General features: G+C 66.2%; 32 protein-coding genes across 32 annotated transcripts in view; 18 read left to right on the forward strand and 14 right to left on the reverse strand.

Annotated features, from left to right (window-relative positions):
- Nucleotides 1–1337: 1337 nt before the first annotated feature.
- On the forward strand, nt 1338–4598 carry EMIHUDRAFT_438208 (hypothetical protein). Its single transcript, XM_005761133.1, has 3 exons — nt 1338–3249; nt 3343–3582; nt 3677–4598. Exons 1-3 carry the CDS (start codon nt 1420–1422, stop codon nt 4400–4402), a joined length of 2796 nt encoding a protein of 931 aa, XP_005761190.1. The 5' UTR covers nt 1338–1419; the 3' UTR covers nt 4403–4598.
- Nucleotides 4599–7032: 2434 nt separating this feature from the next.
- EMIHUDRAFT_58316 (hypothetical protein) lies at nt 7033–7482 on the reverse strand (the record flags this gene model as incomplete). The annotated part of the gene is made up of 1 exon (XM_005761134.1): nt 7033–7482. A coding segment is annotated over one exon (450 nt), but the record flags the coding sequence as incomplete, so codon positions are not given.
- Nucleotides 7483–10928: 3446 nt separating this feature from the next.
- Nucleotides 10929–12862, forward strand: EMIHUDRAFT_217003 (hypothetical protein; the record flags this gene model as incomplete). The annotated part of the gene is made up of 3 exons (XM_005761135.1): nt 10929–11683; nt 11825–12086; nt 12215–12862. 3 exons carry the CDS (start codon nt 10929–10931, stop codon nt 12860–12862), a joined length of 1665 nt encoding a protein of 554 aa, XP_005761192.1.
- A 701-nt stretch (nt 12863–13563) lies between these two features.
- EMIHUDRAFT_217004 (hypothetical protein) lies at nt 13564–14034 on the forward strand (the record flags this gene model as incomplete). Its single annotated transcript, XM_005761136.1, has 1 exon — nt 13564–14034. One exon carries the CDS (start codon nt 13564–13566, stop codon nt 14032–14034), a length of 471 nt encoding a protein of 156 aa, XP_005761193.1.
- Nucleotides 14035–18288: 4254 nt separating this feature from the next.
- Nucleotides 18289–20563, forward strand: EMIHUDRAFT_105827 (hypothetical protein; the record flags this gene model as incomplete). Its single annotated transcript, XM_005761137.1, has 5 exons — nt 18289–18392; nt 18515–18578; nt 18788–19615; nt 19689–19889; nt 20018–20563. The coding sequence occupies 5 exons, from the start codon at nt 18289–18291 to the stop codon at nt 20561–20563; spliced, it is 1743 nt and encodes a 580-aa protein (XP_005761194.1).
- Nucleotides 20564–23162: 2599 nt separating this feature from the next.
- On the forward strand, nt 23163–29012 carry EMIHUDRAFT_217008 (hypothetical protein; the record flags this gene model as incomplete). Its single annotated transcript, XM_005761138.1, has 8 exons — nt 23163–23202; nt 24132–24289; nt 25021–25122; nt 25236–25262; nt 25397–25477; nt 25527–26084; nt 26157–26596; nt 26681–29012. The coding sequence occupies 8 exons, from the start codon at nt 23163–23165 to the stop codon at nt 29010–29012; spliced, it is 3738 nt and encodes a 1245-aa protein (XP_005761195.1).
- Nucleotides 29013–31307: 2295 nt separating this feature from the next.
- Nucleotides 31308–32991, forward strand: EMIHUDRAFT_217010 (hypothetical protein; the record flags this gene model as incomplete). The annotated part of the gene is made up of 9 exons (XM_005761139.1): nt 31308–31361; nt 31480–31560; nt 31627–31671; nt 31745–31897; nt 32081–32143; nt 32219–32294; nt 32442–32641; nt 32713–32835; nt 32899–32991. 9 exons carry the CDS (start codon nt 31308–31310, stop codon nt 32989–32991), a joined length of 888 nt encoding a protein of 295 aa, XP_005761196.1.
- Nucleotides 32992–33319: 328 nt separating this feature from the next.
- EMIHUDRAFT_217011 (hypothetical protein) lies at nt 33320–34452 on the reverse strand (the record flags this gene model as incomplete). Its single annotated transcript, XM_005761140.1, has 4 exons — nt 33320–33417; nt 33518–33587; nt 33685–34225; nt 34358–34452. The coding sequence occupies 4 exons, from the start codon at nt 34450–34452 to the stop codon at nt 33320–33322; spliced, it is 804 nt and encodes a 267-aa protein (XP_005761197.1).
- A 563-nt stretch (nt 34453–35015) lies between these two features.
- On the forward strand, nt 35016–35817 carry EMIHUDRAFT_217012 (hypothetical protein; the record flags this gene model as incomplete). Its single annotated transcript, XM_005761141.1, has 2 exons — nt 35016–35412; nt 35498–35817. 2 exons carry the CDS (start codon nt 35016–35018, stop codon nt 35815–35817), a joined length of 717 nt encoding a protein of 238 aa, XP_005761198.1.
- Nucleotides 35818–42837: 7020 nt separating this feature from the next.
- Nucleotides 42838–45790, reverse strand: EMIHUDRAFT_465484 (hypothetical protein; the record flags this gene model as incomplete). Its single annotated transcript, XM_005761142.1, has 4 exons — nt 42838–43585; nt 43618–44117; nt 44181–44738; nt 44795–45790. 4 exons carry the CDS (start codon nt 45788–45790, stop codon nt 42970–42972), a joined length of 2670 nt encoding a protein of 889 aa, XP_005761199.1. The 3' UTR covers nt 42838–42969.
- A 4018-nt stretch (nt 45791–49808) lies between these two features.
- EMIHUDRAFT_428207 (hypothetical protein) lies at nt 49809–51615 on the forward strand (the record flags this gene model as incomplete). The annotated part of the gene is made up of 4 exons (XM_005761143.1): nt 49809–50465; nt 50529–50750; nt 50825–50993; nt 51059–51615. The coding sequence occupies 4 exons, from the start codon at nt 49809–49811 to the stop codon at nt 51613–51615; spliced, it is 1605 nt and encodes a 534-aa protein (XP_005761200.1).
- Nucleotides 51609–54786, reverse strand: HMGR2 (hydroxymethylglutaryl-CoA reductase). The gene is made up of 2 exons (XM_005761144.1): nt 53315–54786; nt 51609–51741 (listed from the first exon to the last, which is right to left on the reverse strand). Exon 1 carries the CDS (start codon nt 54766–54768, stop codon nt 53467–53469), a length of 1302 nt encoding a protein of 433 aa, XP_005761201.1. The 5' UTR covers nt 54769–54786; the 3' UTR covers nt 51609–51741; nt 53315–53466.
- A 131-nt stretch (nt 54787–54917) lies between these two features.
- Nucleotides 54918–59981, forward strand: EMIHUDRAFT_452978 (hypothetical protein). Its single transcript, XM_005761145.1, has 5 exons — nt 54918–57562; nt 57635–58135; nt 58234–58578; nt 58654–59765; nt 59923–59981. Exons 1-4 carry the CDS (start codon nt 54929–54931, stop codon nt 59674–59676), a joined length of 4503 nt encoding a protein of 1500 aa, XP_005761202.1. The 5' UTR covers nt 54918–54928; the 3' UTR covers nt 59677–59765; nt 59923–59981.
- A 31-nt stretch (nt 59982–60012) lies between these two features.
- Nucleotides 60013–60580, reverse strand: EMIHUDRAFT_217020 (hypothetical protein; the record flags this gene model as incomplete). The annotated part of the gene is made up of 2 exons (XM_005761146.1): nt 60013–60049; nt 60402–60580. 2 exons carry the CDS (start codon nt 60578–60580, stop codon nt 60013–60015), a joined length of 216 nt encoding a protein of 71 aa, XP_005761203.1.
- Nucleotides 60581–62252: 1672 nt separating this feature from the next.
- EMIHUDRAFT_217021 (hypothetical protein) lies at nt 62253–62668 on the forward strand (the record flags this gene model as incomplete). Its single annotated transcript, XM_005761147.1, has 2 exons — nt 62253–62357; nt 62438–62668. The coding sequence occupies 2 exons, from the start codon at nt 62253–62255 to the stop codon at nt 62666–62668; spliced, it is 336 nt and encodes a 111-aa protein (XP_005761204.1).
- An 847-nt stretch (nt 62669–63515) lies between these two features.
- Nucleotides 63516–66309, forward strand: EMIHUDRAFT_217022 (hypothetical protein; the record flags this gene model as incomplete). The annotated part of the gene is made up of 4 exons (XM_005761148.1): nt 63516–63524; nt 63843–63926; nt 65722–66000; nt 66079–66309. 4 exons carry the CDS (start codon nt 63516–63518, stop codon nt 66307–66309), a joined length of 603 nt encoding a protein of 200 aa, XP_005761205.1.
- Nucleotides 66310–68855: 2546 nt separating this feature from the next.
- EMIHUDRAFT_217025 (hypothetical protein) lies at nt 68856–69731 on the reverse strand (the record flags this gene model as incomplete). Its single annotated transcript, XM_005761149.1, has 1 exon — nt 68856–69731. The coding sequence occupies one exon, from the start codon at nt 69729–69731 to the stop codon at nt 68856–68858; it is 876 nt and encodes a 291-aa protein (XP_005761206.1).
- A 263-nt stretch (nt 69732–69994) lies between these two features.
- On the forward strand, nt 69995–72279 carry EMIHUDRAFT_438212 (hypothetical protein; the record flags this gene model as incomplete). The annotated part of the gene is made up of 2 exons (XM_005761150.1): nt 69995–71056; nt 71328–72279. The coding sequence occupies 2 exons, from the start codon at nt 69995–69997 to the stop codon at nt 72141–72143; spliced, it is 1878 nt and encodes a 625-aa protein (XP_005761207.1). The 3' UTR covers nt 72144–72279.
- A 138-nt stretch (nt 72280–72417) lies between these two features.
- EMIHUDRAFT_217027 (hypothetical protein) lies at nt 72418–75788 on the reverse strand (the record flags this gene model as incomplete). The annotated part of the gene is made up of 6 exons (XM_005761151.1): nt 72418–72426; nt 72523–73098; nt 73228–73491; nt 73715–74653; nt 75044–75217; nt 75348–75788. 6 exons carry the CDS (start codon nt 75786–75788, stop codon nt 72418–72420), a joined length of 2403 nt encoding a protein of 800 aa, XP_005761208.1.
- Nucleotides 75789–85404: 9616 nt separating this feature from the next.
- On the reverse strand, nt 85405–87603 carry EMIHUDRAFT_465488 (hypothetical protein). The gene is made up of 5 exons (XM_005761152.1): nt 87241–87603; nt 86716–87170; nt 86357–86648; nt 86025–86256; nt 85405–85953 (listed from the first exon to the last, which is right to left on the reverse strand). Exons 1-5 carry the CDS (start codon nt 87586–87588, stop codon nt 85739–85741), a joined length of 1542 nt encoding a protein of 513 aa, XP_005761209.1. The 5' UTR covers nt 87589–87603; the 3' UTR covers nt 85405–85738.
- Nucleotides 87604–88241: 638 nt separating this feature from the next.
- Nucleotides 88242–89867, reverse strand: EMIHUDRAFT_217031 (hypothetical protein; the record flags this gene model as incomplete). Its single annotated transcript, XM_005761153.1, has 2 exons — nt 88242–88766; nt 89553–89867. The coding sequence occupies 2 exons, from the start codon at nt 89865–89867 to the stop codon at nt 88242–88244; spliced, it is 840 nt and encodes a 279-aa protein (XP_005761210.1).
- A 995-nt stretch (nt 89868–90862) lies between these two features.
- EMIHUDRAFT_438219 (hypothetical protein) lies at nt 90863–93453 on the reverse strand (the record flags this gene model as incomplete). Its single annotated transcript, XM_005761154.1, has 9 exons — nt 90863–91085; nt 91165–91203; nt 91330–91543; nt 91643–91732; nt 91825–91857; nt 92357–92500; nt 92757–92772; nt 92829–93283; nt 93350–93453. Coding segments are annotated over 6 exons (818 nt in total), but the record flags the coding sequence as incomplete, so codon positions are not given.
- Nucleotides 93454–100555: 7102 nt separating this feature from the next.
- Nucleotides 100556–102853, forward strand: EMIHUDRAFT_217035 (hypothetical protein; the record flags this gene model as incomplete). Its single annotated transcript, XM_005761155.1, has 3 exons — nt 100556–101743; nt 101822–101935; nt 102260–102853. The coding sequence occupies 3 exons, from the start codon at nt 100556–100558 to the stop codon at nt 102851–102853; spliced, it is 1896 nt and encodes a 631-aa protein (XP_005761212.1).
- A 206-nt stretch (nt 102854–103059) lies between these two features.
- EMIHUDRAFT_438222 (hypothetical protein) lies at nt 103060–104182 on the reverse strand. The gene has a single exon (XM_005761156.1). The coding sequence runs from the start codon at nt 104107–104109 to the stop codon at nt 103240–103242; it is 870 nt and encodes a 289-aa protein (XP_005761213.1). The 5' UTR covers nt 104110–104182; the 3' UTR covers nt 103060–103239.
- A 2752-nt stretch (nt 104183–106934) lies between these two features.
- On the forward strand, nt 106935–108711 carry EMIHUDRAFT_217037 (hypothetical protein; the record flags this gene model as incomplete). Its single annotated transcript, XM_005761157.1, has 2 exons — nt 106935–108413; nt 108691–108711. The coding sequence occupies 2 exons, from the start codon at nt 106935–106937 to the stop codon at nt 108709–108711; spliced, it is 1500 nt and encodes a 499-aa protein (XP_005761214.1).
- A 154-nt stretch (nt 108712–108865) lies between these two features.
- EMIHUDRAFT_217038 (hypothetical protein) lies at nt 108866–110904 on the reverse strand (the record flags this gene model as incomplete). The annotated part of the gene is made up of 6 exons (XM_005761158.1): nt 108866–109255; nt 109517–109609; nt 109754–109853; nt 109998–110071; nt 110246–110332; nt 110410–110904. 6 exons carry the CDS (start codon nt 110902–110904, stop codon nt 108866–108868), a joined length of 1239 nt encoding a protein of 412 aa, XP_005761215.1.
- Nucleotides 110905–112002: 1098 nt separating this feature from the next.
- Nucleotides 112003–113201, forward strand: EMIHUDRAFT_217040 (Hypothetical protein; the record flags this gene model as incomplete). The annotated part of the gene is made up of 5 exons (XM_005761159.1): nt 112003–112179; nt 112302–112502; nt 112625–112747; nt 112816–112919; nt 113006–113201. 5 exons carry the CDS (start codon nt 112003–112005, stop codon nt 113199–113201), a joined length of 801 nt encoding a protein of 266 aa, XP_005761216.1.
- Nucleotides 113202–113536: 335 nt separating this feature from the next.
- EMIHUDRAFT_311940 (hypothetical protein) lies at nt 113537–115228 on the reverse strand (the record flags this gene model as incomplete). The annotated part of the gene is made up of 1 exon (XM_005761160.1): nt 113537–115228. The coding sequence occupies one exon, from the start codon at nt 115226–115228 to the stop codon at nt 113537–113539; it is 1692 nt and encodes a 563-aa protein (XP_005761217.1).
- A 1501-nt stretch (nt 115229–116729) lies between these two features.
- EMIHUDRAFT_217042 (hypothetical protein) lies at nt 116730–117118 on the forward strand (the record flags this gene model as incomplete). Its single annotated transcript, XM_005761161.1, has 2 exons — nt 116730–116859; nt 117075–117118. The coding sequence occupies 2 exons, from the start codon at nt 116730–116732 to the stop codon at nt 117116–117118; spliced, it is 174 nt and encodes a 57-aa protein (XP_005761218.1).
- A 380-nt stretch (nt 117119–117498) lies between these two features.
- On the forward strand, nt 117499–118005 carry EMIHUDRAFT_56518 (hypothetical protein; the record flags this gene model as incomplete). Its single annotated transcript, XM_005761162.1, has 1 exon — nt 117499–118005. A coding segment is annotated over one exon (507 nt), but the record flags the coding sequence as incomplete, so codon positions are not given.
- A 5782-nt stretch (nt 118006–123787) lies between these two features.
- Nucleotides 123788–125143, forward strand: EMIHUDRAFT_105843 (hypothetical protein; the record flags this gene model as incomplete). The annotated part of the gene is made up of 1 exon (XM_005761163.1): nt 123788–125143. One exon carries the CDS (start codon nt 123788–123790, stop codon nt 125141–125143), a length of 1356 nt encoding a protein of 451 aa, XP_005761220.1.
- A 2927-nt stretch (nt 125144–128070) lies between these two features.
- The window catches only part of EMIHUDRAFT_50949 (hypothetical protein), a gene marked incomplete at both ends in the record, with an annotated part of 3101 nt that continues 604 nt past the window's right edge, over nt 128071–130567 (reverse strand). Inside the window, 4 exons of the mRNA XM_005761164.1 lie at nt 128071–128751; nt 128989–129291; nt 129379–130188; nt 130250–130567. The exon at nt 130250–130567 is cut by the window's right edge and continues 192 nt beyond it. Coding sequence (XP_005761221.1) covers nt 128071–128751; nt 128989–129291; nt 129379–130188; nt 130250–130567 — 2112 coding nt within the window. The remainder of the gene's footprint in view (nt 128752–128988; nt 129292–129378; nt 130189–130249) is intronic.

Here is a 130567-nt window from a genome sequence, read left to right on the forward strand (position 1 = left end):
TACCCGATTGCGCCTACTTCTCATGAGCGGCGACATGGTAGTTATCGAGATCTGGTTGATCAAAGTTGTAACACCGTCACAAAAGTGATGCACGTATTGGGAGCGCGACTGTTCGTTCCCCGTGTCGCGCACACACAGACCGCGCACCGGGCACCAACGCCGCGCGCCCAGCGCCACCCCACCACCACCAGGCACCCCCGAGGCAGCGCTTGGCGAGGCACAAGTAATGAGCAGCACTCACATGCGCGACATGAAAAAGAAAAAAGCAGAATTTGGAGAAGTTGATGTTTGTGAAACCCAATTTGGACCGCGCTCCCTTGCGATGCACCACACTCCTCTCCTTAAAATGCCTGTGTGGTGGCGGCGTGCCGTCCTCCCATTACCGGTATCCCTCCCTTGGGGTGCACTTCCAGGATCGCTCTACTGGCAAACTTCTGGCTGACACGCGCGCCCGGTCGAGCCTTCGGCGGGCGCGCTGCGGTCGCACGCCTACCCAAGTCATATGCCACGGCGTGCGATCTAGATTCAGCACACGCGCCTCTGCTCGCAACCACTCATCCAATGAACTGTCGTCACCCATGAGTGCGAGATAGGGCTGGCGGCTGGCCGCTAGCCTGTGAGGAGGGCGTCCATAGACACCTCACAAGACCCCACACACGGTCTCGTCCGTGCCTTGCGGCCGGCGACGAGATTGCTAGAGGCGGAGCAAGCCTGCTCTAGTCTCACACGTTCGCCCCTGTCGCCTGTCTGTGTTGTTGTGCTGTTGTTTGTCTCTTGGCACCTTGGAGTGCTGGGGGGGGCGACAGGGGGGACGTGGCCTGAGTGATGTGTACGCCCACTCAGGATGTGTGGCAGCCCGCTGGCTGTGTGTCTCGTGAGCTTGTTTGTGTCTGTGTGTCGCTCGTGCGTGTCGTCATCATCTGTCTTGCGTCCACCCATACCGCGTTGGTGTCCAGTCCGAGCCTGACTGTTCTTCACCTTCCTACATACATACATACATGCACTTGGAGCACTTGGAGTGCAGTCAGTAACCGCACATCCAGGGCCGGGGAGCTCAGAAGCGCACCCAGCGGGCCGGATGATTGGCATCGGGTTACGGGCAAGAAAGCCCTGGCCCCGGGGTGCGCGTTCGTGCGCTCATTCTTTCTTTCTTTTTCCCTTGCGATGTCGGCGTTCTCTTTTTCTTTCGCGAACTGGCACGTGCTGGAAAAGAAACGAATCGATCTTACATTGCGTAATTTTCATTTTCTTCTCGATTCGTGTAAAATTCTTCTCGGCGTGACAGGATGACCCAAAAAAGCGAGCGCTGTCGTGAGAGTCGCTGTGAGCGAGTCGTTGTTGAGAGTCGTTGTTGAGCCGCTGTTGAGCAGATCGCTGCCGCCACCTCTGTGGAGGCCGACGCCCAAGGAGTAGTACGTGATGCCGAAGAGCGGCGCTACCGCAATACCGAACATAACTATGCCTGTGACGACGCTGCCGAACGCGACTGAGACCGCGCTCACCGCGGATGGGCTCGAGTTCAGCGACAAGGAGATGACGGTGAAGATCAGGACGGACCCCTTGAGCTTGTCGGGCCTGTGCCCACTCGAGCGGTCGGACGTGACGAGCTTCATGGACTTTCTGAAGCGCGTGCGGCCGGCGGGGACGACCCCTGATCCGGCGTCTTTCGCAAAGCAAGTGCAGCGGTACGAAACCATGTGGGTGCCGTTCATGAAGAAGCACGCGACGACGGGCGCTCGCGGCGATGTGTGCCTCTGCCCCCCGCCCGACGTGCACTTTGCGTGGATCGCGCACATGCTGAACCCGAAGGCATACGAGAAGGACACGCAGCGTGTTTTCGGGCGCGTGATCGATCACAACGTGGCGGACATCGAGGGCAAGGAGAAGAAGACGCGCCCCCTCTGGGAGGCAATGTTCGGGCCCGGGTCGTGGGTGGCTGACCACGTCCCGACAAAGACGGAGGACAGGGGTGCCCCCCTGGCGTCGTGCGACCTGGCCGCGGCGTGCAAGCGCCAGTCCGGGTTCTGGTACCAGCTGAGCCTGCCGCACCACACCGAGCCTGCGTTCCTGAAGGAGTCGTTCGCGCGTTACCGGAAGTTCCTTCTGCTGACGAAGACCGAGCCGAAGCTGTTCTCGGTGCCGACGTACGACATCGACCTCGTGTGGCACTGCCACCAGTTGCACCCGCTGCTCTACGCGAGCGAGACGCGCAGGCTCCTCGGGACGATGCTCGGCCACGACGACTCCGTGGACGACCGGTCGGAAGGGTCGAAGCTCATCAACGGCTGGGACGCGACGCAGGCAGCGTGGAAGGCTGCGTACGGCGAGAGCTACGCGCGGGAGGGGGCGATGCACCGCGGGCAGCACCCGACCGAGGTGTTCCGCGCGCCCCCTGCCGACACCGACATCCGCACGTTGCAGCCCCAGGCGGCGGGGTGCTGCGGGCTGTTCTCTGTGAAGAACATGACGTGCACGTTGGACATCTGGAGAGGGAGCAGGTCCGAGCTGGTGTTCGGCGTGGAGGGGACGGCGGAGTGGCTGTCGGCGCTGACAGTGCGATGCACGGGGTTCACCGGCACAGGGACCCCCACCTTGGACGTCGTCGACGACGACGACGGGTCCTTGTACGCCCGCGTGCAGCAGCACACCCCCGGGCACGTGCTGCCCCCGGGGCCCGGGGCGCCGTTCCTCGTCCAGGACATCAGGGGCGACGTGGCGGTGGTGCGGGGGCGGTGGACCGGCAGCGAGAACTTCACCTTCACGGTGGAGGACCTGCGCCCGGGTCAGAACAACACGTACTCCGGCTCCTGGGTCGGCGGGCAGGACAGCAAGCTGCACCTGCACGACACGTGGGGAATCGCGGTGGACCTCAAGAAAGGCGAGGTGTCGTTTTCGTTCAAGAACAAGAAGCACGCCGGCGTGCACCCCGCCAGCCCCGTGGCAGTGCACCTTGCGGTTGCGCTGGCGATGGTTGCGGCGCGCTCGGCCACTCAGCCGGATGGCAAGACGGCTGCGCTGATCCCGTGCAGGGAGGGGGGTTGGATTCTGGGAATACTGGGAAACCGCGAGGCCAGGGATAGGAGGGAGCGGGAAGAGGCTGCGATGCGGCAGAAGTTGAAGCTCCTGCAGTACTCTAAGGCGGCGGCCAACCTCCTCAAGCACATGTCCGAGGTCGAGCGCCCGATGGTGAGGGAGGCCGTGAAGGAGATCTTCGCCTGGGTGGGCGTGGTGTCGGACATCGCCACCAAGGTATGCGTGCTCCGCCCCTCATGTGTCGCTCCCCGCTTCAACCCCATATTCAACGAGGATTCGTCGTACCCCCTCCCACCCCCACACCCGCAGGAGGACTTCGAGGGAAAGCTCACCGAGATCACCGAGAAGATCGGCACCGTGGTCGCCGCCGCCGAGGCGAAGGAGGAGGAGGAGGCGGGAAAGAGGCGGCAGAAGAAGAAGCTCCAGCATTACATTTTGGCGGCGACCAACCTCCTCAAGCACATGTCCGAGGTCGAGCGCCCGATGGTGAGGGAGGCCGTGAAGGAGATCGACGACTGGGTGGACGAGGTGTCGGACATCGCCACCAAGGTATGCGTGCTCCGCCCCTCATGTGTCGCTCACCGCTTCAACCACATATTCAACGAGGAATTCGTCGTACACCCACCCACACCCACACCCACAGGAGGACTTCGAGGGCAAGCTCACCGAGCTAGCCGAGAAGATCGGCACCGTGGTCGCCGCCGCCGAGGCGGAAAAGAGGCGGCGGGAGGCAGAGGAGAGGAGGAGGCGGGAGGAGGAAGAGGAGAGGAGGAGGGAGGAGGAGGCGGAGAGGAGGGCAGCAGCATGCGGCGGCGCGAGTTCTAGCGGGGCCAGTTGCGGTGCCGCCAGCTGCGGGTGCTTCGGCTCGTCCAGCACGGTCGTGGTCGCCGCGCCCGGCGCAGTTGAAACCCGCCGCGTCGCAGACGTGCGCGCTGGCGACGTGGTGCTTACCGCGGGCGGGGCGCGGGCGACCGTGCTCTGCGTGGTCGTGGTGGCGCGGAGCACCGCACGGCCGCTTGTGGAGCTGGAAGGGGGGCTGGTCGTGTCGTCGGGCCATCCGGTGCGCGTGGGCGGTACCTGGCGCAAGCCGGGCTCGCTGTCGCGCACCTGCGTCCCGCACGATGGCACCGTCTACAACTTTGTGCTTGACTGTGAGCACGTGCTCCTCGTCAACGGCGTCGAGTGCGTCACGCTGGGCCACGGGCTCGCCGAGCCGGCGGTCGCGCACTCGTACTGGGGAACGGAAGCGGTGCTGCGGGACCTGGAGGGGCTGCCGGGCTGGGCGGACGGTCGCGTGCGCGTGCCTGGGTTCGCTCGGGACGGCAGCGGGCGTGTGGTGGGGCTGGCGGGTGCGGCGGCTTGCCCGTGATCGCCACGCTCACAAGCACCCCCATTATGCTCAATTGTATGTATGTAACTAGTGAGACGATTTAGGTTTGGGGAGGGCGCGAGTGGGAGACTTTTCGGCGGGCGAAATGCGGCGGGTTGGATGCGTCCTCTTGGGACGACCTTGTGGGACGACTTGTGGGACGACCTAACGATTACCCCCTGATCATCACTAGAATACGGATGGGCGCACTCTGCCTGTCGCAGCGTCCCCTTCTCCCGCGTCGTGTGGGGGGCAGCGGTTTGCGGTTTTTATTTTGGGCTTGCCCCCCGTCGCCCCCCCCCCCCTCACGCCTCCTGAACATCACATCGTTTGACCCACCCACAACGCACAAGCCACATACATCGAGCTCGCACACAGATCCCCCCGTGCGGCGCGTGCCGCAGACCCAGACAGACCACAGGCTGAGGCACAGGCACGCAACCCCCATCATGCATCAAATGATCGGCCATCAGAGATTTGAGCACACACACACACACACACACACACACACACACACACACACACACACACACACACACACACACACACACACACACACACACACACACACACACACACACACACACACACACATTGAATACAAAAAAGGGAATGAAAAATTCTTCAATACCTTGAAAATTTTAGAATAACACCCAGTCTGAGTCTCAAAAGAGAAATGTCAAATACAAAATGCCACACTTGGGCCTGGGCCCGCGATGTCGCGCATGCACATATACGCGATAATGTGCCACCGGCACCGCGACGCCTGGAACTCGCTCGGTCCGCGTGTCCGGTGCACGTCGGTGCGACGCGGACGGAGACAAAAGTAAAAAAGAGACACAGACAGCAGACACAGAGCTCACAGGGCCACACGGCACACGTACACCCTCTCTCAGTGTATGCTCAGTGTGCACGCGTCAAGCGGCGCATCTCGACACTCAAGGGGTCCTATTACCCAAGACCGTCTCCCAACTCTGATGCGCCACTCGCGGCAAGTGAGACATAGGGTGCTGTCGCCAGGATCCTGCGGACCCCGGGCTTCCCGTGTCCCCCTCTTGGTGCTGCGGCTGCAAGGCGGCTGGCTGCTCTCTGTGCAAGGGCTGCAGCCGCATGCTTGCCATTGCCGCAACCGTGGCATTCCTCTGGCGGAGCTTCTGCTTCTCGAGGTGCGCCGCGATCATCCCCCGCAGTGGGATGGAGGGGACGAGCAGCTTCATGGGCAGCTGCTGGCCGGTGACGGGCGACGTGTCGTGCGTCTCCAGCCACGCCTCGATCGCCTCGCGTTCGTAGACCTGGCCGTCGACCGTCGAGACGGGGTCGCGCATGAGCTTGCCCCTACAGCAGAGCAAGGGCGCGGCTGAGGCAGAGCACCCCCCGCGCGCGGCGCGTGCAAGGTTTCGTCACGTGATGGGGCAGAGCAGCAGCGGAGACGTCGTCTCGACGAGCGGCTCCTCGAGCGCCGACGTCGCCACCGACGAGGCGAGCGAAGCCATCGACAAGTCGCCGTCGTCGCCGTCGTCGCCGCCGGGCTCGACCAGCCCAGCCTTGCTAAGCGCACCCCCGCCGCCGCCGCCGCCGCCGCCGTAGATGCCCCCGATCGCGGCGACCCCGGTGCCGTCACAGCTGTACCTGCCGTGCCCAGCTCCAGCCGCAAGGCCGACCCCGCCGCCGTTGTGGCAGCCGTACGGCGCGCCCGCGGAGAGGTCGCTGCCGCCGCCGCCCCCGCCGTGCCTGCCGTGCACCCACCCCGCGGCAACCGGACCGCCAATGCCGCAAGCGCCGTAGCCAGGGGGGGGCGGCCCCCTCACAGCTCCACCTGCGCCGCCGTAGCCGCCCATCGGCGCCCCGCCGCGAGCCTCGCCATAGCTGCTCAGAAGGGCGGCGCTGCCGCTTTGGGGGTGCGGGTAGCCGGGCCGGCCGCCGGAGGAGCAGTGCGAGAGCTGCGAGCAGGACGGGCTGCCGAGCGAGCCCGTGGAGAGGTGGTTGGAGAGGTGGCTGGAGAGGTGGTTGGAGAGGTGGTTGGAGAGGTGGCTGGAGAGGTGGTTGGAGAGGTGGTTGGAGAGGTGGCTCGAGTGGTCGCCCCACCCCGCGCTGCCGCGCGAGAGAGACGACAGGTTCGCAGAGGGGCCTGGCGAGAGGCCTGCCGCGGAGGCGGCGGCGGCGAGGCCGGCGGAGAAGGACTCGACGGGCGGGTAGGAGGGGCGGGGTGCGGAGGGGTGGTGCGGCGGGGTGGTGCAGGAGGGAGGGAGCCCGCCCACGCATGACGCGTAGCGAGGCGGGAGAGGCCCGTCGAGGGTCCAGTCCGAGCCCAGCGTCGAGTCGCCGAGCGAGGCCGTGCCGGCGGAGCAGAGCGAGAGGTCGGCCAGCCGCGGGCCGACCCCGTCGAGCGAGCCCTCGGGCAGGCCGTCGCCCGCCGCCGAGTCCGCCACCCCTCCCCTTCGGTTCCGCCGCCGCGTGCGCGTCGCCGGCTTGCGCCCCGCCCTCGGCTCGTCGTCGGACGCGCCCCTCGCTCCGCGTGTGGTCGGCTCCGCGCTCTTGTGCGAGTCGGAGTGCGACGCCGCGGCGGCCGCCTCCTCCTCGGGCGTCATCTCGCGCGGCACACGGAGCGCGCGGCCAAGGCGCTGCGCGCGCAGCAGCTTGCGCGCCGCCAGGTGGCCGTTGATCTGCGCGTAGTCGTAGGCGGTGCGGCTGGCGGCGTCGCGCAGCTGCGTGTCCGCGCCGGCGATGAGCAGCAAGCGCACCATCGAGGTAGCGCCGGAGAGGGCAGACACCATGAGCGCGGTGAGGCCGAGCACGTCCTGGCTGTCAATCATCGCGTTGGCGTCGATCAGCATCTTCGCGGTCACCTGCTGCTGCGAGAAGCAGGCCATCGCGAGCGCGGTGCACCCGTTCTCGTCGCGCACGTTGACCGATGCGCCCGCCGCGAGGAGCGCGGTGACGAGCTCCTCGTGGCCGGCCGAGGAGGCGCACATGAGCATCGAGCCGCTCAAGTCGGGGTCCGCAGCATCCACGTCGCCGCCCTCGCGCAAGTACACGCCCACCGCCTCGACGTCGCCCCCCTGGGCCGCCTGCACCAGCTTCGGCGGCAGCCTGCGCCGCTCCGAAGGCTCCGGCCCAGCCTCGCGCGGGCCGCCGCCCGGCTGCAGCGCGCCCCCGGCGGACGGCGCTTGGGCGGGAGGAACGGGCGCGGCGGGCCCGGCGGCGGGCCCGGCGGCGGGTGCGGCGGCAAGCGCAATGCCCGTCGAGGGCTCGGGCGGGAGGGAGGCGCAAGTGGACGAGTCGGTGGACGAGGGCGCCGAGTCGTTGCTGCGCGCGCTCATGTGCTTGCACGGGTGGCGCTGCCGCACCGAGTGCTGCAGCAGCATGCAAGAGATGAAGATGTGCCCCTTGAGCGACGCGTACTCGTGCGCCGTCATGCCGCGCTCGTCGCGCGTCTCGGTGGAGGCGCCGGCGCCGATGAGGAGGCGCACCATGTCGGCGGTGCCCACCATCGAGGCGAACATCAGCGCGGTCACGCCCTGGTACTGCTGCAGCTCCACGTCCGCGCCCGCGCGCAGCGCCAGCCGCGACACCTCGAGGTTGCCAAACGTGGACGAGAGCATCAGGAGCGTCCGGCCCTTTGGATCGCGCACGTCCGGCATGCCGCCCGCGGCGAGCCACCTGGCGACCGGCTCCCACTCGCCGCGCTCGACCGAGGCGCGGAGGCCGTCGGAGAGCCCGTCAGCCTCCTGGGCCGCCGCCTCCGCCTCCGCTTCTGCCGGCGCCGCCGCGCCCCCCGCGCCGGCCCCTACGCCACCCTCCAGCGCCACTCGAAGTGCGCCGCCCTCCCCGGACGCCTCCCCTTCGGCGGCGGCCTGATCTGGCGCCCCGTCGCCAGGCGATTCTGGAGGAGCGTCCCACCGCCAGAGTTCTTCGAGCGAGCGCGGTGACGCGGGAGCGTCATCGGTGCTCGCCCCTGCGCGCCCGTTAGCCGCGCCCCCCGTCTCAGGGAGCATCGAGACAGTGTCCCACACACCTGCAAACCACCACGTTGGACCTGGTGCTGGTGCCGAGGCAGAGCCGAGGGGAGCGCACGACAATTTCTTTTGCGCAGAGATCTCTCAATCGGACTAACGTCGCTTTTCAAACTCATGTGGCTGGGTCGACCGCGCCCACAGCGACACGGCGAGCGCGATGTGCAGACTTCTGATGCTCGCGTAAACTCTGCCGTCCCTTCGACGCACTGCCCGTGACAGATGGCGTCCCGACCGCCCGCCCGGCCGCCGCCGCGGAGCTCTCACACTCAGAGCATGTCCAAGCGGAAGGTGGACACAACGGACCCAGAGGCACTTGTTCGGGAGATCCGAAAGCAAAAGAAGGCTACAACTGCTCGATTAAAGCCATTTTCGAAAACGATTGCGAGTGTTCCCGCTGTGTTCTACACCACGATAGCGCAAGAGGCACGCGTGGACGCCGACTACGAACGACGGCTCTCAGCCGAGGAGCAAGTTCTCGCCGCCCGCAAAGCTGCGACCGGCAAGCCAAATAAATATAACGCATGCGCGTACATTGAGCCCGACGTCCGCACTTTTCGTCGTGTGGGCTCGACGTGGCAACTTGTGAATGTCGACGAGCATGAACATGATGCCTCGTCGCCATCAGGCGAGCACGGCGCAGAATTCCGACTACCCAAAGATTGGGCCAAGTTTGTAGACGATGAGACACTGGAAGATCTGTCCAAGTCCGACGTCGACGTCGAAATGCATCCTTACACTTCTTGCGTTCCGAGTCATGCTGAACTTCAAGTGGGCCGCCGTAAGCCCGTCAAGCTGATTGACGACGAAGAGCTGACTGCAGACTGGTAAACTGCAACATCCATTCGGATGTTGCACAAGAAAAGCGACTCGGAAACACAGAGGCCACACCGCCGCCGCGCCTCCGGGGCGATGACGAGGGGCTCTCGCCGCCACGGCGCCGCCAGCGGCCATCGGCCGACCCGGCTGCCTTCATGGCTGCGGCTCTTCTCTCCGCCGGCGTAAAGCTCGGGCCTTGAGAGATGGTGATCCGGCCAGCCGCTTGCGCCTCCGGGACGACGTCGGGGGCTTCGCCGGCAAGGCGCCGCCAGTGGGGAAGACCCCCCCTCCCCTCCCCCCCAGACTACCCCAAGTGTGCCATGGCTTCAACAACTAAGCGACTGGCTTCTTGACACCCGGCCAGCCGTCATTTGCACCTGCGGCGGAAGATTTTTGGGGCTTCGCCGGCAAGGCGCCGCAGCGGGCATTGGCGCACTCTTTCCTGGTGGTTGCCATTGCTTCACCTCATCGGCCGGCGAGAATCAAAGCACGAGCCGTGCTACCAGCGGAGCACGACATGGAGAAGGCATCGCGGCTTTGCACGCCCCTGACATTCCCCTGACAGCAGCGCCCCACGGCGTGGGCTGCGAGGTCACTCGGGATACCCAGGGGGCGGCGGGGGAGCACTCTCCCGCCGGAGTAGTCTTTCCCGCTACTCGCTCGTACTTGAGGTGCATCCACGCCCGCCCACCACCTTCCCGGCAGCTCCACCCGCTCGGTGACGTCCTCATCTTCTCCCCCCTGCCCCGCCCCCCTTCAGGCAAGGCCCTGGCCACCAAAATCGCGCTCGTCGCTCCGGGAACGGGCAGCTGCGCGACGCAATTCGAGAGCGAGCGGCGGCGGCGGCTAGCACCAACCATGTCAGTGCAGGGGCTGGCTGCGTGGGCCCCCGCCACCGGACTCCGTCGGGCTCGCGTCTCCCTGCCCGCTGAGGGGAGCGCAGTGTCTGTGTCTGTGTCTGTGTCTGTGTCCCTGTTGTGTCGTGTGTGTGTCGTGTGTTCTCTTTCTTGTCGTGTGTGGCTCTCGCAAGCTCGCCTCCCATAAACGAAAACGGGTCTCGCTAGTTCTGGCGGCTATCTTCTTTTTCCCCGGCCGGCACCAGCGCTTTTGGCATGCCGTCAGCAGCCCGCCTCTCCACGGTGCTCGCAGCCGGCGTCTTTTTCCTCGTAGCCATGAACGTGCTCTTCGACGCACGGGGTGAGACCCACCGCCAGGTCGCGGTCTCCGAGCGGCCCACCGAGGCGCTCACCCGCATCCGCCGCGAGCAGTCGGCGATGCAGCGGGCACTGGGTGGTGCTCCCGGTGCGTCCGACCCGCCCGCGCAGCGGTCGAGCGCGGCCGCACAGCTGCCAGTCACGGCGGTTCAGCATCCGGCCACGCCGGCGGCGGCACCGCGGCCGCAGGCGGGAATCGTTGCGCAGCCGCAGCCAGTCAAGCCGGTGCCAGGGCCAGCGTCGGACGAGGCCAAGGCGCTGGCCGCCGCCAATGGCGGCGCGTCCAAGCTCCCGCCGCCGCTCGACAAGCTCGAGCCGGGCACCGACATCTTTGTCTCGTTTTCGTCCGCCTCGATGTCGCCGTTTGCGCTCAACTGGGTCGCAAACCTGAGGCACGCGCGAGGCGAGTCGCTGCGCTGAGCGGGCGGGCCCGCCACGCGGCGCACTCCTCTCCGTAGGCGCGCCGGCATCCACGAGCTGATGGTTGGCGCGCTCGACGAGGGCATGACCAAGATCTGCGAGGAGCACGGCATCCCCACCCTCTCAATCGAGGCAAACTCCATCAAGAACCGCGGCGCCGCCAACCTGCGCTTCGACTACTCGGCGTACAAGCGGATGGCCGCGATGAAGGTCCAGTTCTACTCCAACATCCTCCGCCTCGGCTTCAACGTGTGGGCGTGCGACGCCGACACGGCTTGGATGGCCCACCCGGCACCCTCGGCAAGAGAGGCCCCGTGCGGGGGAGGGGCGCAACGTCACAGCTGTCGGCGTGAGCAGGCACCCTTCGTCAACGAGTACCCCATGCAGTACGTTGACATCCTCACCACCACCGACTGCATAGACGTCGAGGGCGACACGAAGGGCGGCTGCTGGCACGTCGACCACAACACGGGCCTTGTGTACATGCGCGCGCGGCAGGGAGTGCTCGACTTCACTGCGGCGTGGAAGCAGAAGATCGAGACGACGCGAGACGTCATGATCCGCGACCAGGCGGCGCTCAACCTGCTGATGCGCGAGGGGTTCCGCTCCAAGGAGTGGGAGCCTCCGCCCGACCCGCAGGGCAGGACAAAGGCGCGCCCTATCTACAAGGCGTGGAACGACAGGCTCAAGATCGCGCGGCTGCCGCTGCGCTATTTTGCAAACGGGCACACCTTCTTCGTGCAGCGCATGTACGCGCGCAAGGAGGCTGACGGCTCGGACCACCCGCCGCCCTTTGCGCTCCACATGACCTACCAGTGCGCCTCCCCTCCCCCGAGACAGCGCCACCGCCGCCGCCCGCGCCGCCGGACCCGCCCGGCGCCGCCGCCGCCGCCGCCGCCGCCGCCGCCGCCGCCGCCCTCGAATCGCGTCGGCCACGAGCACCCCCGCTCCGGCAGGTACGGGGATTCGTCCAAGTTTGCGTACGGCAAGCGGCAGCGGATGCGCGAGGCTCGCGTCTGGTGGGTGGACCCGCCCTCGTACTTTAGCGAGGGGCGGTACCTCGCCGTCGCGCCCGAGGGCGCCGCGCTGCCGATCGACACTCTTCCAAACAGCGTCACTACCGCCGAGGCCGCCGGCCGCTTCAACAAGGAGGATTCGCACTTGCGCGAGACGTTGCGCGATGCGCTGGGGCTTGCCACCGCCCTGAACCGCACGCTCGTCTTGCCACGGATGCTCTGCTACTGCGACAATATCTGGAAGGAGATGAAGCACTGCAAGGCTTCGCCTCCTCCGCTCGCTCTAGCCAGGCCCCGTCCCGCCACTCCGACGCGGCCCCGCCCCTCCAGGTGGGCGGTGCCTTTGGAATGACTCTCCCCTTCGACTGCCCCGCCGACCACATACTGCCGCTCGTCGGCTGGTTCGAACAGGGCGTCGCCTTTCGCGAGCCTGGCTTCTTGACCGATCCGCGGCTCTCGCCCGACATCAAGTCGAGCTGGGTGCGCGTGGACGCGCCGCCGATGTCAGCCAGCCAGGCGCGCGACGCGCTGCGCCCGTACGAGCATGTGCGCGTGCTCGAGTTCAAGTCCACCTTCCGAAAGTTTTGCGGCTTTGAGGACGCGACTGCGGGTGCCTCTTTTGAGCGGGTCGCAAAGGCGGTCGTGCCGTACCACCGCACCTTTTGCGCCGAGGATTGGACGCCCGAGAGCTGCGTCGGCCCCCGCAAGGGTTGTGTGCCCTTTTATGCGCCGTGCTGCCACGGCTCTCCCGGAAGGCACTTCCCGTGCGTCTACCTGAACAAGCCACCCGATTTCAAGGGCCACGCCATCAGCGACCGGCCAGCCTTTTGCCCAGCACCCGACCCGCACGGCTCGACGCCGGCGGTGCACGAGGAGCGCGTCGTCGACTACCCCGATCTGTCGCCCAACCCGCGCTCGCGGCAGTTCCACAAGATCGTCGACGACTTTCGGAAAAAACCGGGGCGGAAGAAGAGATAGAGCCGCCGTCGGTGCGCGCGTGTGCCAGTCCAGCGCTGCGATGAGGCCGGTCGCGGTCCGCGATCGTCTCTCCTCTCGTTCGAATTCATATTTCATCCACAGACACCGGGAAAAAATCATCTTGATTCAACCCCAAGGCTTGGGCCCACCTCTAGCCGCCAAGAGGTGCCGCGTGATAGCTGATAGAGCAAATTGGCGAGTCCAGCAACTTTCCCCCCTCGCGCCTCGGCTGGCGCGTGCCGTGGCGCTGGCGGCGGGGGCCGGGGGGGGACACCTAAAGTGTATGTACTGGATGTATCTGAGGTGAAAAGAACAGCCAGCGCAAGGCTCGGGGATCACTCTCACGCACACACCGCCTTAGGTTAGGTTTAGGTAGAAAGGTGAAGAACAGAGTTTGGCTCGGACTGGACACCAACGCGCGTGTATGTGGGTGGACGCGAGACAGTAAGAACTGAGGAACTGTGCTCATTTGGGGTGGGCAGTGGTGCTAGCTGTCGCCCATCCTTGGGCGTCTGTGCCTCTTCCTATCTCTCCTCGCAGTGTCCGCTAATGTTAGTGCCAGTGCGCGCCAGTCCCGTGCCCAGTGTCGTGCGAGGGACCTGTTAAAATTCTCTTCTTGTTGCGCACTGAAGTTTGGCGTCGTATCGGTCACTCTTAAATTTTGCCCGCGCACGCTTACTTGCCCCCCCACTGGAGCGTGCATGAAGTGCCACCCGATTCCGGGCTTGCCGCAGCTCGAGATTGAATGCGAGCAGCCCAAGTGTCTGTCAAAGTTGCCGAACCTGCCGTGCTTCCCAAAGCCCACGCCTCTGGTCCGCCCCGACAAGGTCGAACGCCCGACGGGCTACAAGGGGCCGGAGGTGGACGAGACCCTAAAGAATGTGCTCCAGCGCTGCGAGACTGCAAAGGAAGCAAACCTGCAGCGGACCCGATCCACAGAGGAAGCTGTGCGCGAGAGGCTTGCCGCCAGGGTACAGGCCATGAGAGAGCACGGAGCTCTGACCGACGCCGGAAGCCCTGCTCTATCGGCGCCACTGTTGGCAATCCGCGCTGGCCAGGCGGAGCAGATGCGGAAGCACATGATTGAGGCGCAAGCGCAGGCGCTCAACGAGCGGTACCAGCTTCAGCGGCGGCCATCCTTCCGGAGGCCGACAGTGCCTCGCAATCAGTGAGCGCTGCACCTCGCGAGTCGGGTACCCGCACTACACAACTCGGACCGTGCCGCCATCACCTTTGCGCATTGTTCAACACTCTCGGGACAGCAGCCATCGCAACGCTCGCACAGCATCGTGTAGCCCGGCGCCATGGCTCATGCGCATAGCGCTCGAGCCGTCCGGTCAGCGCCTGGTTGTGCAGGGGCTGGGTGGATGTGCAGGGCTGTAAGGGGCGACAGGGGGGTCAGCTGTATAGTGCCCCATTTCGAAAAAAGGCCAGACATAATCCGGTCGTATGCATGTGTGTCGCCGCCCCACCAAACCGCATGAATAAATGTCCGAAAAAGTGTAAGATTTTGCGACGCTGCGACCGCGTCCTGGCGACGAAAAAAAAGCCCAACACCTAAGGCGCCTCTCGACAACGCAAGGGGGACTCGGTCAGGCGCGAAACACGAACCTGCGGAGGCGTGGCCGCTTACCGGCCCGATTGGGAACAACCGCCCTCGAGCCAGCCCCTCTCTTCCAGAGCGAGCTCCTTCGAGCTTCGTCTCGAACAGGTCTCGAAATGTCTCTTTTGGTGTACCTGTGTTAGTGCCGGTGAACCTTTTTTTGTAGCGGCTAGGATTGAGAGCGACTGTGAGCGCCCTCTGTGCGCCTGCTAGCAATCCTTGCCTGGTACGATTTTTATGAGCGCGTGAGCAGCGCGCGCGCTGGTGGTAGTCGTAGGCGTCACCAGGAACATTGTGAGCGGAGCTGCTCTTAGTCCTAGGAAGATGTAGGATTGCGAGCGTAGGTGCTCACAATCGCACAGAGATGCTACGATTGCGAGGAGTGCTGCTCACACACAATCCTTCGACTTCTAGGATTGAGAGCGAGGCTGCTCTCAATCCTAGGCAGCCGTCTATACAAAAAGAAGATTCACCGTTAGCTCCAAGTGCTCCAAGTTAGTGCAAAAGGGCAAGTGTTGCGAGAGGGATTGCGCACTTCCTTTTACTTTTTTTTCTGTGCCATTTGCGGTGCCAGACTGCCAGTCCATGCGCATGTTGGAGAGTGCTCGTACGTACCTTTAGCTTACTGGGAGAAAAGGGAGAGGGGTGTGTGTTCTCTAGGCCCCTAAAGGCCCTATCCGACGCGGGCTATCCTGCGCGCGGCGTGAGAGCTCGCTCGGAAGCGAGCTACTCGAGTATGCACGGCGATCGAGGATGGCGCGGTTCACCCCCTTCACCGAAGCGATGGAGATGCGTTCCGCGTGGTGTGACACAAACGAGAGGCGGGAGCGGGGAGGGTAGGCGGTGCGGTCAACGCCCGAGCCCTCCGCGTGGCACTTGCTTGGCGAATTCTCTTTGCGTGCTCGCGCCCTGCGTCGTGCCATGTCTCAAACCGCTTGCGCCGCGCCGCCTCAACGCCTCCGCCGCCTGCTTCTCCTCTCTGATGTCTACGGCTGGACACTCGCCCTTCTGACGCTCCTTCTCTGCCTGTTGATTCTGCCGCTGCCGCTGCTCGGCGTCCGAACGCTGCTGCTGATGCCCGTGTCCTTTCTCGCGCTGCTGCCGGTGCTCTATGCATACCGCGGCCTGACGATTCGGAGCGTCGCGCCCCTGCCCAAGGTCTCCGCTTCCTCGCGCCTCGCCCTACTCCGCACCCACCTCTGCAGCGTCACTGCCCTGCACGCCGTCGGCTGCTTGCTGTTTGTGCTCGCCTCGGTCGGTGCTGCGATTGCCATCGTGCTGCCGCTCCTCTCCCCGTGCGCGGAGGCGGTCGAGCCGGACGGCCTCACTGCCCGCGCCGTGCTGGCATGCTGCTGGGCACTTGCGGCCGGCGCCGTCCCTGCCATGCGCGCCTGCGCCTCTCCGACGTTTGCACGGCTGCCCTGGCACGATGCGGCCTCGCCGGCGGCGCTGCGGCTCCGCGCTCGGCTGGTGCGGCTGGCGCCCGAGGCACTGCGCGCCTCGACCGTCCTCTTCGCGGTGGGCCTCGCCCTTAGCCCCGCGGTCCTCGCGCTCGCGCGGCCACGCTTCGACGGCACTGCGCTGTTGTTGGTTGATGGCTGCCGTGCGTTCCCACTCACGCGGGGCGCTGTTGGCCCGCCTCCGTCCACCGTGGGGGAGGAGGACGACCCGACGCCGAGTCCGAGCGGCGCCACGCCTGCCGAGCTTGCGACCTTCGCGCTGCTGCGGCAGCTCTCTCTACGCTCGTACCTGCGGATGCTGCTGAGCGCCGCGTGGTTTCATTTCCTCCTCCACGCTGCCCTCGCCCTCGTCCGCCTCGCCTACGGCCGCCGCATCAGTCTCGCGTGCCCACCGAGCGTCTCGCGCCAGAGCAGCAGCTCCGCGCCGCTGCCGCGCTCCGCCGCATCCGGCGCCGCAACCGCTGTCGGCACCATCGTGGGAAGCTTCGGTCCTCCCGTGGCGGCGCCACGCTCCGCAGCGGCTCTCGGCGGCGAGGGCGAGGGGCTGCTCCTTCGGGCGCTGCTCACGGACGAGGCGTGCACCCGCCTCGCCAGCCGCAGAGCGCGCTGCCGCACGCTTTGCACCCCGTCGCGCTTCCGCGGCAGAGCGCGCTGTCCTCTCGGCCACGCGCCCACGCGCCCACGCCCGCCTCTAACCAGCCCGCCTCTCACCAGCCCGCCTCCCCGCGGTCCCACCACCATCGCACGGCTCCCCCGCGGCACCTCCACTCTCCCCCCCTTGGCGTTCGCGCAGGCCCCGCTCACCCAGCACCTCGCATTCCTCGAGCTCGCCCACATCGCCGAGTCGCAGCCTGCGCGACGCGCCGCCCTCCTCGGCGGCGGCGGTGCCACCCCAGGCTGGAAGGAGATCCTGGCTGCCGCCCGCCGCCCGATCGACTCGCTCTCGGAGGCGATCGGCGCGGCGAGCAAGCTCAAGCCGCCGCCTTCGGCCGCTACAGGCGGTTTGGTGCGGCGCGCGCGCGCCGTCCGCGGCTCGCTTGAGCGGCACGCCCTTGGTGAGGCACTCTTTGGCTCCGCCGAGGCCGTCGCATGGGCGGCTACTGCCCTCTCCCGCATCGCAGCGGCGTCTCGCACAGAGGCGCCGCCCTCTCCCGCCACCGCCATTGCCCTCGCGCCGTCCCCATGCCGCAGTCCCCCCCCCCCCCCCACCCCCACCCCCACCCCCCCACCCCCACCCGCACCCGCACACACGCAATTCCCCAAACGGCATCCTTAGGACGCGCGCGGCCTGGTGCAGCTCTCGAGCGGCGTTCAGGAGCTGCTCCTGCTGCTGCTGCGCTGCTCGCACGCTCTCGACACCCTCCTCGGCCACGGCCACCCGCACCTCGCCGCCGTTTCGGCCGCCGACCCCTCCTCCAAGCCCGCCTTCGCAAGCCTGCGCCCCGCCGTGCAGCGTGGCACTGCCGCCACCGCCCTCGCCGTCGCCCCGCTGGCCTCGGCGGCGGTGACAGCGCGCACGTCGGCCCACGCCTCGCGGCTCGACGCGGCGCTCCACCGTGCGATCGCCCTCCTCCTCTGCACATTTGGCGAACGGCTCGGAGACCTTCAGCCACCCGCCGAGTTGCGTGCGAAGCTGCACCTCATGCGCATGGGCATCGCTTGAACCCCCCCCCCCCTCCCCCGCCGTGATCTCACAGTCAGCGCCTAAATAGAAGAGAGTGCACCAGCCCTGCACACCACATTCCAGTGTCATCCCTGACAAGCGTGGTTTGACACACGGAACTCGGAAGCCGCGCATGCTGAGGTACTAAACGTCACGGACGAACGTGGGGTTGCGAATGTCTACTGTGACCACGCCTCGTACTGCACGGGGGGTTACGAGAAGTGTTAGGTATGTAAGAGATACAACCAACAAGAGCACGCGGGGACGCGCGCGGACGGAGGGGGGAGGGGAGCGTCACTCTCTCTCGACGCGCGCGCGCGCGTTTATGTCGCGTGACCGTCGTCGGGCTCGGGGCCTTCAGCTTCACAACAGATTGATGAAATTGAAGATATGAAACTTCGAACATCGAAGCCTCCCTCTCGCGCGCATGCTGCCCGATAAACGGCAAAACGACAGAAATGAGAAAACATTATCATTGTCGACCACCGACAGACACGAGACACGCACGACGACGAGCGGCACTCTACAGTTGAGAATAAAAAGAACTCTACCACAAAACTCTCACTCGAGACACTAGGCACGGGACAGGCGAGCACTGCACTAACAATAAAAAGAAAGAAAAAAGAGGCCACCAAGGGCGGAGGATGCGCGCCGCGATCTTATTCTTGCGGGTAGACTACTCTGTAGAAGCTGAATCGCGATGAAGACGGACCAGACGCGCAGACGCTGCGGCCTCTTTGGTGGCTGTTTGAGAGAGCTGGAGCCACTGTCACACGAAGTCAAGCCCCCGCTACGCATCGTCAAGTGCGCATTGAGATGCCACGCAGTCGCAATTCACACACCTCTCCACGTCCACGTCCACCTCTGCTGGCTGCTGGCGTATGCTCGTTCACTCCCCTTGCTACAAGCCCAGCTGATCGCCCCAGGTGCATCGTCGCATGTCCGTGTCTAATCGCGTTTGTCGTCTTTGCCACGGCGCTCGCGGTCTCGGTGCTTGGAATATTTATTGTCAAGGAATCGGAGGGGACCTGCGAGCGTTGCGCAGGCCCATTCCGGCAAGAATCCTATCCTGTGGGCTCCATCACCACCCAGAAGACCGAGGCGGTTGCCATGGCCCACATGGCATCTGCAGAGGCGCAATCCGTCCACTCCGCTGCTCGGTGTTTCGCTTTTTGAGCCGTGCCCGCCGCCCCGCAAAGGTTGAGCTCGAGTACCTCTGCAACCTGCCATCCTCTTGTGAGGACGCCGCTTACGGACCGGTCCGACAACGACGCTCGCTCAACGATGCCGTCGATTCAGTCCCTTCCAACCGCGTCGCGGGCGGGCGTTTTGCGTATCGCGGTGGCCGCGCGCTGGAGCGCGTGATGGTGTCGTTGGCCAAGGACTCTGCCCTACCGCCAGGCTGGATGGCGGGCTCAGCGCGGACGCAGAGGCAGGTGCGACAATCGGAGGACATGGCATCTGCCCTCTTTTCAATTCGTGCGGAGGACGATGCTGGTGACGCGTTCTCGCGAGATGGGCTTGCCGAGCTCTGCGGCCTGCACCAGGCGCTCCTCGGTGCGACGGACTATGACAGCTACTGCAAGCGCGAGCTTGTGCAAGACCAGTCCGGCGACGATATCCCGGGCGAGTGCCAGCGCCCGATGACGCCACTGCCCTTCTTCTTCGGCCCCTTGTCCTACGACCCATCAATAGTTGACCTCGCCGCCTTTGACGTCCCGACCTTCGACCTCCTCATGGTCTGGATGCTGTTGCCAGAGAACCTCGGCGACCGGGAGGACCCAATCCAACCAGACTGCGCCGAGACCCCATCCCAGTTTGGGTGCACGGTCGAGGAATGCCAGCTTGTTCTCGCCACCCGTGATCAGCTGTTTGGCAAGATGTTCCCACAGTGGATCGCTGGTCGCACCAACTGCAGTGCCAGCAGGCGGAAGGATCCGCTGCAGGTCAAGCAGTTGGTCGCCAAAATCCGCGAAAGGCCGTCGCTTGATTTCCTTGCCTCGTACACGAACGCCTTTTTCGACAAGGTGTCCCTCCCGCCAGCTTACCCTCACTTGCGCACGCAGAGCGAGCGAAGCAACCCTAGGATATCCACTTCAGGACTTCACCTTCTCGACGCTCCGCTCGCGGTACACCCGCGCCTACTATCACTATGGCGCGCCGCTCTGCCCGCCCGACCTCCCACCGGGCAATTGCTACGACGCCTACGTCGGAGAGACCGAGACTGCGGCGCAGCAGCGCCTCTTTGCCGACTGGTGGGACCAGGAGAAGATGCGAGATGCTTACGACCCGAAGAAGAGCGTCTGGACGGAAACCACGCCAAGCGCCTTCATTACAACAGCGTCGATGCTGCTGCAGGCGTGCCTGACTTGTGCGCTCGCGACCCAGTTTCATGCATACTGTTCCGTTCCGGTCCTCTCCCCACGCAGGAGCTACTCGCCGTCGCCATCAACGACGGCATCCTCGCGGTGGTCCCAGTCATCATAGTCTTCTTCATCGTGTGGCTACATACTGGCTCGCTGCTGCTCGCCTCTGCCACCCTGGGCGAGCAGTTCCTCTCGCTACTCGTGGCGCTGGCTGTCGATGCGGCGGTCCTCCAGATCAAGTGGATCCCGTTTCAGCACATCCTCTCGCTCTACATCGTGCTCGCCATCGGGGCCGACGACGTCTTTGTCTTTGTAGACGCGTGGAAGCAGAGTTTCTATGCCGGCCCAGACGTGAACCGCGACCTGGCGACACGCATGTCGTGGGTCTACCGCCGCGCAGGGCTCGCCATGCTCATAACCTCGCTCACCACGTGTGCGAGTTTCATCGCTACCGCCATCGCCTCCGGCCAAATACCGGACCTACAGAACTTCGGCATCTTCACCGCTCTCGTGATCTTCATCGACTACACACTCGTCATGACGTGGTTCACGGCCATCGTGGTTGTCTGGCACAATAATTTTGAGATGAAGCCTAAGGCACCAGCGTGAAGAAGGGGCGCGCGAGCTCCGCCGCGTCCGTCATTGTGTCTGCATTGAACTGGAGCGAGAGCGGCTGGTCGATCGCCTTGAGAGGAGGCGGCAAGTCCTTCAGCACCTCCCGCGGGCAGTCGCGGAAAGTGAAGCTCGCCGTCTGCCACAGGAACTGGCCGCCCAGGGTCCGCAGGCTCGTCGCCATCCGCAGCCCGATCTCCTGCCGGAACGAGTCCTGGTGCTTGAGGAAGAAGCCCAGCCGGCTCGCCTCGGCCAAAAGGCGCGCCACGTCGGCATCCGACTGGTGGGCTGGTGCCGAAGTGAAGGCGTCTGGGGCTACGAATCCCTGCGCCCAGGACCTCGGTCCCCGGCTCCGGGGGGCCCTGCTCGATGCTTGCGCGTGCGCGCCCTCCGGCGGCCGCGAGGTCTGCTCCCCTGTGGCAGGGGGGGGGAGGGTCGGAGCGGCGGCTGGCTTTGATTCCGCATCACTTTATCGAACCTCGGCCCAGGATCTAGGAGTCGCGTATGCATTTTGAGCGTTTCGCAATCTCCACCCACTTCCCCATCGGGCCCGCGCCATCGGCAGGGTGTGCCGCGCCGCGCTACTGTGTGGCAGCTAGCCAAACCTGTCGGCGGCGGATTCGGCGTCGTCGTGGCCGCCGCCAGCCGGCCCGAGCGGCGGGGCTGGTCCGGTCCGGGCTCCCCCGACGGAGGGACGCTTGGTCTTGTCGGGCGTGAGGCCGGATTTGCCATTCCGCTCCCGCTTGTCGCGCTCTCCGGGTCCGGACATCCGCCCGAAATGGTGCACATCGATGGGAAGCGAAGGCAAGGTGCCTGAAGAAGGCCCAAAAAAGCAAAAACGGCTGTACACCGCCGAATATTTCTCGGATTTATTTTGCATGACCTACTCCTCCTTTCCGCGTACGCGCAAATACTGTGAGCTGCACACGACCAAGCCAGGATACTCTGGTCTCGCCGTCGGTGCTCAGTGTCCACGCAAGTCCAGCGACTCTGAAAATTGGATCGCCACCGCCGACTTGGAGTCGAGACCGATGCCACTCAGCTTGACCTTGCTCTTCAGATCGCGGTCGCCGACGTGCGCCGCCACCCCCGACGGCCGCGTGCAATAATATCCACTGGCGACGTCCTCGCGGCCGACGAAGCCGCACAACGTTGGCTGCTGTGGCTGCGGCTGCGGCTCGAGTGCGGCAGCGGTCGCGCCCCCGGAGCCCTGAGAGGCCTCAACCGCAGCCTGCAACGAGTGCCTCTGCGGGTACAATTGAGGGTAGAGGCGGACGGCGTGCTCGAGGATGAGCCGCTTGTGTGTCGCCGCCGCCTGCGCGGCGTCTCCCTCGGCGAAGCTGACGTTGCCAACCGGCAGCCACTCGCCGCCGCCCTCGGCCCGCGCAAAGACGGCCCACGGGCTCTGCCCTCCGCCGACGAGCGCCTTGTGGCGGTCCCACTGGCGCTTGGCGGACACGACGCGCTGCGGCCGCGGTCTGCGCTTCTTCTTGGCGGCCTCCTTCTCGACGCGGATGTGGTCGAGCCGCACGCTCAGCTTTTTCCGCTTGTGTCCAAACTTGCTCTTTGCCGGCCCTCCGCCCTGCGCGCGCCCCTTCATGATCACAGCGCCATGCCGCTGGTGCCCGGCAACCGCCGTCACGCGCAGGCTGCCGGGCGAGAGCGCCGACACGGCCGCGAGCGAGGCCAGCGACAATAGGACGACAAACCGACACATGCGGTGGTCGTGAGCGTGGTTGTGAGCGGCGACGCAACGCGCACGAACAACTTGCCGCCAAAAGAATTTTACAACAACTCCCTCGCACGACACTGGGCACAGGACTGGGCACGGGACTGGCTCGCACTGGCACTAACACAGGTACACCACGGGAGCCGCCTAAGCGACTCCTGCGAGGGTCGCCAAAAGAAAGCCAATTGCGCCTGCGGGCGGCGGCGGCCTTCTCTCGAGGTCTCGAGATACACAAAGCGGCCAACACTAACAAGCGAGGAGAGGGTTCAGGCTCCCTAGCCGATCGGGAGCACGAGTTTTTTTCTTGTTGATTGTTACTTCCAGACCCCGTCCCCATCCAGGTTGTTGGTTGCTGCCCCAGCCAGGTCCTGCACTATGTAGGTGCACTGCTTCAGCAGCGTACACCTCGATCCTGTACCGTGTTTGTTATGTAACCCCCCCCAATGAACACACCAGTGAGGGAGGGAGGGCGAGCGCACCGTGATCCTCGTCGGCATCCGCGCGGGGGCGCCCTTCTGCTGGCCCCTGGCGGCCCGCCACGTAGGTGCGACGTGTCGCCGGTGAGTTGGTTGGTTGCTGGCAGCACCCCAGCACCGGGGGGTCCTGAGAGCTGTTGGTTGCCGCTCGATTCACAGCACAGTGCGGAACAGGGGTTGCAACCTGGTAAAGAACCGGCTCGCTGGTAGCTACTAATCAAAATATGCCTGCCGCCCGAAAGCGCCCTGCGGCTTCCCGGGACTGCGGGCCAGCCCCGCCCTTGCGAGGCAGGAAAGTGAACGACTGACCCCATTCCCCGTGTTGTCTATGACCCCCTCGCCGACTGCTAATCCCCCTTCCCCTTCTCCGACCTCGACGAGCCCATGACGCATGAGCGCCTTCATTTTCTTTGCGCGCCGATTCGCGATCTGTGTTCTGGTGATCCGAGGCGGCTTCACAGCACACCTCGAGCCACCCCCCAGAATACAGCTCTCTTCACACCAGGCCCAGGGAGAAAAAGTACATTCACAGCCACAAAAGTGAACGGCGGCCCTCTTCGTGACTCATATCTCCGAAGGTCCAACCCTCGCCTTTCCCGTTCCGCTCGCGCTGGCCCCGCCGCATCGACGCACATACGGACGCGGGGAGCTGCACGCCCGAGCGGCGCGACGCCTCTTGCTCACGCAACCCGCCGCTCCCTCTCCGCTCCCACCATGCGATGCGCTTCGTTTTGGCGCCCGAGCGCTACGCCCCCTCTCGGCCTCACAATGCCTGCCACCTCCCGTTCGCAGGTGAGTATGCTGCCATCGAGGAGCCGCGAGACGCGGCCGCTGCCGCTCGTTACCCCCACTCTTTTCCGGCGAGAGAGCAAGCAGCCCGCTCGCTTGCAAATCGCTGCCCGGCTCCAGTCCGAGCGCCGAGGACGCGAGAGAGCGTGCCGGCGGCCTCGTCTCGACGCTCACGCCGCGACGTGCTGCCCGTAGGCGCGTCGGCGTTCTCCTGACTACGAGCCGAGATTGACCTGTGATTGACCCCGCTGAGAAGGAGTTCCCGCCCTGGCTGCTCTCGCACCTCTGATGCGTCTAGAGAGTGCCACTCTGTGCCCGCAGCCGCTAGGGCCACTCGAGCGCTGGCCTGCACCCTCCATCGGAGACACCACCCCTGGACAGCAGTTTTTGACCCTCTTTCACATGGTCATGATCCCGTAGGTGCTGACCTCTCCGTTCGCCGAGATCGACCCCGAGTCAGATCAAGCCGAGATTGACACATGATCGCCGAGTCTCGGCTTGCCTCTTTCTGGATGGTGCCTGGCCCTCTTCACTTGAGAGCACTCAAGACTATTTGAACCCCATGTGAAAGTCAGGAACTCGATCAACATGCTCGACAAGCTCAAACTCGAGCTCGTGCCGGCCGCCGGTGACAAGCTCGTGCTCAAGCTCTCTCCTCCGCCGCCGCCGCTTGCTGACAAGAAGGCGTGTGCTTGCGCGCACGTGACAATGCGCTCCCACCTGCAAGACGTATCCTCTCTGGTCTTCTGGCTGACATAGGCGTCGCTGGCGGGCAACACGACCGTCAACGCTGCCGGAGGCGAGGCCGCCGGCATCCCGTCCGAGGGCAAGCCCGCTTCGCTCGAGGACGTCATCCCGTCCGAGGGCAAGCCCGCTTCGCTCGAGGACGTCGGCGTCGTGTTTGCGGCGTCGGTAGGCGCATCGTTCGCCGGCGCCGAGACCTCGCGGCGCCTCACGTTCACCGTCGACAAAACCTCGTGCCTGCCACTTCCGTCGCCGCCCTCGCCCGTCGTCGACTCTGCCGGAGGCAAGCACGACGGCATCTCGTCCGAGAGCGAGCCCGCGTCGATCAATGACGTCATCGGCAACGGCAATGACGTCCCGTCCGAGTCGGCGCCGACGGCTCCTGTCGGCATCACGTCGCTGTTGCCTTCGCTCCTCGGAGCCGAGGTGAGTGTGCACACGCCAGGATTGTCATCATCCCTCTACGGTCTCCCTGTCTCCGCACACTTGCGTGTTCTCCCCTCACCCAGGCGTGCGGCATCAAGTCCGCCGCCGCCGAGGAGTCCGCCGCCAAGTCCGCCGCCGCCGAGGAGGACGCCGAGTCGGCCACCGAGGAGGCGACCGCCGATGAGGCCGCCACCAAGAAGGCGACCACCGAGGAGGCCGCCGCCAAGTCCGCCGCCGCCCAGGTGTCCGCCACCGCGGAGGCAGTCGCCGAGGAGGCGCCCGTCGCCGAGGAGGTCACCGGCGTCATCAAGAACGACCCGGCGCTCAAGCCGTTCATCAAGATCGACACGGCTCTCAAGCAGGCGGCGGTTTGCGGCGAGACGCTGCCGTCGGTCAAGGAGTCTCCGGAGGGGGAGCCCGCCCCGGCGGCGAGCGCCTCCCAGCCAGCACCATTTCGTGCACACACTGTGGTAAACCCCGTGACTCTGTCGTACGTCGCGCGCAGGGCATCGACGAGTGGGCTCTCAAGCCGGTGGCGGCCGGCGGCGAGACGCTGCCGTCGATCAAGGAGTTGCCGGAGAAGCCCGCCCCGGCGGCGAGCGCCTTGCTTCTGCGCCGTGCGCCTGCCCACTCACTCCTTTACCCCACCCCGCTTTCATTGCGTAGGGCGACGACGGCTGGACCGTCTCGGCCAAGGAGTTTCCAAAGGAGAAGCCCGCCCCGGCGGCGAGCGCCGCATTCTGTGCCGTGCGTCTGCGGACCCACTGACTGACCCCATCGCGCGTTCGATGCGTAGGGCGAGCCCGACTGGATCGCCTCGAACTCGCGCAACAAGACGGAGCGCAAGGGCGAGGTCAAGTCCACGAAGGTCTCCAACAAGTACGATCTGCTCGACGACGTCGAGACGAACGTCAAGGCGGAGCTCGACGAGGACGAGGACGAGCAAGAGAAGGGCGCCGACCGTGTAGACCCACCTTTGCTTGACCACACGTCGCGCGCGTCGCAGTGCGAGTCTGCCTCGCCCGAGTCTGTCTCGCCCGAGCCGTCATCGACGCCATTCGGCTTCGGCTTCCGCTCCGGCTCCGGCTTTCTTCGCTCCGGCTTCGGCTTTGGCAACTTCCGCTCGTCAAAGCTGCTGTGCATCGTCTCTACCTCGATCGTGGTGCTCGGCCTGAGCTGCTCGGCCTTTGCTTCGAAATCTGGCGGCGTCTCCGAGCTCCTCCACTGCGTGGTCGTGCCCGACGCGACCGCGGTCCCGGCCAGCGCCACAAAGGTCGGCGCCACCGCTCACGGATCCTACCGACGACCGGTCCGGATCTCTGACGCCAATGACCGCACGCCCAGCGACAACGAAGTGCCCATGACCAGCGCAGTGATTGTGAGATACAGACGAGGGTCGAAACTCACCTGCCCCGTCTCTGTGTAGGTCACCGTTGACCTCACGCTGAAGGAGGTGCTGCTCTCCATCGCGGCTCCCTCGGGAGGGATGCTCGTGGAGCAGTACACCCGCAAATACTTCAACGGCACGCCCGACCAGGTGCCGGACGACTGCTCAGCGGAGGATGAATGTACGCTGGTCGGCCCCACCCTCGTCGTGAAGCCTGGGCAGAAAATCGTGCTTACGCTTTACAACGAGCTCCCGAGTCGGATTTTCCTGGATGGCCTCGACGGCAAGCAGACCGGAGTCGCCGACACGTCGAAGGTGGAGAACTCGATGCACGACATCAGTGTCACTGCTATGCACACGCACGGCCTGCACGTCTCCTCAGCACCTCCTGGCGACAGCATCTTCACCGCGGTGAAGCCTCAAGCAAACAACACGTTCGTGTACGACATCCCTGCAAACCACATGGGTGGCACCTTTTGGTATCACGCCCATCACCACGGCTCGACATCCATCCACGCGGGGGGCGGCGCGGCGGGCATGATCATCATCGAGGAACCGCCGAGCTACCTTCCCCCTTCGATCGCCGAGCTCACTGGGGAATACGAGATGGAGTTCGCAATGGTGTCACTCGACTTCCCCTCCATGCGGAGCCAGGCGCAGCAGTACGAGCAGAATTGCAAGTGCGTGAAGGGCAACTGTAAGAAGTGTGGCCTTTTACGCCGGCCCTCTTGCGAGCTATCATGCCATGCGAATCTTGCCGCCCCCAGCCTCGGGGCTGCCGCGCTTCTTCCGCAGGACCCGAACTCGAAGATTTGCCCTCTAAACTCGGAATTCTGTAACCAAGGCTGGTACTACAACCCTATCGACCAAGGCTGGCACTACAACCGCATCGGCCAAGGCTGGCGCTACAATTTCCTCGAAGGCCGTGAGGTGAGCTCAAAGCACGCCACGTGCCTCAACCACCCGCTCGCCAAGACCTGCCAGGACGGCCAGGGCGGCAAAGGGAACGTCGACGCCGCAGACAATGGAGCGCCTCAAGATGGACTCGGCGTGTGGGCACCAGGACCAACAGACGCAAACAATGAGTGGACCAAGAGAAAGGCGAAGCAGAGCCTCGTGCTCATCAACGGCGACCTCAAACCCGACTTTGAAATCGTCGCCAACGTGTGGTATCGCTGGCGGCTGCTGTTCGCCGCCGTCGAGAAGGTGCTGGAATTTGGATTCTGCCATTGGAATAAGGATTCTGTCACTGGAATTTGGACTGCCCCGCCAATGGATTGTCTTGTCAAGAATCGGACGTGGGACGACAAACAGCAGTGCAAGCTCTTCCTGCTGTCCAAGGATGGGATAATCTTGAATGAAGCACCAAGGAAGATCGAGCAGGGACTCATGGCTCCGGGCAGCCGGGCTGATGTTCTTGTGAATTGTCCCGAGGGGAAACACCAGTTCACTACTTTTGGCTTCACCCCCTTTCCCGTCAACCTTATCGACCGACTTACGCACGGCGCCCACAGCACGGTAAACCAGTCACTTATGACACTCCATGCAAAGGCAGAACGCAATGTGACCAAATGCAATCTCCCCACGTTCAAGGTTGCACGCCCGTGCTACCTCGTCGACTTGCAGAACGTCGACTTGCAGAAGGAGTCCGCCTTCAGCGAGCGTGACCACACGAGTATTGACCTGACACTCGGCTCTCCCCCCATTTTTGCCCCTCCGTGGTATTCTTCGCCACGGGGGAAGAAGCTGACTTTTGAGGGTCAGAGCAAGGCCGACGCCACCCCGCCTGTTGGACAGCCAATCGAGATCAAACTCTCTGGCATCGGCATCCATCCCTTTCATCTTCACATCAATCCGTTTCAGCTGCAAGGCGACCCAATGGATCCAGAAGGCCTCACTCGGCTTCTCAAGTTCTTTGGGCAGAAGGACTATCGGAACCTCTTCAAACACGTTCAAAGGCGGTTCGGAGCATACTTCAAGGCGGGAGACTGGCAGGATACTCTCCTGCTCCCCCTTCGCGACAAGCTCGACGTGCGCTCCGTGACGGATTTCTTCAACGGCACCCAGATTTGGCATTGTCACATTCTCAGCCATGAGGACCAAGGCATGATGGGCGTTCTGAATATCACGGGCGAAGAGGGGACGACATGGCCAGGCGCGAAGGACGTAGACCCGTTCTGCTACGAGGCCGGCGAGACGGCAGGCCCGCCCAATATCACCGGATCCATTGATCCGTGTGGCCCGCCTCCGTCCCTTTTCTTTGCCTCCGTCGGAGAGGAAAATGGAGGCGGAGACCCGGCGCCCGCACCTACGCCAATTTGCTCTCGGCTCCCCCGGTGGACTACCCCCGACACCGACTTCATCTCGGAGCAGGAGCTCACAACGCTACTTGAAGTGATTGACGACGACGTCAGCCTGAGGGCGGCGCTTCTTCCTGAAGGCCAATGGCAGACCTGTTCATTGCAGGATCTCGAAACGCTGCCGGGATTCGCCACACACGGGGGTCTCAGCATCTACGGCTCCGTGGCGCTCGACCTCGTGGACACCGACAGCAACCGTGCGATCAGCCACGGCGAGCTCATGGCCGCCACAGCGGAGTGCCCAGGTAAGGACGCCGGCTTCGCAACGTGCGTCTCGCAGCTCATGCTCTCGAAGCCCGCTTGCATCCTCGAGTGTGTGCGCGGACTTCTCAGCTGCCTCTGCGACGCCGTCCAGACCCCGCACTTCCCAAGCGTCCACCCGCCCGAGATCCGACGCAGCGGCTGCATTGCCGCCTGCCCGCCCGGCTGCGAGCCGGGCCCCCACGGGTCGACCTGCACTCCAAGCATGCAACGCGAGCTCCTGTTTGCCCCCATTGGGTGCCCGGCGGGCTGCGTGCCCGCGACGCGCATGTAACTTTGACGTTCTGCGGTTAGTCGTTCTCTGGTTCGACTCAAGCGGCAAGGGCTGGGCGTGCTCCCCACCTCCAGCGTTGCGCTTCTTTGGCATGGGCGCCTCATGTAACATGCTGAGGCTTTCTCCGCCTCCGAGGAGGCTCTACACTGATCATAATCACCGGCCTACTCCGCCGCGGTGCCAGCTAGGCACACCATGAGACTTTTACCCGCATCTCCTGGTGTCCATCCTTCTCCTCCGCGGATGCTAGGGCTTGTCTGCGGAGATCCTGCCTTAGCACCGTCGGGCCAAAGCCCCGCCAGACTCCCTTCACACTCTCTCTCCTAGAGTCCCGTGGCGTCGTCCTAGAGTCCGGAGGTCCCGTCCGTCCCGTCTCGTGACCGTCTCCGTACCACCAAGACTCGACCTACAATCCCAGAGTCGGCCGCCGGGGCGGGCGTTTGCCCGCCCAGGACGCCCCGGCCGAACGTGGCAGCGTCGTCTGTTCACGAACAGCCCTTTGGAACCCCCAACACGCTATCCAACACATCCGCTCAATGCTCGCAATCTTCATCCCCGCCTTTCTCTCGCACACCGCTTGCGATTCACTCTTTCCCCTGTGCAACGGACGCGGTCCGGTTGGCTCCTGCCACCGACCTCCAGCGCCCGAGCACGCGCCGAGGAGCTTCTGCAAACCAACCGCGCCGCCAGCGACGTTGCATGCTGCATCTCCTCCGCATCTCGCTCGCAAGCCTCATGATGCTCACCGCAGCCAAGTCAACTGCGACAACCCCGGCCGCGACCCCGCCATCGGCCCTCTCGCCGACGTCGCTGTCGGCTCGGCCAGCGGCTCGCTCGTCGACGCAGCAGCCGGCAACGCCACTGGACTTGAGCCCTCTTCACCGCTCAGAGGGGAGCCGCGCATCGCTACCACTGTGGGCCCCGCCGATGTCTCCACCGGCGGCGGACCCCTCGCCCTCGTCGCCCTCGCTGTCGCCGGCGTCGGCAGCTACGCGAGTGGCTCTGCCTTCATCGTCGGGCACACTCCCGTCGCCCTCGACGGGCAACCACTGCCTCGACTGCAAGGTACCAGCCGCACCAACAGCATCTCTGCCTACGGCTCAGCCGGCGCCGCCTCCGCCGTCAAGGCGCCCACCTGCGACGTGGCTGCCAATCTCCGCGCCGCCGGGCATCCGATATCGACTGCCAGCGCGGTCAGCTTGGGCCGGGTTCGCACCGATGGCCCTCCTCGCGACGCTCCGCTCCCCGCCAGCCGTGCACATCGCAACAGCACACTCCGCCCAGGCGGCGTTATCGCCGCCGCGCTCGCCTGCCGGAGGGGCGCCCGCAGCATCGCCATCGGCAACCGCGCCGCCTCGCCTTTCTACCACGGCCTCCTCGTCGCCAGTGTCGCCTGCCTCGGTGGCTCCGACTGCGTCGCCACGCAACCAGTCTGCCAGCAACCCGTTGCACCCAATCCAAATCCTCCAGCGCTACTCGACTACAGCGATGGGGGGGAAGCTGGAGCTGGATCCAGATTGGATCCAACCATCGCCCGCCGCGGCGGCGCCTCGCCTCGCCTCCCTGGTCTCCTCGTCACCGGCGGCGCCTCCATCAATGGCCTTGACCGCGCCGCCTCGCGTACCCGCTACCGCACAACCCGCAGAGCCAGGACCACCGTCGGCGGCATCCCCGTCGAGAGCCCCGCCGGCGCCGTCCTGCCGACCCACGCGACCATCGTCCGCCGCGGCGGCGCCTCGCCTCGCCTCCCTGGTCTCTTCGTCTCCATCTATCTAACGTGTCTTTGTGTGGCTTTCGAAGGCACGTACGTGCGATGCAGAGCGCTGCGAGCGTGAACAGCTTGTTGGCACGATCCACGGTGGTGACGAGGTAGGTGACGACGAGGAAGGAGGAGGGAGAGATGAGGTTGAGAGAGATATGGGATGACGAAGTTGAGAGGGAGGAAGAGGAGGGAGGGGGAGGGGAAGGGACGTTGAGAAATGAGGGAGATTCGTCTAGTGATGAGGAAGGAGATGACAATCTCGGGGGAGAAACTGGTGACGAGGATGATGTTGAATGCATTGTCGAGGAGAGAGGTAGAGGAGATGCGGTAGAGCCTGGCCGAGGCTCGTTGACTTGAGGAAGGATTCTTTTCGATTGCTTCCCGCCGGGTGGGCTCAGCCGCTCTGCACGGTGCTGGACGACGCTCCATCTGCCCGGGGAGAGAGATTTCCACCCAGAGACGTCTCGCCCTCCCCTCACCCTTCGCCATGATGTGTCCTTAGAGTCTCGGAACTACCACGCTTGCTGCGCGCAATGGACGCCGCCCCGTCGTCTCCCTCCCTCGACTGCCGCACGGACGCGACCAAGGTGGTCACCACCATGCTCCAGTGCTTGCTGCTCAAGTCGGATTCAAAGTCGCAGGCGGGCCGCCACCACGCCACCTCGTCCACTCCCGCGTCTCACGCCGCGGCGGCGCGCATACCAGGCGTCGGGCGGGCCCATCTGCTGGTGCCAGGTGTCTGAGCACGGCATCAACTTCACGGTCAACGAGGCCAAGAGCCTGCAGGTGCGAGAGCGACGTCGCTCCCCTCTACCGCGGCACGTGACACCGCCCACACTCCGGCGTCCGCAGGCGAGCGCATACATGAAGCGCGGCCTGTTCCACGAGTGGCAGCTGGTGCGCGACGCCCCGTCGTGCTCGCGGGGCGCGGCCCGCCTCGTCGACTGCGCGAGCTGCGCGTGCTCCGTAGGCGGAGGCGCACTACTCCACCAGCGAGGAGCACGAGCCGCTCCAGTTTGGTCTCAACCTCTCGACGCTCGTCGAGTGCCTGCGCATCCTCGGCGGGGGCGGCTCAGGCGCCACGCCCCTCTTGCCGGGGCCCTGTCCCTGCTTGGCCGGTGAGGTCGGTTGTGTGCTGCCCAGGCGGGCTCGACAAGCCGGCGACGCTGCAGCTCTCCTTCCGCGAAGAGACGTCGTGCGCCCCGCCCCGCGCAGGCCGCCCCTGCGCCTGCTGCCGCCCCCGAGCTGCGCGCCCGGCCGCAGGTGCCTGATGCTGACGCTGGTCGACGGGACGGCGGTGACGCAGTGCATGCTGCACACCATGGACGTCGAGCCCGCCGAGCCCATCCTCATGGACAGCCACACGCCGGTGCGAGCCCCGCCGTCCCCCCGGCCACGCCACGTCTCGCGAGGCGGGCGGACTGCGAGAGCCACGGCCGCTCAGGTGCGGATCGTGATCAAGTCGGACGCGTTGCATGACGGCATCGCCGAGCTGGAGTGGGGCGGCGACACGGGCGCGCGTGCTTGCGCGAGCGCGGCGTCCCCTCCACCCCACCCACCCACCAGTGCCACCACCAGCGCCAGTGGCGGCCGTCCCCAGCGATGCGGCGTCCCTCTCTCCCAGCTGGCCGCGCCAAGCACTGAGACGTGCGTCCGCTGCGCCTCAGGCGCCCAGAAGGACAAGCGGCTCTGCCTCCGCGTCGCGCTTGACCCGCCGCAGCTCTCGCTGACGGCTCCCGGCCGCCGCCGCCGGCTCTCGCCCCACTGGACCGTTGCTCACCCGCGGCCGTTGCGGTGCGAGCAGGTGAGCTCGGTCGACTTGGGTTGCGAGATGGCGTACCCACCGGAGAGCCTCGTCCACTTCGAGGTGCGTGGAGGGAGCGGAGGGGCCGCCGCATTTCGGGCTGAGCCCGACGGCGCCCTTTCCGCGCGCAACAGGCGGCCGAGGAGCTTGAGTTCGACTATCGCTTCTCGCTCGTCCATCTCGCGCTGCGCTCCATCCGCGAGTCGGACGAGACGTGCCTCAAGATCGACTCGCAAGGCGCGCGGCCCGAGGAGGGAGTGCGGCACGAGCCGCGGTGAGCTTCCGTGCCGCTTGTAGGGCTGCTCTACTTGATGTGCAAGTTCCCGAGCGACATGGCGTCGTGCAGCAACGTCTTCCTCGAGTTTTACGTCTTCCCCCTCGTCGATGACGAGCAGGTCGAGGCTGGCGGCTGAGGGCGGCGCTGCCTCGCGAACTGCGAGGGGCTTGAGTGCCCCTGTCTGTGCTTGATGCACGAGTTTACGCATTACGGTGCATGGTCTACGGTATTTATCAATTCGTCTGCGCACGCGCTGCGCGGGTTGTCCGCGCCTGTGTGCGAGAGTGTGTTGGCGTGCAAGGCTATCGAAAATCCCACAATCAAGTATTTCAACGCGCCCGATACTCAGCCACGTCTTTTGGTGACGCGACCCCCCCCCCCCCCCCGGGCCCCGCCCCGGGGACACACCCGACACCGAGAGAGTCGGAACACCGCGAGCGCGACCACGGGATCTCACCGAGTGGCTACTCAGGGTGTCCTTTGCTTCCTCCCGCTGTGGCGCCTTCCCATTTGTGCTCCGCGCGCATGTAGTGCTTGACGCCCCAGACGAGTCCGCGCAGGCCTCGAGTGGCCGGATGAAGAAGTAGTAGGGCAGGTCGACTCCGCCGGGGCGGTGGGCGAGCGCCGGGTGGACGTGGTGGTGGTCGTGGGGGCCGCCTCACCGATGAGGAACGTGTATGGCCACGTCACCTCCTGCACCATCGCAAAGAAGACGTTCGGCGTCTGCAGCCCCTACTTATGCACGTCGTCGACGGCGCCGCAGCCGCGGTTGTCGACGGGCTGCTCGGGCGGGTGGTTGGTGACGTTGAACCAGAGTGTCTGAGCCCACCTTGCAGAGCGCCCCGGCCACGTACGATATGTACAGCCCGGTCACGCCGAAGTAGCGAAACGCGCAAGCGAGCTCCACGAGGGTTGGGAGAAACGAGTACGTGTTGATGAGGAGGAGGAGCGTGCCCTCGAGGTGCAGCGGCACGTGCTCGAGGTCCACGTACTTGTTCTCCTTCCCGAACCACGAAAAGGCGCATACCACGAAAAGGCGCCACCGCGGGCTGTGCGGGTCGCGCGCCTTCTCGCAGTATGCGTGATGGACACGGTGCTTGGAGCCCCACCACACCGGGCCGCCCTGCGTGGCGAGGCAGCCGAGCACCGAGAGAACGACGGCGAAAGGATAGGAGCACGAGAACGCGCCGTGGGCGGCCCAGCGGTGCAAGCAAACTGACATGCACACGCCCAGCTTCACGCCCGCCAGCAAGAAGGCCGCACCGATGGTGACCAACGGCCGCGGCAGCAGCACACCAAACGCGACCGTCAAAATGTAGAGAGGCATGAGGATCGACGCGACCACCGAGCCGTCGCCGGTCTTGGATGCCCTCGCGGAAGGAGGCGAAGCTCAACACGGAAGCCGCCACGCGCAGTAGTAGCGTGTCGCAGTACACGAGGTGATACTGCAGCACGATCGCATTGCGCCGTGCTCGAAAAGACCCATACCGCCCCGCCGCCACCAAGGCACGCGCTCGTTGGCCGCGGCGTTGCTCAGCAGTTCCGCGGGAGGCTGCGGCTCTGGGAACGTGCGGAACCGACGGATCAGGGCGGCCATGGACAAGGATTCGTTTTGAGTGCGGCAGAGACGCCGCCAGGCTTAGTTTCCATGAAAAGGCCGACGGCTGTTCTCCCCTCTTTATCGCCTCCTTTTATCTTGAGACTTGACCCTAGAGGCCTCGCCCTCGGCACGGGGCGCGAATGTCAAGCAGCCTCCATCACAGGATCGCGCACGCTCCAGCAGACGCTCGCCCAACATCCGTTGGATAGGTGTGTTTGTGCGGGGGTCTCATTCGGGGTTTTAAATCTTTTGGAGCTTGTGTGCAGTGCACTTGGAGCACTTTGGAGTGACGTCATTAACCTACACCTCACACCCAGGGCCGGGGAGCTACGAGTAAGAAGCGCACCCAGCGGGCCGGATGATCGGTATCGGATTACGGGCTAGAGAGACCTAGCCCTGGGGGTGCGCGTTTGCAGGGAGGGGGGGCAGTGGTTCGAACGGGATGTGTTACAAGGAGCAAAACTCGCACGTCCCCGCCCTTTGCCACGTCGACGCGAACGAGGACGGGAAGCAACCTCGGCTCGGCCACCCCTCTAGCGTGCCGCCGTTACCCAGCACCGATGCGAAGCATGCCTGCTAGTCTCGCCGCGGTCGCCGTCTTTGTACTCGCCCTCGCCTGTGGCACCGGCTCAACGCTCTCTGCCAAGTTGATGTACCAACTCGAGGTCACGAATAGCGTGGGAGAGATGGCGCACTACTCAAAGCCGGTGTTCATCAGCCTCCTCGCCTTCGTCTCCCTCGTGCCGTTCTGGCCGCTGCATTACATCTCCCACTACTGCACCAGCGGCCTCTCCGTGGCGCCGAGCCCTCTGCCGCGTAACTATATCCTCAAGCTTGCGCCGCTCGCTTGCCTGGACGTATTTGCGACGATCGCGGTCAACGCTGGGCTCATGTACGTGAGCGGGTCAATGTACCAGCTGAGCGGGGCCACCTGCATTGTCTTCGTCTCCGCGTTTCGTATCCTCCTGCGCATCGGAAAGCCGTTCGAGAAACACAAGTATCTCGGCGTGGCGCTCATCTCCCTCTCCTTTGGCCTCTCAAGCGGGGCGGCAATGCCCAGTCGCCCTGTGGGCCACGAACCTGTCCATCTACTACCTCTTCTCTGAGGGCGAGTACGGCGAGCACTGGACGACCGCGTCCTGGTTCCAGCTCGTTGGCATGCTCGGCATGCTTTGCGGGATCTACATCTACAATGGGCCGGCAGCTCCGGAAGCGCCCGCCGATCCGAAGGACGTGGAGGCCGGTAACGACACCGCGGAGGTTATCGACCCCTTCGGCCCGGTTCGCATAGCTGTTTCGGGCCGCTCCTCAGCAAGGAGGTCGACGGTTGGAGGTTCCAGTCGCAAGACAGGCGCGGCCTGAGAGCCCGGGGAGGGCTCGGCCAGCGCCTCCAAGCCTCACTGCACGCTCGCCCTCGCGCGTGCCGTGCACGTGTGTACGATTTTGTGCATTACTGGTTTGTGAGACTTTGGTGTAAAATTCTTTAAGCCCCGCACAAACACCCCTATCCGGCATCGGCAGTTAACGACCGCACTCAAGTGCTCCAACCAAATGCTCCTCGCACACAACACTGGGGGCACGGGACACTGGCGCGCCATCCAATTCGAGTCAATAGTCAACCCCGGATGTGGGGCGAGCGTCGGCGAGACAGTGCAAGCTGTTCCCACAGCAGGCTGGAAGTACCTCGCCAGCTCCCTCCCTCTCTCACGCTCTCCCCCATCACAGGCCCATATGCTGGAGCGAATCCTCAGAGTAGGAGTGCGCGATCCTGTACGAGCGCAACAGCGGGTTGAGCTCCTTGAAGGGCGGCGACGAGTAGAAGTCGTCCGAGTGCTTCTTCTCGATCTTCTTGAAGTTGTCCGGCGCATGCAACAGCTCGCCACCTGGAACATGCGGCTCGTATCCTTCGGCCTCGGCCTCGGCCTTCGAGAACATCTCGACGTGGCGCGTGTCGCCCTCGCTCAGCCGCGTGCCCTGAATGGCCGCCCAGCCCGAATGCGTGAGTGCCGGCTCGAGAGACCACACGGGGTGGTCCGCGTCATATTTGCGCCAGCCGGGCCGGCACAGCTCATACTCCTGTAGCACCATGCCCTCTTGCAGGCGGATGAGCTCCCGCTTGGCGCGCGCGCGGAACATGCTTGCGCGAATGCGTGCCGCAGCGCCAAGAATACGCTCGCGAAGCATCGCGTCAAAGAGCCGGCACGTGGCGCGGGCGGCGCCGAGAAGAACTGGCACATCTAGCCTGCGGCTGATTACTCCCCACCGACCGCTGGCCGGTAAGCCAGAGTGAACAACCGCAGCAAGCACGGCGGCGAGCGCGTCATCGTCCAACACTGCCAGCGGCGCCTCGGCGAGGGCTGCGTGCCTGTCCGTAGACTGCAAAAGCCGCAGCGACGCCGCCTTGACCTTGACCGCCTCGCGGCCGCTCAAGCGTACCGGGAAACGCCCATTGGCGGTGCGCCGGCCGATGACGACGGCGCGCCGGCCGTTGAGCTGCGGCGCCTTGAGGGGAGAGAGAGCGATGGCTGACAATCACCCACTCACTCTCACCGTGACTCTCACTCCCTCACTCAGGCGCCTTGCTCAGGCCAGTCAGCTCGACCCCGGTGCCCGTCTCGAGGAGCTTGTTCACTATCGCGCCAAAGCTTGCATGTCCGCTCGCGAGCCGGTCGGTCAGCACGTCGTGTTCGGCGTCAGTCATTATCTCTCGCGCCAGTGCGTCCTGCGTGATGGCGTCAAAGGCAGCCTCGTCCTCAGCGAGCCGCTGCGCCCTTGATGGGAGTAGTGGATTTTGTGGAGAAGGAAAGTGTCGTCGCTGCTGAGCGGCCGTGGTAATTTCTGGAACTCAGCGAGGACCTCCGACAACTCAATCGCTCTCTTTCGCCATTGGGACTCGTGCGTTTCGAGCTGCAAACCATCTCCCGTGCGGTGGCCCACGCAGATCTCATCTCGCAGTTCGATCGCGTTCCAGGCTCGCTTGCTTAGCTTCCTCGACGATCCTGTGGACGCCATCCCAGATGAGAGGTTCAGCACTCAGGCGAGAGGTAGCAGCCACGTGTAATTCTTTTTCTTCAGGGTCGTTCTGTGGAGCCGCCCGGTTCGCTCTCTCGGCGCTCGTGGCGGCCAACCTCAGCGAGGCCCGGGTCGCGCCCGCGGCATATCCTCCCGATGGCGGCCTCACAAAAAAGAAAGAAAGAAAACAGACAACCCAAGGGAGGGATGGGAGGACGGCCTCACAGACTCTGCGAGTCAAAATTCTTTAGCGCTAAACCCGTTGCTTGGCCGCCGCGAGGAGCTCGCCGCCGCTGAGTCGGCCGGTGCCCTCATGAGCGACGCGGCAGATGAGGCCGAGCGCTGGGCCTGCGAGCTGCTCGCGGCGGCGCGCGGCGATCCCTCGAGCGCAGCTCTCTCGGGTCTCTCGACGGCGCTCCGCGGCTGCGCAGAGGAGGTCCGAGAGCTCGCCGCTCCTCCTCCGCCTGCGGCGAAGGCAGAGCACTCTGCGGCTGCGCCTTTGGCGGCGGAGGCGGAGCAGGCGGAGGCCGAGGCCGCAGCGGAGGCCGAGGCCGCGGCGGAGGCGGAGGCTGCGGCGGCGGTTGCAACTGCGGCGGGCGAGGTGTGGCGCCAGTCGGCTGCTGCGGCAGTGCTGCTTGGGTGGAGTCGGGCGGCGGTGGGGAGGCGCGAGAGTAGGCTGCGCAGCGAGATGGCTTCCCGCCGGAGCTCGCGGCGCTCCCGCCTCCGCGCGCTTCGGCGCTGGGCGGCCTGGTGCTCTCTCCACCTCAGCTGCGTGAGGCGCGCGGGCGCGGCGGTGGCGCGGGGGCGCGCGGGGCGGCTGCGGCGGTCGGTGGAACGGTGGGCCGCGTCTACAAACGCAGCACTGGGCCGGATCGACGCTGCGCAGGCGTTCGGTCGGCGGCTGCGTCTCACCTTGGAGGGGATTCGACGTTGTGATCCGCAGTCTTCCACTACGTAGGCGCTCGGCCGACGGCGAGACGTCGCACGGCTGCGGCGCGCTGCCGCCGCCCTAGTCGCTGGCGCGGCGCGCGGCGCGCAGTGCGGGCTCGCAGCGGCGGCTGGGCGCGCGATGCAGCTGCGGCGAGGCTGGAGGGCGATGCGGGCCCACGCCGTGCGGCGCTCCGAAGGCTCCAGAGCGGCTCTGCGCCGCTCCTCTCACGCCCGCTTCCAGGCGCGAATAAGGGAGGCGATGCACGCTGCTCTTCGTCGGTGGGCGAGGGCGGTCGTCTCCGGCCTCGGCGCGGCGCTGCTCGACTCTCGCGCCGACCGCGCTTGCCGCCAGCGCGGCCGCCAGCGCCGCTTCGCCGCGTGGCATCTCCGCGCGGCGGCGGCGGCAGCGCAGGGGGAGGCGGTGCAGCGGTGCGGCCGCCGCCTCGCGCAGAGGCGGTGCTTTCGGCGGTGGGTGACGGCGCTGCGAGGCGTGCGGTCACGCCAGTCTGCGGCTCAGACGGGGAGGGCACACCGCGCGGTTCGCGCGCTCCGGCTCTGGCGGCGGCGCGCGGCGGCGTGGCGCGGCGCGGCGGGTGCCGGGTCTCAAGTCGCGCGGCGGCGGGAGCGGCTCTCGGCTTTGCGCGCGTTCTGTGTGTGGGCGCGGCAGGGAGGCGGCCTCGCTGCCCTCTCGCGGAGGCTGCTGCGTGCGGAGGCGGCGGTCGCTGCGAGGAGGCGGCGCGCCGCGTTTCGCCGCTGGAGAGCGTCTGGCCGCTCGGAGGCAGCTCTCGGCCAGATCGGTCGTCGCACCGCGGCGGCTGCCTGTTTGGTGGCGATGCGCTGCGCACTGGAGCGATGGCGGTGCCTCGCGTCTCGGCGGGCGACGGCGGGTGAGGCTGCGGCGGCGGCGCGTGCCGCAGTCTGCGCGCGGCGCTGTCGGCAAGGCTTGCGACGTTGGCTGGACGGCGCCGCGGCATTTGCGGCCGCCGCCCACATGGCGCGCTTGGCGGAGATCTCCTTCCAGATCCGCGCGGGTAGCAGGAGGGCACGCGCTCTCCGCGATCGCGTCGGAGGCGAGGCGCGCGGGCATGGCGCGGAGGCGCACCGGCCTTCTTCCGCTCTCGCCGAGGCGTGGTGGATGTGGCGGCGGGGGGCGGCCGGGGCGGCGGCGGCAGGGGCGGCGGCGGCGGGAGGGGCGGGAGCGGGGGCGTCGGCCGCAGCGGTGGCGATGTCTGCAGGGCCAAGAGTACGCCAGGCCAGCCCTGACGACGCCAGTGGGACGGCTCCGAGGGCAGGTGGTGGTGGTGGCGGCGGCGGCAGGGGCGGCGGGAGCGAGGGCGGCGGCGGCGGCGGCGGCGGCGGGGGCGGCGGCCCACCCGTCGTTTCGCTGCAGGAGCGCGTGGCGCGCGAGTGCGCCGCCTTTGGCGTGGTTGCCGCCCGGTGGCGCACCCTCGCGCTGGAGGCGCTCGAGGATGGCGCACAGGCGGCGGCGGCTGGCCCCGCGCCGCCGCTGTTGCCGACGGCGCGGAGCGGGACGGCTGGCTTGGAGGAGAGGGTGGCGCGCGAGTGCGCGGCGTACGGCGCCCTCGCCGCCCAGTGGAGAGCGCTGGCGCCGCCTCTGGCGCCGCCGGTCGGCTGCACATCGGGCCCCCGGTGCACCAGGCGGTGAGCTTATTTTTCCCGTGACAAGAGTCTGGCAGACACACAACCTTAAGAGCACACGCGCCTTGACACTGTTGTGCCTATTATAATTTTTTCAAGAGCCAAGAAGGAATTTTTTTCGAGATGTCGCGCAAGTCGCCGACCGTACACCCAGAAATCACGACTCTCGACGTCGCTGCGCCGCTGCGCGCAGCCGTCGCACTTTGAAGGGGCGGCGGCGACGTGCGATGCGCGGACGCGGCGCGCGAGGCGAGGCTGCCCACGCGGGACAGGGCCTGCATGGCGCGATGATGTGGGGACTTGCGCTGCGGAAAAGAAGGAAAATTCAGTTGTTTTTCTTGTTTTTCTTGGACTTGCGATGTCCACCCCGCCGCCGCCGCGCCGCTCGCGCCGCCTCGCCGCCCCCGCCTCCACCGCCGCTCCCTCGCCGAGCACGCCACCGCCCGCCCGCCTCCTCGACCTTCCCACGGAGCTCCTCGTCCGCGCCCTCTCTCGCTGCGAAAGCCCCGTCGACATCGCCCGCGTCGCGGCCGTCTCGCTGCTCTTTCACGCCTCGCTTGTGGTGGAGGCCATCCGCTTGTGGGCGCAAGAGCGCGGCTTCGAGCTGCCGGCGCAGCCGGAGGGCGAGGGCTGCGCCGTGCGGTGGCTGTGCTTCGCTGCGCTGCTGTGCGAGTCCAACCCGCCGGCGAGGGCGGCCGCAAGCGAACATCACAGCCTTTTCATTGACGGCGAGGGGCGGCTCTCGTCGTGCGGTTCAGCGCCGAGCTTCCACCCATCCCTCCTCGGCCACGGCGCGGGCGTCACGCGGCTAATCACGCCAACCCTACTCCCGTCGACGCTGGGTGAGCGCGCCGTGAGCGTGTCGGCTGGAGATTTCCACAGCCTCGCCCTCACCGCCGGCGGAGCTGTCTGGAGCTGGGGTTGGGGAGTCGACGGCCAGCACGAGCTGCTGCCCACGAAGGTCGAGGCATTTGCCGGGCAGCGCGTCGTCGCTGTCTCGGTCGCATTCGGGCACAGCCTCGCCCTCACCGCCAACGGCAGCGTCTGGAGCTGGGGCTTTGGAGACGGGGGCCAGTTGGGCCACGGCGACGAGCAGCACCAGCTGCTGCCGAAGAAGGTCGAGGCTTTTGCTGGCCAACGCATCGTCGGTCTATCGGCTGGAGGCCACCACAGCCTCGCCCTCACCGCCGACGGAGCTGTGTGGAGCTGGGGCTTTGGACACTTTGGCCAGCTAGGCCACGGCGACGAGCAGCCCCAGTGGCAGCCGAAGAAGGTCGAGGCTTTCGCTGGCCAGCGTTTCATCGCTGTGTCGACGGGACGCGAACACAGCCTCGCCCTCACCGCCAACGGCGCTCTCTGGAGCTGGGGCAGTGGAGGTCTCGGCCAGCTGGGCCACGGCAACCAGCAGCGCCAGCTGCTGCCCAAGAAGATCGAGGCCATTGCTGGCCAGCGCGTCGTCGCTGTGTCGGCTGGATTCGGGCACAGCCTCGCCACCACCGCCGGTGGTGCCGTCTGGAGCTGGGGCCATGGAGGGTGTGGCAGGCTGGGCCACGGCGACGAGCAGCACCAGCTGCTGCCGAAGAAGATCGAGGCCATTGCTGGCCAGCGCGTCGTCGCTGTGTCGGCTGGGGTCGTGCACAACCTCGCCTTCACTGCCGACGGCGCCGTCTTCACCTGGGGCAAGGGTGACCACGGCTGCCTAGGCCACGGAGAGGACCTGTCGAATCAGCTGCTGCCCAAGAAGGTCGAGGCGTGGCCGCCTAACACGCCCGCATCCGCTTGACTACCAACGACTGACCGCAAAGATCCTTGAGGCGAGGGCGATCCCCCCTCCCCTCGCCGTCGGCGGCGGCGGCGAAGGCAGTGCCGTCGCGCGCCCCGTCTCCAGCGCCGTCGCCGGTGTCGCGCTTCTCTCTGGCCTCGCCGCAGGCGCGACACACGCACGCAGACCACACACACACACACACACGCCGCTCACCCACGCGCACCGGGCCTTGCAGTTGAATGCCATTGGGCTCCTGTCGTCTAGACGTGGAGTCGCGAGGGATCGCCCGGCCCTTGCCCCACTGCCATGCTTGTGTGAGGAGAGGGTTTACCTCACCTCGCCGCAGGCGCCGCCCAGCCGCGCGGGCGGAGGAGGCGGCATTGCACCGGCTCCGCCCGCTGGGATCGGTGGAGCCGCGGGTGTCTGGCGCCGCTCGGCGCGTCTCGTGCTCACTCCTAGCCACGCTTTCTGCGCCGCCACGGCGGGTGGCGGAGGCGCAGGTGCAGGCGGAGGCGGAGGCGGCGGAGCTGCTGCTGCTCGGCACAGCGGGCGGAGGCGGAGCAGGGGGCCAGGCGGTGGCGTCGAGACCGCACGTCCGCCGCAGCTATCGATGATTGGCGGCGGCGGCGCGGCGGGGGGAGCGCGGCCGCTGATTGCACGCCACGGCATGCGCACGCGCAAGGGCGAGTGAGGCGAGCGCTGCGCGTGTGTGGATTGCTTGCCCGGAGGCACGAGAGACGAGACGAGGCGCCGGTGGCGGCCTGGCGGCCTCGCCTCAGGCCCGAGTGCGCGCGCCGTCGGCGGCGGGGCGCTCGCCTATATACAGGGCCCCTAAAACTCCATATGTTTCCTCAGCACAATGCACGTGCACATGCACATGCACATTGTCCATGACATGATGGGCATGTGCATGATGGGCAATGTGCATGTGCATGTGCATGTGCATGTGCATGTGCATGTGTGTCATGCACATGCACATCAAACATTCTTTCAAACAACCAAACAAGATGAAACATCTCAACACACTCAGTCAGGTACGCACTACGCTGCGGTGCGTTATAACGTATTTGGACGCTGCCGCTCAGCCTCGGCGGGCCACGCTAGACGGGACTCAGGCTGGCCTGCATCTCTTTGGCCACACGCGCACTCTACTGCGCCCTGAGCAGGGCCTCCACCTGCGCCCGCTGCTCCGCCGGCAGCGCCGCCATCTGCTCTGGCGAGATGAGCTTCAGCTGAGCTAACAACGACTCGCGCTGCGCAGCGGTGGCCACCGCCGTCGCCGCATCAGGCGGCGAAGGCTGTGGCGGCGGCGGACCGCGGCGCCGCAGCTCGCCCACTCCATGCGCGAACCAGCAGTTGGCCCCCTTTGCGCAGCAGCCGTCGCGCTGGAACCGCGAACAGAGCTGCGTCTTGAGCAGGTCGGGCCGGGCGTTCGAGGCGAGGGGATCGTCGCGCTGGAAGCCGGTCACAGCTATCTTGTGCGTGGCGTCTGTCACGATACGCAACCCGTCGTGGTCGTGAGCGACCTTCCCCTCGCGCAGCGGCGTCTTCGCACCGTGCTTGACGGCCGCCTGGCACTCTCGCGTCGTGAAACTGCGCTCTCGCCCGCGCTGGCTCGCGTGGTCCGTCTTGTGCATTGTGTAGGCCGACGTGTTGCGCGAAGAGTCGAGCAAATCCGAGTGCTCCGAAGCGCTCACAGCACTCGCCCGAGGGTCAAACCGCAAATTCGCGGGGAGCCCGAGGAGCTTGCACAAGGGGTTGCACCTATTCAAGCGGGCGCTACGGTCAAGACACACCCGGCGAGTGTGTGGCAGTCCCGCGGCCTCCGCCTGTGCGTCTTGAGAAAGTCATCGATGCCCGCCTCGCCGCGGTCGGTGCGGCCAAAGCTCGAGGAGCGGTGGCTGTCTCTCCTGCTGGAGAGGTCTGAGTGGATCACCGGGTCGGAGAGGGAGAAGGTGTTGGTCGGCACGTCGAAGGTCCCCTGCACGTCGCACACCATGACGCGCCCACCCTGCTCGCCTCGACCGCCCTGCATCTTCTTGGTGTGGGTCCAGTGCGAAAAGGCCTGAGGCACGTCGTCTGCCGTCGGCTCGTTCACCCACCCGCCATCTGATCCTCGCCGCCTGTTGTCAACCTCCTCCTCCTCCTCCGCCTCCTCCTCCTGCTCCTCCTCCTCGACGATACCTCCGAGCCCGCCCTGCACCACTGTAGAGGCCTCTCTCTGCGAAGAAATCGTCTTGCGGCTCACGGTCCCAAAGTTTGTGTTCCACTTGCGATACTTGCCGAGCAGCAGGCGCTGTGCACAGGATGGGAACGTCAGATACGAGCAGGTGCTGGAGTGCTGTGGTGCTGCGAGCACCTCCACAAAGAAGAACCGGCCTTTGAGGTGGGTGCTGCCGACACGGTCGAGCTGGGCCTGGATGAAGAGGCAATCGCTCAAGTAGCTCACCTTGGGTACGTTGTGCGGGAGCTTCTTCTGGGCAACGATGCGGTTGAACTCCTCTGCCAGCGCCGCCGCCGAAGCCTGTGTCAGCAGAGCTCGCTCGTGGAACTCGACCTCCCGCTCCACGGTGCTCTCGACGCGCCTGTTCTCCTTTCCAACATAGGCTTCCTCTGCCCAATCCCAGTCGAGGTACGTGTCGCCTTTCGCTGCGCTGCGCAACACCACCAGATTCTCGGGCTTGAGAGCCAGCACCTTGCGCTTGGTGAGCTCCGTGCGCTCGGTGCAGGCCGCCTGCCCCTTCAAGTGCCCCTTCAAGCGGTCTTCAAACGATGGGCCCTGCTCCTTCACCTTCACCTCCACCTCCACCGAGAAGCGACCTGTCTCGAGGACTCGCGCGCGGAGGGTGCCCTGGAGGCCGTTCAGCTCCTGCGTCGCCGCTCCGGTCAGCCCTTGAATCCGAACCTTCTCGCCTGCCTACAGTAAGGACGGTGCGGCGTGGACATACGTGCGTTACTCAGCCAGCCCACCACCTCGTCGCGGACCACGGCGAAGTCGAACAACGACATTTGCTTCTCGTCCAGCCGCGGCCCGGAGCGGCGCGTGGCGAGTCGCATGTGGAAGACATTCCGCTCGCCGCCCGAGCCGAAGAAGCCATCTGAGATGGCGGCGAGCCGATCTCCTGGCACAGGCTGGATCTGTCCGCGCCGCTTCTTGCTCAGCTGGCCCTTAGCGATGTTGGCCGACCAGGTGGCCGGCACGTGGTAGACCTCGCAGCGATAGCAAGAGAAGGCGACCAGAGTCCCGTCCTCGCTGTGCATGAGCTTCTCGACGGCTCGCATGACCCGGGGTCCGCCGCCCGTCGACGTGAGCCGAGTCGAGGTGACCGTTTCGCTGAACGTCGCCAGCGAGTCGAGCAGCGATCCCTCGTCGAGCGTGGCCTCGCGAAAGATTCCGACCGACTTGGGTAGGTCCTCTACCATCTTCCGCAACACCGAAAAGTCCTCGCGGCCGAAGCCGACGCAGACGAATCGGAACGTCGACGCCGCGCGCTCACGCTCGTTCAGCATGTACCACAGCCGACGCACGCTGGAGCAGACGGCCGTGCTGACAAGGCGCGGGTCCCGTGTCTCGCTCTTGCGGTCCCGCGCAAGAACAACATCGGAGGGCCGGCCATCGGAGAGAAACAGCACGCAGGTGCTCATGGTCGGTGGCACCGGCAGTCCAGCCTCGCTGCCTTGCGCGCGGGCGGCCTCCACCGTCTGGATGAGGGAATGCAGCTTTGCGAGGGCCGGAAGGTAGTTGCCGTGTGAAGCGGGCTGCAAATGTGGCAGGTCGGCGACATCCGCAAACGGCGCACACTGCAGCAGGATATCCGCGCTGTCCTGCATCCGCACGACGGAGACGAGCTCGGACGGTGGGATGCCAGCGTCGAGCTGCGGCTGGACGAAACCGCAGCGCAGCGCGTCGTACAGCGCCTCAATGCGCGGAATGTTGCGGCCGTGACTGTGGCAGTCCGCCTCTCGCATGCTGCCGCTGGCGTCGAGTACCAAGATGGAATGTTGAGTGCATACCGCTGCTCGCTGCCAGTCGAAGCCCTCACTCGCATCGCGAATTGCTTCGTCGGCGGCGTCAGTGTCCTGGAGAGCAGCGAACGAGTTCATCGGCTCGCTCAATCAAGGTCACCGGCGCCGGCATGACGTCGTCGAAGAAAATAACGCGGTTGCACACATGAGCGTCATATTGTAGCGAGGTGGCATGAAGGTTGCAGCGAGAAGCGGCGAGAGACTGCGAAAAGAGATACGAGGAGGCAGACCCCCCAGGGTGGGCGACGGCTAGCGCATCACACCCTCCTCTCCTTAAAATCCCTGTGTGGTGGCGGCGTGCCGTTCTCCCATCCCTCCCTTGGGTTGTGTGTTTTCTTTCTTTCTTTCTTTCTTTCTTGTAGTGAACAGGCCGACTTCGCGGTTTGAGCGCCCAGCGCAGACCGACCGACCGCAGGGGGGGGCCGGTCGGCGGCCGCGGAATACCGCAGACCGGAGGCGCGGAGGGGGGGTCCGGTCGGTCGGAGCGCAGACCGAGGGGGGGGTCGGTCGGTCGGTCGGGTTGGCTCGAGGGTCACACCGCACATAGGTTACATGCTCGCCGCAGCTGTGAATAAATTAGTATCTATTAGTAATCTCTTAAACTGAGTTGCTCATGAAGCGGCGTCCAGCACCCGGATCGATTGCCATTTGCTGTCGCTTGAGCGACTCGGAAGCCGATGAGCCCGTCAACGGCGGCGGCAATGTGTCGATCAAGCTCTCTGGCAAGTCATCGTAGTCATTGGAAGGGACGATGCGCGCGCGTACTGTGGAGAACTGGAGCGCTGCCAGAGCTAGAGAGCTTGTACAAAGCGACGGCACAAGCAAGATCAGGCCTGCGACTGCGTGGATGCTCCACATATGTGTGTGGAGTCGGGCTCGCTCGGGCCTCGGCGAAGAAGTCTCCTTGGCGCTTGGCTGCGTAACTAGTTTTCATAGTGTTACTGTTAGTGAAAACCGGCGATTCCGAAGCGCCCGTGGCGGGCGGTTCGCGAGAAGGTTCTCTCGAGGTTCTCGAGGTGGATATCCTTTGGCCGCGTTGGGTAGCGAGGATTGGTGTGACGCGATCCACGCAGGCGTGGTTTCTGACGGCCGACCGTCAGTGCACGGAGTTGCCCCTTCTCCGACTGCCCCGGCTAGTGAAGGAGGGCGAGAGCGTTTGATTGCGTATCCTTCCGATCAGTATCATGGGAGCCTCAACATCAAGGGCTATGGCTGGCCCCGCTACCAATGTCAGCAGTGTGTGTTTGGCCAGAGCCCGATCCCGAGTATCGACGGAAGCAAAACTGAAGGATGCTCAAACTCGACTTTGGGGACTCCCATCGTACAGTCCCCGAACTTGCCAAAGTCGACGTGGGCCCCCCGATGATGCAAGTGAGCGCGCAGCTTGCGGAGCGCTGCGAGGAGCACAACAAGGACATCCGTCTGTTTGGCACGGGCTGGACCAACCTCGACATTCCGACGGTTAACTGCAGCACAAAGCCGGGAACATCCTACCCGCCATGGTGTAATGCACAAGAGTGTTCCTTTCCGACCTGCTTGTACTGGGACGACTCTCAGCTTGTTGGCACTAGCCCAGCGCAGGCCTTCCCTCGCAACTCCTTCGCGATGAAGAACTACGAGACGGCCTACGAGTGGGACCGCATCGAGCCCTCGGTCGTCACCGGGCTCGACGTGCTGCCGGCGATCCCACCCGTGAACATCACCTTCAAAACCTTCAAAAGCTCCGCGGGCAAGTCCTGGAGCAACATCAGCGACACTTGTGCTGATGACGGCCAGCAATTGTGCTCGTACAGCCAGGTCTGCCCACTTGGGACGGGGAGCCCCCCCAACGGCGGAACGCAGAGCAGTCCCGGCCAGATTCCCCTGTGGACGCCCGTCACGCGTCCAAACGGCATGCAAGACTGGGTGCGGGTCGGGAGCAGCGGACCAACGTGTATCAGCCTGCTCGACATCGGCTTCAAGGACCTGGACGAGTACATCAAGACGACCGACAAGGACTGGGACCCCAACTCGATCTCGCACTATGCGTGCTGCCCCGTCCCCGAGCCTGCGCTTGGCATGAGCCTGCGCCGCCACATCCTCGAGTCCACCGCCCCGACGACCACGTCGCCGGCGAGCACGTACCAGGGCTTCACCGTGACTCTCACGTACTACGACGACCAGTTCCAGCGCACGAGCACGCGGCCGTTTGCCGTCATGCAGCGGATCCAAGAGGAGCTGGGCTCGGAGCGCAGCCAGTGGCTGCTGGGCGCCCACTCCGACGCTGGGAGCCCGGCGCCTCCACCAGCGACGTGCGATGCCGGCTTCCTCCCACTCAGCCAGACGAAGCGATGCAGCTACGGCGGGTACACCTGCGTCAAGGCTGCAGGCGACGGAGGCCCCGATGGGCAAGACGGCGACGGCCCGCTGTGCTGCGATGGCCGGCATGCCGAGCTCCGCGCGTGCGTGCCGTGCGCGGAGACGCTACTGGCCAAGCCCGAGGACACCGAGACGACGCGCTACTCCTACACGACGCCAGGCACGTGCATAGTGGCGCATCGCGCGTCGAAAGAGGCGTTCTTCCTCGACAATCGGACGGAGGTGACGGGCCTCCGCACGCTCGACGAGACGGACAAAAAGATCACGCCGTGCGAGGTGAGCTCGTCCAACCCACAGTGCGTGACTGAGGCGATGGCATTCAAAAACATCAACGCCAGTCTCGACATCGACGCGAGCCCCGCCGGGCCGCGCTTTAAGGAGCTGATCAAGGGCAAGTGGGCCAAGCCCCAAAATGGCGAGTCGTCGTACCGCCTGATCTTTGCCGAGCTCTATCGCCAGCTGTGGGCGCGCACGCAGCGGCTTCAAGTCGGCTACGTCGACCTCGAATCCAGCACTGGGCCCGTCAATCTGATCGACGAGACGTGCGCGCTCGTGCGCTCGACGGTGACCAGCGAGGGGGCCAATGAGACCAAGTACTTTCTCGCCCCGGTCTCGTCGCGCGCGATGGATCTCTGCTGCCTCAACGCAGCCGGCAATCAGGGCAACGTCACGCTCGTTGTCGAGACCGGCCAGCTACCGCGGTACGAGTGTGACCGCGTGCATCTGGGCTAGTCCACTAGCTAGAATACGTGTATGTCCAGTGCGAGCAGCGGTGCAAGACAGTCCCACCGTGCCACAGACCAGACCGCGGCGCCGTCGAGCGATCGGTTTGCAAATTCTTTCTGTTTAGTGCCAGTGCGCGCCAGTCCCGTGCCCAGTCAGTGTCGTGCGAGGGAGCTTTGTTGTAAAATTCTTTCTGTGCCTCTTGTTGTACCTGTGTCGGACCTGCGTGGGTCGTACCTGTGTGGCTTGTGCAGGTTAGCTTGTACCTGTGTTGAATTGTTTTTGTGTATGTTCCTTTGTTCGAAAAAAGAAAGAAAACACGGCCCAAAGGAGGGATGGGAGGACGACACGCCGCCACCGCACAGGGATTTCACGGGAAGGAAGTACCAAAGTTCGACTTTTTGAGTCTACTCGAAAGAAAGAAAGAAAGAAAGCAGCCATCCAAACGAGGGATAGGGGAGGAGGACAGGGTCCCCACCTGCACGAGCAGGATTTTGGAAGGACGACCAGGGGCACAGGTGGGGCTCTCCTGCTCCTGACAAGGGACCGAGCGCTCGATTTTTTTGCGTGCTCCAACTGCCAACCTTCGGCTGGCCGCACTGCCACAGCTCGCAATTGTGTTTGACAGCTCATGCCGGTCTCTGTGAGATACAGCACAGCCGCCGAACTGGTCTGCGGCGTGGCTGCTGCTTATCTGGCGCTCGCAGCGCTCCGCCGCCTCCTCTTAACCCATGAGCGCGGCTCGGGCGCCGAGTGGCATGATGGCTCTCGCGAGCCCAGCGTGTCCGTTCGTCATGACGTCTCGCGCGAGCCTCGCGTGGGTTTGCGAAAGCTCAAACGTCAGCCGAGCGAGCGGCACCACGATAACTCGGACTCAGACATGGACGATGAGCCCGAGTCGCCTAGTCAGACCGCCTACCGCCCGGTGCCAAAGTCGACCTGCGCGACGGTCCTCCTCTTTGGGGCCGACGGCAACCTCGCGTCCACGCGGGTGCTGCCCACGCTCCACCTGCTGTGGCAGCGAGAGCTGCTCCCGCCCGACCTGCTGATAGTCGGCTTTGCGCGGCCGGTGGGTGGAGGCGGCACGATCGCCGACACTGCCGCCTTCCGTGAGTATGTGGGGCGCTGCTGCGGCGGCAGCCCTGCCGCATTCCTGCAGCGCTGCCACTATGCGACGGGCCAGTTTGACGACAGAGCCGCCGTGGGCCGCTGCCTGCAGCAGGTTGCGGGGCTCGAGGCGGAGCGTGCCGCTGGGCGCGCGGGCGGTTCGGCGGCGGAGGGGTGCGTGCGGATGTACTACGCCGCGGTCCCCGCCTTCATCTACGCGCCCCTCACGCGCGCCCTCTGCGAGAACGGCGTCGGCGCCGCGGACGGCGCGCTCAAGGAGCGCTTCGTGTTCGAGAAGCCTTTTGGGCACGACACGGCCTCGTGCGAGGCGCTCGTGGCGGACCTCGCGCGCCTGCCCGGCCGCGACGTGTTTTGGATGGACCATTACTTGGGGAAGGAGCTCGTGATGAACCTGCTCATCCTGCGCTTTGTGCGAGAAAGCGGAAAGTCGCTCCTAGTCACACCTCTTCCCTCACGCCCCTTGCGAGCATAGGCAAACATCTGCTTTGGCTCGCTGTGGAACCGGCACGCTGTCAAGGCGGTGCAGGTCATCTTCAAGGAGGAGCGCGGCATCGAGGGGCGCGGCGGCTACTTCGACCAGTACGGCATCATTCGCGACGTGATGCAGAACCACCTGCTGCAGATGATGGCTCTCGTCGCGATGGAGCAGCCTCTCACTCTCTCCGCCGAGCACATCCGAACCGAGAAGCTCAAGGTGCTGCTAACCCTCAACCATAGGAGCAGCCGCTCTCGCTCTCCGCCGAGCATATCCGCACCGAGAAGCTCAAGGTGCTGCAAGCCATCGCGCCTCTCGCCGCCGACGACGTGGTGCTCGGCCAGTACAGCCGCTCGCAGGTGGGCTGCGGGTACCTCGAGGAGCCGTCGGTGCGCAACAAGGCCTCCTGCACCGAGACGTTTGCGGCGGCAGTGCTCCACATCGACAACCCGCGCTGGGCGGGTGCACGCCCGCTCGTCCTCGCGGCGGCGCCGCTCCGCCGTCTCTTCACACCTCGCGGCGGTGAGCAGGCGTCCCGTTCGTCCTCAAGGCGGCACAGGCCGTCACCGAGAACAAGGTGGAGCTGCGCATCCAGTTCCACGGAGTGCCCGGCGCCGTCGCGACGCTCCGCTCCTGCGAGGCGAACGAGCTCGTCGTGCGCGTGCAGCCCGAGGAGGCCATCTACTGGAAGGTGCAGAGCAAGGTGCCCGGCCTGCGCTCCGACCAGGTGGAGCAGGTGCGGATGGACCTCCTCTACTCGAGGCTCGCCAGGAAGCTCGAGCGCAAGCTGCCGCAGGCGTACGAGCGGCTGCTGCTCGAGGTGATTGCAAACGACCACTCCCACTTCGTCTCGCCGGAGGAGCAGCTCGAGGCGTGGCGCATCTTCACGCCCGCGCTGCACCACTTGCGCGACGCGAAGCTGCCGCCGCACCGCTACCCGGTTGGCTCGCGCGGCCCCGCCGCCGCCGACCAGCTCGCGAAGCGGTACGGCATGCGCAAGTTTGGTGGCGGACTCACTCCCTATGTCATGCCGTTCAAGCCGAGCCACACCCCAGGGGTCGTGCCGGCGTCGCGATGGAGCTGAGCGCGGAGTAATATTTCTACAGTACGACAGTGACCATATGTCTGCGCGCGCTCCGACCTCCGCTTACAGTACCCCAATCGCTCTGCCTCTGGCCGCCCGAGATATTTAAGCCTCGGACGCGGGAGCCTCGCCGCCACACGGCAGGGGTGACGGGGCCGCTGTGGAGCGATGTGGTCAGGGGAACGACGAGACACAAATGGGACAAGCGCCAGCGGATCAAGGATCAACACGGCGAGCGCGAGATTGAATTCGCTGACGTGGATGATCATAACGTGGTGACAAAGACCGTCATGGGAGCGCGTGTGCGGCAGCAGGCGGGGGTGCCACACGGAGCGCACCACGAGAGGATCATGCGGGGAGAGGCGGGGAGAGAGACCCCGGGCGCCGCCACGAGGAGCGAACTCAGGGGCTGCCTCGTCTGTAAGGCCGCGAGGGACGCGGCGAGGAGGGCGGCACTAAAGCGAGACCCGCTGTGTCCAGTCGCGCGGAAAGCCGCGCAGCAATGGACCGAGGAAGATGAGAACCCGCCTAGGGCGACAATGGCGCACTTGCTTAGCGGCGCCTGCCTGGGGAATAGGGAGCAGGCCAGATGGTTCCTCAGAGTGGCGCGAGCGCAGACGGGGACGGCGATCAGCAAAGTAGCCCAGGCGGCACCCGACTCCAAGGATACGCTGAAGACGCTGAGGAAAGCGCATGTCGCTGCGCTGAAGGGCTCACGCTATAGGGTGCTGGATGAGGACGGGTACGATGCACTAGCCCCAGCCGTCGGGGGGGTGTTGCCGGCGCTGGTAGATGATCTCTCGGAGAAGAGCCGGAGGGACCTTGGCGCCGGGGTCACGAGGAACTTGCAAGTTGTGGCCGAGGCGGCGACGGGAGCGGTGCAGAGGTGGATCCAGCTCAATGATGAGGCTACGGCGCGCATAATGAAGAGAGAGGAACACATCGAGTGGCTGAGGAAGCTCTTCACTGGGTGGAAGGAGGCTCGGCCGGCCTTGAGGGAGTCGCGGAGGAGGAGGGATAACGGAGGTAACGTGCAGACAGGCCAGCAGCCAGTGGGACGAACGAGGGCCGCGACGGCGGCTCAAGCGGGAGGGAGCGGAGACGGTGGGCAGCGAGCGAAGTGGGTGAGACTGATGATGCTCCTTCGACTTAGGGAGCGGTTCAGCTGCTGGGCGGGCTTCAGGCTGGTGCTCACGCGAAAAGGAATCGACGCGATGTACAAAGCATACAAGAAGAGGAGAAAGAAGAGGAGGGACGCCAGTGATGACGAAACAGAAGCTAGCGCAGACGAGGGCAGGGCAGACCCGGGGACGGCGGAGTCGGAGCAGACGGCATCGGCCGCCGAGGAAACGTTGGGAAGAGGCACGAGGAGGGCGGCGACCTCGACCGACTATGGAGGACCCGTCACCAGACGACGCAGGGCAGACGACGGGGAGGCGGAGCAGACGCGCAGGGCGAGACGAGGGAGGGAGCAGGATGTTGCTGAGATCAGCAGGAGGATGTACGACGAGATTAGGAGCAGCAGGGACCCGAGGGACCATGTGGAAGACGGCTAGTGCTAGTCCCCCATCGGGAGGACGACCCCGGCTAGTCGCCGACCACACCCACAAAGAACCCTGCACAAAGACCGCAGGGCGGGGACCTGTTCCTTTTTACCCATCTCCTAGTAGAGGTGTCCGTTTTTATTTATTTATTTAGCCTCGCCGCTCGCCGGCTCGCCCTCGCGGCATGTACACACACCGCCCGTATCGTGGTCTCATGTGTCGTCATGATGGGGCCCGGCCGCGTGGCCCTGCCCCCTTCGGTCTCAGATCATCTTGCGGCTGCCGCGCGGTCCCCGAGCACGCTCCCTCACGGCGCCGCCGGCTTGCGGTTGTGAGCGAGGTGCGCCCGCATGAGGTGGCCCGCCGAGAGCGCTGCGAGGAGGGAGAGCTCGCCGGCGAGGACGGCGCCGGCGACGACGGTCGCCAGCTCTCGCGCGTGGCTGCCCGCCTCCTGGCCGGCGCCGGCGACGCCGAGCATCTCAAGGCAGGCGCGCTGCGGGGCGAGGATGGTTCCTCCGCCGACGGTGCCGACTTCGATCGAGGGCATCGTCACCGAGACGTGCAGATCGGCGCCGCCGTTGGCGGGCTCGAGGAGCGTGATGCACTGGGAGGACTCGACGTTCTGCGCCGCGTCCTGCCCGCACGCCAGGTAGAGCGCCGTCACGATGTTGGACGCGTGCGCGTTGAACCCGCCCAGCGCGCCCGCCATCGCCGAGCCAATCAGATTCTTAGCGACGTTGAGCTCGCACGCGGCGGCGACGGTCGTCTTGAGGACGGACTCGACGACGTGGCCGGGGATCGTCGCCTCCGCCACCACCGAGCAGCCCCGGCCCGAGATCCAGTTGACCGCCGCCGCCTTCTTGTCGCAGCAGACGTTGCCCGACAGGCCGAGCAGCTCGAGGTCGCCAAACGAGCCAGCAGAGAGAAAGTCGAGGACGGCAGAGACGCCCTTCGAGACCATGTTCATCCCCATCGCGTCGCCCGTCGCGCACACGAAGCGCGCGTACGCGTACCGCCCCGCCACCGTCACGCGGCACGAGGTGAGCCGCCCGAAGCGCGTGGTCGTCGCAAACTGCTCCTGCGCCACCGCGAGATTGGCGGGGTCGTGCATCCAGGCGGCGAACGCCGCGGCGCGGATCGCGCTCGGGAAGCGGATCACGGGCGCGCGCGTCATCCCCTGCGACAGAACCGCGGCCGACGCGCCGCCCGCCGCGGTGATGGCCTTGCAGCCGCGCCGAGTCGAGGCGATGAGAGCGCCCTCGACCGTCGCCAACGGGACCTGGTAGGTCTTACCGTTGAGCAGCAGCGGGCCAGCGACGCCGACGGGAAGCGGGATGTACCCGAACACCATCTCGGCGCACGCGCCGTGCACCGCGTCGTAGTCAAAGCCCTCGTGCGGCACGCGGCCGACCGCCTCGGCCGACGCGACGCCGGGCTGGCGCTTGAGCCACTCGCGCCGGACGAGCACCGCGCGCGCGCAGTCACCGAGCTCGCGCTCGAGCGAGTGCACCGGGAGCTCGTCGCTGCAGACCTTCTCGACTACGGCGTCGACGCCATTGCCGACCGCTGTGTCTGTGTGAGCCACCGCTGTGTCTGTGTGAGCCACCATCGCTCTGTCGAGCTCCTTGGAATTCGTTTTTCTTCTTTTCATTTTTCTTGGAGGAGCTCGAGAGCGGCTTCTCTTTTGGAAAGGAAAAAAGGTGTAAGAAACGCCGTGAACGTGACAACAATCTCGCTGCAACGACTCTCGAGAGCTTGCCTTTCTGAAAATGTCAGCGATCCGTCTCCAGCCCCCGCCGCCGCTTTCGCCGCCTACACCACCACCTCCATCGCCGCCTCCACCACCTCCGCCGCCGCCTCCACAGCCGCCTCCTTCGCCACCTCCATTGCTGCCCCTGGACGCTGCGTGCTCGCTCAACCCCATGACGAGTGCCGACTACTGGTGTTCGCAAGTCCCGCTGGAAAATTGCGCGAGCCGCGCCAAGGTGCGAGCCAACGGCCTGTGGTCGGCATGCCTCGTCAGCGGAGATGCTTGCATCATGGGTGAAGAGGCTACCGAATGCCCCATCCGTCTCCAGCCCCCGCCGCCGCTTTCGCCGCCTACACCACCACCTCCATCGCCGCCTACACCACCTCCGCCGCCGCCTCCACAGCCGCCTCCTTCGCCACCTCCATTGCTGCCCCTGGACGCTGCGTGCTCGCTCAACCCCATGACGAGTGCCGACTACTGGTGTTCGCAAGTCCCGCTGGAAAATTGCGCGAGCCGCGCCAAGGTGCGAGCCAACGGCCTGTGGTCAGCATGCCTCGTCAGCGGAGATGCTTGCATCATGGGTGAAGAGGCTACCGAATGCCCCATCCGTCTCCAGCCCCCGCCGCCGCTTTCGCCGCCTACACCACCACCTCCATCGCCGCCTCCACCACCTCCGCCGCCGCCTCCACAGCCGCCTCCTTCGCCACCTCCATTGCTGCCCCTGGACGCTGCGTGCTCGCTCAACCCCATGACGAGTGCCGACTACTGGTGTTCGCAAGTCCCGCTGGAAAATTGCGCGAGCCGCGCCAAGGTGCGAGCCAACGGCCTGTGGTCAGCATGCTACGTCAGCGAAGAATCCTGCGCCATGAGTCACGAGGCTGCTGAGTGCCCCACGCCGCCGCCAGCGCCGCCGCAGTCGCCTGTCCTCGACGTGTGCTCGCTCAGCCCCATCACGAGGGAGAACTTCTTTTGTGCCAAGGTTTCTCCCGCACGCTGTGCGTTAAAGGCCAAGGTGCGAGCCAATGGCCTGTGGTCGGCATGCCTCGTCAGCGGAGATGCTTGCATCATGAGCGACGAGACTGCTGAGTGCACGCAGCGAGCAGCGCCTCCACGGCCACCCGGGCCGCTCCTCAGCAACGCATGCTCGCTCAACCCCATCACTTCTCTCCGTTTTCACTGCGTCGATCTCACGCCGGAGAGTTGCGCCGGCAGTGCCAAGGTGCGAGGCGGTGGCCTGTGGTCGGCTTGCTTCGTCAGCGGCGAAACGTGCAGGATGAGTGAGCTAAGGGTCAACTGTGCGCCTCCACCGCCTGCGTCGCCGCCGCTGGCACCGCCGCCTCTGCCGCCGCCTGCGCTGCCACCGACGGCGCCATTGACGGCGCCATTGACGGCGCAGGTCGGCAGCCCGTTCATGGGATGGCCGGAATGGACCAGCATTGCACTCCCTGGCGCCCTGGTGCTGTGCGTGCTTTTGCTCTGCGTCACCACGTTCCGGCTGCTGCTGCGCATCGCCGCGGCCCACGGCACGAGCCCGTGGACCCTCCTCGGCTTGTGGGTCGCGCGGAGCCCCCTTGCGCGCCTCGGCGTCGGTGCCGCGCGAGGGGTGCGGCGGGTCTGCCGCTGGCTTTGCACGCACCTGCCCGTCCTTCACGGTATGCGCCCTGCCGCTACGTCGCACGCCGTGTGGGAGCGGATCTGCCGCAGGGCCAACAAGGAGCCGACCGAAGCCCCCCCCGACGTCGAGCGGCGCCCGTTCGTCGAGCAGCGCTCGGCGCTGGAGCAGAAGCTGTGGGGGGCGGCCGCGCGCGAGGCCGCGCAGCTTCGGGAGTGGCTGCAGGCGACGCGGAACACGACGCCCTTCATCGAGGGGCTCGCCTCTTTGGTTTCCTCGCACCGCCACGGCCATTGTGCTGACGTCGCAGACCCTGAGGCGGGTGGGAGGCTCACCAGGGCGTTCTCGCTGGGCAGCAGGATGCCCAGCACGGAAGCGTCGAAAGCGTCGCTGAGCCTGGGGGACCTGCTTCGCTTCTGCCTCAACGAGCAGGGCGCGGGGGGGCGCACTCTGTGGGAGGAGTGGAAGGCAGGCCTCCGCGCCACCCGGCCAAACGAGGCCACCATGGAGGAGTCTGAGCTCGTCTCAGTGCACGAGTTCGCCGCGCTGCTGCTCTCGCCGTGCAACAGCGCCATCGAGCAGAGGAGCGCCCCGACGGAGGATGCGACCGAGCCGCTCAGCAGCTACTGGATCGCCTCGTCGCACAACAGCTTCCTCGAGGGGGACCAGCTCACCTCTGCGGCCTCGGCCGACATGTACCGCCGCCTCCTGCTCTCGGGGACTCGCTGCCTCGAGATCGACTGCTGGGACGGGCGGTGGTCGGGCCAGGGCCCGCGTGTCACTCATCGCATGCCGGGCGGGGTCTCTCTCCTTTGCGGGAGCGTAGCCTTCGGCGAGGTGGTCGCCGCGATAGCCGAGCACGCCTTCACCAGCAGTCCTCTGCCCGTGATCCTGAGCATCGAGATGCACTGCTCGGCGAAGCAGCAGAAGAAGGTCGCCAAAGAGCTCATCGACACGCTCGGCGACATGCTCTTGCGCACGCCGCGGTCGCCCTTCGAGCGCCCCACGGCCGCGAGCACCCTCCGCGAGCTGCACCGGACGGTGCTCACGCTGCGGCTCGACGAGGGTGATCTCGGGCTTAGCTCGACATCTCGGATACGTCGCGGCTAATAGGTGCTCGTCAAGATGCGGCTCGATAGGGGAGGGGTGATCACCGACCCGCTCCTCCGCTCGCTCGTCACCCTCCCCACGTGCTCCATCGGTTCGTCGCCGCCCGTGGAGGACGACAGCGGCAGGCGGCTCGACCGCAAGGGGAGCTGGAAGGAGCTCAGCGGCCGCTCTCTCCACCGGGGCGTCTGGGGCCGGCTCCGCGGCGTGCCTCTCGAGTGCCACGCAAAGGGCGACGGCGACAGCAGGGCCACGCAGGACATCTCCGAGTCTTCCCTCGGGTCTCTAAGCTCGACCTGCTTGCAGAGCGGCCCGTGGCCAGCGGAGGAACCGGCGAGCGAGCTCTCGGCCGCCAAGCTGCCGCGCCGAGGTGTCGTGAGCTTGTCTGAGGAGCGGCTGGAGCGGCTGGCGAGCGAGGAGGGAGGGTGGCTGCCCGCCACGGCCGTCCAGCTCGTGCGAACTTTCCCCTCTCCGACTCGATGGTTGTCGACCAACCCCAACCCGCTTGTGAGCGTCCCGCCCTCGCTCCCACCACCTCCCCCAGCCCCCCGCACCCCATCTCGCCACAAGCGAAGCGAACATTTCCTCCCCCAACCCCGCCACAGGCGGCGTGGCGCGCGGGTGTCCAGATGGTGGCGCTCAACCTGCAGACGAACGACGCTCCGGTGCAGCTCCACGACGCTCTCTTTCGCGGCAGCGGTGGCTACGTCCTCAAGCCCGCGGCGCTCCGTGCGCCCGATCGGGCGATGCCGCCCCCCATACCACCCAACAGGAGCCCCAGGACCCCGTCTCGCTTGCTCTCTGGCTCTGGCAGTGATCGGGCGTCGGGTGAGGGCAGCCTGGCCCCCCGCTCGTCTTTGGAGACGGAGCCCCTGCAGAAGGAGTCAGTGATAGGGCGGGGGAAGCAGTGGCCGCCGCCGCGGGTGGAGGTGCATCGGACGAGCCTGAAGGCCGCCGCGCGCCTTGCTGCCGCCCCGCTCGGCCCTCTCCCTAGTCAGCTCACCGAGCGACCCACCGCCGCGTAGGTCCTCTCCCTGCACCAGCTCCCGACGCGGGACGAGTGCCGGCCCCTCCTCGCCGAGCCTCGCCACTCCTTTGCTTCGCACCTCAGCGACAGCCCATGCCCGCCCAGCGGGGCCCGTGCCAGCGTGTCGAGCCCGCGCGTCGCCGTCGAGCTGCACGCAATTGGAGGCTTCTGCACCGTCGCGCGCGAGCCGCAGCCGTCGCCCGAGGCGCAGGGCGTGACCCGGCTCGTCACCGCAGTCGCGGAGGGCAACGGCCTCAACCCTAGCTTCGACGAGACCTTCCATTGCCTCGCGGCCGAGCCTCACCAGACCATCCTGCGGGTGGTGGTGGAGGATGAGGGGCGGCTGGTGGCGTATGAGACGGCGGTGCTCGGCTCCCTCCGCTGCGGCTACCGCTGCCTACACCTGCGCTCGCCCAGCGGCACGCAGATCGACTCGTGCTGCCTCCTGCTCCACATCTCCGTTGGGAGCGAGCCAAACACCTTCGGCACCGTCGAAGAGCTGCGCTCCATGATGCAGTCGCAGCGCGCGCTCATCGCCCAGCAGAGCCGCGACATCGCCCACCTCTCCGCCGAGCTCTCCCGGCTCGGAAGCCAGCCCTCGACGCCGATGCTGACTCCGGGCGCCACGCTCACGGTCGGCCGCGCCTCCTACGGCGTGGCCCTCTTCCCGCTAGATGAGCAGCACGCCTCGCCCCACGCCGGTGCTGCGGACGGCCGCGGCAGCGGGCCGGGGGACGCCTCGCGAAAGGACGGCGCGGCCAGCATCGCGCGCCCGGCGTCCGAGGTGCTTGCGGGCGCTCAGCCTGGAGATGGTGGCAAGCTCACCCTGCTGCCGCCCTCAGCGCCGACCGAGCGCAGGACTGACCCGCCCGCGAGGGGGCACCCGTCCTCCTACGCCGGCATCTCCCCGGCGTCAGCGCCGCAGAAGCGCCGCCAAGTAATGCGTCCACGCCCGCGCCCGCCCGCCGAGCCGGATCCTCCTCCTCCGCCAGCACGGGCTCGCGCGCGGCTCCGATTCTAGTGACCAAGCCCCCGAGGGCGGTGGCAAACGCGGGCACCACAGCGTCGTCGTCAACGCACGTCGAGGTGGGGGCGAAGCCTCGAGGGCGAGAAGCCCAGGCAGTGCGGCAGAATGGCCGCGATAAGTAGTAGAAGCGCCCGACCCGCCGATTTACGTCGTGGGTGGGTGGGTGGGAAAGGGTACGTGGGCGTGGGGGGGAGCGGAGGTGGCTATCGATTACTTTTGCGTTTTTTGTGTTACCTGTGTGTGTCGGACCGGAAGCGAGGGTTCTTTTATTTCCATTAATTTTTACGGGCCCCTAAAATTCTTTCATATTCCAGTGTGTGTACCTCTGTGTTACTGCACGCGGTGGCAGCGAGCCAGAGCAAACCACCTGCCGCATTGACGGGTAGACCCGACGGCGTCTCTACTAGCTCAACCTCGTAAAAAGAGACGGCTCGCTGGCGGGAACTCGGCGGCGGCACCGGCAGCGGGGGTGGGGCTGGGGGGGGGGTGCGGGGGGGCCCGGCGGCAACATTGCAACAACGCGAAAATCTGTGCTGGTGGTGCGGGGGGAGATGTCAGCGTTTTGTACAAGAAAAACGTAGAAAACCGTACTCACCACGCGTGTACCAACTAGAATCTCCACTCTCCACAACTACATGGACATACATGGACATGGACATGGACATGGACATGGACATGGACATGGACATGGAGGCCAGGCCACCCCTCTTCCCTCCTACCGTCCCACATGCGCCTCGTGCCACTCGCCAATCTGCCGCCGTAGCGTGTGATTGGGGATCAATATCCTGTGCTCGAGCTCGCCGCCGGTCAGCGGGCTCGTCGACTTGGTCGCGAGCCAGCGCTCGATCGCCGACCGCTCGTACGAGTGCCCGTCCGCCGCCATCACCGGGTAGTACATGTGTGCACACAGATATGAGCGGCGACATCCGCCCACTCCTCGCCGACCTGGCTCAGGGCGACCTGGCCTCGCTTCTCGCCCTCCTCTCCGGGCTGACGCGCGGCACGTCGCTCGCGGCTCAGCTCGACGCGCGGCTCGACACCGAGAAACAGGACACGCTGCTCACCTGGGCCGCTCGTCATGGGCAAGCCGAGGCGGTGCGGCTGCTGCTAGACAGCGGCGCGAGCGCCGGGGCGGCTGACGGCGAAGGCGCGTCGACTCTCTTACTCGCGTGCGAGAGGGGCTACCTTGAGATCGTCCGGCTGCTGCGCGACGCTGGCGCGGCGGTCAACCAAGCAGACTCTGGAGGCTTCACGCCGCTGATCGTCGCGTGCGAGCAGGGCCACCTCGAGTGCGTTCGGCTGCTCCTGGAGGCGAGCGCGGCGGTCAATCAAGTAGATGCTGGAGGCATCACGCCGCTGAGCGTTGCGTGCGAGAACAACCACTTCGAGATGGTCCGGCTGCTCCTCGAGGCGGGCGCGGCGGTCAACCAAGCAGACGCTGAAGGCTACACGCCGCTGATCGTCGCGTGCGAGAAGGGCCACCTCGAGATGGTCCGGCTGCTCCTCGAGGCGAGCGCGGCGGTCAATCAAGCCCGCAACACTGGCGCCACGCCTCTCTTCAAGGCATGCCAGGAGGGCCACCTCGAGATCGCCCGGCTGCTCCTCAAGTCTGGCGCGGCGCCCGACCAAGCCAAGGATGACGGTACCACGCCGCTGAGCGTTGCGTGCGAGAAGAACCACTTCGAGATTGTCCGGCTGCTCCTCGAGGCGGGCGCGGCGGTCAACCAAGGAGACGCTGAAGGCGTCACACCGCTGATCATGGCGTGCCAGGAAGGGCAGATCGAGTGCGTCCGGCTGCTCCTTGAGACTGGCGCGGCGGTCAACCAAGCAGATGCTAGAGGCTTCACGCCGCTGTACATGGCGTGCCAGGAGGGCCACCTCGACTGCGTTCGGCTGCTCCTTGAGGCGAGCGCAGCCGTCAACCAAGCCAAGGACGACGGCGCCACGCCGCTAAACGTCGCGTGCGAGAACAACCACCTCGAGATCGCCCGGCTGCTCCTCGAGGCGGGCGCGGCGATCAGCCAAGCCCGCAACGATGGCATCACCCCGCTGTTCATGGCGTGCCAGGGCGGCCACCTCGAGATCGTCCGGCTGCTCCTCGAGGCTGGCGCGGCGCCCAACCAAGCCCGCAACGACGGTGCCACGCCGCTGTTCGCCGCGTGCCACTTCGGCCACCTCGAGGTCGCCAAGCTCCTCTCCTCCTACGGCGCCTCCCGCGCCGCTACGCCCTTTGGCGCGCCCGAGGAGGCCGCAAACCGCCAAGGCCACCCCGACCTCGCCGCCTGGCTGGTCGCCAGCCGCGGTTGGACGCCGCTCCAGCACCTCGAGGCGTGCCCGAGACTAGCGGCCGAAGGCGTGAGCGCGTTGTCCTCACGCGTATTGCCCCTCTTCTGCAGGCGCTCACCGTCGAGCGGGCGCGGGCGCTGCTGCGCGGCGGCGCGGACTCTTCAGCCGGCGAGCCTTCTGCCCTCAAGCGGGCGCGCGTCCTCTGCGCGTGGGGCGAGTCGGATCCGACCGCTGCGGCCGTCGGTTCCACAGTCAAGATCCGCTCTCTCGTCTCGCGGCCCTCGATGAACGGCAAGGTCGGCGTCGTCGTCTCCGCGAGTGCTTCGACGTGCCGCTTCGGCGTGCGCGTGGCGGGCGAGGCCAAGGCACTCGCACTGAGGCGCGCCATGGTCTCTCCCCCACTCGCCGGATCCTCTCTCTCTCTCGACACCCCACGCCTCTGCCCTCCCTCAGGCCGGCCAACCTGCAGCCAGCGGCCGAGGCGGTGGAGGTGGGCAGGCTGGTCCTCAAGGCGGCGGAGTGGTCGCCGCAGTCGCACGAGCTCTTCCCGGAGGCGTCTCGCAAGCGGGCGGTCGAGGTGATGCGACTGGGCTACCTGATCGCGTGGGACGAGGAGCGCTTCGACGGCCGCGAGGGAGCGGCTCCGGAGCTGGCGGATGTCTGGCGCGGCTTTGTGCTGCCAAGGGTGGTGGTGCGATGACTGCAACGGTCCTGAGTTCTCGTGGCAGGCCAAACGCAAACCCCCAGGGTCTCGCTCCTCTTTCGCTTGCTTGCGGAAGGCGAGGGGGCCAGATCTTGGAGCACTTGGAGTAGTGTGCAGTTGGTAACCTCACACCCCAGGGCCGGGGAGCTAAGATCCCTTCTTTTTTACAGAAACGGAGACGATCAACAGTGAGGAAAAAGAAAGCGAAAGCGCGAAGCGACAAAAATCGAAAAGCTCTCCGCTTTTTTTTCTTTAGGAAGATGTGGCCAGCTCGTGGGAAGGCAGCCCCCGTGGGAACGCCACCCCCCATTAGAGGGGCACGCCACCTGGCCCACCCCCGCTCCTAATTGCGCACGGGAGCGGTGCACCGGAGCGGTGCGCAGTTTCATATGAACTGCACCGCTCCGAGGCGGGGGTGGTGCGGGAGTGGTGCAGTCCGGCGCACCTCCGCCGCGCCGAGCGTGGAGCCCTCCACCGAGCCGCAGGCTCGCGCCGACGCGCCAGCGGCATCGTACGGGATGACGGTCGCCTCGCCATGTCGATCTCCGCGCACGCGGCGCGCTCGATCTCCGCGGTCGGCTGCCGCAAAAGCGGCTGGCTCACGACAGCGTTTTGCCGGTTGTCGGGTGGGAGAGTACATGTCGTCTGGTGTGTGGCGTGTACCTAGTTTTGATCGCGGCAATAAAGCGGTCGAACGAATAAGCGACCCACTCTTCCCGTGGTCTCCGCGCAGCGACGGCTCTTCTCGCACAGCACGACACGCAGCAGAGTGGTGCAGACGGCAAGATTTTTTCGCCTGGCTTTGAGAGCTACGCGGTCAAACCTGGGGGGAACTGACCGCACCATGACGGACGTTCGAAACCTGCGTGAGCACCTTTGACGGTTCTCGCTCCCTATCGAGCTCTTCTTGCCCTGCACGTCTCTTCCTGTGCGGTTTGCTGTGTGCCGCCGCAGTCTGACTCTGTGTCAAGCACGAGACCACGGGAAGAGTGGGTCGCTTATTCGTTCGACCGCTTTATTGCCGCGATCAAAACTAGGTACACGCCACACACCAGACGACATGTACTCTCCCACCCGACAACCGGCAAAACGCTGTCGTGAGCCAGCCGCTTTTGCGGCAGCCGACCGCGGAGATCGAGCGCGCCGCGTGCGCGGAGATCGACATGGCGAGGCGACCGTCATCCCGTACGATGCCGCTGGCGCGTCGGCGCGAGCCTGCGGCTCGGTGGAGGGCTCCACGCTCGGCGCGGCGGAGGTGCGCCGGACTGCACCACTCCCGCACCACCCCCGCCTCGGAGCGGTGCAGTTCATATGAAAACCGGGCGGGGGTGTGCATTTCATATGAGGAGGCGTGCGCTGTCATATGAGGGGGCGTGCACGGGGGCGTGCCCCCGGAGCACCGCCCCCGATCGGGAGTGGTGCAGTTCATAGGCGGGGGTGGTGCACGGGGGCGTGCCCCCGGAGCACCGCTCCGGTGTCGGGAGGGGGCCGGGGTGGCGTTCCCACGGGGGCTGCCTTCCCACGAGCTGGCCACATCTTCCTAGGCGCATGTGGACTGCACACACTATGAGCGGCGACATCCACCCACTCCTCGCCGACCTGGCTCAGGGCGACCTGGCCTCGCTTCTCGCCCTCCTCTCCGGGCTGACGCGCGGCACGTCGCTCGCGGCTCAGCTCGACGCGCGGCTCGACACCGAGAAACAGGACACGCTGCTCACCTGGGCCGCTCGTCATGGGCAAGCCGAGGCGGTGCGGCTGCTGCTAGACAGCGGCGCGAGCGTCGGGGCGGCTGACGGCGAAGGCGCGTCGACTCTCTTACTCGCGTGCGAGAGGGGCTACCTTGAGATCGTCCGGCTGCTGCGCGACGCTGGCGCGGCGGTCAACCAAGCAGACTCTGGAGGCTTCACGCCGCTGATCGTCGCGTGCGAGCAGGGCCACCTCGAGTGCGTTCGGCTGCTCCTGGAGGCGAGCGCGGCGGTCAATCAAGTAGATGCTGGAGGCATCACGCCGCTGAGCGTTGCGTGCGAGAACAACCACTTCGAGATGGTCCGGCTGCTCCTCGAGGCGGGCGCGGCGGTCAACCAAGCAGACGCTGAAGGCTACACGCCGCTGATCGTCGCGTGCGAGAAGGGCCACCTCGAGATGGTCCGGCTGCTCCTCGAGGCGAGCGCGGCGGCCAATCAAGCCCGCAACACTGGCGCCACGCCTCTCTTCAAGGCATGCCAGGAGGGCCACCTCGAGATCGCCCGGCTGCTCCTCAAGTCTGGCGCGGCGCCCGACCAAGCCAAGGATGACGGTACCACGCCGCTGAGCGTTGCGTGCGAGAAGAACCACTTCGAGATTGTCCGGCTGCTCCTCGAGGCGGGCGCGGCGGTCAACCAAGGAGACGCTGAAGGCGTCACACCGCTGATCATGGCGTGCCAGGAAGGGCAGATCGAGTGCGTCCGGCTGCTCCTTGAGACTGGCGCGGCGGTCAACCAAGCAGATGCTAGAGGCTTCACGCCGCTGTACATGGCGTGCCAGGAGGGCCACCTCGACTGCGTTCGGCTGCTCCTCGAGGCGAGCGCAGCCGTCAACGAAGCCAAGGACGACGGCGCCACGCCGCTAAACGTCGCGTGCGAGAACAACCACCTCGAGATCGCCCGGCTGCTCCTCGAGGCGGGCGCGGCGATCAGCCAAGCCCGCAACGATGGCATCACCCCGCTGTTCATGGCGTGCCAGGGCGGCCACCTCGAGATCGTCCGGCTGCTCCTCGAGGCTGGCGCGGCGCCCAACCAAGCCCGCAACGACGGTGCCACGCCGCTGTTCGCCGCGTGCCACTTCGGCCACCTCGAGGTCGCCAAGCTCCTCTCCTCCTACGGCGCCTCCCGCGCCGCTACGCCCTTTGGCGCGCCCGAGGAGGCCGCAAACAGCCGCGGCCACGCCGACCTCGCCGCCTGGCTGGTCGCCAGCCGCGGTTGGACGCCGCTCCAGCACCTCGAGGCGTGCCCGAGACTAGCGGCCGAAGGCGTGAGCGCGTTGTCCTCACGCGTATTGCCCCTCTTCTGCAGGCGCTCACCGTCGAGCGGGCGCGGGCGCTGCTGCGCGGCGGCGCGGACTCTTCAGCCGGCGAGCCTTCTGCCCTCAAGCGGGCGCGCGTCCTCTGCGCGTGGGGCGAGTCGGATCCGACCGCTGCGGCCGTCGGTTCCACAGTCAAGATCCGCTCTCTCGTCTCGCGGCCCTCGATGAACGGCAAGGTCGGCGTCGTCGTCTCCGCGAGTGCTTCGACGTGCCGCTTCGGCGTGCGCGTGGCGGGCGAGGCCAAGGCACTCGCACTGAGGCGCGCCATGGTCTCTCCCCCACTCGCCGGATCCTCTCTCTCTCGACACCCCACGCCTCTGCCCTCCCTCAGGCCGGCCAACCTGCAGCCAGCGGCCGAGGCGGTGGAGGTGGGCAGGCTGGTCCTCAAGGCGGCGGAGTGGTCGCCGCAGTCGCACGAGCTCTTCCCGGAGGCGTCTCGCAAGCGGGCGGTCGAGGTGATGCGACTGGGCTACCTGATCGCGTGGGACGAGGAGCGCTTCGACGGCCGCGAGGGAGCGGCTCCGGAGCTGGCGGACGTCTGGCGCGGCTTTGTGCTGCCAAGGGTGGTGGCACGATGAGAGAGGCCAGAGTTGTGTTTGTGTTCGTGGCATCGTGGCAGTCCAACCCCAGAGGGTCTTGCCTGATAGTGCCTGCTACACGCACGCACACACACACCTTTTGGCCATTTGCGAATTGTTTTGAATCTGTGTATCGCGCGCCTTGCGGGGGGCGCGGAGGAAGAGCGGCCGCCTCCATTTCCATCGCCGCGAGATGTTTCCTCTTTTCCGACGCGCTCGACTATAGTCTTTGCTCTTTGGGGTACGGGTAAGGGTATGCTTCGGCATGTTCAGGTGTAAGTGTTCAAGGTAAGGTATGTATGTGACTGTAGAGACGATTTAGGTTTGGGGAGGGCGCGAGTGGGAGACTTTTCGGCGGGCGAAATGCGGCGGCTTGGATGTGTCCTTTGGGACGACCTCGTGGGACGACCTGTTGCTCACCGTGTTGGGACGACCTGTGGCAGCGATCGATGCCGTCACCGGACGCGGCGGCGAGGCACACGGGCGCCGGCGTGGCGCGTCGGCAGGCCCACCACGAGCGGATGCGCGACGAGCGCGCTCGGGAAGCGGCCGCGGGCGACGCGGAGCTTCCGCCGGAGGACGACGCGGTCGAGATGGCGAGCGCCGTCCACGTGCTGCGTGGACAGCGTGGCGGAGGTGGCCCGAACTACACCCTGCTGCGCAGCAAGGAGACGAAGGCGATGCGCCGGAAGCGAAAGCGCGAGGATGCCAGGGCGGCGCTCGACGGCCTAACTATAAGGTAAACTTCTCCACACACACGAGGTGGTGGGGCAAGCAAGGGGGGGCGACCCTCGCGTCTACGGCGCGGGCTCTCTCGGCTACGGGACCGGCCCCAGCTTCGGCTGAGGGCTAACAAGCTGCCGAGCCCAAATCTCTGCGAGAGCCGTGATTTCTTGCTGGTCTTCAAAATACAAAAATCTCTCCCCTTACGTCCGGGGCCCCAGTTATATCCGGCGGCTTCCTATATCGCGAAAGAAAAAACAAGATCACGAGCCAGGAGAGCCGCTCCAGTGTACGACACACGACCATACATGCGCTCGGGAAGCCAAAAGCATTTCTTTTATATCCCAACTTTCGCGCCTGTGCTTCGCCGGGCACACGTTCACCGGCATGCGCTGGAACGCGTCCGCGTCGGGTGCGACGCGGTTCCGATCTGTCGGCTTGCCACTACACGACACAGACGCTCCAACCGCGACGGAGCACCTTGGAAACGCTCCAGTTCGCCTGTGCCCGCTGTTGTCGAGCAACTCAAGTGCCGCAGCTTGGGAAGACGACGGCGTGGTGGGCTCGCACCCTGGAGGCGAAGCCGGACAGCGCTGCTTGCAGCGTTTGCTGCAAAGAATGGCCGCCTCGCCGCGGGGCTGCATGCGCCGCGTGGCGCTGGGCCGCCCGGCCGCCACTGCATCCGTGCCCATTTTCGTCGCGGTGGTGCCCCAGCTCCGCAGCCGGTTGGAGGCGATCACGAGGCGCGTGGCGGCGCTCGGAGCTGCTGATGTGACCCTGATCGAATGTGCCAACGCCGATACGGTTGCGGCGCTCAGTGCACGGGAGCGTGCGTGCATTCACCCCGAGGGTCAGCCCACCCGCTTTCAGCCCGCGACTCACGTCGATCCGCTCAAGGCCAATGGGACGCTGAGCTTAGCCATCAAGCACGCCCTCGCTTACGCCGATTTGCTGAGCCGCCCTGCTGCGCATGCAGCACTCATGCTAGAGGATGACGCAATGGTCCCGACCAGCCTGTGGCAAAGTCTCGCGCCGTATCGGGTGCCTTGCGACGCCGGCATCTTTTGGTTGAGCGCCTATCGGCAGGACATGCGAATCAAGGCGCTCGGAGGGATGATGGGCAGACGCAAGCCGCTGGTGGAGAGCTCCGATAGGCATGCCGACGTGCACCGCCACGACAGCCCCAACACAATCATAAGCACGGCGGGCTACCTCTTCTTTCGAAGCGCGGCACGAACGATGCTATCGCAGCCGATCCGAGCACCAAGCGACGTCGCGCTCTCCCTGGTCAACTCGACGAGCGTTTGCGTTCAGGACTTCGCGAGCCGCTTTCAGCCGATGCCGCCACCCGCGGCCTGCAGGTTTGTCCCACCAGCACACCAGTACGGGCCGAAGAGATGGCTCTTTGGGCAAGACAACGCACCCGTCGGCGGTCTGGCGCCCAGCGTTCACCAGGCGATATGAAATGCGTCTTAGTTTCCCTCGTTTCTTTGTCGCGCGCCCTGACCGCTGCCCCCTCCGTCTCGATCTCCGTCCACCCGGCGCTCCATGGAGGCCGGATTATCCACAACCCCTCCACATAAACGACGGACACCTCTCGAGAGGTGAGATGGGTAAAAAGGAACAGGTCCCCGCCCCTGTGCGATCCATGGAGCATGGTCCTTCTCTTTTCCCTTTCTGCATTTTCTGGGTGGTGAATTAATTAACGTCGTCCTTTTCTTTCACTCGCAGTCGCGGTTGGACGCCCACCCCAATAATACAAGTCACGAGCCTCGCGCCGCGGGCCCCGTATGAGTCGGACGCTTGGGGCAGGGCGGCTCGACTCAGCGTTTGAGGTACTTCAGCTTCGGCAAGCTGCCCTTCGAGATTGACGCCGTAAGCGCGTCGGCACCCGCGTCACCAAACCGGTTCTTCTCGAGGACCAACTCCTCGATACTCGCCAGCTTGCCCTCGGCCGCCGTAGCCATTAGCGCCACGATGCCCGCATCGCGAATCCCGTTGTCGGCAAGGTGCAGCGTCTTGAGCGCCGGCGCCTCCTTCTCGGCGAGCCCCTCCGCAAGGGCCTTGGCGCCGTCGTCGCCGACGGCATTGTTGCCTAGGAAGAGCCACTCCAGGCTGGGTAGCCCGCCGTCGCCGATGCATGCAGCGAGGTGCCGCATTCCGTCGACGCCCAACTCGGTGCCGCTGAGGAAGAGGCTCCTGAGGTGTTTCAAGCCGCCGGCGCGCTTGAGACGCCTTTGGCTGCCGGTGGTCGTGGCGGCGGCGATGGCATCCGCGCCCGCGGAGCCAAGCGGATTGTCGCTGAGATTGAGAAGCTCGAGTTGCGACGACGCCTCGCTGCGTAACCAGTGGCCGAGCGTCGGCGCGTCTGCTTCCGTGATGTTCTTGCCGCTCGCGAAGATTGCGGTGGGCCGCTCGCGAAGAAAGTCTGCCAGCGACGGGGCGACCTTTCGGGATAGCAGCAGCGCCGCCTTTCTATCGGCCCGAAGCGTTTCTAGCAGCTCTGCCAGCAGCCGCCGCATGCATGTACTCGTCCTGGCAAGGCGGCCCAGGTGGCTTGGCTCGAGCACGTCGCTGGAGTACGAGCCGATCAACTCGATGAGGTCGTCGGGCTGCGTGTCGAGCGGCGGCGATGTTGTGCCACCATCGTCCCACGCAAACTCCGACGCAAACCGCCATTCTGCGGCGTCGAGCGCCATATACACACCCACCTGGCGAGGTACTCCCACGCCTCTCGGGATCTAGTCTGGCCGAGTCAACCCGAGAGGCTGGGGCGCGAGCCTCGGTGAGACTGCGTCAGCTGTTTTCACAGCAGGCTGGAAGTACTCGCCAGACACCCACCTTATCTTGGCCTTGTGGGTATCTCGAGACCTCGAGAGAAGCCGACCGGAGTCCCAAGACCTGGCGGACGCATGTTTTCTTTTCAAGATTTCACCAGTGTGCCGCGGCAATTGCTGCCCCAATGACTACGGCGGACACCCTTCGCTCCGAGGGCAACGCGCTCTTCAAGTCCGGTCGCTACTCGGAGGCGGAGGAGCGCTACGCCGCGGCCATCGCCGCGCTCGCTGGCGCGCCCGAGAGCGAGGAGGCGCGCAAGTGCCGGCTCAACAGGTGCGCGTGCCTGCTGCGGTTGCATGGCTACGAGGCGGCTCGGCGTGAGGCGGAGACGGTGATCGAGCAGAGCGGCGGCACCGCCGCAAAGGCGCACTTCCGGCTGGGGCAGTGCCTCGACGCGCTGCACGAGCCGCAGGCTGCGGCGGCCGCGCTGACGCAAGCCATCAAGCTCGACCCCAAGGCGCGCGAGCCGCGCGAGGCGCTCGAGGCTGTGCGCGCACGGCTCAAGGCGCAGCCGCAGCTCGAGCTCGTCCTCGACGACCTCCGCCTCGTCGAGGAGCGGGCGCTGCGGGCGCTCTGCCACTCGGACCTCTCCCGCTCGCGCCAGCAGCTCGAGCTGATGCTCAAGCAGGCGCGCGCGCAGGCGGGCACGCTCGGGCGGGACGCGGGCCACTGGGAGGGGCGCGCCCTGCTCGGCCTCGCGCTCGTCTGCGTCGACGAGGGCGAGGCTGCCGCCGCCGCCGACTACATCGCCGCTTGCCGCCGCCGGCTGCCCGCCGAAGACGCCGCGCGGCAGGACGCGAGGCTCGAGGGCGCGCTCGCGCTGGTCTCTGCCGCCGTCGCGCTCGAGACGGAGCAGCTGGTGGAGGCGGAGGAGCATGTGGCCGCGGGCCTCTCCCTCGCCCGCTCGACCCGCAGCGACGCGCTCCTGCTGCGGCTGCTCGGCACCTCCTCGGCGCCGCCGGGCCGTCTGTGTGGAGGCCTGGCCGTCGCCGCAGCCGGCACAGAGGCTCGGGGCCCGGCCTCTATAGGCGCTGCTCGCGCGGCACGGGCGGTGGGGAGAGGCGGAGGCGGCGGCGAGGGAGGGCCTTGCCGTGGCGGCCGAGAGCGGCGACAGCCATGGCCTCGCCGTCTGCCGGCTGGCGCTCGGGGAGTCACTGCGGGGGCAGCGGCGCGTCGCCGCCGCCGGCGAAGCGCTGCGCGGCGCCTTCGCGGCGGCGCACGCGCTCGGCCACGCGCGCGCGCTGTCGGCGGCGCACTCGAGCTACGCGCGCCTCCAGCTCGAGCACGGCATCGCGCCCGACCGCGTCGCGTCTGCCATCGACAAGCTCGACAAGGAGCAGACACTTCCTAGACACTTCCTAGACACTGCCTGGACACTTCCTAGACACTAGAGACTGGTCCGGCCTCTGGAAGCACGGCCCGCTCGACAAGGACGCCGCGACGCGCCCCCTCGGCAGGCGCACTCCATCTCGTCGATCAACGGCTTGCGCGGCGCCGCCTGCGACGACGCGCACAACCTCTTCCTCGCCGCGACGCGCCACGGCTCGAGGCCGCGCGCCGAGTGCGTGCGCGGCCTCCGGGCTGCGCTGGCAGAGGACGCAGCACTGCACTCCTCGTCGGCGCACGCGCGGCTCTCCGGCGCGCTCGCGCTCGCTCTACTCGGTGACCCCGCCGCCGGCGTCGGGTCGGCGACACCGCCGGTCGAAGAGAGCGTCGAGACGACGACGGCGGCGCTCGCACTGCCCCCGGGAGGAGGCGGGCGTGGCGCGAGGGAGGAGCCGGTCCCTCCGCTCGGCTCCGCCGCGGCCGCCGCCGAGGCGCAGCGCAGCCTCGAGGCGGGCCTCGGGATCGCGACCTCGCACTTGGAGCGCGCCGACCTCCTCGGCCTGCTCTGCTTGCGCCACCTGGCGACCCCCGACGGTGGCGCGGCCGCTGTCCGCTTCGCCCGCGAGGCATGCGAGGCGTCGCACGCGTCCGGTTTCGCCCGGCCGCTCGAGCGAGTCAACCTCGCCGTCGCGCTCCTCGCCGCCGGGGAGGAGGGAGGAGGGCCGGGGGCGGAGGCCGAGGCGACGGCGCTGCTTGAAGCGGTCACCACCGCCCCGGAGCAGGACCCTGCAAGCGCGAGCAGGGCGCACCGCGCGTTGGCGCTTGTGCACGAGGCCGCGGGCCAGCCAGGGTTGGCGGCGGCTTGTCTCGAGAAGGCGGAGGCCGTTGAGACAGCGGGCTGGGAGGCCCGGAAGGCCGCGGCCGCCTCGATCCCCGGCGCGGGTTAGCGAGAGAGTAGGATTTTGCGCCGTTGGCGACTCCGACTGCTCTGCCGTCTGCGCGTTACGGCGGCGAGACACGACGAGCGCACCCGGTTTTCTTCCAGGATTATTGCTTTCTAGTATAACAGCCTCATGTTTCATACCGCCGATGCCACGCCGTCGCCGATGCGGCTTGCGGGCGGCCGGGCGGTAGCTTCCACCAGGCACCACCACGTCGAGCTGACGTCACACTGTGACAGCTCGGATCACAATCGACACAATCCTCCCCCACAATCCACACTCAGGCGCCCTCTCAAAAGATACCAAAAAAACGTACCCTCTACCCTCAAGAACGGGAGAGCTCCTTCTCAATCTGGTCGAGCGACTTACCTCGAGTCTCGGGCACGTGGACGGCCGCGAAAACGAGCCCGAAGAGCAGCAGGGCAGCGTGCGGCACGAAAGCGGCCGCCCCGAGCCGTTCGGCTTGGAGCAAAAAGACGAAGGTCGTCGCGAACTGCGCCGTCCAATGCACCGAGGAGGCGAGCGCGGCGCCCGTCGAGCGGTACGCCGCGGGGAAAACCTCTGCGGGCAGCAGCAATGCGACGGGGCCGAGGCCGAGCGCAAACGACCCGACGAAACCGGCTGCCGCCGCGATGCAGAGCGGCGGCGCCCACGGCTCGAGCGGGCTGGCGGCCGCCAAAGTGAGGAGTGCGGCGCAGGCGGCTGCGCCGAACGTGGAGGCGAGGAGCAAACGCCGGCGGCCGAGGTAGTCCATGAGCAGGGCGGTCAGCAGCGTGGCGCAGACGTTGCTCGCGTGCACGGCGACGGCGACGCTCGCGCAGGTGGCGTCGGAGAAGCCGCGGGCGAGCAGGTAGGTGGAGGAGAAGTTGAAGAGGTTTGCCACCCCAGAGAGCTGCTGCAGCGCGGTGAGGCTGACTGTGATGAGCAGCGCGCGGCGCACGGCGGGCTGCGTTGCCACCGCCTGGCGGCGACGCGAAGAGGGAAACGCGGTGGCCGGTGCGACGAGGACAGCGCGTCCCCACACGGCAGAGGAGAGGGAGAGGGAGGGAGGGAGGGTGGTGGTGGTGTGTGTGTGTGTGGGGGGGGGGACCTGCCAGATGGGCGGCGCCCGGAGCTGCGCAACGTCGTCGAGGCTCATGTGCGCGGCCGGGAGGGCCGAGCCGCAGCCGGTGGCGCCCATCGCTTGGGACTGGGCGCCTAGGTTGGAGCCGCACGAGGAGTGGGAAGAGGCTCGCGTGAGCGAGCGCTCGAGCTGGATCTGGAGCAGGTCGTGGCCGCGCCGCGCCGCCTCGAGCATGCAGTAGAGCTCCTCCTGCACCTCCAGGTCGTCGGGAGGGCGGTCCCGTAGCTGGACCTGCGGGGCACGGGCGGGCGGGGGCGAGGCGCGGCTCCCCTCGGGGAAAGGCGGTGCATGTGCGGGGCGGCGGGCCGGGCGGCACCAGCATCTCCTCCGCCATGATGTCGTTGCCTGCTCACGGCAGCGGCGGGCGCGCAGAGGGGATGAGCCCACCAAAGAGGGGCGGGCGGGGGCGGGGGTGGGTGGGGCGGCGCGGGCAGCGCAGCGCGCCCATGACGACGTACCACCGCGGCGACTCGAGCAGGAGGGGCTGGAAGAGGAGCTGCAGCAGCGCGGGCAGCGCGGGCAGGCCGAGCAGGACGGGCCAGCCCTGCAGAGTGCCGAGTCCGGCCGGTAGCCCGAGCAGCTGGGCGGCGAGCATCCCCAGGCCGAGGGCGAGCTGGTTTGCGGTTCCGAGCGCGCCTCGCAGGTGGGCGGGGGAGACCTCGCCGAGGTAGAGCGGGACTACCACCGCGGCACCGCCGCACGCGATGCCGGACACGAGCCGGCCCAGCAGCAGCAGCAGCACGCGGTCGAAGCAGACCAGCCACCCGCCGGCGACGGCGCACTCGGGCAGCGCGCTCGCTGCCTCGAGGAGGGCGCCGACGAAGAAGACGGCGGTGACCCAGAGCAGGTACGTCTTGCGGCCCCAACGGTCCGTGAGCGCCGTCGTGGCGTTGCAGCCCAGCAGCGCGCCAAGCATAAAGATGGACACGATAAGCGACCAGAGAAGGTCGTTGGACGGCAGCGGGATGGCGACGCCCTCAGGCGTGAGCGCTGCGGGAGGGATTCCCAGCGCGGCGCGCAGCGGCTTGGCTAGCGTGTTCATGCTCCCGAGGCTGTACCCGCACATGAGCGTCGAGAGCATGGCGACGGCAGCCGCGCCGGCGAGCGGGCGAGAGGAGCCGCCGGTGAGGACGACCGGAGACTCGTGCGCCGGTATCTCGGAAAAGTTGTCGGACAGGTTGGCCAGCGACACCACCGATCGGTTGTGCACAACGCGCTGTGTCAGACCCGGCACGGCGACGTACGCCAGGTCGGCCAGCGACGACGTGCGGGAGAAGCCGCCGACACAGCCGTCCACGAGGTTCTCGCTCGAGCGCGACGCGAGGAGGAGCTGGTCGCGCAAGTAAGAAGCGGACACAAAGCTGTCGGCGGCGACGCGCGAACGCATCGCAGCCTCTTGCCGCACGCACGCGAGCGCGACACGCCGCCGTGGTTGACTAGGGACTAAGCGTTTTCTGCATTTCTTCTCTCTATCTCTCTTCTCTCTCTCTCCCCTCCCTCTCTCTCTATGGGTCAAAGACCACGCGTATGGAAAGGGGTGGGTCAAGACGGATACGGGCTGGAAGTGGATGGGGGCGCAGTACTACGACGCGAAGTGGGCCAAGAAAGCCCATAACGCGGCTGGTGCTCGCACCAACACGGACCGGACGGTGTATGTATGTACGGGGCGGCGTCGGCGAGAGCGCCTCCTCCTTCGTCGTCCACCACACGCAGCAGATCTCCAAGGCGGCGGTGGCGGGCGACGCGCAGCGAGGCCGTGCCAGTTCTTGGTTGTCCATGTGACCTCATCGAGGTGCTGAGCATGCGAAAGTTTGTTGCTCAGCTGGTTCGCCGCCTCCCTCAGGGTGCTGCGAACCTCCTTTCCAAAGCCTCCGAAGCTCTCGAAGTCGAACAAGCGCAGATCGCAATCCTGCTCCTGCGCAAAGCGGTAATCGCCATCCAGCTCCTTGAGCTTTCCCTTGGGGGCATCCGCATCCTCCCCCTCCCCTACCTCCTCCACCTCCGCCTCCTCCTCCTCCTCCTCCTCCTCCGCCACCGCCGCTGCCGTCGCTCCCGACGGCGAGTACTTGCCGCGCCCTTTGACCGACCAGATTCAGCAGCCCGGGCTCCGTATTGCCGAAGCGAACATACGCCCCCTTCCAGCCGAGCTCTCCGTCGCCGGCCGCGTCCTTGCCCTTGCTCGCAAGCGAGCTCGTGAGCTTCAAATCGGCAACAAGGCGCCTGTGCCCCCTGCCGATGTTTGCCGCCGCCACGTCAGGTTGTTTGGGGTTACTGTAACTGAGGTGTGCAGTCGGCTCCATCTCGATGATCATGCCCCACGCCGAGCGGAGGGTCTTGACCAGTCGTTTGAGTAGGAATTTGTGTCTTGTAGCATGCTTTAACTGAGGGTTAACCATCGCGGCGTCGCCGAGGATGTCGTGCAGCTGGCCGTTGGGTGCCCTCTTGCCTGCCTCCGCCGCCTGGCAGGCGACATCGAGGGGGAGCCCGAGGCGGCGCTGAACGGTGACGCGCATCGCCCAGGACTCCATCTTAAAAAAGAAAAATGCCGCAGGTTTCCCGTTAACTGCAGAAGCCCCCTCTACTCGGAGCTAGTGGACACGGACACGGCACCACACGTCACGTACACGACTGCTTAATTACTTTGCCCGGCTCCCCAGGTTGGGCTGTCTGAGGTTTGCCTCTCGCACCACCCACCACGTCTGTTTTCCTTTCCTTTTTTCTCTACAAGACCCTTCGTTTTCTCTAGTTTCCCGGGAAAATTCCTTGGAAATCGTCAATTATTGGGCTCTGAGCCGAGTCTGAGAGTTTGTGTTTGTCGCGTCTGAGGCTGGTTTGGGCTCAAATTTAGGTCAAATTTTAGGCCAAGGAATCGGCAAAATGCCCGGAATTTTGCGGAGAACCCGTGCCCTACCCTTCCCCCCCCAAAGTCGGAACCCGGCCGCGTCGTGGCTCGTGACACGCAAGCTTCAGTAGCCCGTTTCCCGCGGAACGAAGGGCATCGCCTTCGGGTTCAGCGTAGACGTTAGCGGGACGGGGCGAGGGACGCGGAGCCCAACAGGCGCCGCTCCTGCCAACGGTTCGGGGCGAGGGGCGTCGGGTCCCACCTCCGCCTCGATGACACTCGCTTCAGCCACCCCTTTAGCTTCAGCTTCCGCCTCCGCCTCCGCCTCCGCCGCCGCGGTCACGTCAAACGCGTAGCAGCAGCCCGCCGATGCCGCCGATCCCGCGAACGAAGCGCGAGCAATTCGCTTGCGGCGCTGACCAGCTCAATCGCCGCTCCGTGCCCGCGGTGGTGCTGTACGAGCCATTCGACGAGCGGCATCTGATCAACGACCCCCAGCTTTAGTTTAATTTAGTTAAATTTAGTTTGCATTCAAAAAAAAGTCGACCTAACTCGACCTTTGCTGAGAGCGCCGAGTAGAAGTCGCGGCCGACGTACGAAAAGATGACCGAGATGCCGCTGTTGATGAGGACGAGGAGCAGCATGAGACCAAAGTTCAGCTTCGCGCCCTCCGCGTTCTCAAAGTAGGGCACGGCCAGCCGCCAGAAGAGGCGCAGCCGCTCCTGGACTGTATCCTCACGTGCTGGTGCCGCGTGCTCCTCGCGCCGCTCCGTCGCCACCGGCTCGGAGCAGCGCGGCTGAGCCAAGGTATGGTGCGGGCGGGAGACGAGAGGCTGTCTGCTGAGGGTTAGGCTCGCGCCCGGCGAGACGCAGAGAAGCGCGATCGCGAGGGCACCGGATCGCATCGTCCAGAAACGAGAAATTGGAGTGCAACGACTGGTCACGGGATTGTCGCGCACTCGCACTAATAACACAGGAAGAAGAAGAATCCCAAGTTGAAGTGCACTCCGCTGACTGACTGCGCGCCCCGACGGATGCAAAGAGTCGCCCTCCTCCTCTTCCTAGCACCGGGCGCGTCCGCCTGGCCGCCAGCGCGGCGTCGGGGGAGGCGCCGCCGGACGTGCGCCGGTGGACGATGTCGCTGAAGTGAACGGCCTTGGATCTCAGCAAGACTGCAGAAGAAAGAGCTCGCCGCGCAGCAAGGAGGAGCACGAGCGGGCTGCGGCGGCGGCAGCGGCGTCGCTGGCGGTGGAGGAGCCTCGCGGCCGACGCGGAGCGGCGGCCAGCGGCTGGCGGCAGAGCTCCTGGTGGAGGAGGAGGCGTCCAGGACAATCTCTTCCTTGCAAGAGGCGGCCAAGAAGAATGCCGAAAGAAGACAGCAGGAGCGGCGTCGGGGAGCGATGGGGAGCAGCGCGAGGAGGAGCAGGCCGCGGGCGGAGCAGGCCAAAAGGGCGGCGGAGGAGCAGCGGCAGATGGTCTGCCCTGTCTAGGGAAGCGAGCGCATGATCAGTGCTCACGGCAACGCCGCGCAAACTAAATGTCAACATGAGCGCTGGCCGTCCGTCCCTCTCGCGCACACGTTCCTTGCGCGCCACATCCGGCCGCAAGTGTCAGCCCGGGTCGGCTAGGTGGACGAGTCCAAGGAGGGGGACGAGGTCGCGAAGAATTACAACTATACAAAAATAAATGCAGCAAGGGCGACGGCAAAAAGAGACGTAGGCTGACAGCGCTGCGGGCCCCGTGCCAGAAACGGGCCGGCCACAGGCCGTGGCTCGAGAGCGCTTACGCGCCGAGCCACCGCTGCACGCACGCTAGACTAGTATGCCACAATCAGAGACTCCTAATTCCTCACCAGGTACCCACCCCCTCACGCCAGTCAGTGTTCAGCGTTCACTCAAGGATTGGCCCAGTGCCGACAAGCGTCTTTCGTCAGCGGCACCGGATCAAGGCCCGCGCACATGCAGGGATGGTCGGGTGATCGATCTGCAAGTTACATCTGCGCGCCTTGCTTGGTTGTGCTCGCGTTGCACTAGCATTCGTCCTGGATGAGCAGCGCAATTGCCTCAGAGGCAAATGGCGCAACCCGAACAGATGCCGGAGTAGGTCCCACAGACCAAGGAGTACGATTGGTTGGCCTCAAGTAAGTCCATACAAATAGAGAAGCACGGGGGCGGAGAGGCCGGAGGCGAGGGTGGCGAAGGCGAGGGTGGCGAAGGCGAGGGGGGCGAAGGCGAGGGCAACTGGCGCGATGGGGGCGTGAGGCAACTGGCGCATCCGCCACATGACCCAGGTAATTCCTCACAAACTTTCGGCCAGTCATACGAAGGCGAATTGATGGCCTCCGTACAAATCGTCTGGCACTGGCAACTGGCGCACGCGCCACAATCCCCAAGATTTATCTTACAAATTGTCGGCCAGTCCCATCCTGGAATTTTGCTCCAGACGTCCATACAATCCGGAACGCACTTGCGAGGGGCGCTTGGTGGCGGGGGCGGGGACGGGGGCGGCGGTGGGGACGGGGGCGGCAGTGGGGGCAGGGGCGAGGGGGGCGGAGGCGGAGGCGGGGGGGGATGGTATTGGCGTGACGAGATGGTCTTGCAACGAGCGATGGCCGGCGGGTTGTTCTTTTGGCCTTTGGGTTGTGCCGCGAGGCGGGTTGCACCAGAAAATCCATCGAGTACGCCGACATGACGGTCGCTGTCAGCAGTGCCAATCGCGAACGCCTTGCTCATCCGGATCTTGTAGCCCCACGTCGTGAACACCTGCAGCGCGCGGAACGCTGGTGCTTACATATATGAAGAGGGGCACAGACAGAGGCGTCGCAGCGCTCACGTAAGTGGTGGCGTTCTCGCCTTCGGCTCGAACGCAAGCTGATAGAGCGATTTCATGATCAGCTCCCTCAGGTACTTTGTCGAATGCGTCAAGCGGGCTCAAGGCCCCTTTGTCCCATGGAGCGAGTGGCGGGACCTGCGTCACCGCAGACATGCTCAGACGGGGCTAGGTGTGAGTGTGAGTGAGCGCAATCACCTCGCAATGCCCCGTCGCTCCAGCGATGACCGCAGCGTCTTTGATGGAAATCGAGTTGGATCGCGGCCCGTCCATCAAAAAAGAAGATGTCATCGTCACGGTGACGAACCCGCCATGCATCACGATGCTGCACGCCTTTTCCAGGTTTTTCTCACGCTCCGCAAACGACTGAGCCCGCAGGTCGTACTTCTTCTTGCAACAAAACTCATCATCGTTGCACACGTCATTGAAGGTAAGCTTGCAATAACGCAGAGTACCTTCTGGGGTCGGCCCATCGTTCAATTTGGCCACTTCATTTCTGGTAGGGTTCGCCCTGGGGGGCTTGGCCCGGCGTGCAATGTTCAATGCGCGTTGCGCGTACTCTGTTGGCAATGAGGCTGCCGAGATATACTCCTCCCCCCAAGGACCTGTCAGCGCGTACGTTGTTTGACTCATGTCTTCGCACCAGTTGCCGGCCAACGGCTTTTTATTCTGGGAAGGATCGCATTTGCTCGGACCTTCCTTTTTGCACACTGCACTCCAAGTGCTCCAAATAAGCTCCTGAAATTTGAAATCTTCCTCGAAACCCAGGAGTACCACTGCTTGGCCGAGCGTTGCCGTCCAGTACCACTCGAGGCCGCGATGGGTGCGCGGCACCATGCCTGGGACCTGATCGTAAACATAGTCGCACGGCTTGAGCTCGCGGGGCTTGCCCTCAAAAGTGGTCGTCATGCGACCAGTCCAAAAGAGCTCAGTGGCCTTTCGCAGTGCGTGCACTGGCGCGCTGCCAGACAGGGCAGACAACATCGCCGTGGGCACGCATGTGCCGCGAAGTACCTGGTTTGCATTCTGCTGCAGCACGGTGCGCGCAATGTCGCACATCGCCCAGCCAGACACGGCATTGTAGAAATACGGTTTTCCCAGGTCCTGAAAGCTCGCACTGCCCCTGTATGTTTCGTTGGCCCGCGTTGCGACTACGCCCCCTTTGCGCCACGACGAGTATTTCCGGCTGATAGCTTCGCCAACAACAGCGTGCTTCGCAAATGCGGGTCCGGCTGGGAACCTTTTGATAAGCTCGTGGAAGGCGCTCATGAAGGCACAGACGGCCTGACAAGGGCGCCCGGCCGAACTCTGGCACGCGGATGAAGGGCCATCGAAGCATTCCTGCACTCCAAGCGCCTTCAGTGTGGCATCCGCTCCCGTGGTGCCACTGACATTTCCAGAGAAGTCGATCTCGCCGCACATTTCCCACGATGGCTTGAGCTCGCCCTGTTGGTTGAAAACGTCCTTGCTCTCGTCGATGTCCTTAAAGTAATGTGCGATGACTTCGCGCATGGCGATCGCGTCCTCGTCCGAGACGCGGTGTGTTGGCAGCGGACGGTCGGCGTAGGGGCGGGGGCGAGCTGACGCCGCCGTTAGCGTTTGAAGAGGCAGGTCTAGGCCGAGCCCCCGTTGCGATTCGGAGTCAAACGGAGCAAAGACCCGTTGCGATTCGGAGTCAAACGGAGCAAAGAGCGTGTCACGGACGGGAGAGGTTGCCGTCGGAGAGGTTGCCGTCACCGCGCCAGAGGGGAGAAACGCAACGCCGCTGGAACCGGAGCCGTACGAGGAGTAGACGAAGGCCCCGCCGCTCGCCGCGATCAGGAAGAAGACAGTGCAAAACAGGCTGGGCAAGCAGACCTTGGGCCAGGAGAGCCAGCCGGAAGCGGAGACGGAGCCCTCCGGCGGGGGAATCGTGGTCGTCTCAAGGTTGGCCGTCGCGCCCTGAAGGGGGGGGCGCGAGACTGGCTGTGAGCTGCGGCAGGTCGAGCGGCAGGGGGAGGCCGTATGCAGGCAGCGAGCACCGAGTCTGTGGTCGACGACGGCGTGGAGCCGCGGGGCGCCTTGCCATTGCCACCGACAGACTCGGGCGAGACCGACTCGAACTGCGGCGCGCGCGACGCGCTGTCAAGCAAAGGCGCGGGGCAGTTTGTGTGTCGTCTGTGTGGGAGGGCGTGCACCGAGGACTCCTTCTCCGCGCCCTTCTCCTTTCCCTTCTTCTCGTCCTCGTCCTCGTCGATCTCCGCGTTGACGTTCGTCTCGACGTCGTCGAGCAGATCGTACTTGTTGGAGACCTTCGTGGACTTGACCTCGCCCGTGCGCTCCGTCTTTTTGCGCGAGTTCGAGACGATCCAGTCGGGCTGGCCCTACGCATCGAACGCGCGATGGGGTCAGTCAGTGGGTCCGCAGACGCACGGCACAGAATGCGGCGCTCGCCGCCGGGTCGGGCTTCTCCTTTGGAAACTCCTTGGCCGAGACGGTCCAGCCGTCGTCGCCCTACGCAATGGAAAGCGGGGTGGGGTCAAGGAGTGGGTCGTAGGCGCATGGCGCAGAAGCAAGGCGCTCGCCGCCGGGGCGGGCTTCTCCTTTGGAAACTCCTTGGCCGAGACGGTCCAGCCGTCGTCGCCCTACGCGTCGAACGCGGGATGGGGTCACAGAGTGGGTCGGCAGGCGCCGCGCGCATAATGCCAGGCGCTCGCCGCCGGGGCGGGCTCCGGAAAGTCCTTGATCGACGGCAGCGTCTCGCCGCAAACCGCCGCCGGCTTGAGGGCCGTGGCGACCTCGGTGGCCGGCTTGAGCGCCTGGTTCTTGATGGCGCCGGTCTCGTCAACGGAGGCCTCCGCGCCAGACTCTGCCGCAGGGATGTCCTTCTTGAGCGCCGGGTCGTTCTTGATGACGCCGGTCTCGTCAAAGGAGGCCTCCGCGCCAAACTTTGCCGCAGCCTTCTTGAGGGCGCCCTTGACGGTCGGGCGCTCAAACTTGGACCAGAAATCGGCGCTCGGGCGCGGCGCGTGGGCGGCGAACATGGCCTTGGCCTTGTCCGAGTCGACCGCGCCCGCGTCGGGCGCCTTTTCCGCGGCCGGGTCCTTCTTGGGGACGTCCTCCGTGCCAGTCTTTGCTACGGAGATGTCCTTGATGTTCTTGACGCCGCACGCCTGTGGGCGAGGGAGAGTACGCGCAAGCTTTCGGAGACGGGAGAGGGATGATCACAATCCTGGCGTGCGCACGCGCACCTTGGCTCCGAGGAGCGAAGGCGACACCGATGCGGAGATGACGAGCGTGATGTGGCCGTCGTCAGCCGGCACGATTCCGACGTTCGCGAAGGACTTCATCGGCGACAACTCGCCCGCGACGTTGCCGCCGCCCGCGTCAATGCCGTCCTTGAGCGGGCTGGGCTCGCTCTCGGGCGGGATGCCGACGGCCTTGGCGCCGGCCGGATCGTCGACGGTGAACGTAAGGCGGGACGCCTCGGGCACGGCGTCGAGCGAAACGCCCGTCGAAACGCCCGCAAAGTGGACGCCGGCGAGCGAGCCGGGCTCGCCCTCGGACGGGACCTTGCCGGTGGCGGAGCTGGCGGTGCAGGTGCCGCCGGTGCCGGTGTCGATGCCATCCTTGAGCGAGACGGGCTCGGAGGGGATGCCAACGGCGTTGCCTCCGCCAGAGTCGATGACGGTCGTGTTGTCCGCCAGAGACGCCTGTCAGCCACAGAACGCGAGAGGGTCGTCTTGCAGGGAAGGCGCAGCGTTGCGTGCGTTGCAGCGGTGCGCGTGTGCATACCCCTCCCTCAGCCACTGCAAATTAACGCACACCTGCTTGTCAGCAAGCGGCGGCGGAGGAGAGAGCTTGAGCACGAGCTTGTCACCGGTGGCCGGCACGAACTCGAGTTTGAGCATGTTGATCGAATGAATTCCTGCAGAGAGTCCAGAAGCGGTTGAAGGTGGTGTCCCCGATGGGAGGTGCAGGCCAGCGCTCGAGTGGCCCTCGCGGCTGCGGACACAGAGTGGCACTCTCTAGGCACAGCAGAGATGCGGGAACTTTGCTCGGCGGGGTCAATCTCAGGTCAATCTCGGCTCGTGGCAGGAAAGGCAAGCGCCTACGGGATCGCAACCATGTGAAAGAGGGTGAAAAACTGGTATGGAGATGTCTGGGGGGCATATGGGGGATCTAGAAAGAGAGGTGCGGAAGAGTCCCACAACGGGCCGTCCGCGCATCACTCCAGTGCGCGGTCAATCTCGGATTCTGATCTCGGGTCAATCTCGGGTCAATCTCGAACGGAAAGGCCGGCGCCTACGGGATCGCGACCATGTGAAAGAGGGTGAGAAACTGGTATGGATATGTCTGGGGGGCATATGGGGGTATATGGGGGTATATGGGGTATATGGGGGTATATGGGGGTATGAGAAAATCTCGGGCAATCTCGGGCAAATCTCCAATACCCCACCCTTCACCCCCACCCCCACCCCCGCCCCCGCCCCCGCCCCCGCCCCACCAGTACCCCAGCCTCGCCAAGAGCCTCGGGTAAGGGAAAAGAAAATCGCCGAACGGCATGAGGTTTCGCATCTCTCTGTGCAGAGGACTAACGCGAGCTCTGGTGACTGTTTGGACGAGAGTGTCGAGCAGGAGAATGCCGACGCGCCTACGGACCGCACGTCGCGGCGTGAGCGTCGAGACGAGGCCGCCGGCACGCTCTCTCGCGTCCTCGGCGCTCGGACTGGAGCCGGGCGGCGATTGGCGAGCAGCGAGGCGGGTCGCTCTCTTGCCGTAAGAGAGGGAGGGCGGTCGGACGGGTTCGCGCGGGAGGTGTGGAATGGGCAGCAGCGGACGCGTCTCGCGGCCTCCTCGATGGCAGCAGCCTCACCTGCGAACGGGAGGTGGCAGGCATGTGAGGCCGAGAGGGGGCGCAGCCTCTCGGGAGCCAAAGCGAAGCGCATCGCATGGTGGGAGCGGAGAGGGAGCGGCGGGTTGCGTGAGCAAGAGGCGTCGCGCCGCTCGGGCGTGCAGCTCCCCGCGGCCATATGTGCGTCGATGCGGCGGGGCCAGCGCGAGCGGAACGGGAAAGGCGAGGGTTGGGCCTTGTGTGTGGTTGTCAGCAAAGGCCGTCGGTCGGGGGAATGTCGAGTGCTGGCGAAAGGTGTTGAGGGGGACGTGTACTCTCTCTCTCTCGACGTGTATGAGAGACCCCAGCTGGCGAAAGGTGTTGAGGGGAACATGGGGAACATCTCGTGTTCACACTGTCGTTTGTGGCCGCAAACTGTGGTGTTTGTTGAGTGTGTGTGTGTGTGTGATACTCACTCACACGCAAACTGAGAGAGAGATTTTTAGCAATACCAAACTGTGGCCGCGAAAACCAGGCCAAAAACCATCTCCCTGATTGATGGCTCCTCACCGAGATAGCAGATAGCCAGCCGACTCTCGGCCGTCTCAGATGACCGGGGTGTGTCGTGTGTGATCGCGCGCCTTGCGGGGTGTCTCTAAACAAGAGGAAAAGCGCCAGGCCCCAATGGGAAGAATCGCAACGAAGCAGCGCAACAAGCGCTGGCTGCTACCAACAAGGCCCTATGCTACCTCACGCGCGGATATTATCAAAGAGGATAGCGCATGCACAGGCTTCTCTGACATGCGCGGTTTGTTTGAGCTTGAGGCTATTTGTGAGAACTGTTTGGCTAGACGTCGCTAGAAGACTGCGCTCAACCGCTGATCTTAGACCGCGCAGGCACCCCAGCATCAAAAACAAAATCTCTCCCTCTCTCTCTCTCTCTCCCTCTCTCTCTCTCTCTCTCTCTCTCTCTCTCTCTCTCTCTCTCTCTCTCTCTCTCTCTCTCTCTCTCTCGCTACTCATATTTTTTGTCTTTTCTTTTCTTTGTTGCTTTGCTTCAGGCTTGTCGCAAGCTCGCGCGACAGCAGGCACCTCTGGGCTCGCTGCGCGCCCTGCAAAAATGGCGCCGAATCCTCGTCTCGTCCCGAGCCTTTACCGCACGGTGACGGTGGTCATGTCGGACGGCTCCACCTATCGCGCGCCCTCCGCAGTGCGAGCGGTCGGATCGATGCTTCAGCTCGAGCGCGACACCGCCAACCACCCAGTCTATCTGGCGCGCCGCCGCGCACGCCCGCTCCCGCACCACCCTCGCCCGCCCCAACCGCCCTCTCATCGACGCGCCGCTGACAGCGGTGCCCCCTCCTCAACTCGCAGGGCAAGGGCGACGGGCGTGGCCTGCTAGACAAGCGCGAGGCTGCGCGGCTCGCGCGGCTCGCTGAGCGCGAGAGGAGGCTCGGCGTGTCAAACACAGAGGAGGGATGATGCGGAGTGCGAAGCGGTCAAAGAGGTGTACTTGTGGCGGATAAGAGAGAGAGCGCGAGCGACCAACATAGTGCCGCGTCGACGCGAAGGCCTCTTCGTCTCCGGTCCGCACGCGTCGCGGATCGCGAGAGAAGAGGGTCTAAGGTTTTTGTTTTCGTGTTTTTGCGCCGGGCGAAAAGCAGCGAAAAGACTGTTATTGCTGTTCTCCAGAGAACAATGTGTACAGACGACACTCGACAGCGGTCAGCGCCACCGGCACCGCACTAGTGCGCAAAGATCAAAAAGTGCCCACGGGAGACGATACGTGTCCCCCCGACACCGAGATGTGGCGACGCTCGCCGACAGAGGACAGTCGCAGGGCGCGCCCTGGGACACACGGGACGGCACCAAGGCGGAGAGGCGGCCGGAAATGGCTCGCGTGGCGCGGGTCGCCGCCGCGCACACGCAAGACAGATCCTCGAGGTCCGATCGAGGCAGATCCCCCTCTCTGGTTGCGTGTCTCTGCGCGCACCTCAGGCGTTCTCTTGCGACATGAGGTACTCGATTTGACACGCCTCGTCGATGCACGGCCGCGGCAAGCCCGTGTACTCCCACGGCAGCTCCATCCCGTCGAGCGGCTCCAGGTCGTCGAACCACACCGCCTTGGGGTCGTACTTTGCGAAGAAGACCTTGCCGATCCACTTCTCGTCGCGGCACTGGAGGAAGCGCAGCACAAAGGCGGGCACACCTGTTCACAGCTGGAGGTGTGAAGAGGCGCTGTTCACGCTGGAGGAAGCGCAGCACAGAGGCGGGGCACACCCATGACCTCTTGCGTTCCAACCACCTCGACCTTGCCGGGGGTGCAGCTCATCGACGGGCCGCGAGCGGTGCGGCAGAGACCGGACGTGTTGCGGATAGCGTCGGCGTAGAGCTGCTGCGCGCGCACGAGTGGCACGTCAAAGAAGGCCTGCGCGCCCGTGTCGCGCGCCATGAACATGTAGTACGGGACGATGCCGAGCCGCACCTCCTCGCGCCACTTGTCGGCCCACACCTGCAGGCAGGGTCGGGGAGGCGTGAGAGAGGCGTTGCCAGCCGCGCCCTCGCGCCCCGGTGCCCCTCGCCTTCGCGTCGTCGTTGATGCCGCGCATCACCGGAGACTGCGAGCGGATGATCACGCCCGCCTCCTGCTTGAGGCGGTGGATGGCGTGCCGCACCTTGTCGGTCGACAGCTCACGCACGTGGCCCAGGTGCGACATCACCGCGATGTGCCGCCCGCCCACCTCCTTGACCTCGCGCAGCAGCGCGAGGAGCTCGTCGGCGTCGGCGTCGGTCGTGAAGCGTTGCGGCCAAAACGTAAGCGCGCGCGTGCCGATGCGCAGGTTCTTGACGTGCGGCAGGAAGGTCGGGTCCTTGAAGGGCTCGAAGTACTGCTTGAAGACGCGCCTGTTTCCACACCAGCGGGCGTGAAGCAGCCCGCGTGTCGGTGTGTCGACCTCTCGGCGATGCAGACGGCGCGCGCGTCTTCATGATCATCGGGTCGCCGCCGGTGAAGAGGATGTCGGAGACCTCCTCGTGCTCGGCGAGGTAGTCGAAGAGCGAGCCCGCGTCCTTCTGCGCGAAGCGCAGGTCCGAGTCGCCGATGAACTGCGCCCAGCGGAAGCAGTACGTGCAGTACGCGTGGCACGTCTGCGCCGCAGAGGCGAAGAACAACACCGTCTCAGAGTACTTGTGCTGCACGCCCGTCAGCTCCGCCTTTTTCGGCGCGTTGAGGGCCTTCTGCCCCGCGGGGTGCGGGTTGAGCTCCTCGCGGATCTCCTCGACGGCCGCCTTGATTGTCAGCGGCTCCTTCGTGGCGCACGCCTCCTCGAGCGTCGCCCGCGCCGACGGCTCGAGCATGTCCATCGTCGGAAAGATGAGCCGGTAGAACGGGTCGGTCGAGATGTCGCCTTCCATCTCCCAGTCAATCTGCGGCGCGGGGGCGGGCGGCGCCCGGTCGGAGGCGCGCGGGCGAGCGGGAGGGCGCGCTGTGGCGCACCAGCTCCTCGACCAGGTAAGGCGACGCTTTGAACGGGAAGATGAGTGACGACATCTTGATGTCGGCGAGCTTGTCCTGTAGGCGGGGGAACTTCTCCGCCCAGGTGTCCAAGGACTGAAGCGTGATGGGCGTGAATCGCTCGTTCGTCTGCTCCACCTCGGCGCCGACCACGTTGGTCTCACCGGCCGCGGCGGCGAGTGGCTCCACCTCGGACGGCTGGCTGACGCTCTGCTGCTGCATGAGCGCGGCGGGCACGCGGCGATGCGACGACGAGAGGGCAGGAGGCACGCCGACATGCAGCGCAGCGGCGCCGGCGAGCAGCGTCAAGGCACATCCGTTCACCTTCATGCGTGTGATTCCTGTTCCGGCTTCGCCGGCTTGCATCCATCGACAAGCATCGCGCTGTTTCTTTTTGCGCAGTAAGTGCCGAAGAGCCAGTCCCGTGCCCAGTGTCGTGCGAGGGAGTTTTGTCGACCTCACGTCTCCATGCGCCCGTCAAGTCACTCAAGTCGGACCCAGTCTGTGGCGACCAAAAACACAATCGGAGTCATTCATTGTCACAAGGAATGAGTAGTAGCTTGAGGTACATGCCTCATGCGAGCTTTTCAGAGTCAATCGATTGCGCGACATCCCACACTGGTGGATTTTGGGGCGCTGTTTACCCCCTATTAATGGAAGTGATCTGTGATCTGTGAGGGTCCGCCCGCAGGCGCATTTTGTATACCGAGGCGGTGCCCGGTGCCGAACCTGTCGGACCTTAAGACAGCATTGTAGATCCCTGGGCGAGGGTGGTGGAGAGGGCAGTCCGGCGGCGGAGGAGCGGCAGCAAGGGGAGAGCAGACGGTCGCGATCCGCGCGAGCGAACATCGCGCACGCGGGGGTCAGGAGCAGCAGCGCGAATTTCATCGGGGCATCTGTGGAGGGCACGGTGGCGGCGGTGTGATCGGTGGCGATGTGTGAGAGCCTTCGGCGAGAGCCAGTGCTTTGTGTGCGCCTGTCAACTAGCCCAACAGCCCCTGCAGGTAGGTTTGCCTCTCATTGGCCGTCGCGAAGCGGTTCCACTCGTAGAATGGAACGCTGATCACCTTCCAGCCAGCCGCCGCGAGGAGGCGCCGCTTGAGCAGCGTCGGCCCGTTGGATTTGCGCACGCCCCGGCCGTCGGGCAGCAGGAAGTGAGAGGGGCCGTCCACCTCGATCGCGATGCGTGACGAGGGAAACGCCAGGTCGAGAGAGTAGCCGGTGTGCGGCTCGAGATACTCCTCCTCAAAGCCCGGGCCCCCAACGGCGGCGAGGACAGCTGCAACCGAGCGCTGCAAGCCTGATGGCCGAGCTATGGTCGCCACCATAGCGTCGCAGCAACGCTGGCGCTCAGAGGCGGGGAGGAGATGCTGCTGCCCGTCTGCTCCTCGCTCCAGGGAGAGCCAGAGCTGCCACTGGTGAAGCTGACGGCGGTTCCCGACGCTCCACGTTGACGGATCCCGCGCGAGCGAGTCGCTGATTACGCGCGAGCAGTCGGCAAGCAGCGCCTGGTGATAATGGTCTGCCGTCGCATACGCCCACACCGTGTTGGCTAGGTCCTGAGGGTTGAAGCCAGCCAGCCCGCCGCGCACCGCCGCCTCCGCCACCGCCGCAAAGAGCGCCTCTGTAGCCACGCCCGCCGTCGCGTACGCCCACACCGTGTTGGCCAGGTTCTGAGGGGTGAAGCCAGCCAGCGCGCCCCGCACCGCCGCCTCCGCCACCGCCGCGTACAGCTCGTCCGCAGCCACGCCCGCCGTCGCATACGCCCACACCGTGTTGGCCAGGTTCTGAGGGGTGAAGCCAGCCAGCCCGCTCCGCGCCGCCGCCTCCGCCACCGCCGCGTACAGCGCCTCCGCCTCCACGCCCGCCGTCGCATACCCCCACACCGTGTTGGCCAGCCCCTGAGGGGTGAAGCCCGCCAGCCCGCCGCGCACCGCCGCCTCCGCCGCCGCCGCGTACAGCTCGTCCGCAGCCACGCCCGCCGTCGCATACGCCCACACCGTGTTGGCCAGGTTCTGAGGGGTGAAGCCAGCCAGCCCGCCGCGCACCGCCGCCTCCGCCACCGCCGCGTACAGCGCCTCCGCCTCCACGCCCGCCGTCGCATACGCCCACACCGTGTTGGACAAGTCCTGCGGGTTGAAGCCAGCCAGCCCGCCGCGCACCGCCGCCTCCGCCACCGCCGCGTACAGCGAACGCACCACCCCTACTTGCAGCTGGCACTTTGCTACGCCGTGGGCGATGTTCGCCAGGCTGCGTGCCTCGCACGACGAGACGAGGTCATGCGTGCGCCGCACCAGCCGCTCAAGCTGCTCCTCGTGCCGCCGCTCGACGCGCTGCTTGCCCAGTTTGTTCCACAGGTTCGCAGCGTGGATGTGGTCCAAGCTCGCGCTGTGGGCAGCAAAGAGCGCGAGCAGTGCGTCAGCGCTGCCAGCATTCGAGATGTGGCTGCTGAGCTGCTTAGCGTTGAGCTGACCACCGGCAGCAGTGCGGCTAGACGAGGGTGGCTGATCGCGCTCATTGTAATAGTCGCGCTCGCGCTCGCTTCTGGACCGACGGTCATCGTAGCCGCTGGGGTGGTGGCACGGGTAGTCGGGCGGCTGGCCAGCCATGCCGGGGTGGCGGGGCGGAGGGATGTGGGGAGGGTAGCCCGGCGGCATGCCAGGCGACAGCCGCGGGCCGTACCCCATCCGCGGGTACCCGGGCGGAGGGCCGGAAGGCGGCATTGGCGCCCGCTGCGGCGGGCCGGGCGGCGGGCCGGGGGGAGGACGTGGCCCGTGGTAGCAGCCGTTGCTCGTCAAGCCATAGCCCGGCGGCATGCCAGGCGGCGGCCGCTGGCCGTACCCCATCTGTGGGTACCCGGGCGGAGGGCCGGAAGGCGGCATTGGCGCCCGCTGCGGCGGACCGGGCGGCGGGCCGGGGAGAAGACGTGGACCGTGGGGAGCGGCCGTACGCCGCATATTAATATCAGCTCGAGGGTCCAGAAGCACCCTCGAGTTGGTCGGCCATCCACGCTTCCATCTCGTCGGGAGATAGACGCCGTCGGGACAGAATTTTGCTATACCAGAGAAGGAGGGCAACACGACGCCCTCTAGGATTCCTACGCTGGGGTGCCGGCGCCACACGACGGGGCACGGGACTTGCACGCACTGGCACTAAACAGGTTCACCATTAGAGAGCAAACGACACTGGGCACGGGACTAGTGCGCGCTGACACTAACACGATTGTAAAATTCTTTTTCGTTTTTGCGCACTTCCTACAGAGAAGCTCAGAGAGAGGGCTACGAGAATCGTAATGCAGAGACCACCGCAGAGGAGAGCGTCGGAGAGCTCGCCCTCGCGCACACAGCGCGAGCGATATACGTAGCGTAGCTCGTGGGGGCTACGCGCTACGGCAGTGTTCTAGGTATATATGTGCAAGTGCGCCACGCACACGACTGGACTCTGGACGGCCGGTGTCGCGGTGTGCTCACACTTATCGCCCAGACACCGGTCACGCCGCCCCCCACCCCCACCCACGCGTCGGTCCCGTTCGCGCATCGCCGGCGGCAGAGCCAGAGGCCAGGGAGAGGGCTGCGTCCTGTCCATTTCTCGTGAGATGCTGCGGGGCGTGCAAAAGCCTCTCATAACCCAAACAAAACGGAGAGGCTGTTTGGGTTATGCGATGCGCCCGATGTGTGCGAAATAGAGCACGGCCGCGGTGCCGCGGTGTCGGGGTGGTGGGCAGCCTGCACGATGCATGGTAATGGGCACCGCCCTCCCGCCGAACTAGCACGACCCTCTCAGTTGTAGTGCGTCGGCCTTGCCTCCCCTTCCGGGACGTGCTCCACCTGCTCACAAGCAGTCGCACTCAGTGCGAGCCGCAGCCGGGCGGGCACCCTACCCGAGGTCTGCGGGCTAAGGCCCCACCGCCGCGGAGTCGAGCTCGGTCATCTTTGGAACCACCACCTGAGGGGAGGGAAAGGGGCCGAGGCGGCGGCGCGCGCGATGTGGGGGCCAGTGTGTGTGAAAAGGTGTGTGTGTGTGGGTGGGGGGGGGAGTAGCGGCCGGGGGAGAGCTGGGCCCAAGTCGCACCGTCGAGGTGATGGCGACGCGCTCGCACAGGGTGTACAACAGCCAGGCCGCGGCCGGGATGGCGATCGCACAGATGAGGAGGACGACGACAGCCGTGTCAGAGACAAACGATGGCGTTGAAGGCGGCGGCGGTGGAGGCGACATGACGCTGCACACTATCGTCTCCCCACTCGAGGTCTCCGTGCAGTACGGCGCGTTGCTCGGGAGGGGGCACCTGCAGCACGCCCGAGGGTCGCCGCTCGCCATCGCACGCACGCGCGGGGCCACACACATCCCGGTTCGGGAGAGGCCGGGGGGGGGGGGGGGGGGGCACCAGAAGTTGGAATAGCAGCAAGTTTTAGAGACGATGGAAATGAAGACCAAGTCGTAAGCGTTTTGGAGCGTGCACGTGCCGTTCTTGAGCCTAACGGTGCTGGGGTGGGGGTGAGGAGATAGAGCAGGGCATTCCGGGGGCAGCCACGTGTGGCTGCTGTGCGCGGGGAGCGGGGTGTGCGCCCTCTGATGTCGCCTAGCGACTCGGGCACGATCCTGTGGCGCGGGGAAGGAGCGGCGGGGCGGGGGTGGGAGAGTGGGTTTCGGGGAGGAGAGTGCTTCGTATGTGTGCTGCCACGGCGGAACCTCCCGCGTGCGTGTGGGTGCCCCTCCCCCTCTACTGCCCCTCTCGCGCGAGCCCTCAAGCTAAGTCTCCTCGCTCTCACCCGTAGAGCTTGGTGCGGTCCACGGCCAGGTACTCGAGGCCGCTGAACATGTCGACCGAGGCGGGAAGGGTGCCTGCGTGGGCGGGAACACCCGAGCCGCGCAGTCAGCCGGGCGTGCGGCGCGGAAGTGGCGGGCCCGCGAGGGGCGTCTCTGCGCCCGAGACGTCCGAGTTGGACAGGTCGAGTGTCTTGAGCTTGGGCACCGCCTTGTCGAGGCTCGGGATGGTGCCGCCGACCTTGGTCCGCTTGAGGTCGATCTTTGTGATGGTGTCGTGCGAGAGGCACTCCGTAGGCAGCGTGCCGGAGACCCGGTTGGCACGGCGGAGGACCAGCTCCTCGAGCTTCTCGCCCTTGCACAGCTCCTCCGGCACGCTGCCCGAGAGGCCGACCTCCTCGAGGATGAGCAGCCTGAGCGGCGCGGTGATCTTGCTCGGCAGCGTGCCAGAGATGCGCGTCTTCTTGGCGGAGATTTCCTGCGCGGCGGGAGGGGGGGGAGACGCGCTGGCCTAGCGTCTGGGCTGCGGCGTGGCGTTGTGGAGAGCATGTGGAGCAAGGAGGAGCGGCGGCGGAGATCCGAGCGGCCGAGGCAGCATGTGGAGCAAGGAGGAGCGGCGGCGGAGATCCGAGCGGCCGAGGACGGCGGAGCCGAGTGCAGCGGTGCCGAGGGCGGCGGAGCCGAGGGCGGCGGTGAGGAGCAGCGGCGCCTCGAGTGTGGGCAAGAGGAAGCACTCGGGCGGCAGCGTTCCTACGCGGGACACGGCCCGGGCCACTCGTCACCTGGGCCGCCCGCCGAGCCCGGACCTCCCGCCGGCGCCGCGCGCGCCCGAGAGCTTCACGTTGTCGTCGAGAACCAGTTTCCTGAGCGAGCCGTCCGACCTGTGGCACAGCTCGCCCGGGACCGTCCCCGAGAGGCGCTTGGAGAGGAGCGTCACCTTCTCCAGCGCGGGAAGCCGGCCGAGCTGGTGCGGAATGGTGCCGCTGACCTTATCGGTGGTGAGACTCAGCTTTTGGAGCGCGGTGAGCTGGGTCAGCTCCGCGGGCAGCGTGCCCGAGAAGGAGCGATCCCCCTCCTTGCCCAAGTCGAGGTACTCGAGCGTGCCGGCGAGCGGTAGCAGCAGGGCGCCGGGCAGCGTGCCGCTACCGCCAAGCTCGGTGCCGCCTCGGAATTTGATCTTGGTCAGGGTGGTGCCCGCTTTCCACCCTTCTTTTTGGCCGAGGGGCGGGCTGGGTGAGCCATCCGGCTGCGTGCATCTCACCTGCGCGCGAAGGGCCCGGCCGTGAGGGAGGGGAGCAAACGGCCTGCGGCGAGGGTGACAGCGCACGTCGAGAAAGGCGCAGCAGGTCGAGCTCGTGTCCGCGAAGGACGGCGATTTGTCTTTCGCGCCAATGGCATCGTAGAAGCTTCGGAGCGCCTTGCAAGCCTCGTTCGCGGCGGGGACGTCCGCGGGCATGGGTGCGGGTGTCGGTGCGGCGGGTGTCGGTGCGGTGGGTGGGGAGGAGAGCACGAAAGGAGCGAACATGGGCAGTGTACGTTTTCGACATGCAGTTAAGGTGATGACCAAACAGGCGCTGTTCACAGCGCTAATTTTGAAGTAAGTTTCTGAAAGAGAATCTCTTGGGTTTTAAAATTCTTTTCTTGTGCCTGTGTTGGTGCCAGTGCGTGCGCGCCAGTCCCGCCCGCGCCCAGTTGCAAGGTGCATGAGGGCCTCCGCCAACGCCAGAGCACGAAAGGACCGAGCGCTGTTCACAAGCTAGGAAGCCGCCGGATGTATGACAACAGGCGCTGTTCACAGAGCTAATTTTCGAAATAAGGCTCACAACCCCGGACAGCGTTCACGTAAACGCACAACCCCGGGCCCGAAATCGCTGTTCACAGAAGAAGTTTCTTTTTAAGGGTTGCCCGGCCGGGTTGCTGCGCAAAACTCGCGCAGGGAAGGCGAAGGAGCAGGGAAGGCGCTGATTTGGGCTCAACGAGGTTTTCCGGAAAACAAAAAGGAAAACAGAGGGTCCCCAGCACTTTGCGTTTCCGGAAATTTCCAGGGAAAACAGAGGGTGTTTGGTGCTCCATTCTGGAAACTCGCGAGTTTCCCTGAGTCTGAGAGCTGGTCTGGGGCAAAATCTGAGGCAAAATTGAGGAAATCGACAAAATACCCAGGCGGTCGCAGGGTAATTTCCAGGTATACGGGTTCTCCGCGAAATTCCCGGCATTTTGACGATTTGGCCTAGAATTTGGCTGATTTTGGGCCCAAACCAGCCTCAGACTCGGCTCGGAGCCAAAAATTTGACGATTTCCACGCAGTTTCCCCCGGAAAATAGAGAGGAAAAGAGAGGGTGTTGTAGAGAAAAAAGGAAAGGAAAACAGACGGGGTGCGAGAGGCAAACCTCGTTGAGCCCAAGGCGCTGTTCACAGAGCTAATTTTGGAAATAAGTCGTAGAGCCGTGCCGAGAATACTCGGCTAGGTAGGTAGAAAGGTGAAGAACAGCCAGGCTCGGCTTTGGTCCACCTCTTGCTCTCGTGTCTCGTCTCTCGAGGTTCTCGAGGTGGCGTCCTTTGGGTTTGGCAAACCCCGCTTTGACCGCGTTGGATGCGTGCACGTGCGGCGATAAAATTAAAAAAGGGGAGGACGAGCAGCAACACCGCACTTGGAGCACTTGGAGTGCAGTCGGTAATAAATAAATAAATTTAACCTCACATCACAGGTAGGTAGAAAGGTGAAGAACAGCCAGGCTCGGCTTTAGTCCACCTCTTGCTCTCGTGTCTCGAGGTTCTCGAGGTGGATGTCCTTTGGGTTTGGCAAACCCCGCTTTGGCCGCGTTGCGCCGCCAAAAAAATTCTTTTCTCGTCGTGGCGCACGAGGCTCGCGCCAAAGCGCATGGTGGACGCCGGCGTCCTCGGCGGCGCAGGCGAGCTCACCGACCGCGCTGGGGGGGTCGGGCTCAAGCAGACCCTCCACGCTCTGCTCGAGCGCATCACAAAGGGCCAGGCGCCACAAGCCTTCTTCGCAGCGCTTTGCACCGCGGATAAGCCCTGCCTGAGCGTCTGCAATCGTTCGTGGCGGCGGGGCAGCATCGCGTACCGCTGCCTGGTGTGCGAGGTCGATCCGTCGTGTGCAATCTGCCCAGACTGCTTCCAGGCGGGAGAGCACGCAGGCCACGACTACCGGATCGTCCAGGCGGCAGGCAGCTGCGACTGCGGCGACGAGGACGCTCTCTCCCGCACTGGCTTCTGCCCACGACACGGCGCCCCGCTCGGCGACGACGGACGTCCCGTCTACCAGCCACACCTGCCTCCGGACGTCTCAGCGGACCTCAACCGCCTTCTCTCCCTCTGCTGCCGGCGGCTGCTGGCAGACACGGTCACGGCGCTGCACGGCTCCGCGGGCGACGACGAGCCGGAGGAGGCCGCAACTCCCGGGGGAGACGCGCAGGCTGTGCGCCAGCTTCTCCTCGGCGCGCGGCACGGCGAGCTGCGTTTGGTGCGCGAGGCGCTGCGGAAGGGCGCGTCCGCCGATACGGTCGACGCGCAGCACCACTTGCGCCCCACGGCGCTGCACTGGGCGGCGCAGCACGGCTACGTGAGCGTGGCGAGCGTCCTCCTCGACGCCGGCGCCAGCGTCCGCTCCGAGAACGTCTTCCGCCAGACCGCGTTGCAGGTCGCCGTCTTCGAGGGGCACTCAAAGCTCGTCAAGCTGCTGCTCGACCGAGGGGCGGACCCCGCTCACTCGGACGCCGTGTTTGGATCTTCGCTCCACATCGCGCGGCACGAGGCGGTCCCGCGGCGGCGCGCAAAGACGCTGGCGCTCCTCGAGGCGGCGCCGGCCGGGGCGGCGGCTCCGCCGCCCAACGGGCTGGCGGATGGCCCGTCGCAGGGCCTGCCGGCCTCGAGCGGCGGCGGCAGTGGCGGCGCTGACGAGCAGCCGTACGGGCGACACTCTGGCGCGGTGGCGCTCGAGCTTGTGCGGGCGCACCTCTCTTGGCTCACCGAGCTGTGCAAGCACGGCGATTCCGTGCGCGAGGCGATCGCCGACGCCGCCAAGGAAGGGCTCCTCCTCCGCGTGCTCCTCGGGCTGCGCATCACCTGCGACCGAGACCTCCCCGTCGGGCCGCCGGGCGTGCCGGCGGGAATGGCCGTCGCGCAGCCGCTCGCGGAGCTCGACGAGCTGTGCCACTCGCTGCTGCTCTTCGCCCCGTTCAAGCGCGCGCTGCTCTCCGAGACGCTCCTCCTCTACCCTGGCCTCATCGGCCTCTCCCTTGTCTCGCGCGGCGAGCAGATCGCGCCAGGCGCGCCGGTCGCCACTCTCGCGCACCGCGCCGCCGCGGCCAGCAGCGACGCTCGGACGCCCGGCGGCTTCTCGGCCGCGAGCGATGGGGACGACGGGCTGCTCGCCGGCCTGCAGATGCAGCTCGGCAAGTCGCCCTATCTCGAGACCTTCTCGACGCGGCTCTTCAGCGGCCACGGCCCGGGCTCGCGCGAGGTGATGGCCAAGGCGGTGCCGACGCTGCTCGAGTCCCTCGCGTCGCTGCTCCGCGTGACGCTCCACCCGGCCGGGGTGGGCTGCCTTCTCCCGCCACCATTGCTGCCTCGTGCGCCTGCCGACCCCATCGGGACACTCCGCGTCGACACGTCGCGTTTCACTGCGGCCATGGTGGTGGAGCGCGTGCTGCGGCGCGGCCTCGGCATAGAGCGGCCGGTCATCACGCTGCCGCTCGGCGGCGCGGCCGAGGAGCAGGTGCTGTATGACCACGCGTCGCCCCGTGACCCGTCGTCCCCCTTCCTGTACAACGCACGCGAGCTCGAGAGGCCGCTGGGGGAGATCGACCTCGGCGATTTCGGCTCGGTGGAGGAGGCGGTCTTGCGAGTCTTCAACGGCCTGTCGTCGACAGAGCCCGACACGGCCGTCCAGTTCCGCATCGAGCACGACCCCGACGCGGTCACGCCTCACCGCGAGCTCGTCGATGGCGAGGACGTGCAGCCCTCCGGCGCCCAGCCCCGAGAGCCGTCGGAAGCGCCGCTCGGATTCGTCTTCAGCACCAACCGGGAGGTTGCCGACGGCACGGCATCCGAGGCCACCGCCACCGCCACCGAGCCCACCGAGGCTGCCGCCTCGCCGGCCGCCGCCGAGGACGCGGCAACCACGGTGGTGAACGCTGGGCTCGTGTGTGGCCGCCACTTTGTGCTCGCATCGCGCGGCTACGCGCAGACCATCACCGACTTGCGGCACGTGCTCTCCAACCCGGAGTATGCGCTGCAACTGCTGTCGGCTCTGGCGCCGGCCGCGAGCGACGAGAGCGCGCAGGGGCTGCGCGCCACACGCGCGCCTGTCGCCTTGGCGCTGGCCTCTCCCAAGGCGAGGGAGGTGCGGAAGGATGGAGAGGCCGGCGGCGCGCCGCCAGACTCGCCGTCCGATCGCAGCCTCTTCGCCTCCTACCTCGAGCTGCTGGGCTGGGTCCAACATATGGGGCCGATCGCCCGCGAGGAGCGCGACCTCGACGCAGCGCCGCGCGAGGACGAGGAGGACTCCTCGACGCTGCTCTGGCTGCACGGTTTCTGCCTCTCGGTCGAGCTCTCCTCCCTCACCACGCCGCTCCTCGCCCCCCTCGCGCCCGCGCCGGCCGCCTCCAACGTCGGCGGCGAGCCGCTCTGCCAACCGTGCAATGGGCAAGAGCCAAAGGGGCAGAAGCACGAGGCGATGCTGCGCTCGTGCACGCGCCTTGCTTGGGGCCAGCTGGCCAGCTGGCTCGCTTCAGCCGTCGTCGTGACCGATGCGGATGCCCCCGCCACGCCGGAGCCGCCGCACATAGACGCGCTGCTGCCCGCATGGTCGTCGGACGGCGACTTGCGCGGCCCGCCGCTCCTCTCGCACCAGCTGCCGCTCCACCGCCTCGTGGCGCAGCTGCTGCAGGTGGGCCTCGCGCGCGGGATGGCTCCCGAGGAGCTGTTGCGGCTCACCGCCGCGCAGGCAGTGGTGGCGATGGAGCACCCTTTGCGGCTGCAGATGCTGCCGCTGCAGCTGCGGCTGCGCGGCTGGTCGGGCTGCGGTCGCTCGCCATGGGCCGCCAACCAGTTCTACCGCGGCCGCCTTCACCGCGAGGCGGGCTGGGCACGCGATATGCTCCTGATCCAGGTCTGCGCTTTGGCGCTTGGCCCAGACGCGTTCGTGGCTCGGCTGTGCGAGCGCTTTCCTGGATTGGCCGCGGGGACGAGGGAGGCGGCGCCGTCGGAGGTGTCGCACGTCTCTCTCGAGGAGCTGCTCTGGCTGGTCCTCTCCCTCTTCAAGGATTGGGCCCTCTCGGGCGAGGCGGCGCTACGGCGGGACGTGGTCCATCAGCTCGCGCTCGGGCCGATGCCGCATTCGGTCCTCACCCGTCGACTCGAGCCGCGGTGGGCCGAGCACCCGCGCTTTGCAGCACTGCTCGCCGAGGTGGGGCGGCGGACCGCCTCCGCCACGGGCGGTCGCTACGCCCTACGCACCACTCTCTGGCGCGAGGTTGACCCGACCTACCCTTGCTACACCGCCGAGGAGGCCAAGCACGTTGCCGGCCGGCTGCTCAGCATCGCCCCGCACCGGCTGCACAGCTCGCCCGGCGGCGGGCCGACGCCCGAGGGGCGCACAGCTGGCGCGCCGCCACCGACGCCGCAGGTCGGCTCTCTCGAGCTGCCCCCCTCGTGCGTGCCGCAGCTGCACGTCGCCGCGCCCGTTTTGCAGCGGCTGCCGCGCCTCGGTCGGCTGCTGCTCTCGCCCCTGCTGCTGCGGCTGTCGAGCCGTGTGCTCGCTGGCGTGGCATCGTCGCCAGTCAACGAGTCCGCCCTCGCCAATGCTCTTCACCTTCTCGTGCTGGGTGCGCAGCTGTGCCACGCCGCGCTCGCCGCCGCGCCGTCCCCGTCCGCGACACCTCAGACTCCTGGCGGAGCGGCGCCGCAGCTCCCTGCAGCCGAGGCGGCTTTCCTGGCGGCGCTGGCCGAGGGGCCTGCCGCCGCCAGCGGCCCAGCCGCCAAGGCCGCGCCGACAGCCTCGGTGATCGCGTGCCTCTGGCGTGTCGTGAACGGCTCCTCGGCCAAGAGCATGCCTCTGGCGCGTGCAGCGGCCGAGCACTGCCTCAAGCTCGCGACGTCGGCATCGCCGGCGTGCGCCGCCGCGCTCGCAGCGACCAAGCAGGAGGCGGCAGCGCGAGTTGGCAACGCTGCATCGGCTGAGCGCGACGAGCGGCGTAAACAGGCACGCGCAGGGCGCGCACGCATGATGCAGCGCATGCAGGCGGCGCAGGCCGCGTTTGCCATGGGCGATGGCACAGAGGACGGCGACGATGCCGACGGCCGGGGTGGTGGCAGCGGCAGCGCGCCGCCCCCCGGCGCCGCACCGACCCCGTCAAGCAAAGCGGCGGCCGACCGGCGCGCAGCGGAGGCGGCCGGGCTTTGCGAGCTGCTCGGCGACCCGGATGCGTGCTGTGTTCTGTGCAAGGAGCGGCTCTGCGACGAGGCGGCCGCCGGCGGCGGCTGCTCGCTCGGCGCGTGCGGCCTGATTGCCCGCATCGGGCCACAGAGGCTGCCGCTTCCCAGCAACCAGCGTCACAGGCAGGAGGTGGTGGGGAAGCTGCTCGCCGAGGGTGCGGCTGAGGCGACGGCGACGGCGACAAGCAACGGCGACGCCGGGGCCACTTCATCCACCGAGATAGACCCCAAGTGGGTCGCAAAGGCGATGAGCCAGGCCGAGTCGGACGATCCAAAGCTGCCGGGCGCGGACGACGGTTCGCCCTCCCGCAATCGCAGCCGGAAGCGGCCGCGTGGTGGCAACGGCAGTGGGCGCGGTGGCGGCAATCGACTCAACTCGCCGATGGCGTCGGCCATCGCGCGGGGAATTGCGGCGACGCGCCTTGGCTCGTTGAACGGGGAGACCGGCGCAGGCGACTCTGGCGACGAGGGCGCCGCTGTTGGTGCAGCGCGCCGCCAGGCCATCCTCGACTCGGACGAGGGCCGGATGCTGCTCGAGGCGGGGGTGCCCATCGATGAGATCCTCGCCAACCTCGCTGGCAGCTTCGCTGGCCAGGGCGAGGCAGGCAGCAGCCGCGCGTCGGGCAGCGGCGTGGCCATGGAAGAGATGGAGGAGGAGCGGCAAGCGATCGCTCTCTCCCTCGCTGAGGCGGAGATGGGCGAGGGGGGTGAGGAGGAGGAGGAGGACGGGGAGGACGGGGAGGAGGACGGGGGGGAGGAGGAGGGGGATGGGGAGGGGGAGGAGGGGGAGGAGGGGGAGGAGGAGGAGGAGCGGCGTGGCAGCGACGAGCCTTCGTCGCGCGACTTGCGGCAGCAGCGGCGCCGGCGCCTGAGGCGGCGGGTGGAGGCGCAGATGGAGGATGTGCTCGATATGGCGATCGAGCATTCCGCGCCCGGCGACAGCGCCCGCGACGGTGACGGCGGTGATGGCGATGGCGCGGACGGGGAGCAAGACGACGACAGCGGCATGAGCAGCGAAGAGGAGGCGGAGAGCGACGGCGCCACCCCGGGCGCCGTCGACCGTGACGGTGGTGACGACATGCTCTCCGACGAGGACGACGTCGGCCTCGGCTACCGGTCGGAGTTGCTGCGCGAGGCCGAGACGTCGCTCCTGCAGCTGCTGCACGGCGAGATTGACGACGGCGGGCTCGGCAACGGCGGCGGCGGCGGGATCGAGACTCAGCTGACAATGATGATGAACGAGGACGATCACTCGCTCGGGTCCGACTCCGAGGATGAGGACGAGATGCTGCTCGGCGACGCCGAGGGCGGCGGCGGTTTCCTCCCCGAGCAGGCCAACGGCGCCGGCGTCGAAGCCTCTCCCGGCGCGGGCCGCTCGTCCACCTCGGCTACTCGTGCGCTCCGCGCCTCGGTTGGGTGGCCGCTGCCCTCCCTCGCGTCCCCGGGGGAGGCTGGCGCGGGCGAGGCCAGCGCGACGATGCGGCGCGAGGGCTCGCTGCTGTCGCGAACGAGCGTAGGCGCGTTCATCTCGACTTGCGGGCACGCGACGCACGTCTCCTGCTGGCACGAGTACATGTCGGGCCTCCTGCGCCGCGTGATGCAGTCCGATGGCTTCGAAGGAGAAGGGCTCGTCCGACCGCAGCGCGGCGAGTTTGTCTGCCCCGTCTGCCGGCGGGCAGCGAACGCGTTGCTCCCGCTCGCGCCGTCGGAACCGCCCGCCGAGGCGGCTCCCGAGCCAGAGGAGCCGGCGGAGGCTGAGCCGGCGGAGGCTGCCGATTCCCCGACGCCGCCGGCGGCACTCGCCGCGTGGTCGGCACGCGCGCTGCGCTACTCCGACGAGAATGGCACGGCGGGCGAGGACGCGGTCTTTCCCCTCTGCTCGCGCGAGCTGCGCGCGGCGATCGAGCATTTTGGCGTCGTCGCGGCCGCGGTGCATGGCGGGCTGCCGCGGCTCGGAACGCCGCCCCACGACGCGCGCGCATTGCTCATGCCCGCGGCGCTGCTCGCGCACAACGCATCTGTCGCTGAGCTCTCGAGCCGGACTTCGTCGCCGCGTGATGCGGCGGTGGACGCTGGGCAGTCTGGCCAGTCGGACGCCGAGGCAGCGGCGGTGGGCCTCAAGCTGCGCGCCCTTTGGCGGCTCGCACGCGCGCGCCGCCGGCCCGTGTCGCGCACTGCAGCCGCCCTGCTGCGCTGCGCCGCTGCGTCGTCGGCCCCGCCTCGCGGGGAGGAGGAGCAACGCACCCTTGCGGGCAACGATTTGGCGGTGAGCGGGACCCCAAAGGACGCACCACCCTCGCTGCGCGCCCAGAGAGAGAGAGCCGCGCGCCCCCGTGTCCCGCAGGCGCTTCTCGTCGTCGAGCCGTTTGTTCTCTTTGCCGAGCTCGTCGCGCTGTGCGGCCTCGGGCCCCGGCCGGACGGGCACGCAGGCCCCGTCGCTGCACCGCTGGATGCGCATGTGAGCCATGCCGCCGCCGCCGCGCTCGGCGTCTCCGTGGCGCAGGCCCTCGCCGGCGCTGCCGCATCGGGCCGCGCCACTGCTGCGGAATGGGGCAGCGCACTCGCCGGCGTCGCCGACGCGCTGACGGACGATTCGGCGTCGTGGTCGCGGCTGCTCTGCGCGTGCAGCGGAGAGCTGCTCTGGCGGATGGCGCACCTGATCGCCGCGCTCCGGCGGCAGCCGCCGCCCGGCCCAGCCACCGGCGCCGAGGCGGCTGCCGCCGCGTGCGCCAGCGTGCTCGGCGTCGCCGGCGGCTGCGTCGCGGCCTTGTCCCTGGTCCAGGCCCTCCTGCGGGCGGCTGCGTGCGACGCGCCGCTCCTCTACCAGCGCGGCGCGGCCGCGGTTGCCGCCACCGGCTTACCCACTGCTGCTCTCGTGGCGGCACGGGGGAGGCCGCCCGCCGCGTTGCTCCGCACATCGCTGATGGGCTGGGAGCTGCCGCCGCCGCCGCTCGGCCTCGTGCCTCTCCCCGCCTCGTTCGAGGCTTTCTTCCACGCCACCTCGGCGAGCCGCTGCCAAATCTGCCGCGCGACGCCCGAGCACCGCGCCGTCTGCCTTGCCTGCGGCGCGACTCTCTGCGGGCTCGACACGCCACACGGCTCGAGCGCGATCATCGAGCACACCGCCACTTGCGGTGTGGGCGTCGGCCTCTTCATGCTCACCCACAACTCGGCCGTCGTGCTTGTGCGCGAGCGGCGCCTCCTCTTTGTCGGTTCGCCCTACCGCGACGAGCATGGCGAGGTGGACATCGGGCTGCTGCGCATGAAGCCGCTCACGCTGCACGCGCCCGAGTACGCGGCGCTGTCGCGCCAGTGGCTGAACCTCAACTTTGACGAGTCGGCGCGCGGCGAGGACGAGCTCCCGCTCGGCCTGTGATCGAGGCGCGATCTTTTGCCCTGGCCGCCGCGCTGTTTGCACGCCCGTGCGTCGCTCTGGCTCTCGCACGCGCGCATTGCGAGTGCCGGAGCTGTTTTGTGCTTTATTTTCGTTGACGGCCGTGAGGACGCGTGAGCCGAGCCCGAGGGGGCGGCGCGTCGCGAGAGAGCTGAGAGGTCTCTCTAGTCTCTTTTCTGGTGGTTGTTCAAGTGTCGCTGAACTCTGATGTCTGAAGACCTAATCGTACACTCCACAGCGTGCCCCGCCCCCCTGAAAATCCGCACAATCCCAACTCAACGCGCAAGAGCACATTGCACAAAAACGTTCTGCTAGAGAAAGAGAGCACTCCCGAGTTTCCCCTGTTGCCCTGACCGACACGGCGCCGGTCATGATCGTCCTCCCGTATTTCTCAAGCTCGGCGGCGCGGTCCCAGAGTTTCCGAGCAAGTCGCGCGCAGAGGAGGTGAGTGAGCGGCGCAAGCACGGCACCGAGCCGCGGGCGGATACCGAGCCCCTCTCCTCGATGTCGCCAGCCGTGGGCGGCGGCGGCCGCTTCTTGGGCCAGAAATTGGCCGCGTCGGGCACGCACGCCATGAGCGCGGGGATGGTCAGCTTGGTGGTGATGAAGCAGTCGATGAGCACGCCGATGCAGAGCATGAAGCCGATCTGGTTGAGCACGGGCGTCGTCGACGCGAGCAGCGCGCCGAAGGCGAGGAACATGATGATGCCGGCGGCCGAGATGATGGTGCCCGCCTGGTCGAGCGCGGCGATCACCGCCTCGCGCCCGTCCTTGCCCTCCTGCCAGTTCTCCATGACCGAGTCCATCAAAAAGATGTCGTAGTCGAGGCCGAGCCCGACAAGCACCGCGAGCGCGACCGAGGGCGAGATCCAAAACAGGGAGCCTCCCGCCGGCGCGAGCGCCTCGAGCCCGAGGAACTCGAGGTAGCCGAGCTGGTACACCATCACCGACGCGCCGATCGCGACGACGAGCATCCACGTGATGCACACCACCGCGCGCAGCGGGACGAGCGCCGTGCCGAACGAGCCGCCCAGGATGACGCAGATGATGGCGGCGATTGCGAGCACGACGACCGGCATCCGGCGCAGCGTGTACTGCGCGCCGTCCATTTGCTCGAGCGGCATACCGTACGCGAAGACTTCGCCGATCTGCTGCCCCTCCCACTCGAGCAGGGTGCCGCCGCCGCCCCCCACCCCCTCCCCCCCTGCCCCGACCAGCTGCTCGCGCAGCGTGCGCATCCACGCGTTCCCCGTCTCCGAGAAGAGGTCCTCGTGGCAGTGGGCGTACACCTGCGTCGCGTTGTGTCCCTGGTTCGTGAGCACGTCGCCGAGCATCGTGAACTGCGCCGCCAGCTTCAGGAAGGGCATGATGTCGATCGGGCCCAGGTTGTAGCCCTCTGCGACGCAGCCGCCCGAGAAGGTCATCAGCCCGACAAAGTCGCGCGGCTCCATCGTGTAGTTGTGGCCCTGCGCGGCGAGCGCACTCGTCACGTTGTGCGCGAGCGACTGCAGCATGTGGCACGTCGCGATCGACCAAGCCTTGTTGCCCGTGATGTCGAGCGTCGTCCCGTCCTCCTGGGTCGGCGCCATGATGAGCAGCTTGACGGGAGTGGTCAGGTCCTGCCCAAAGGTGTCGGCGAGCTTGATGAACGCGTGCGTCGCGGGGTGGGACGTCTGCATGAGTGGGGTCAGGTCCTCGACGTACGTGAACTCCTTGAGCGCGAGCGCGAACGGGACCGCCGCCAGCGCGAGCAGCACCGTGATGAGCCGCGCGTGCCGCTGCACCCGCAACCCGAGTAGCGCCCACACGTCGCGCTGAGGCGCTGCCCCCTCGGCCAAGTCCGCGGCTGCCGCGTCCGAGACCCCCACCGCCGCCCCGATGGGCAAGCCCGACGAGCCGGCCGCCGCGACGTCCCCCTTTGACGGCGCGTCGGGCGCCGCGCGGCTCGGCAGCGCCGCCTGCGCCGCCAAGCCCGGCGAGCCGAAGGGCGTGTCGTCGAGCGAGAGCCCGTACTTGCGGCTCGAGGTGTAAAAGCGCGGCGCGGCGAGGAGCGTGGTGGGCGTGAGGGTGAGCGTCACAACCACCGACATGCAGACCGCGATCGCGTTGCCGAGCGCCATCGAGGTGATGGTCGAGGTGGGCAGCGCGAGCATGGTGCAGAAGCAGAGCGCGAGCGTCGCGCCCGAGACGGCGATGGTGTGTCCGGCAGTGAAGAGGGCGACGCCGAGCGCGCGGTGATGTGGCCGGCCGAGCGCACGCTCCTGGTTGAAGCGCGAGAGCAGGAAGAGCGAGTAGTCGATCGACATGGCGAGCGCGACCGCCACGAGCATCGGCGGCGCGGTGACGACGACGGGCATCACGAAGGCAGCGATCGGGTACATGAGCGCAATGGTGGCGGTGATGGCGCACAGGATGTTTGCCGTCACGAGGGCGAGCTGCCGCACGTTGCGGAGCATCGCGAAGAGCACCACGAAGGCGAGCATCGTCGCGACGGTCGAGAGGGCCATCCCATACTCGACGCCCAGGATGATGTCCTCGAAGACATAGGGCGTCGAGACGACCTGCAGCAGCACGTTGCACTCCGACCGCCCCGTCTCGATGCAGTCGTGGGTGCGCCTCTCGCGGTACTCGGCCCAGTCCTCGCTCAGCGCCGCGACCGGGTCGCAGAAGGGCTGCTTCTCGAAGACGCACTCCTTGTAGACGGCCTCGCCGTCGCAAGACTTCATGTGGACGAGGATCATGCCCTCGGAGCCGCCGTACCGCTCGGGGAAGAAGAGCTGGTGCGTGAACGACTGCAGCTCCGTCTCGGGGCAAACCGTGTGGCCGGCACACATGTCGAAGAAGGAGTAGAAGTCGAAATCGCAGCGGTCCAGGTACTTTTTCATCAGATCCTTCAGGTCGAGCGAGATTACCTCTGCTAACGCCGTCAGATCATCCACGGGGTCGTAAGTGGGGAAGGGGGACGGCCAGTTGTAGTCCAGGGTCGCGTCTGCGTTGATGAGCATCTCGCCCGGCTCGCCGTTGGCGGTGATCATTGCCGCCAGCGTCACCGGCTCGGGCGGAAACATCTTGTCGTAGGTCGCCTTCGCGGCTTCCGAGTCGGAGCCATAGGGAGGCTCGACCGACACCTTGAGCAGCCGCTGCAACGGGAGGTAGACGCCGACCCCGATCACAAAGAGGGAGATCCACAGCGAGAGGACCACGAGCCGAGGGCCGGTGCGGTTCAGAAGCGCGACATACCGCCGGAAGCTCGGCGGCACCTCTGCGTCGTCCTGATCGTCGTCGTCCAGGTCTTCGAGCTGCCGCTTCACCTCACGCCCTCTGACGACCGACAGGGAGCTCGTCTGCGTGGCAACGGTGACCCCGCCGCTGATGTCCTCGGTCTCCATGCCCGCACCGGACAGCGGTCGAGAAAGACGTGCTGCGCGCGCTAGAGGTCGGGCTGAGCTGCGGAGGCGCAGCACAGCTTCAAGGACCGCGTAAGGACCGAGGCGCACTCGCACACAAAAAGAATGGCACTTCGTGCGACGATGGCGAGGTACTCCCTGTGTGACTGCGAAGAGAGATAGGAAGAGGCAGACTCCCTAGGGTGGGCGACGGATAGCGCACCACACACCTCTCCTTAAAATCCCTGTGTGGTGGCGGCGTGCCGTCCTCCCATCCCTCCCTTGGGTTGTCTGTTTTCTTTCTTTCTTTACTCCCTGTGTGGTGGCGGCGTGCCGTTCTCCCATCCCTCCCTTGGGTTGTGTGTTTTCTTTCTTTCTTTAGGTACTTCCAGGTTCCAGCCTGCTCTGGGAACAGCTGACGCAGTCTCGCCGAGGCTCGCCCCAGCAGTCTCTCGGGTTGACTCGGCCAGACAAAAACCCCGAGAGGCGTGGGAGTACCTCGCCAGGTGCGACGGCGCCCCGCCCGGCACGCTTTTCTTTTCTCCCAATTGACTTCGAAAAAGCGCGAACCCGCACCGGCGCTTCCAACTGGCAAACCAGCGCACCGGCGCTTCCAACTGGCACTGATGTCTCTTTCGAAGTGGAAAGCGCTACAAAACGCCACTGCCACACACGACATGAGACTCGTCTGCGATGACGGATTGCATGTCACCGCTCACCGCTGCGTGATCGCACTTGCTTCGCCGGTGCTCTCGCAGCTGCTCTACGGCAACATGCCGCCGCCATCCTCGGACGGCTTCGCCGCAAACCTACAGCTGCCCGGGAAGCAGAGCAAAGCGGTTCAAGAGTTTGTTGCGTGGTGCTACACTGACCAGATCGCTCCCTCGTGCGACCCAGTCGCACTGCTGCACCTCTCGGAAGAGTGGGACGCCCCATCCCTCAAGGCTGGACTTGAGCCGCTTTTGATGGATGGCATTTCGAAGCTGACGTGCGTGGATGCGCTGCTCTGGGGCCTCGAGTTTCAGCTCGCCAAGTTGGCTTCCGCCGCGCGAGTCACGATTCTGGCAGAGTACACTCACGTCGCTGGCCTCCAATCGTTTGGCCGATTGCCCTTTTCAGAGTTGCGCGGCATGCTACAGGATGACAAGCTGGTGGTGCCGTCGGAGATGGTGGTGTTCGAATCGGTGGCCAGCTGGTGCGGGCAGCAGTCGTCAGCAGTCGACACCTCTGACGTCGTCCAGCTCCTCGCCTGCGTCCGCTACGCTTCGATGGAGACGGCTTTCCTCCGCGGGACCGTTGCAGTACACCCCCTACTTACTCGATGCGACGCAGCAGGCGAGCACGTGTCAGACGCGGTGCTGCATATTGCGGAGGAGGTGGACGCCGCCGCCGCGGTCAGCGTGGGCTCAAAGCGCCCGCGTGAGACGTCTATCCGTCCTTTGCCCTACAAGAAGCGTGCGAGGCTCACGGGCGAGTTCTGCACGTCGTCGGCCTCGCGGCCGTCCGTCAGGCTCGCCATTGCCTCTTCGGACGGCGTGCGGCTAGACTTTGATGCGGCCGACGCCTCGCCGCGCGCTCCAGGCTACTTTTACTGGCTCGGCACCTGTGCAGGCACGCGTGAGTGGACGAACCCCGCTCAAGAAGGCGAGATGGAGGTCAAGCTGGCCAACGATTATGAAAAACGCACCTTCGTTGACGAGCACCTCGTCCTCCTCCCGTTTGACAACACTGATCCAGAACGCGACATATACGCGACCCTCACGTCGCGGGAGAAGGACCGGCATAACTGCCCTATCTCGCACCTACAGTTTCAGCTGCCGCACCGCTTTGTCCTCACGGGATACGCATTCACGATTCTCAGTCGACATGAGGACGAGGACAGCGATAGCGACGAACACGTGGGATCAACAATCACTTGGGACGTGCTGACGTCAAAGGACGGCAACTGCTGGAAGAAGCTTGTGCGCAAGCAGGAGGCCACTCAAAGCACGGACCCCTTTGACGAGGTTCTATCGCGCTGCGTGACCGGAGCGGAGGCCCCGACCTTCTTTCCGATCCCCGTCGACAAGGTCGACACATCGGGCAGCCGCTTCTTCCGCTTCCAGGCTCGACATCCAAACTATTTAGACATTTGGCGGGTCGAGCTGTACGGCTCAGTGCAGTCGTCTGAGATTGCGACGCCCGCCGGCGAGCGCGGGCCCTCGTCTGGCGGTAGTGGATGCAACAGCGGTGATGACGGCAGCGACAGCAGCAGCGATGACAGCAGCGACGAGGGCAGCGACGACGGTAGCGGCGTGAGCGATGGCAACGAGGGCAGCTACGAGGACGGCAGCGAGGACGGCAGCGAGGACGGCAGCGAGGGGGGCAGCGAGGGAGGCAGCGAGGGCAGTGGCGAGGACGGTGGGGACAGCGACGGCTACTTCTGAGCCCCAGTCCCTGAGCTCCGACCAGTAACTGTACTACAACGCTGAGTGACTTCTCAGTAACTGAGTAGCGGTGAACATAGCTCTCGGCACGCCACCGCCAACGCGAGAGCTTTTTTTCTTTTTTACCAAAGGAACGCGCCAAAAACAGCGAACATGCGCCCGCCCATGCACAACCCGCGGCGTCAGCCCTGCTCGCTGGCGAGCTCCGGCAGCACCAGCGCCAGCCGGGCATACTCCCGCTCAAAGTAGTCCGCTTCGTCGCCGCGCTGCCCCTCGTCGCGCGCGCGGCAGAGTGCCTCGGCGAGCAGCGAGCGGCGGCGGCCCTCGGCTGAGGCGGAGCGGTCGAGCGACGCGAGGACCGATGTCGGCTGCGCGTACCGGAAATGCTGCGCGCACTTTTCGAGCAGGACCAGCAGCCGGGAGTGCACCGCGTGGGAGCGCGTCGCGGCGGGCAGCAGGAAGCCGAGCAGCAGGGCCCCGGAGAGCGCCGGCGTGAGCAGTGCCGGCCGGCCGACCACGAGCGAGACGAGCGAGCGAATCGAGTCGATCTGGCTGTCGAGCGGCACCGCCGCCTCGCCGAGCAGATGCAGCATCTGCGCGGCGCGCGCCTCCTGGCGCGGGCCGGCGGCGACGCGCTGCAACGTGTAGAGCAGCGCGAGGCGCATCATCGCCGGGTCCTTCCTCACAACCTTGCGCAGCGACTGCGGCGGCGGAGGCAGCGGCGGCGGCGGCCCCGACCCCTTCTCGGCGGCCTCGACGCCGAGCGCGTGCAGCCGATCGTCGGCCAACAGCATGGCAAGCAGGGGGAGGCGTCGGCAGAGGAGGCGCAGTACCTCCATCTCCCACTTCTCGGGTGCGAGTCTGCCGCTGCCGAGGAGCGAGACGGCGTGCGTGGGCAGCAGCAGCAGCTGCGCCAACGCGCAGAGCTCCGCGTCGTCGACCGGCAGCCCGGCGGGCGGCGGAGGCGGCGGCAGAGGCGGCGGCGGCGCGTCGTCGCCGCCCTCGGGTGGCTCGTACGCGGGAGAGGAGGGACCCGACTCGCCGGCCAGCGGCTGCGCGCCCGCGTCGACGAGCGCCTCGAGCCGCTGCATCACGGTGCGCGCGAGCTGCTGCGCGACCGGCCACGCTGCGAGGACCATCGCCGCGTCGGCGAGCCGGCTGCGCTGCGCCCTCAGCTCCGCCTCGTCCAAAGTCACGGCGGCGGCGGCGGCGGCGGCGGCGGCGGCCTCGGCGGCGGCCGCGCCGCGCCCCCCGCGCCCGCCGCGCTGCTTCTTGCGCGGCGGCTCCTTGGGCGGCTTGGGCGGCATGAGCGACGGGAGGTCCGCGACGGGCGGCAGCCCCTGCGCCGCGAGGTAGGAGAGCACCTGCCGAAGGAGCTTCCGGTCCGCCTCGCCGCGGCGGCAGCACAGGTCGAGGCAGGCGACGAGGGTGTGGGCGGGGTCCCACTCGGACAAGTTGGCGGCGGCGGCGCGCGGCGCGGCGGCGGGCACCCCCCCCGCCGGCGGACGGGCGCGGGCACCCACGGGCGCCGGCGCCGGCGCGTCGATGATCGCCATCAGCACGTCGCAGCGCAGCATCGCGATGAAGACGTCGAGAGTGTTCTTGTAGACGTCGTGCGACAGCTTGAGGAGCTCCTGGTAGACGGGCGCCTAGGCGGCGGGAGGCGGCTTCGGGCGAGCGGTGGGGAGAGCGGAGGGAGGCGCGCCGTCCGCGCCGACGAGCCGACGAGGCTGAGCAGCGCGGAGAGCGGCGCGATGGCGGAGCGGCGCTCAGCCGGCAGCTGCCTGGAGAGGCCGAGCACGTCGGAGAGCACACGCGTGTGCCGCGTCGGCGCGATGTACTCCATCAAGAGCGGGAAGAGCTGGTGGATGAACCGCTCGGGCGCCGCCTCGATGATGCGCCGCTTGGCGCCGACGGGCAGCGACGCGAGGAGCACCGCGCCGCCCACCGCGGCCGCCTCTATCACCACGGCCGGCACGGAGGGCGCGTGCTCGATGAGCGCGTGCGCCGCCGGCGCGAGCGCCTCGTCGCTCAGCGCGCCGGCGCCGACCACCTCGCAGAGCAGCGCCTCGGCCGCACCGGGCGCCATCTGCGGCACACGCGCGACGAGGCGGGCGCACGCGCCCGAGACGAGCGCCTCGACAGCCACCGGCCGCGCAACGCCCGCCACCGCCTCGACGCACTGCAGGGCGGATCGCATGTGCGTTGAGTCTGCCTGCATCGTGTGGAAATGCGAAAGCGGGAGTAATGACAAAACTCGTTTTTCTTTTGTGGCGAGGGACGGAACTGGGTCTCTCATCCACCTCAGTGGGCCACTCAGCGCTACGCCTACCCCCGCCCTCGCCAGAGGCAGAGCCGCGACCCGCGACACCGGAATTTCGGTGGTACGCCCTGCCAAGGGTTACACCGAGGGACGCCGCACGGCCCTGATCCACTCCGAGTGGAACGGGCGGCGTGTCGAGACGAGCCACTGCAGTGGAACATTTCGGCACGCGAGGAAGTGCGGAACCCGTAGGTAGAGACCAGACGTCGGTCGGCGGGCGCGCACGCAGACCACGGGGGTCTGGATGCATGCCGTCTCGCTTGAGATATGGGCCAGCCCCCGGGAGAGCCGGGCCCACATTAGTAGGAAGTGGTTTCCTAACGTGTGGGGTAGCAGTGTGCACAATAGCATGGTCCACTCCGAGTGGACCGTGTGCGTGCCTGTCGGAGCCACTCAGAGTGGCTCGACCTGTGGGATGTGCATAAGCCCTTCGCCTCGGGGTTGCAGTCGGTGCGTGACCTTGTGTTGCGTAAGTATGTACCTGGTTGACAAAAACACGCCGCAGTCTCGGAGGCGATCAAGTTCAGGGACTGGGGGGCGTACCCCGAGGGCCCCGCTCTTTCCCTCGCATAGCGGCCACTCTTCGGATCGCTGGTCGAGCGACCCGGGGGATGCCCCGCGCGCCTGACCCAGGCGCGAGAAACGAATCTGCGAGGCGTGGTCGCTTATGCGGCCCGATGGGGAGGAACGGGGCGAGCCCCCTCCAACCCACCCGCGCTAGGTCTCGGGTTTGACGCATGGGGTCACTCCCGCGAAACTCGTGAACTAGCCGGGGCAGTCGGAGAAGGGGCAACTCCGTGCACTGACGGTCGGCCGCCAGAAAACACGCCTGCGTGGATCGCGTCACACCAATCCTCGCTACCCAACGCGGCCAAAGGATATCCCACCTCGAGAACCTCGAGAGAGTTCAGGGACGCAACTCGCTTCATCTCGATCTCCCAGTTCGGCGCCGCTGGATGGCTCGACATGCGCCCTGATGGACTCCACCACACGAAGATGGTGTCGGCGATGTTCCTGACGGCGATACAGCGCAGGCACGGGCTCTACTTGTCGGTGATTGCGCCCACTCTCGTCGAGAAGGCTGCCGCGGGCGAGCACGTCACGGTGAGAGAGTACAAGGGCGACTTCCTCGCCAACTCCAACAAGGGCGACCGCACCTCCAAGCACAACGGGGTGCTAGGGCCGCCCAGAATGCCATCAGGGCGCGCTCGGTTGGCAGCATCATCCTTGGGGAAGGAAAAGCCCGAGGTGACGCGCGGCACCTCAACGACACGTCCGTGACTGACATCTGCGAGATCGGCGGCGACTTCGCCACGATGCGGGACGTGCACTACGAGGTCAAGTGCTGGAACTCGCTCATCAAGTCGACGACGGTGGGGAGGGGCCCGTGGGACAATGGTGGCAATGTGGCGTCGGTGGGCCACCTCTACGGGTTTGGAAACACGCTGGACAAGGCGTTGATGGGAGTCGTGGGGTGCAAGGAGCGTGGCCGTCAGGTGGACGGACCGCTCGACCACTCGACTGGAAAGGGATGGGTCAAAGACCACGCGTATGGAAAGGGGTGGGTCAAGACGGATACGGGCTGGAAGTGGACGGGGGCGCAGTACTCGACGCGAAGTGGGTCAAGAAAGCCATAACGCGGCTGGTGCTCGTGGAAACCTTGGGAGGCATTGCGCCGCCCACCGAGCAGTTTCTCCACGTGTTCGCCAAGGAGGCGGCGGGCACCAACACGGACCGGACGGTGTACGGGGCGGCGTCGGCGAGAGCGCCTCCTCCTTCGTCGTCCACCACACGCAGCAGATCTCCAAGGCGGCGGTGGCGGGCGACGCCGAAAACATCAACAAGCAGGCGCGCAAGGAGCGTACCAACTGGATCAACAAGCAAAAGAACAAGCAAGCGACAAACGGCTTCTTGTCCTCGGCCCCAGAGGCAGAGCGCCGACGGCTGGCTCCGAGTCGTAGTGAGCCGCGGTATCGATCAGCCGATAGCCCGCCTCGAGACCAGCCAGCACCAGCCCGCCCTTTGTGTCGGCGTCGTCACAGCAGGTCCCCAGGCACGTGCCGATGGGGTCGAGGCGGCAGTCGCGGGCTTCAGAGCCCAGGCAGAGTGCCGGAGGAAGCGACGAGCGGCGCCAGCAGTCCGGCCGTTTGCCGTCGGGTGAGCACCATTCACTCGCTAGTGGGGCCAGCGTTTGACTCGCCGCTAGCTGGTTTGTCGACGGCCTCGCGGCGGAGACGGTCGGCGGGGAGCGGCGATGCCGATGGGAAGGGTGGATTTCGCACTTGTTGGCGTGCGCAATCGGGCCTGTGCCTCGGCGATAACGTATCCACCGGCGAAGACTGGATTCGGGACAAGGGCTGGGTGGGGTGTCGGTCGGTAAATCAAGCAGTGGAGAAGAGGGAGTGCGTGCGATTACTGACGTACGAACGTACGGGAACCAACGGCGGTGTCGCAGGAGCTGCGCAGGAGCGCGCTCCCTATACTCGGCGCGCTGCGCTGTCACATTGCTCCGGTACTCGATCGGGCGTTCTCAGCTCTCCGCGACGCGGAGCGCGCGCATCGCGCCCTTCAGCTCCGCCACCTGGTCGAGCGCGTCGCCGAGCAGCCCCTTGGCCACGCCAAAGTCGCGCAGCTGCTCCACGCCGCCGCTCGCCCGCACCTCGGCGGCGTGGTCGGCCACGAAGCGGCGGCACTGCGCGAGGAGCCGCCCGTCGCCCGTCGTGTGCGCCGCCTCGAGCAGCGGCACGGCGGTCGCCGGCGCGACGCTCTCCTGCAGCGCCTGCGCGCAGAGCAGCTCGAGGCGCGGCACCTGGTACATCTGCGCCAGCTCCCGCAGGTCGAACGCGCGCTGCGCCCTGCCGCCCTCCTCCTCGCCGAGGTCGAACTGGTCGGTGAGGAGGTAGCGGACGAGGGCAGTGAAGCTGGCGAGGTCGGTGTGGGACACCGTGACCTCGGCGGCGTCGCGCTCCTTCATGCCGATGCCGAACATGGTCCGGAAGACCGGGGACCGGGCGCAGAGGTTGCACTTGCTCACGTGCTCGATGCGCTCCTCGTCGTCGCCGACCAGGAAGGTGACTTTCCCCTCTGGGAGGGTGGCGTCGCCCCACGTCTTCGCCATGTCGGCGGAGAAGGTGGAGGGCGGAACGACGATCGGGGCAAAGGAGGGAGGCGGAGGAGGCGTCGCCACGCAGACCTGGCGGAGGCGGCCATCTCTCGTTTTGACCAACAGCGCTCTGCCGTCGGAGCTGATGGCGACTTCATCTGGGCTGGCGAGGTCCGCCGCGTCGCCCACGCCATCGACGATGCCCGTGGTGCCACTGCCCGCGATCGTCGTCACCGCGCCAGTCGCCACCTCAACCCGCCGGATCTTGCGGTTGTCATGATCGGCCACAAACAACGCGCTGCCGTCTGGGCTGATGGCGATGCCACGTGGGTCGTAGAACTCCGCCGCGTCGCCCACGCCGTCCGCGTCGCCACCCTCGCCGCTGCCCGAGATCGTCGTCACCGCGCCAGTCGCCACCTCCACCCGCCGGATCTTGTGGTTCTCGCTGTCCGCCACAAACAGCGCGCCGCCGTCTGGGCTGATGGCAAGGCCACGTGGGCCGCAGAACTCCGCCGCGTCGCCCACGCCATCCGCGTCGCCATCCTCGCCGCTGCCCGCAATCGTCGTCACCGCGCCAGTCGCCACCTCCACCCGCCGGATCTTGTGGTTGTTGAAGTCCGCCACAAACAGCGCGCCGCCGCCTGGGCTTATGGCGATGCCACCTGGGTAGCAGAACTGCGCCGCACCGCCCACGCCATCCGCGCTGCCCGCTGTGCTACTGCCCGCGATCGTCATCACCTCTCCCGTCGCCACCTCCACCCGCCGGATCTCGTGGTTGATGAAGTCCGCCACAAACGCCGCGCTCCCGTCGGGGCTGGCCGCAGCGGTGTAGTAGTTACTTGCCGGCAAGGCTGCTACGCGGCGCACGCGCCCGGCCGCCGAGACGTGCAGCAGCGAGTCCTTGGTCGAGACGTACCAGGCGCCCGCGTGGTCGCTCGCGACGCCAACCTGACCGAGCGATGCCAGAGGGCCGTCCTCGCCCTCGATCGGCAGCGTGGTCACCTGGCCGTACACGCGCGCGCCAAAGATGGGCGCCTCGAAGCCATCCGCGACCGGCACGGCCTCAACCTCGCCGCCGCCGCCGGTGCGGGCGCGCTTGCGGGCGGCGGACGCATGCATGCGCGCGCCGAGTGGGATGGATTCGGGACACGGCCTGGATCGGTACTCCTAGCCCTTCCCGTCGACTTCCGTCGAAAGAAGAAAACAGCCACCCCTCTACCCCTCGACAGCAGCTCGACACCCTCGACACCGGGCCTCGACACCTCGACACCCAGGGCTCAGGACGCGGCTCGAGGGGCGACTCCCGCGGAAGCACGGCTGGCAACCGTGGCGCGGGGCTCGTCCTCGAAAAAGTCGGGTATGGCTCCGCCCGCAACTCTCTCGCTGACACGCGCGCCCCGTCGACCTTACGACGGGCGCGCTGCGGTCGCACGCCTACCCAAGTCAATGCCACGGCGTGCGGCCTAGAATCAGCACACGCGCCTCTGCTCGCATACACTCATACAATGAATTGACATCTCCCATGAGTGCGAGTTGGGCTAGCTGTAGGCCGCTAGCCTCTGAGGAGGGCGTCCATTAGACACCTCACAAGACCCCACACACGGTCTCGTCCGCAGCCGCGAGCCCCGTGGACTGAGCCGCTCAACTGCACGACATACGGCGAAGCTTGCCGCGAGGCGACCGCAGAGATCCAGGGATTGGCAAATTGTGTGTGCGCGGCCCCTCCGACACCCGAGTCACTCACACCTCTGGAGAGTGATTCTCGACAGCCTGTAGCCCGCGCGCGGCACTCGAGGCTACACGCGCGCACTGCCGTGGGAGCGCTTTCGCTTCCCATTTTGTTGTACTGTGAAGAGTCTTCGGTCGGAAAACGCTTGGAGACGTCAGGTTCATCCGCAGCTGCATCATGCACAGAGCCGCGGCCTCAAATCGTTTTGGTAAATATAAAACGCGCGGCTGGGCGGGGGCCGTGGGGCGCGCGCCGGCGCGGAGGGGCCGGGGTTGAGGCCCTTGTATTTTCTGTGGTACCCGTGGCCAAGCTCTTATACCACAGCCGTACAGACGGCTTTTACCGTGTGGTTGGTGCAGTTGGCGCACGTGCCTGTGTGTGGGATAGGGCGCCATGTGGCGACGCGCGCGCTCCGGGTATTTTTCGGGTATACCTGAGAATTCTCGGGTATACCCGGGTTTTACCCGGCCGGCCACCTGGGTCGGTCCGAGGGTGTTCCAGGAATGATCAGAATGGCGAGGGCCAGAACGTGTTACATGTACTAGTCAGAACGGACCCCAGTTGCCGTTCCTGCCAACTCAGGCGAGAATCACAGACCCCACGAACGAGACGCTACGCCGGAGGAGGCTCAGGGAGAGGAGACGACACAGAGGAGGAAGGGAGGGCCGCGAGGTGGAACGTCGGCAGCGGAGCGTACCTAAGTAAGTCGGTAGGGAGGGGTCGGCTGCCCGAGTGCCCGTGTCCGGGTGTGGAGATGCGAGGGTTGCCCCCCCCCCCCCCACACACACCTCTAAGTGCCTAATCTAACTATTCCCAACAACAACAATCCCTGTAAAAAGAAATTACCGTGCGCCTCGCGTACCGGGACTCGAGTACCCCCCTGGACATTGCATGATGGAGCACTTCCGCGTTGAGGAAACGACTATCGCCGACATCCACGCGTCCTATCGCGCCGGCGCAATCACGTGCGTGCAGCTCACGCAGGCATACCTCGACCGCATCGCTGCGTATGACCAGCGAGGTCCGACACTCAACTCGTCTAGTGACCTATACAGCTCCTCCGTGTTCCGTCTCCTGACACGCATACACCGCCGGCTAAGCTTTCGCCGCGCTCTTCAAGAGAGAGAGAGATTTGTGTTTTGCTCTTCTTGCGCGAGAAAAAAGAAAGTCGGTGGACGGCTGCTCGCTCGCAATGCCTTGAAGCCGCTGCATAATAAATAGAGGAGGCATCTCCAGGAGAGATGGCGCACGAACGCAATTTAGCGCTCGCAATCCTATAAGCCCTGTTTTTCAAAGGACAAAAATCGCAAACCCTGTCAGCAGTTCACCTACGGGTATGTTCGTAAGAGCTACATACACTGAAAATCAGAAAATCAGAAAAGAAAGGGGTCACCGGCCTGAATCAGCGTCGCACCTTGCCGGCCTCTGCAATTTCGCTGTGGGAGACAGTGGGACGAGCATGGAGTGGGCCAGGCGCAATTCGCCGCTGAACAAGTTGCTGTTCCCAGGAGCTGGACAGGAGTCAACATATCACCCCACCGGAAACTTCCTCTACGATGAGGACGACCGAGCGAAGCTGCTGTGGTTCCCGCTCGATCTCAGCAGCAACATGGAGATCCCAACTGTGTTTATTCTTCCAAAGACTGCTTGCGACGTTGTGATGATTTACTTTCACGGCAACGGCGAAGACATCGGCTGCTGCATCGAAACGTGCTCTCGCTTGGCGGACGCTCTCAACGCCGTGGTCTTCGTCCCCGAATACCCGGGCTATGGAGCTTCGCGCGGCACGCCATCATCCGAGAGCATCGACGCGATTGCCCGTGCGGTAACAACCTCGATCTGCTCGCAAATTCAAGTACCGCCCTCCCGTATCATCATCATGGGCCGCTCTATTGGCACAGGCGCAGCAGCAGCACTCGCAGCGTGGCTTAACAGCCCGAGTTCAACTATGAACAACCGCCAGCCCGCGGCGGCACTCATACTGCACTCGCCGTACACAAGCATCCGTGACATGGCGAAAAGCATCGTCGGGGCCGTGGGAGGTCTCATTCTTCAGCGGTGGAACACTGCAGACAACCTTAAGCGCGCCGGCTGCCCAATCCTCATCCTGCACGCACCCAATGACGACGTGATACCCTTCCGACAAGGCGAGTGCTTGTTTAACGCGCGCCATTATTACGGAGCTCCTTGTGAGCTCTTCACCCAGAGCAGCGGCGCCGATCACAACACCTTTGATTTGGCTTCCGACGTTATCCAACCTTCTTGGGAGTTTGTGTCCCGGCACTGTATTTTGAGCTCCCTGCAATGCAGCTCAGCGGTATCAAACCCATTCAGCCTAGACCGCGTGCAGGCAACCTGCGCGACATTGCGGCAGCTCTTCAAATGCCCACCTGGAGTGCTGAGAGGCCGACCACCCGCCACGCTTTTGCAGCGAGTTGGCCGCTCTTTGGGCAACAGCATGACGTCCTCGGCTGCTCTATCCGCGGCTGCCGTTTCCGGGTCGTTAGCTAGCAGCGTGCGCGCTACAGCAGGCGACTCAAACCTCGAGGACCGGGCAGCGCTTCAGAGGAGCGGGCAGGCCCTTCAGGGAGTCGGCACTGCAGTCGCCGCCGCAGCAGCCATCGTGCCTCCTGCGGCGCCGCTGCTGGTGCCCATCGGTGCTGCCACAACCATATCGGGACTTGCAGCGAGCTCGGCATCCTCGGCTGGACAAGAGCAACCGCGTCCTCACTTCATCAGTCAAGGGCAGAGCCACGAGGAGCCACTTATCAATCTGGACGAGGAGTGAGTTTGCATCGCCTTGCCATGTAAGTTCGACGAGGAGTGAGTTTGCAATACTAGACGGTTTGGCCGGCGCCATGTGGCGCCGGGCCCCGCCCTCCAGGGCGTCTGGTGCCAGCGACGCAAACGGCAAGTGTTTTGCGACGGGTACTTGTAGTGTTAGGAGCAACACGACGCCGATCGTTGAAAGTAGCTACCACTCACACACACACACACGCCTCTAACCAACTGGCTCAGTTGAAGAGGCCGCTCCCACAGCTCTCACACCTACCTCTCTGGTACACAATATTGGAAGCGTTGTGAATTGTAGACCATTGGCCCCCTAAAAATCTCTCTCTCAACTCTCTCTCCGTAAGACTTCAGAGAAGGCAAGCCGTGAAGTTGTCCACCGTCTCGGCGTCGACAACAACTCTCGAACCAGTCGTGCTGCGGGAACGGCCCCTCTGATTGCTCTGACAGGCACGCCTTGCACCTCACCATGGATCCGCGGCAGAAGCCAATCCCGCAACGCTTTCAGGAAAGAGAGGAGGAAGACGCATACCAAAACTGCTCCAATCAGTAGCTCCATACGTTGCCTTTCACTGTGTAGGAGTTGTTGCAGCTTCTCGATCTTTGAGGTCTTGTCCTGCAGCAACATTTTCTGCTTCCAAATGTAGTCTAATACGTCATCGCACCTCCGCCATGAGGACGGCCTTGTGCGAGCGCTGTCGTTGAGAACGAAGCGGCCCGAGTGTTCTGTTGCCTTCAAGACATATTACATATTTCCTGAGCTGAGGTAGCTCGTTCCCTTGGTGAGGGCGGTCGTGTTCGTCATGGCCGGGTCGTGCATGTACGTCTGGGCGACGTCCGTCGGACTACGGTCCGTTTAGCAGGTCTTTGGATCGGCTTCAAATCGTCCTCCTTGACGCCGCTCGCGATGTTGGTACGGGCGAGGTCGAGTGTCTCGGTCATGGTTTTGAAGAGGGAAGTCGTGCGTCCCGCCTCGAGCTGCAGATCCCGGCCGGTCACATTCGTGTACGTGTCCCGCTGATACGCAAGGTACTGTCCAGTTGTGGGCAACCAGTGGCTCTGAATGCGCATGCCGAGGATCGAATCTGACTCAAAGCGCACGGGGTTGGTGCCGCCGACCGTCGGGAGGAAGCCGAGGAGTGCCAGGAGGATCCAGAGGGCGCCGACGGTGCCGATTCCGCCGCAGAGAGTGGCGGTCGAGGCCAGGCCGTGCGCGTGGGCCGGTCGGGCTCGGTCCCGCGGCGGGCGACCAGACAGTCGTTTGGCCCGTTTGAGGCTGAAAGGATGACCGCGGACGATGAGGGCGACGATACATCGCGCCTGCTTTGGACGCAAAGTCCAGACCCACTGGCCTGAGGGGAGGGGCCTGGAATCCTGCCAGCACCTCCGCGCCGAAAAGCGTGATTGAGGATTTTCTGACGCCAGCCCCGCCGGGCGCCGAACGTCACTTAAGGGAACTGCGCGACGACGACGACATTTCTGACCGGGAGCGATCACCACCGCCCTTCCGATGGTGTTTGCCGGTCGGGGGGGCGTCGGCAGCACCGCCGTTCCGCGCGGATGTTGCAAACGGTGGCTCGGGGCACCTATTTCGGCAGCCCCGGGGCGGGAGCCGAGGAGGGGCAGCCGTTGCGGTGGCGCCTTCGCAGCTCGGCGGCGCGTGGGGAGCCGAGCGGCTCCCAGCGATCCCGCGAGAGAAGGGCCCGCATCCGTCCCGGATGCCGCGCCCACGCTGCCCGACGCAAGCGCCAGATGGGAGAGGAGGTTGGCAGCCTTTCTGCGCTTCGAGGTGCAAGAGAGAACTTGTCGCCAAGCCTTCGTATTTAGCGGGATGGCCAGAGGGGGGGGAGAGCCCAATGTGTTGCCCGACTTTGTGCTCGGAAGGCCGCCCCCCTCCGCCTCGGCCAGCGCCACCACCTCGTCGCACTCGGCCGCCGAGAAGAGCGGCGCCTCCGTCACGTAGATGGAGTGCTCCTCCTCGCCGGCGCAGCAGGGCGACGGCCATGGCGAGACTGGGATGGCTCATCACAGCAACGCGCGTTTGCACTCGCGGGAGCGGTTAGCGGAGGCGCGTTCACCGGCGGCGAGGCGCGGGAGCAAAGGGCAACAGGCAAATGAAGGTCGGTTCGGTCTCTTTGCCGGTAGGGGGGTACGTCCCGGTCTTCGCCCAGACGATGGCAGGGTGCCCGCCCTCCACCCAGCTCCCCACACACACTCTCTGGTGTCTGAGAGATGCTCGCACTCTGCTCTCAGACACGCCAATGGCACTGGCTATGCCACTTCCCCGCGCCACCGCCCACCCTTCGTACGGCTGTGGGAGCTCCCGGCGGGGGCCTCGAGGGACTGCACGCGCGCCCGCGCGGCGCGGGGCCCAGACCACAGCCACGATCGTTCACAAGAGAACGCACCCCAGAGTACGAGAGACCCTTCCCCATGGTTGCCACTGCGCCAGCTGTCCTTGCGCGCGGGCTAGGCCGCCTCCCGCGCCCTGGCCCTCGCAGCGGCACCTGACGCGCGCCTCGCCTTGGCTGCGGCGAGCGCCGCCTCTGCCGCCGCCGCCGCCGCCTCGGCCGCCGCTACTGCCGCCTCCTCCTCCGCTGCGGCAGCCTCCTCCTCCTCTGCGGCCGCCTCAGCCGCAGCCTCCGCCTCAGCCTGCCGGCGCGCCTCCGCTGCCGCCTCCGCTGCCGCCTCCTCGCCCTCCTCCTCGCCCTCCTCCTCGCCCTCCTCCTCGCCCTCCTCCTCGGCCGCCTCCGCCATCTCTTCGTCGCCCTCCTCCTCGCCCTCCTCCTCGCCCTCCTCCTCGGCCGCCTCCGCCGTCTCCTCCTCGCCCTCCTCCTCGCTCGCCTCGCCCGCCGCCTCTCCCAGCGCCTCCGCCAATCCCTCGACCGACGTCTCCGGCGTGATGCTGAACCGAATCCTATCCTCGTGGAGCTCCGCGAGAAGCTTGAGCAGCCCCTCCCTGTCCAACGGCGCGGGCTTGGCAGCCGCTGCCTCTGCCGGCGCCTCCTGCGACGGCCCAGCGCCGCCGCTCCCGCCGCCCTTCTTCTTCTTCTTGCCCTTCTTGCCCTTGGCGCGCTTCTCCGCCTCGACCTCCGCCAGCAGCTCCTCGGCGTGCCGCGCCGCCTCCTTCTCCTCCGCCGCCCTCTGCGCCTCCCTCTCCGCCGCCCCCGCAGCCCACGCCGCCTCCTTCGCCGACTTCTCGGCCGCCACCTTGGCCGCCGCATGCTCCTCGAGGACGCGCACGCACTCGGCGTGGCCCTCCTCCTTGGCAATCTGCAGCGCCGTCATGCCGCTCGAGCGCAGCGTCATGTCTGCGCCCGCCCGCAGCAGGCAGAGAAGGGCGGCGGGGTGGCCGTAATAGGCGGCGAGAATCAGCGCGGTTTCGCCGTTGTTGGCCTGCAAGTTGATCTCTGTGCCGTGCCGGATCAGCGTGTCTACAACCCGCTCGTGGCCTCTGTAGGCGGCGTCCATCAGCGCAGTGCTGCCGTTGGGGCCTTTCTGGTCGATCTCCGCGCCACGCCGCAACGCCAGCTCGACCATCTTCTCGCGGCCGTTCGCGGCGGCGAACATCAGCACGGTGCTGCCGTCGCTTTTCTGCAACGAGACATCCGCGCCGCGCCGCAGAAGCGCCTCGGCCAGCTCCACGTGGCCATTGGCCATCACGACCATCAGCAGCGTCATGCCGCTCGCACGAGAGCCGTCACCAAAGGTGCACTCGAACCTCTCGTCCACCCGCCCGCCGCCGTCGAACCACGACAGCACCGTTGCCTCTTCGCCTCGCTCAGCCGCTTGCACGACCTCCTTTGGCACCGCCTCACTGCCCGGCGCGGCCTCCGCACCGCCCTCGCCGCTCGAAGCAGAGGCCGCAGCACTGGCGCCCGCCGCCGCCTCGCCTGCGGGTGCGCCTCCCGCCCCTGCGCCGCCCGCCTCGGCCGACGGCGCCTTGCTCCGCGCCACCGCCACCTCGCCGAGATACGTCCTGACGGCCTCGACGCACTCGGCGTGGCCCTCCTCCTTGGCAATCTGCAGCGCCGTCATGCCGCTCGAGCGCAGCTTCATGTCTGCGCCCGCCCGCAGCAAGCGGAGCACAACGGCGGGGCGGTTGTGGAAAGCGGCGGCCATCAGCGCGGTGCTGCCGTGCTTGCGGTCCTGCAGATTGATCCGTGCGCCGTGCCGCAGCAGCATCTCGGCCACGCGCTCGTGGCCGTTGGCGGCGGCGACCGTCAGCGCCGTACAGTCTTCGCCATCGCGCGCGTCCGCCTCCGCGCCGCGATTCAGCAGCAGTTCGACTAGCTCTTTGTGGCCGTGTTCGGCGGCGATCAGCAGGAGCGTACAGCCACTCACGCCGCGACGCACGCACGTCGCGTCAACCAGCCCATCCCCGGCGAGCCACGTCTGCACCATGCTGACCTTGCCGTTCTCCGCCGCCTCCTCGATCCTTTTCGGCAGCGAGAGCGGCGCGGGAGTAGCCGCCGTTGAAGCGTGCCCGCGCCGGGACGCGGCCGAGCCAGCCTTCGTCCGGCCGGGCATGCAAACGGGCGGGGTTGCGGGTGCTGAGCGCCTCCACTCTCCTCTCGGCTGGCCTCCCGCCTGCGAAAAAAGAATTCTGACGCGCTCGCCTCTCTCACAGCACACTGGCACGACAAGGGCGCGGACTGGCGCGGACTGGCACACACACCGGCTCACCACCGGAGCCGCCTAAGCGACTCCGTTAAGAACGGCAATGCACTCCGCACCATGCACAATGCCGCTCTCCCCGCACGCTAGCTCGTTCACCGTCTAGAACCCGGACGACGTGCGTTTTTGCTTCTCTACAAAACACGCACACCCACGCCCGCCCCAGTCAGCGGACCCAGCGCCATCGAGAAGAAAGACTTTGGCGAGCCAACGCAGCCGAGAGATAAATTCTCCGCACCGCGAGAGCCTAGCCGCATAAGCCGCTAGCGGTGCAGAGCGCGAACTCGCCGTACTGAGCCTAGCGCAGCGCGAACTCGCCGTCTGAGCCTCAGCGCTCAAAACGACCCTACCTACCCCGTCATGACGGCCAAGCAAAAAGAAGTTTACAACAAAAAGAAGACAGACTTAGCCCAAATTTTCGTTTTTCTTTTCTCCTTGCCCGCCGCTGTCTCCGCCGTCTCCGCCGTCTCCACCTTGCTGTGATGCTCGAGACCTCCCAGCGGCGCACCGGCGCCGCCGCCTCCCCGTGGTGCTTTGACGGCTCAGCCGCCGGCCCGTCCTGCAACACGTGCTCGCGCTACGCGCAGGGCGCCTGGGTGCAGACTGAGAAGCCGCCGCTCTACCGGCTGACCTCCTCGCTTCTCGCGGTGCGAGCGGGGGTCTCCATCTCGAACAGGTCCACACACCACTACGGCAATTGCGCCGACCAGCACGAGCGCCGCCACGGCGGGCGCAGCTCCATCCCCGAGCGCGAGTGGCGGCCAACCGGCTGCAGGCTTGAGCAGTTTGAGCGCGAGCGCGCGTGCGCCACGCTCCGCTCCGTGGGCCGCAGCCTCCTCATCGTCGGCGACTCGACCACCGGCCAGCTCTTCCTCTCAATCAGCATGATGCTCGGCGCCACGCTCGGCCGCAACCGCGACAAGAAGAGCGTGCTCAACGACGTAACCGCATCCGCGTGCAACGACACGGTGCGGATCAGTTTCGTGCGGCGCGACCTACTCCTCTTTGCGATGCACCAGCACGAGATCGGGCAGGTGCGCCGGTGCAACCCGCGCTTCAGGGAGCTCATCGGCACCAGCCTCTATCCGCGCCGCGCAAGCATTGCGGACGCCGTCGTGCTCTCGACAGGGCACCACCACCCGGCGGTGCAGGAGCAGCTTGGCCGCTCGGCCGACGCCTTCTTCACGCGGAGCCTCAACCACACCCTCCAGTCGATCGCGCGGCTGCGCGCCGCGCGAGGCAAACCGCCCGCTTCGCTGGTCGTGCTCGGCGCCACGCTGCCGGTGCCGCACTGCACACGGTACTCGCAACCGATCGACCTTGCTGAGTACCTCGCCGCTGACGCGGGCGAGCGGCGGGTGCGCTACGGCAACAGCTGGAGGCGGATCACACGCCTCAACTGGGTGGCGTCCACGCTCGCACGCGCCGCCGGCGCCTCGTACCTCGCTGTCGACGAGCTCTCCGCCCGCCGGCCGGACGCCGCGATGGCACAGGCGGCAGCGGCGGCCGAGCCAACCTCCGAAGCGGCCAAGCGGGTGCCGGACTGCCTGCACTACTGCCAGCCAGGCCCGACCGACGCGTGGTCGAACCTGCTGCTCAACCTCCTCGCCAGCTGGCAGCGGGGCGGCCTGCGCCTCCCTGCCGCCGCCGGGGACGGCTTCTTTGGCGTCGAGGCCGACAAGTGGGTGAGTATGCGCGGCGCGGGGCTCCATCTCGAGCGTTCGTCCCAGCGCAGCGCTGATAAAGCGCCGTCCCTCACCAAAGAGTGGTGGTGGCCATTTGGCAACTGCAGCCGAACAAGGGAGAAGCGCGCAACAGAGCTCATACGCGCGATGTGACACGGCGCGGCGGAGGAGAAGCAGGGCGGGGCAGCTAAGTTGGTCGGGTGGCAGTGGTGGCCGGCCCGGGGGCGTGAGCCGTTCTCGTCGATTTATCTATACGAAATTGAATATGTCCGCGTCACTGGGTTGGGGTTTGAGGGCATGGATGACAATATGCTTAATGGGGGGAGCCGGGAGAGGGTGGCTCCCCCGCTCGGCTCGAGGAGGGCGAGCGGCCCCCGCGCGCTGCTTGTGCTGACGTGAGCTGCGCTATAATGTGGTTATGAGAGCGCTGTGGGCCTGGGTGCCTGTGGAGCTGCAGCTGGTCCGTCACGCGCTTTTCCACGAATCTCCGCAGGGCGCAGGCCCGCAGGCGTCCGCACACCTCACCCCGCCCCCAGGCCCCCACGGGCCCGCGTCCCCCACATCACACCCCCGTGTCTGGCACTGGCCGGCACCAGGTTAGCTGCACTTGCTCTCCTGTTCCTGGTGCTCTTTTCTCATTTATTTCGTGCCCGTGCGCGCCAGTCCCGTGCCCAGTGAGCAGTGTTGTAAGAGGGAGTTTTTGTCAATTGGTTTTCGCACGACCCTGCGACCTGGAGCACTTGCGGACTTGGAGCACTTGGAGTGCAGTTGGCGACCTGACATCGCTGAATAAAACACACCGCACACCCCACACCCCACAACACACAACAAGTGCTCGTCTTTTCTCCTGTCGTCATACCGTACATACAACAAGTGCTCGACGTTCCTCCTCCTGGCGTAAGCTCTTATCGTGGCGTACCTGTGTTAGTGCCAGTGCGCGCCAGTCCCGTGCCCCTTGGGCGAGAGTCTGGTAAAATTCTTTTCGTGGCGAGGTTTTACGTGTTTTACGGTAATCTGAATTGCCTTCGCACCGCTCCTATCGATCGGCGCCGCCATCATCTTGGCCAAATCTCCTTGCTCGCGCTCCTGTGCGATCATCATGGTCTCGCTGTGGTCACCTGCATCAGTAAGCTCAATTTCGGCAGCTGATGCCCTCGGCGCTGAGCGCGGGCCACATGCTGTGATAAAGCAGGGAGGCACACTGACGCACACAAGCTGGGACCGGACAGGGTCCTTTGCCATGGGAATGATCCTCTCCTGGTCCTTAGCCAACCTGACAGGGTTAACGTACGTTGGCGAGTTCGATGAGGATGAGTACGACGGAGCAGGATGGTACGACGATCCAGATGATCCTGCGACAAACGGCACAGCTGGCGAAGAGTCAAAAACAACAGAGAGCAGGGCAGAAGCCGAAAGACGAACCCTGATGTACACACTAAGGCATGGCGAAATCTCCCTGTTGCGGCGAATCGGGTTGCCCATCAGAAGGCCCTCGGGTTTGCCACACGCCTCGCATCGCCTCTCCGCGTCAGCGTTCCTTCAAACTCACAGGGACATTCTGAGAGCCAACCCCGAGGCGAGCTTCCACATCTTGAATGTGAGGGACCGCGCCTCCAACCTCGACCATCTCTTTGATCCGCTGGACAACCTTCTTTCCGCGTCCCTCCGCAAAGAGCTTCGCCGGCGAGCTCGGATGCCACCACCGACCCTCTGGAAAGCGGACGCGCCTCTGCGGGTCGTGGTTCACGTGCGCCGCGGCGACCTGCTGGGAGAACCCAAGTACTTTCAGTACCGGCTGCTTCCGAATCAGTACTACCTGCGACTTCTTGCCATCATCCGCGAGGTTGAACCCGATGCCGATGTCCTTGTCTTTGGGGACAACTCAAGCCATGTTCGGGACTTGGGCACCTGGAGCTCCGACCGCATCGGCCTCCGCCGAGAGGAGTTTCGGAGGCACTGGCGAGGTGGGGACCGCACCGCAGACGTCGACGGGGGCGAGGGGGGTGAGGCCGCCTTTGGCGAGCGGCTCCACCTAGATGGCCCTCTGGAGGAGGTGTGGGCGCACATGGCCACAGCCGACGTGCTCATCCTATCGAAGAGCTGCTTCTCGTTGGTGCCAGCGCTGCTCGGCGAGGCACCGATCGTCATTTATCCAGAACCCATACGGCGGAGTATCATTGGCTTCGCTCGACCGCTCCGCGACTGGATTGTGGTCGACACGACGCAGGATTGGTGGACGCAAACGGCGGGAGAGTCAGCCGAGGAGGCGATGCAGCGAGTTATCGAGACGATGGTCGGGGAACGCACCGAGCGGCAGCTGAAAGATAAGCTCGTGCTAAGACTGAGCGGGGGCAGCGGCGTAGTGGACACCCCTCTGATGGACGAACTATAGTGGCAGGGAAAGGAGAGCGCGAACGAGACCAGAGCGATCGAGAGGGTGTGCCGAGGGGTTTGAATCGGCCCAGAGGCGGAATTGGATGCCCCCCCCAAACATGCACGTAACAACTGACAACAAGGAAACATTTCCATGCCATGTGGTGAATAGAACACCATCCCGGTCGTACAAGACACATCAGTCACATTTCCACTTTGACATTTTCGTCGGGCCGAGACACCCCCGGACCCCACGCACGCGCCACGCGCACACCTCCCCCCCCCGGCCCCGCTGCGCGCTGGCAGCGGACTCGTCCCCCGCGCGGTCCACCCCAGAGGCAGAGCCCGGCTGCCCCCCCGCACATACGCGCACCGATTTTTCTCACGCATTTCACTTCAGGTGTCGATTCTCCCCGCTCTTTTACATATATATAGTTATCATATACGTCGGTAAGCATGTGTGTAAAGCCGTACGCGTCACACTCATGAAGAGTGGTTCGCACAGCGGAGAGAGAGAGAGCTTTTCTGGCTCGTTGTGGTGTTGGTGTACGCAATAACGGGAAAGGGTGGTCGTTCTCTCTAGCTCCCCTTCTAGCTCTTAGGACTTAGCATGAGCTGCGCCCTGTGTCCGACCCCTTTTGCGCAGCAAGAGCAACACCTTAAACTTTTTCGTCAATGGGGTGTCGCCACCCTCGTTCCTACATTTCAACGTACAACGAGGACGCGAACACAATGTCTCGTCGGAGGAGGCGACAGCTCTCCTCGAGCTTGCTGAACAGCTCGTCGTTGCCCATGGCCTTCGCGGCCGACTTGAGCTCGTCAAGCAGCTCGCTCAGCCGGCGGATAGCGCGGATGATGGAGCCCTCAAAGAGCTCGCACGAGTCGCAAAGCTCGGCAAAGGTGGCGCCCTCGCACCACGCGTGCACCATGTTGACCATCCCGCTGTCGAACCGCTGCACGTATTCGGCCTCGTCCGTCGCGATGCCGGCGTCCGTGTAGACGCGCGCCACCTCGGTGGCCACCTCGCGCAAGGTCGCGAGGGGCGGCTGCAGCGCGGGGAGGGGCGTTTGTGGCCGCTTGATCTTCTCCATGTCGGCCGCGACCAGGCACGAGCAGACCGCCGCCGCTGCCGCGGGGGAGAGCTCGTTGAAGAAACCGCGGTAGAGCAGCTCAGCCACGAGCACCTCGTCCGAAGCGTCCACCTCGGCGGCGGCACGCCCCTTGAGCAACACCACCCGCTCCGAATCGACGAGCCCGAGCCGCAGCAGCACGCGCTGCATCCGGCGTACCGTCTCGCCGAACTCGTCGCACGCCACCCCCGCCGCCTCGGTCGCCAAGCCAGCCGCCTGCTGCTGGAGGAGCTGCTTGCGCGAGAGCCGTTCCTCCCGCTCCACCAGCGTCGCCGGCGTGGCGCCGCCAGCCGGCCGGCCTGCGCCAGAGCCGTTGGTGGCGCCGCCGCTCCCGTTTGCCGCGCCGCCGCACCCCGCTCCGTCAACGTGAGCCCCGCTAGCTTCCGCCCCGTTGCTGCCGCTCGCTCCGTCGCCGTCGGTTTCGCCGCCGACGTCCATCAGCACCACAGCAGGGAGGCGGCGCAGCTCGGCGTCGAGTTGCGCCTCGCGCGCCACCGCCGCGTCGAGCAAGCCCATCGCCCGCTTGCACGCCGGCGAGCTGTCGCCAAGGTGCTCGAGCGGGCGCAGATTGAGCTGGCGCGCCGCGGAGGCGTCCGCGAGCCGCCGCTCCGCGAAGACCTGCCGCAAGGCGTGCAGCACGCCGCGGCGGCTTTCCGGGCTGGACACCTCGTCCGGCAGCCAGAGACGCACGGACGAGAGCTGCTGCAAGCACGAGAGGCGCACCGGCAGCACCCACGCCTCGGCGGACGGGTCGTGCAGCGGTGCGGGCTGCGGCGCGTCGCCGGCGAGCGCGAGCGCCTGCGCACCTGCGGCGCACGGGAGCAGCACGTCCAGCACCAGCTCCGACGCCCTCATCCGCTCGGGCGGCACAGAGGCGCCGCCGACGTACGCGGAGGTGGCGGTGCCGCGCCAGCCGAGCAGGACGCCCCAGCCGAGGCTCACGCCCCGCGACGCGTCCTCGAGGAGGCACAGCCGGCCGGGCTGCAGGAACCGCAGCACGTGCTTCGGCGCGCGCACAAAAGCCTCCATCGCCACCTCGCACCCCGCCCGCTCCGACCGCGCGGCGAGGAGCTCGCGCAGCCTCGGCTCGTCGGGCTGCGTCAGCGCGGCCGCCTCCGCCTCGAGCGCCGCCCGCCGCCGCGCGATCTCCGGCAGGGCGCCGACGCGCTGGTAGGTGTAGAAGGAGCGCCGGACGAGCAGCTCGACGTCGTACGACTCGAGCGCGTAGAGCTTGAGCAGCGTGTTGTATCGCAGCCGGAAGGCGGACTCGAGCGGCAGCGGCGAGGCGGACATCATCGCCTGCAGCGCCTCCGCCTCGATCTCCTCGTTGAGCAGCAGCACCACCATGCCCTGCGCGTCGAGGCCCCGCCGGCCAGCGCGGCCCGACATCTGGATGTACTCCGCGGCGGAGGGCGGCCGGAACACTTCCCCGTCCCACTTGCGCATCGAGGTGAACACGACGGTGCGCGCCGGCATGTTGAGGCCGAGCGAGAAGGTCTCTGTCGCGAAGAGGAAGCGGACGAGCCCCTCCTGGAAGAGGATCTCGACGAGCTCCTTGAGCAGCGGCAGGAGCCCCGAGTGGTGGACGGCGACGCCCCGCAGCAGCAGCGGCAGCATCGCCTCGATCTGCGTCACGCGCTGGTCGGCCTCGGAGAGCGTGTCGACCGCCGCCTCGAAGACTTGACGCACCGCCGCCTGCTCATAGCTGGAGGTGTGAAGAGACGCTGTTCACACCGCTTCGAGAGACTTGACGCACCGCCGCCTGCTGCTCCTCGCCGAGCGGCTCGAGCGAGCGCGCGTGCATCGCCGCGCCCTCGCACTCGCGCCGCGAGAAGGCGAAGATGATGGCGGGCGTCAGCTGCCGCCGCTGAAGCTGCGCGAGCAGCCGGCGCAAGTTGGGCGAGTCGCGCGAGCCCGCTTTCGCCGCGGCGGCGGCGCCGGCGGGCTTGCGCAGGGCCAGCATCGCCGCGTCGAAGTTGGCGGTGTGGAAGGCGCCGTCCGCGCTCTTGAGCAGGTAGAGGCCGTCCGCCCCGGCGGGCAGCGCCCAGTGCTCGAGCGGCGTCGGCCGGTGCGG

Source organism: Emiliania huxleyi, assembly GCF_000372725.1.
Source record: "Emiliania huxleyi CCMP1516 unplaced genomic scaffold EMIHUscaffold_72, whole genome shotgun sequence".
NCBI lineage: Eukaryota > Haptophyta > Isochrysidales > Noelaerhabdaceae > Emiliania > Emiliania huxleyi.

Bases quoted from the DNA above. Each gene is read 5' to 3' on its own strand.
- EMIHUDRAFT_452978 (XM_005761145.1), top strand. From the start codon at position 54,929: ATGTCAGCGATCCGTCTCCAGCCCCCGCCGCCGCTTTCGCCGCCTACA. The intron at 58,136-58,233 runs GTGAGCGTCCCG...ACCCCGCCACAG, and splicing joins CGACCAACCCCAACCCGCTT to GCGGCGTGGCGCGCGGGTGT. The intron at 58,579-58,653 runs GCCGCCGCGCGC...ACCGCCGCGTAG, and splicing joins TGCATCGGACGAGCCTGAAG to GTCCTCTCCCTGCACCAGCT.
- EMIHUDRAFT_465488 (XM_005761152.1), bottom strand. From the start codon at position 87,588: ATGAAGGTGAACGGATGTGCCTTGACGCTGCTCGCCGGCGCCGCTGCG. The intron at 86,257-86,356 runs GTGATGCGCGGC...CCCTGCCTGCAG, and splicing joins TCATCCGCTCGCAGTCTCCG to GTGTGGGCCGACAAGTGGCG. The intron at 85,954-86,024 runs GTGTGCCCCGCC...AGCTGTGAACAG, and splicing joins TGGAACGCAAGAGGTCATGG to GTGTGCCCGCCTTTGTGCTG.
- HMGR2 (XM_005761144.1), bottom strand. From the start codon at position 54,768: ATGGTGGCTCACACAGACACAGCGGTGGCTCACACAGACACAGCGGTC.
- EMIHUDRAFT_438208 (XM_005761133.1), top strand. From the start codon at position 1,420: ATGCCGAAGAGCGGCGCTACCGCAATACCGAACATAACTATGCCTGTG. The intron at 3,250-3,342 runs GTATGCGTGCTC...CCACACCCGCAG, and splicing joins TGTCGGACATCGCCACCAAG to GAGGACTTCGAGGGAAAGCT. The intron at 3,583-3,676 runs GTATGCGTGCTC...CCACACCCACAG, and splicing joins TGTCGGACATCGCCACCAAG to GAGGACTTCGAGGGCAAGCT.
- EMIHUDRAFT_438222 (XM_005761156.1), bottom strand. From the start codon at position 104,109: ATGCGCACGCTGCGCGAGCAGCTGGTCGGGGCAGGGGGGGAGGGGGTG.